Source organism: Tenrec ecaudatus, chromosome 16 (assembly GCF_050624435.1).
Source record: "Tenrec ecaudatus isolate mTenEca1 chromosome 16, mTenEca1.hap1, whole genome shotgun sequence".
NCBI lineage: Eukaryota > Metazoa > Chordata > Mammalia > Afrosoricida > Tenrecidae > Tenrec > Tenrec ecaudatus.
The window spans coordinates 827,826-969,692 of NC_134545.1; the positions used below are offsets into that span (position 1 = coordinate 827,826).

General features: G+C 56.0%; 2 protein-coding genes across 4 annotated transcripts in view; both read right to left on the reverse strand.

The window, feature by feature from the left end:
• Window positions 1-3,326, reverse strand: part of MMP17 (matrix metallopeptidase 17) — a 20,282-nt gene extending 16,956 nt beyond the window's left edge. The window contains exon 1 of the mRNA XM_075533643.1: window positions 3,157-3,326. Coding sequence (XP_075389758.1) covers window positions 3,157-3,294 — 138 coding nt within the window. The 5' untranslated portion in view covers window positions 3,295-3,326. The remainder of the gene's footprint in view (window positions 1-3,156) is intronic.
• Window positions 3,327-10,753: 7,427 nt separating this feature from the next.
• On the reverse strand, window positions 10,754-64,601 carry SFSWAP (splicing factor SWAP). 3 transcript variants are annotated; one of them, XM_075535046.1, is made up of 18 exons: window positions 63,280-64,351; window positions 61,902-62,024; window positions 61,138-61,269; window positions 58,416-58,501; window positions 53,113-53,338; window positions 51,899-52,017; window positions 50,632-50,767; window positions 37,587-37,821; window positions 36,832-36,963; window positions 35,859-35,952; window positions 34,963-35,131; window positions 31,087-31,317; window positions 29,326-29,516; window positions 22,048-22,313; window positions 17,842-17,967; window positions 14,696-14,860; window positions 13,646-13,718; window positions 10,754-13,474 (listed from the first exon to the last, which is right to left on the reverse strand). In XM_075535046.1, the coding sequence occupies exons 2-18, from the start codon at window positions 61,909-61,911 to the stop codon at window positions 13,409-13,411; spliced, it is 2,457 nt and encodes an 818-aa protein (XP_075391161.1). In that variant the 5' UTR covers window positions 61,912-62,024; window positions 63,280-64,351; the 3' UTR covers window positions 10,754-13,408. The 3 variants fall into 3 exon arrangements, with proteins under 3 accessions (XP_075391161.1, XP_075391160.1, XP_075391159.1); XM_075535044.1 differs by having other exon boundaries at window positions 10,756-13,474; window positions 61,855-62,024; window positions 64,233-64,601; XM_075535045.1 differs by having other exon boundaries at window positions 61,902-64,351.
• Window positions 64,602-141,867: the final 77,266 nt, after the last annotated feature.

Below are 141,867 nucleotides of genomic sequence, written 5' to 3' on the forward strand. Positions count from 1 at the left end.
GCTGTGGACAGTATCACCCCATTTCCCAAAAGGAAGAAAACAGGCCCAGAGAGGATGGGCCACACAGCCAGTAAGTGGCAGAGTGTGACTGAAGAAGCCTCCTGACTTCAAGGAAGGCTGGGCAGAGGGGTGGGACGGTTGGGAGGAGAGGGGACAGGAGGGCTGGGGAGGAAGGAGCCAGGAGCTGGGAATGGAAAGATGAGAAGGAGGGAGGGGCCAGGAAGTGTTCCAGGTGGTGGACTGCAGTGAAAGTGGCCAAGCAAGAGCTGGCCCGGGCAGTCCCAGGAAGTTGGCAGGGTTGGAGAGGATGGCAGTGCCTGGGGAAGATGTCGGGGTGCAGTAAGTGATGGCAGGGGCTGGGGAAGACATTGGGGTGCAGTAAGTGATGGCAAGGGTTGGGGAAGATGTTGGGGTACCGTGCATGATGGAAGGGGGGCTGGGGAAGTTCTTGGGGTACAGTGCCTGATGGCAGGGGGGCTGGGAAGAAGATGGGGTACAGTAAAGGATGACACGTTGAGGAAGATGTCAGGATGCAGTAAAGGATGGCTTGGGAAATTGTTGGGGTGCAGCAAGGAGCTGGCGCGCAGCAAGGAGCTGGGGCTAGATCCCAGATTCTAGATCTGCCAGAGCATGGTCCTTTCTCTCAGTGCCCCCACCCCGGGAGCCTGGTACATAGTTGACAGCAGCTAAGGTGACAGGTGTATCAGTCGTCCCCCCTCCCCTGTGGTACAGACCTGCATCCAGAACCTGGCCAGTGTTGCTCCTGACCTTGGGCCGCAGCTTCTGGTCCTGGAAAGGCCCCTAGGAGCTCCTCCATATACCATGACTCTCCCCTAGAGCCCCACCTGGCTGGGCACAGAGAGCATGTACCCAGAGAGTGGGCTAGAGGCACTCCTGATGTGACATGGGCATGGTGCAGGGCTCACAGGTCGGCTCACACATGGGGGCTGTTGCCACCGCGCCCAGTTCCCAGCCCCTTGATTTGGAGCAACTTAGGTGGACTGACACACGCTCTACCCCAGCCAGCTTCCCATCACACAGAGTCCCAGTCACAGCCAGGTCTGGGGCAACAGCACCCCACGGATACTTCTCCCTGAACAACCTTCCAGAAGGACCTCCTGGGCCCAAGACCCCTCCTCTGCACCTGCGTTCCCAGGTCTGCTCAGACCCAGACCTGAAACCAGGGTCCCATTCACATCAGGCCATGGGGACCAGGAGCAGAGCTCACGCTGGAGGAGGCGGTGAGTATGGGCACTGCTGGCTTGGAGGTGGGAGCAGAAACTCCCAGGCACTCTGCAACCCCAAGGACACTTGAGGCTCTCACCACAGCTGCACGGCTCCTGGATGTCCTGGCCTGTGGGCTCCTGGGCCGGCGACGGTGCCCTTCCTGGGAGAGTGGTCCCCAGGGAGATGTGACCGCCCCCCCTCCCCGCGGTAAAGGACACAGGCCTGCATGCTCTCTCTCCGGGAGGGGTCTATAGCTTGAGGAGGGAGAGCCTTGGTTGGCGGGGATGCAACTCCACCCAGGAGTGCAGCCACAGGCAGGCGGACACAGCACCTGCCCCTTTGTCCCCCTGGTGGGCCAGCCATGGTGGGGGTCCTTAGGCGCTTTGTTGGGACGCTAATCTTTGCTGGGTAGGGAGGGGGTGTGGGGTCGTCCACCGGACGCCGGCCCAACGCTGTCTGGAGAGCCGAGTGAGCTTACAAAGGGCCCTTGTCCTCGCTGCAGCCCCAGACCTGGAGTCCATTGGGTCTGGCAGGGGTGGCCAGGAGCCCCGCCCCAATCCAGCCCCTTCCCGCCCCCACAAGCACCGAGCGCCGTTCCCCCAACGGCCACCAGAGGCCACCCTCTGCCCGTAGGAGCCGCGCTCCCTCCCGGGCTCCGCCAGCCGGCCCGCAGCGCCTGCGCCTCCACCCGCCCCGCTGACCCTCAACCGCCTGGGCTACTGGACTGGGCCGGGTCCCAGGCCAACGGCTCCCAGGCGCGGCCGTGGCTGGTCCTCAGGAGGTTGGGGTCCCGGAACCAGAGGGAGCAGGTCTGGCAGGTGCAGCTCAGGCACCCTTTTCTGGGGAGGGGTGCGGAAAACTTCATAGCCGCCCGGGGCCTGACCGCAGGCTCGGCGGGTCGGGGCTTCTCGAGCCCACCCCGACCTCCGCCCGGCGAATGCCTCTGCCCCTTCGGCCCTAGCGGGGCCCGAAGACTGGGGCCTTGCTCTCCTGTGTCCCCACCCCAAGCTGGACAAGTCACCCCCAGGCGAGCACCAGGGATACAGGGGCCAGGGACCCCCACTTCTAACGAGGCGCAGGGAAGAGGCAGGTGCGCGAGGTCCGGGCGCGTGGCCGGGAAGCGGCATTGGGCGCGGACACAGCTTTCCCTCTGACCGGCCGCCTCCTTCGGACCTGTGGCCACATCCCCGAGGGTCTCCCCATGCCTCCCTCCCTCTGGAGTCTTGGAGCCCCAATGCCCGAGAGCGGGGGTGCGGGACGGAGGCGGCGTCCCTAGTTTGGGGGACAGCAGGGAGGCAGCTCCAAGGAACCTCCTTGTCCATGGCCCCTCACCCGTCTAGGTGCCGCGGACACCCACAGTCCGGGCAGAGGGGGAGCCCAGCCTCGGGGTCTGCACGCGAGCGGCCACTGCCCCCACCAAGCGGGAGTCCACGCGGGCGGGATAGCCGGAGGCTGGGGGACGCTGGGGAGGGCATAGCTGCGTGCACGCCTGAAAAGGGGCTCTCGTTTGGTTCAGGACGGAGACAGTGGGTGTTGGGGAGCGGGGGGGGGGGAGACAAGCGAAGGTGGGCGTTCTGGAAGGAACGGCGGTAGCCAGCATCGCGCACTGTGGGGGCGGGGAGGCCGGCGCCCACACCCCGCAGCCCCGGCTCAGTGCGAACCCTACACTCAACCGGGAGCCGCTGTGGGCGCCGCCGAGCGCACCCGGCCCGCTTGCCCTTCCTTCCAGACCCGCGGGCAGGGTCTCCGGCCGGGCGCCCCCACCTCGCTGTCCGGGCGACGGGGCCGGGCGGGAACCTGCTCTCCCCGCCCAGGCCAGAGCCGGCCACGACCGGGTCAGGCTGCCCCTTGGCTGAGTCCGGCCTCGGCGTTCCGGCCGGGGAAGTGGGTGCGGACGCGCGCGGGGGGCCCCCTTCTCCGCGCACTCACCACTCCCAGGCTGAGGTCTTCAGCGCGGGGCGCGGGCGCAGCGCACCCCCCGCGGGCGGCCAGCGCGAGCAGCAGCAACAGCAGCGGTGGCGGGGGCGGCGGGGCGCGGGGCGCCGGGGGCGGCGGGCCGGGCCCCATGGCTCCGCTCCCTACTCCGCGCTCTGCTCAGGAGGCCGCTCCCGCTGGACTGAGCCCCGCGCGCGCTGCGCTCGCCTCCAGGCGACGGGGCGGGACCAGGCGATGCTAATGTATGCTAATATGCAAAAGCAGCGGCGAGTACCGCCCCTGCCTTAAAGAGCCCGCGCAGCTGCCTGGAGGGGGAGCCAGGAGCTCGGCAAGCGGGGAGGCGGGCCGAGCTGCGCGGAGCCGGTCGAAGTGGTCCTGCGAGCGCCCGAGCGAGCCGGCCGCCGGGCTGGGCCCGGGGCCGCGACGGAAGAGCGCGGGCTGGGGGCCTGCAGCGCACCTGGTGGGCTGGTGGTGGAGCCCGCGCACCGCGCAGCATCCGGTGGGGGCGGGGCGGGTGCCTGAGGTGTGGAGTGTGGGGTGTGGGTGGGCTGCAGACCCCTGCAGGCTTGGTGAAGGGTACGTATTAATAGCTTTGTAACTGGGAGCTTCCCGTGTGGGGCGCTGCTCTAACGAATTCTCACAATCTTCTATGGTGAAAACGATTTGTTCCCACGTAGTAAATGGAATAGGTAAATTCTCCAGGCCCAGAGGACCCAGCTTGAGCCAGGCACCTGTCCTCAGCAGCGGTTGAGGTCTGGTGACCACGTGGCCGGCATAAAGTATGAGCTGTGTGCGTCAGGATCTGGGCTCAAATGTAATCCACTCCCTCCCCCGCCCCCCGCCGCCATTTAGGGTTGGGTCTCACTCCTACTGGGCCCCCCAGGAAGCAGAAGCGTCAGTCATTGGTAACCACTGGGATAGGGAAACTGAGGCCCAGGCACTTTCACTGGTCACAGAGAGTGAGGCTGGGGAGGGGCAGGCCTAGGCCAGGGAGAGCTGTGGGTCTGGCCATCTGGTTATTCCTGAGCCTCTGGATACTTCAGAACATGGAGACACTGTACCCAGTCCCCAGGGCATCCTGCAGGTCCTGTGACATCACGTGGCACCAGGCACCTCCTAAATCCTGGCCAAATGCAGCAGGTCAGTGCTTAGAGGGGCAACCTCAACTCTGACAGGCAGCGACCAAGGAAAGGACACTGGTTGGCTCTTGAACTGGGACCGCTGGCTTGCAGTGACATCAGACAGGGTCCCCTCAAGTCCCCTCTTCCCACTGCCAGCCTGCACCTCATCCAGTCTGGGCCAGGCAGCCTAGTTCCATCCTCTGGCCACACGATTGGTCCAAGAATGGGCATGTGACCCCATAATCGAATGAGGGACGTTGGCTTGAACTAGTATTATCTGTCTGAGGAGTCCTGGTGGGGTAGTGGTCACACATTGGACTACCCCCTGCAAGGTCAGCTGTTCAAACCACCAGCTGTTACGTGGGAGAAAGATGGGGCTTTCTCCTCCTCTAAACAGTCTCAGAGACTCACAAGGGCAGTTTGACCCTGTCCCACAGGAGGGTCGCAGTGAATTGGCATGGACAGTGGCAGTGAGTTTAGGTTCTTGTAGGTACTGACTGTTGGAGTAGCTCTCTGGGCTGGGCTTTGCCCAACTTGCATTAAAAGGATGGCCACGTGTTTCTGTGTGCACGTGTGTGTGAACCGGCACACGCGTGCTTCTGTGTGCACATGTGTGAGGCAGTATTCTTCTGCGTGTGTGCATGTGTCTGTGTTTGTGAATGTGCACATGTTTCTGTGCAAGCCTGCACATGCGTGTGCTTCTGTGGGGCTGTGAAAGCCCAGAGAAAGGGCTGCCCCTTGTGGTGATCCTGTAATCTGCACTGGGCTTGGTGGCTGTGCCCAGGTAGCTGGGGTGCTGCTAGTCACCTGCAAGCCTCCCACCCCTCATGGCCTCATTCACCACCCACTCCTGGATCACTGCCTGCCACTACTATGGGGTGCTCTGCTCAAAGTGTACTGGGACACCCAGCCCAGGACCTTGGGAGCCACAAAGGCCCTCTCTCTGCAAGGCTTCTCCGAATTTCTGGCTAGACCAGATACCAATGAGGCACCCACACAACTTTTTTGTATAGTTTTGCCCGGTACCATTTTCAGAAGCAGAGCACTAGGTCTTTCTTGGGAGGCACCTGCAGGCATAGCCCGGCCGTCAACCTTCCGGTCAGCCGCCGAGCGTATTAGCGCTTGCACCGTGCAGGGAATACAAGCAGGGTTCTGTGCTACATCAAACCCAAGCCCACACCAGTTTTCATTGCCTAGAAGGGAACAAACCCCAAATGGTGCTAAGGAGATGGACATGCTGCCTTGCCATCTGCAACGCTCATCTCCAGCAGGTTGAACGAGCTCTTAATAAGACAGAGTGATCACATATGGGTTCTGAGCCTGGTGTGACAGAGTGAGGGACCGTGCCCCAGAAACCTCAGCTAGCTTGAGGCTCCTCTCGGCTCTGTTCACAGCCAAAGAAGGACCTGGGGACCGTGCAGGAAAATGGGGGAATAAATCTGAATCATAAACGAAAAGCAGACTGACTGCTGCGCTAGAGACTGGTGGACCCGTCAAGCCTGGAGCTGACCCTGCCTCTAGCAAACAACGGATGAGCAGTGGCACCAGTGAGCGAGCTGTACCTTTCTGGACGTGATCCCACTCTGGGCCTGGCAGTGATGCTTCGTTCCCTAAAATAGCGGACAAAACAACTGCGCACTAGGCCGGGCTCTCTGCCTGCCTTTGCCCCCCGCCCCCTGGGGGACCGGCCAGGGGACCCTGGTGGTGTAGTGGCCTATGAGCTGCCCACAGCGAGGTCAGTTTGAGGGAGGTGCGCCACCCCGAGGGAGCCTTTGGCCTCTATAAAGCATTAGAGCCTCGGCAATCCAAAGATGGCCGTTCGACTCTGTCCTAGAGGGTCACTGTGAGTCAGAAGGACTTGCTGGCAGTGGAGTGGGGGGCTGCTCTATCAGCTGTGGGGTTGGCTTCCACAGCCCCCCAAGACCCCTGGGATCCAAGGGTGGGACCTTTTGGTATGCACAAACACACAGAGTTCCTTACCAGCTGGTCTCTGAGGGAACCCTGCACCCAAGCTAGCGAGCCACCTGGGCGCGCTTTGCCCGCTTGAGCGCTTGGGCTGCCCCTCACATTCTTTGCAGGGTTTTCTGCTTGCTCCCAGTCCTGTCCCCCAGGTTGCGAAAGGACCTGGATTTAGGAAGTTTCTGTCTCCCATTGCATAGGCCACGGTGTGGACACCACCCAGGGGGAGTGGACAGACAAGCTCACGAGCTTTCCTGCAGCGCCCTACACAGCCTGCAGGTGTTCGAGGGTCGTAGGTCCAGGGACGTGGCCCTTACCAGGGACACACGGTGGAGTTTTGACAGAGGAGGACGAAGCAGGGACGGAGTGATGTGGCCACAGCCAGGGGACGCTTGGGCTCCCACAAGCAGGGGTGGGTGGGTGGGGGGAATGGGCCTTCCCTAGTGCAGGAGCGCATGCTCCTGCACGCACAACCGCGTGAGGGGCGGGGCTTCCGCATCTCTCTGGTCCCTGGGGTCTTCCTGGGGCCACTGGACCTAACAGCTAAGCTGGCCCATTTCCAATGAGGAAAGAGTCGCCCAAGGAGTCCTGGTGGTACAGTGGTGACAGTGCTTTGGCTGAGAGAGGCAGCATCCGTGACCTTTCGGTCTGACCCGGAACTGCAATGATTGGCCCCCACAGAGTCACACTGGGAGGGGGGTATCCCATAGCAGGGCCAATGGTTGCTGTGTCCAAGACACAGTGTCCTTGCAGCTCTTTGTGGGAATAGCACTCTGATTTCCCCCTGGGGTGACCAGTCTTGACTGGGAACACCCAAGGGCTGGTTTGCGCTTAGCCAGGGGCTGAGTGACCTGGGGCTGACTGGGAGTCCCCGTCCCTGGGTCCTGAGCGCAGCAAACGCAAACTCTCCCCATCTGAGCTGGGCTGGGGGCTCCAGTTCTGCGGAGAGCCAGCGAGGGCCCCCCAGAATGTCCGTGTCGGTGCATCGCCTTCTTTGGGGACATACAGGTTCTTCTCCTTTGCCCCATTTAAACCTGGGTTGTCTGTCTCTTTGTGACTGGAGCTTTCCTCTCCATGAAAGAATTACAGTCCGGGAAAATCACAGGGACAGCTCTACTCTGCCCTGTAGCGGTGCTGTGAGGCAGCACTGACCCCGTGGCAATGTGTGTGTGTGTGTGTGTGTGTGTGACTGAGCTGTAAGAGCTCTTCATGTGAGGCTTCAAAACATGACATTGAAAGATCATGACATTCCCTCCCACCCGAGGAGCGTCACCCCTCATACACTCCAGATTCAAACCCTCTTTCTTCCGTGCGCCCTGTGGGCCATCTTCATACTTCCTTTATGACGTCTTTGGGTGCATGAAAGGAACCCCGGAGTGCCATGGGTTAGGTGTTGGGCTACGAAGGAGAAAGATGAGGCTGTCTGTTCCCACAGAGTTAGGGCCTCAGAAACTGTACAGCAGAGGTGGGGAACGTCCAGCCCTCGGGCTGTGTAAGGCCCATGAAATCATGGACACGCTGGCTCACAGCACACGCCTCAGCAGTGAGCAGCAGTTCCAGCCATCCACGTGGGAGGTCTGACCAGCTTGGCCTGCGAATGGTGTCACAGATATCCAAGCGGCCCTTGACAGGAGTCCTCCACTCCTGCTCTATTTGGTCTCTCTGAGTTGTGATTGACTGGGTGGCAGTGGGTTTTGCTTTGGGTTTGTGGAGCAGACTTTCTGGAAACATTTATCTATTTCAACTTTTCATTGTGAGTTGGGCGGACTTGTACAGAGCGGATCATGTTTTACCTTGAAAAAGTCACACACGTTATTTTAAATCTCATTCACTGGCGGCTCGTCAATGCGGCTCTGTGTATCCCACTTCCTCCCCACGCTCCGTTTCCGATTTGCTAACCCTCTCCACTTTATCCCTGGGTCAGTGCCGCCCTGTTCATCTCCAACGGTTGATTGTTTCAGCGCAGGGGCGAGCTCAGCTCCAGACCTGCAGGGGAAGGACCACAGTCCCGGGGTTCTACCAACACGATTCTTGTCCTCAGTGAATTGCCATTGGGCCTTCTTTGAAAATCTCGGTTTCCAATTTTATTCCACAGATCGATGCCTATTCCTATGTTGGTGCCACACTGCCTGGCTTCCTGTCGCTTTGTCGTTAGTTTTAAGGCCAGAAGTGCAAGCCCTCCAAAAGTTCTCTCCCGCAGGTTGTGTAGACTATTCTGGGTACAGATGTCTCTTGGCTAGGAGACGCTGACCCTCACCCGTAGGCAATGGCATGGGAAGACCGTCGGAGAGGCTCTTTCACAAGATTTTACCCAAGTCAGCAAACCCTTCCTCTGAGGCCAGCTCTGACCTGCTGCCTTGGCTTTACGTTTTTAATGAATTGAAAGAGAAAGTCAAATGAAGACTATTTTGTGATGTTTTGTGGCACGGAGGACTGATAGGAAATTCAAAACCCAGTGCCTATAAATCAGTTTCATTGGAGCTCCGCCAGGACCTGTTTTCTCTGGCCATTCAGGCTACAGTGGCAGAGTCAGGTGGTTGCTAGGAAACCAGGGTTTGCAAATCCTAAAATATTTACTATCAGGCTCTGTACTGGGAAAGTTTGCCCAGCCCTGCTTTTTGCTAATGCCGTTTGTGTAGATGTGAGACAGAGTGTCATGCAATTCGTTATATCAAGATCGGAAATAACCCAATGCCCATTGGGAGGACTGGCTAATCAATGATGGGTCATGAAAAAATGAGAAACCAAAGATGCATCCCAAGAGTAGGAAACTGTGCTGGCCCCGCTGGGCAGGACCCTGGAACAGGAGGGGGCGTGGGCTAGAGGCCAAGGGCTCTGAATTACATACAGGTGTGTCACCACCCTCATTTCTTCTTGAGGAGCAAGAGCTGTGTGATTGGCCATGGTATTGTTTATGGGAGTTGCCGCCAAGGCCAAAGCAGATGAATGAAGCAAGGGTGAGGAGCAGGAGCAGAGACCACTATCAGCCTGCCAACCAACGCCCAGGAGCTCGCCCAGAGCCAGGTGCTTCCGCCTCCCCTCTGCCTGTGTCCCACCGGAGGCCCGTGTGTCAGGAATCTGGTCTTCACGGTCATCAGGGGAAATAACCAAAGGGGTATACATGTGGCTGGTATACATGCATCCACTCTCTGCCTCCCCATGCTAGCTCCCCTCTACCTGGGCCCACCTGTGACATCATGTCCAAATGAATGCTAAGCCACTCAGCTGTCCCAACCCAACCCACTGTCAGCTAGTCAGGTCTGCCGCACACGGCCCCATCGGCCCCATCCATCGGGTCTCCCAGGCAGTAAGTCTCCAGGGATGCAGACTGCCTCACTCTTGCCTTGGAGAGGCTGATGAGGCCCTCAGCCGAGCGCTTTACACACTGTTCCACCGGGGCTCCTGTACCCGTGCAGAGTTCAGTTCACACCTAATGTGTCAGCTTCGACTTACTGATTGTAACACGCGGCAGCATGGGGTGTTCACAGGATTCTGGTGCAGCAGGCACAGGTGGTTTGGAACAGACGCCCACCCGGGTTGCTCTGGAGTCAGGGTGGCCTCCTGGAGGTCCTTCCTTGCCTTTCAGTCTCTGGTGGTCCAGGCGTCACTGGGCTGTGGCTGCCTCCCTCCACCCTCTGCCTCCCCATCTAGGCCCGCCTATGACCTCAGCCCTCAGCACCGACCCTGCTTCCACAAAGGCCATGCTGACAGACAGCAGGAGCTAGGGCTTCAACTCCTGACATGGGCTTAAAATAAATCTTCATCATAGACTGCAGACGACCGAGAACCCTCTTCATGTGTCAGTTTGGGGAGAGCTCCCAGGCATATAGTGAACCCACTCCCCCAGCTGCGGGTCCATCTGGACTCCAGACCACCCTGCAGGAGAGAGCTGCTCCACAGGTTTTTTATGGGAGCAGACAGCCTCGTCTTTCTCCCGCTTGGCAGTCACTGGAAAGGCCAGGGCGCAGGCCTGTTGCTGGTGTCAGGGAGACCCGTTTTCTTACTTGCTCATAACTTGAGAGGGCTCCTTAAGAAGCAACGACTGGACCACATGAACGTGCTGGTTATTGGAAACAAATGCACACACCTGGGCAAGCTCACCCTGGGGGAATGGCCCGAGGTTTGTCGGCAGGCCTTTCCCCGCAGCACGGCACCCCAAGCCTGGAACCCCTTCCTCCCCTGCCAGCAGCTCCCTTCTCTGGCTCCTGCCGTAGTTGCCCCGCCCCGCCCCACTCTCGTTCCGGGAATCTGGCAGAGCAGCTGGCCCGCTCAGCTTGCATTAGGTCATGGGAAGTTTAACGATTCCGACACAGGCCTCGTGGAGGGAGGGCCAAGGCCCGTGCACATCCCAGCAACGCACCAGCTAGACGTCACTGCAGGAGCACCGGGAAATGTGACAGGCGGGAAGCATTATGCTTTGGAGAGCAGGTTTATTTTTTCAAAGAACATTTTTTATTAGCACATTTTAAGAGCCTTAGAGAGGCTGCAATAAAACAACTGCGAGTCGTCCTGAGAACACACTCTCTGGAAGGTGAGCAGGCGGGCGGACAAGAGGCTCTCTCTCCATTGGTGGGTGACAAGTGAGAAGTGCTGATGTCTCGGGCACCTACCACTGAGCGCCGGCTCGCAGGCTCCTGGGAAGCAGAAGGTCCCCAGCTGGTGCTTGCAGACCCTGTGGTTCTGAGACCAATGGGTATGTCCACCCGAATGCACCAAGTCCTCCGGTGCCAGGCGCCACGAGCACGCGCTGTCCTGTGTGCTGTGCCCCGATTGGTTCACAGAATGCCACACCTTTCCGTCACACTGTTGCAAACCAGAGTCTAGCATGACCATGACTCCATTCTGCGGGTGTGACGCATTGCCCAGACAGTGGCTTCACCAGGACAGCCTGGCACCATGTCCATGGTGCCTCTGAGGTCCACTGCCTGCACACCATGACTGACAGTTGTGACGAGTACATGTGACACAGACTCCGTGGCCATGTGGCTCCAGGCACTGCTAAGCCTGCAGAGCAACATGGGCCGAGCTCCCGAGGGAGGCCTGTGTGCCGTGTCACCAAGTCTTTGCACCGTATGCCGGCTTCCCCTCCAGGCCCACAGCGCACAATTCCAGACGGCTCGGCCAAGGGACGGAGGAGGGCTTGACTGGTGGTGAGACTGTGGGCTTCCCCCATTTTCCATGGGGATGCTGACAGCAGGCAGCTGAAAAACAGTGGGGGCTCGGTTCCTGAGAGCGGAAACAGCCACTATCACTGTCAGGCCGGCTGCGTGCCTGCCTGGCCTCCCAGTGCTGAGGGAAGTTAAGTCACTCTGGGCGTACGTAGCTTGTGCCAAACGTGCGGGGGCAGAGGGAGATGCCTGAAAGACTGTGAAGATGACCAGGAGGACCGAGAGACACCAAGTGACCACAGCTGGGTGGGAAAACAGGGCCGGGGCAGCTGTCTCCTGGAGCGGCAGAGCAAGTGGTCCTCCCGGAGGTCCCAGCTCTGCCTGTGAGGCATCCTAATCCATCTCCTTCGGGGTGCCACACTCCAAATCCTGCAGGGCAGCCCACACTCATCCAATGCGCCACCACCATTCCCGAGAGCTCCACCGCCTGGCACGTCCCCTGAAACCCAGTCGCAGGCCAGTCACCCCATCAGCCCGTGGGCGTCTGCTCCCTAATTATGGCCCAGCCCCATCAAGGCTCTCATCTCTGGTTAAAAACCCGGGTCCCTTTACAGTGGGAAATGACACAGCCAAGCCAAGGCACTGCGTGCAGAAACCTAAAGTTAATGGTGAACGAGGGAGCAATAGGAGAAAATTAGTCCTGGCTTGCAGAAACCTCTCTGCATCCAGTACCCAACCCGAAAGTTGGTTTTTGCACATCAAACAAAAAACTGTCAAAACAGATGGGACAGGCATTTTACTAGTTCCCCTCATATGTAGACAGCGCTGACAGTCCAACAAGAAAGCCAAGAGCAAGGAAAGCAGGTGGCAGACTGGTTACTAGGCCACGTTTTTGGCAGCTGCTGATCCACTGCACCCATTAGGCAATGAAACTGCAGCGAGAGGACTGTGTTTCAGACTTGGCAAAGAGCGCCTAACTGCAAGTGCACTGTGGCCGAGCGTCTGCGGGTCCTTCTGGAGGGCCACTGCTCACGTGTCACAACCAAGGCTGTGTCCACGGCTCACAGCGTCTGCTCCCAGAATCCCTCTGTAGCTGATGGTTGCCATGTGGGGGTCTGTGAGGGTGAGGTGTGTACACATGTGGGTGTGTCTACACGTGTACATGGTGTGAAATGTGGATGTTTATGAGGGAGGTGGCTGTGGGACAGTGTGTGCCTGTAAGGGGAGTGTGTCTACCTGGGTGGGTGTGTAAGGAAACCTGTGTGTATGTACACACACGTGGGTGTGGAGCAGTGTGGGCCTTTGTGAGGGGGTGTGCTTTGTGCACGTGAGCAGAGACACTGTGTAACCCAACCTGGCACCCCGCCTCCCATAGCTGCGGGGTGCGACCACCTGGGGCAGCTTTCTCTGAGGCCCTCTGTGCCGGGCGTCCATGGTGAGGTCCTGTAGTCCGGGCACACTTGCAAAACTGAACGGTGGCCATGCTGGCCCCAAGGGGTGATCAGTGAGGACAGCAGGCTCTCACCGGGCATTTACCAGAAGGTGCTGGTGCACCCAGAGGCTGTGTTCCAGAGGGGGACCCAGCGGAGGGGCGAGGAGGGCTCCTCCCACAGCCGGAGCAGCAGGCAGGCGAACCTGCTGCCATCACAGCAACCCCTCTTGGGACATGGAGTGACCCACAAAAAGGATGGCAACCAGGTAGCGACAAAGTCACAAGCCAGGCAGGAGGGGCGCCTACGGGTGTCTAGAAAAAGGTGTCTTCCTCTGGTTTTATTTGATACATTTTCACAGAAACATGGCATATTTACAAATATACAGGGACAGGGGGAGACTGCTGGTCAGAATCTTAAACTGCAAATGGCATCAAAAAGTAATTTACAAAACCACCGTGTGTCCAAGGGAGCGAGGGGGCACCGGACAGTTTCTGCCCCAAATCGGACACAGTGAGCTTCTGGCTCTTCCGATTCTGTCGCCTCACATGCCTTGAACGTGGCCTGGTCTGTGCTGACCGTGGCGGTGGCGGTGGCGGCGGGAGGGCGGGCAGCCACGGGCTCAGGTTCAGGAGGCGCTGGTCTGCAGGTTTTTGGATGCTGCAAGCATTGCTCTCACTTTGGCCATGAGGTCCTGTCGCGGGGAGAGGCCAGGGGGCCGCTGTGAGCACCCTCTGACCCAGCAGGGAGGGCTACAGGGTGGACCCAGCCCACATTCTGGCCATGGTGTGTGTGCACCTGGGACCCCCACCCCAACCCCCACCCCCAGGTGCAAGGCAGGGAGGAGAGCAGTGGCCTGTCTCACCTGAGTTATCTTGCTTTGCACAGAGGACACGATCGCTGACGAGATCTGCCCGTCCTTTTCCTGAGAAACTCCCCTGAAGCAGACACAGAGGGTCGGGGTCAGGAAAGCACTGAGCACTGACTGGTGCTATTCCCAGAGGGAGCGGACGTAACCCACCTCCCATGTGACCCAGAGGAAAGGGGTGCCACCAGGCACAAGTCCCCCGCTGCAAGCCTCCCTGGATGGGACAACCTGCTTCGACCCACTGCAGTGTGCACAGACGTCCGTCCACCCTGGAGCTGCCCATTGCGCGGCCCCTGCGGGGTGAGGAGGGCAGACCACAGGTGCCTTACACACTCCCCTGTGGCCAGAGCCCCATGCCTCTTCACGCTGTAACATCAAGGTCACACCTGGTGCTGTGCAGTGGGTTAAGTGCTAGGTGCTAGCTGAAAGGCCAGCCCATCTGTTCAAACCCACCAGCTGCCTCTCAGGAGAGAGATAAGGCAGTCTGATCTCACAGACTCAGAGAGTTAACGCATACACTCGAGTATAAGCTGACCAGAATATCAGCCCAGGCACCAACTTTACCCCAAAAACTGCGTTAAAAATGTGCTGACAATCTCGGCTTATGCGTGAGTCTATACGGTAAGTGGTTCTACTCTGGGTCATTGTGAGTCAGAAAGACAGCAGTGGGCTTGGTGCCTTTGGGTCACGTGGGGTAGGCTACTTCAACTCTGGCCACACGCACTCCCAAAGGGCACACCCAGAGGTGCCCCTCTCCCTAAGAAAGTCCCTGGCTGAGGCGAACAATGCTAACCCAGCCGGGCCCACCAGCTGCATAATTGCTCCCATGTGACAGCGAGTGAGAAAGTGGGGACCCTGCGTCATCTCAGCTGCTCCCACCCAGATGGCTGGCATGTCACCAGGCCGTGACAGCAGCCCAAGTACTGGGCACAGCTCTGAGGGCTAGGTGGACAAGCTGGCATGGCATCAGGCACTGGTGACAGTGGAGGAGTCCTCTGTCAGGCCATTCGTGAGTGCATGCGTGTGTGTGTGTGTTCATGTCCTTACCTGGAGCGCTCCTGGCTGGACCCCCGGCTCTCCACAGGAGAGATGCTGGCTGAGTGGGCGGACGCCCTGTGTGCCGACTGCTTACTCGGGGACACCGACTGAGACCTGGCCTTGGACTTGGTCCGAGACCGTGACCGCCTCTTCTTCTTCTTCTCATGGGGGCTCCTGGGGGAGATACACGTTCATGAGAGGGGCTGACGCAAGGTCAGGGCAAGGGTGTCGTGAAGGAAGGAGTCGGTCTGTGAGAGGCTCACGGCACCTCAGCGACGGTCCCCTTCCTCCTGGGAGACACGTGGGCACGTCAGTCAGCCTTGATAAAAGGGTTTACAAGCAGCTGAGGCGGTTTTGTCCCTCTAGCACCCCCACCCCCATTCATGTTCCTTTTCAATGTCTTTCACTTGAAGGAACCAACAGAGGCCTGAACGGGCAGGCTCAGGGCTGCAGGTGGAAGGGGGAGGTCTCCCAAAGACACTCTCCCAGGACGGGCCCAGGAAGAATAAGCGGGTGTGCTGCTCCGAGGAGCAGGGCAAAATCCTCACTGCCATTTCCCTGGCCGTTTCCTATTAGACGCAGCTTTCCATTTTCTCAGACACCTGAGACGGCCACGTGTCCTTCGAGAATCTACCAAGATGGTCCCGTGGGACACTGCCCTGAATGGGCTGGCAGATGCCCTCAGATGCCACTGTTCTGACTGGGCCTTTTGAAGGCCTCCTAATGAGCCTAACCGAGGAAAACGAAAACAGAGGAAGAACACACTCAGCATTATTTTAAATTGAAAGAAGTGAAGGAAAGATTCAAGCCTTGAGGTGCCACAGTGACAAGACTCGATGAGCAAAATAGTGAGCACTGCAGGAAGCACCTAGACGATGGAGAGGCTGCATCGTCCCCGCACCAAAAGGGACCAGTGAAGAGTCACCCACGTCTAGAAGCAGCTCAACGGTGCTGAAGGCACAAGTTCAAGCTGCACGGAAAGCATCAGCCACATTAAGACAAGGCTCCCAGAATGGGCGCGCTACCGACTGAAATATTTTGGCAAGCTGATGATGGAGCGCTGGAAGCGCTCCCTCATGGAGGGCAGGAAAGGCGGGGACGACTGACACCGGCGGAAGGAGAGCCTCGTCGGTACCCACTTCAAAGACAGGTGGTGCAGCACAACGCGCATAGACGGAACGCCGTCAGCCAGGTCACCGCCTAGCAGAATTTTGCCGAAGACCACCCAGCCACAACAGTTGCAACAGGACATTGACAGGGAGCTGCCAGAGGTTCAGGCTGGATTCAGAAGAGGATGGGAACAAGGGACCTCATTACTGACGTCAGATGGAGCTTGCCGGAAAGCAAGAGTGCCAGAAAGATGTTGACTTGTGTTTCCTGGACTGTGGGTCACGGCACACTATGGACGGCTGTGAGAGGGTGGAGACTGGAGCCTGCACGTGGGTCTAGAGGCAGTTGTGCAAAGAGAGCACACGGCCTGGTTTAAGCTCAGGAAAGGCGTGCAACAGGGTTGTCGTCAATCACTAATTCAAACCGTGTGCCACGCAAATCATCAGAGAACCTGGATGGTATGCACAGACTAGGAATCAAAAGGTGAGAAGCCCTAACCCCTAGCTGCTCTGCAGGAGAGAGAGGAGGCCGTTGCAAAGACTGGCAAACCTGGGAACCCCGTGGGGCAGTCCCTGTCCTGCAGGCTTGCTGTGAGTCAGAATGGACTCGCCAGCTCACGGGGACCGTGAATGCCCTGGGCAGCCAGTAGGCAGTGTGTGTACTTCCTGCTCGTGGTCAGACAAGGCTATGCCCTTTTGAGCCTGGCCTCACCATGGACAGTGCAAGGTGGCCCGTGAGGGCAGCAGTGAGCCTGAAGCTGACCCATGGGCACATACGTGTTCAGGAGACGTGTGGCCAGGCCTGCAATGCCCCCCTCTCCCGCAGGGCTCGGTACAGAACAGTAACCGTGCCTGCAGCGCCGCCCCGAGTACAGGTTCTTCCTGTGCACAGGGAGCTCATTGTGCTGCTGGTTTTAAAGCTTCCCCATGTGCTAAACTCCACGGGAAAAGCCAAGGGCAGATCTGGGCACATGGTGACTCCCCCACTGGGGTGGTCTCATCATGTGTGACATGGGTGGAGTGCTGAGCAAGACTGTACAGGGGGCGGTGAGGCCTCGGCTGGTGATTCTGGGTCCACTGTGTCTCTGACAGCTCTGGGAGTCATCCCACCTTTCAGGAAAGAGGCTTTTAAAGCCCAGGCCATGGCAGAAAGGCCGCACAGGTTTGGGGGCCCAAGCCTGGCTATCAAGGCGCTCACTGGCCCCATTCCATCAGCCTTCTGCTTTACACAACGATACTCTGTGACTGAAGAGATTATTCACAGTCCAGGATGGCATTCAACTGCGGGCGACGCCTGCCTGTGTGCTCCAGGACAGCGGCCTGAGGACCTGATTTCCACCTTACACCTGCACCTGGCGAGACCAGACCAGGACCCACAACTCCAATCACCCCACGTGGGTGGGAGACGGGATCACTCGGGTAGAACTTCTTGCGCACAGAGTGAGTGAGTGAGGGGACCTCACAGGGCCAGTTGGCATTTGTATCAGGGGACAGAGATCCCATCTGCTGCCCATGGAGGCTCCTGGGTAACTGGGCCCTGTGGGTGTGCCCTGAGGAGGAGCTGCCATCTGATAGATGGGCAGCAGGGGGCAAGGCTAGACATATGCTCTGGAATGGGGGGCCCCATGGACACCTCCATGGGGATCCTGAGCTTCCCGTGGATATGTCAGCACCATGAGACTCAAGGCTACAGGGGTCAGCCTGCTGCGCCCCCAAAAGTGAGCCCTACCGCAGTGCCTGTGCGGAGTGCAAAGACGCCCGTGTTGAGGGAGAAAGACGTGCAAAGCTGCAGGTTGTGTCCTGGGTAGGATGTGTGCAGCAGCGAGGCCACAAGTCTGAGACACCGTGAGACTGACCAACATGGGGACATGGACAGATGGGAGTACCAGCTCCCCCGCCCCCGCAACCCCAACTGGTCTCAATGATGCTACGATTCCGGCACAGCACAGCACCCGGAGACAGGCTTGTGCGTCCCACCGAGCCCCGCCCGCCTTCCAGCACAGACCCCGAAGATGGCGCCTGCTGCCACCGTGCACTCTGGCCCACCTGGAGCGTGTCCGCTTCCGGCTGACCCCAGGGCTGTTGCTCACGCGGTAGGCAGTGGGGACACTCCTCTCCTCCCGGCGCCGCTCTGGGGAGCGGACTCTTCTTCGAGGGGACCTGGAACGTGACCTGCACAGAGGGCAGGGGTCAGGCCAGGTCTGTGGGTGCAGCACGGTGTGCAGGGCTAAGTTCTACAAGGGTGCCCTCAGGGGTTGGGACACCTCCCGATCTGTCTCTACTACACCAGCGTGGCTGGTTCCCACACCAGGAGCCCACTTGTGGCACTGGCGGGCTGGGTGCAGTACCAGGGCCAGCTCAGACCTGATGCTTCCCCCCGGCCCCCACCTCGAACCTCTGTCCACTGTCACCCAGCTTTCTGACATTTCTGTTGGTGTCAGGCTGGCAGGGAGTGACATCTGGTTGAGGAGGGCCAGTGGAGCCAGAAGGCCAGCTGGCCACCTTTGCTGCTTCCTGCCCTCTAGGAGAGTGGCACCAAGCCGCACTCCCTAGTCTCTGCATGCCAGTCATGCGGGGAGTTAGCCAATGAGAGGAGCCAGGTGGTGCAGCGGTTAAGTGCTTGGCTGCTAATCACAAGGTTGGCCGTTCAAATCCACCAGCTTCGTCATGGGAGAAACGTGAGGCAGGCAGCTCCCGCAAAGACGGATTCCCTTGGAATGCTCCCCAGGGCCGCTTTGTCCTACAGGGCCACTGTGAGTGCCAGTGGACTTGAGGGCAGTGGCCGGCAAAGTGACTAGATTTCATGGATGAAATTCCGCCTGTGAGGGTGCTCTGGGCCTGAGGCTGCGCTCCGCAAGCAGGTGCCCACATGGGGCCAGGCTCTCTCTGCAGGCCCTTGGGGTTGGGTGTTGGTCTGTAGTCCATCAGCAGGAAGGGAATGGGGACAAACCCAATCCAGCATCTCTTGCCTTTCTGCTTCCATGACAACCCACGTGAAAACAATACAAACAAGCTGTTCGATTCTACCTCAAAACCCCGGCACCAGCCCATTTTGACTGCAGTGAGACTCCCTCAACACAACACCCAGGACATGCCACCACGCTGCTGGGGCCCTGGAGCAGGCTGGTGAGTGCCCGGCTGAGGCTGATGGTGGGCCAGCAGCCTGCTCTGACTTGCTCGAAGCCGCAGGCCATTCTGCGTTGATCTTGTGGACCTCTCCTAGGGTACAGCCAAGGGTGACAAAGGCGGTTGGTGGGCACTCGGTCCTTCACCAGGCTTCCTTCCCCTGGGTGTGTCCTGGGGGCTGTATGAGCCTCAGCCAGGCAGCAGGAAGCTTTCGGGCACATTTCACATGGAGCCCGGGACCACAGGGTCACCCAGGCCAGGCCGGCCACCAGCAGCAGCAACTTGGAATGAGAGGTCCTGGTGCTTTCTCTCTAGTAACCAGGCTTCTGGCATGGTCACCATGGCACAGGGAAGAACAGGGCCCCGAAGCAGCCACCGACACTCTGTCCCCAAGGGCAGGGACTGTGTCTGTAAAGGTCACTTACATCTCCCCAAGCCCCTCCCTGTGGGGCTGCACACATGACACGGCCTGGGCGAGCCCCGGGCGCTGAGCCCTGCTGCATGCAGCTGACCACGGACATATTGTGACCTTCAGGCAGCAAGTCAACGGCAGGAGTACTTCTAAAAGCAGCTCATTCCACTGAGGTAGAGAATCCCACGGCATGCAAAAACACAGGTGAGGTACAGCACAGGAGGAAAAAGAGCCTGACACTTCGAAGATCTTCCTGTCGGTGTCTGATAGATGGAATTGTAGTTACTAATGGAAACGCTGTGTGTGAGCATAAACTCGTGATACCCAAAGGCTTTCTTAGTGTAAGACGTAGGATTTTAGCAACTTAGCCCTGTGAAAGGAACAATTTCATTTGCAGTCTCCTACCACAATGAGAGTAAAGGGTGGCATTTTCCGGGAGCTGGCAGTGGTCATTTAAAACGGCCAGCACCTCAGGTCCTAGGTCATTACATCTGCACCTGGTTCCTCTATCTGAAGGGACAGACAGGTACAGAAGAGGTCAGAACAAGGTTGCTAGCAATCTAAATATTTTGGCTAAAATGGAACAAGCCCTGTATATTCCACGGAGCCCTGTTGGTGGACCATGGGCCACAAGTTCAGCAGCTCCACCCCGCGTCGCGCCTGGGGGAGTTACAGCCTCGGATGCCCACTGGGCAGTCCCGCTCTATAACACAGCACAAGGTGGCTGTGAGCGGGCACCAGCTGGATGGCAGAGAGAGCCCTGCAGTCATGTCAGGAGGACACCATCCTACCAGCCAATCGGGTCCTCTGTCACTGGTCAGTGCTAGGAGTGTGGACTGGGAAACACGTCAGCCACCAGCTGACACAGGACGCCCCAACCTGACAGCCAGTCCCTTCTCCTGCAAGAGGGCTAAGGCTGGCTCCCTGGGGGTCTACAGTTAACAGCTGCCTTATGAATAGCTTATCCACCTTGGCAGCTGCACGAGGATCAGCCTCTCAGCTGGGTCTCACACTTGAGAGATTTTGACCCCTCTCTTTAGCTCAGTCCCTGGGCCGTGTAGCCGCCAGGGCTTCCTGAGACGGCTATTCCTACTTGTAATCCGGTCACACAAACAAATCACACAGCATCGACTTAACTTGTCCGTCAGCTGGTTTAAGCAAGTCCACATCTTCTGGCACCTGCAGCTCGGACCCCAGCCAGAGATCACAAAGCTATGAAAATGACCAACTTGTTCCCACCGTAGACTATTCTAAGTTTAGGTCCAATTGAGGTAAAACTGGCAGTCTCGCGTCACCAGAGACTACTGAGTTTCTCCCTCACTTCCAGTGGAAACCGCAGACCGAGGAGAGGCGCTCACGCTCACCAGCACCAAGTCTGCTCAAACAGCCCCATTTACCGCAACCCGAAGCAAAACACACACACATCTCTGCCTACGCTGACACGAAACCCCTCACAGGCAGTTTACCCTAGCACAGACCAGCAATCGACACACACGAAAACTCAGAAACATCAACTGTTTTCCCCTGGGGTTGGAGACTGTGCATGGTGGTCCACAGCCCTGTCCCGAGAGCCGGCCACTTAAGGCTGGACACCCAGCAGTGAAGCCCACTCCTCACACCGAGGCGGGGAGGAAGTGGGGAGTCTGCTGGGTGAGCCTGCCACGGGGTGGTGGGGAGTGGTGGTGGACTCTTCCTGGACCTGACAGAACTCCCTGCTGGCTTGTGTGGTCTTGCTATTTATTTCCAGCTATAACGTGGCCTCAAATCATTTTCAAATAAGAAACCTTTAAAGGTTTTGAGACATACATACACGATCTAGGGAGCTTCCAAAAATAGAAAGCATGGCATCAAGATTGCTCAACATACAACAAAAAGGCTTTTGTGTTGAAGTGCCAGCTGGTGGGGGGTGGGAGGGGGAGGGGAAGAGGTGGCTGGTGGAGAGGGCACGATCTTTCAAAGAATTAGCCAAAATGCAGCTCTCTCAGCACCCAAGTACATCCAAGGTCACTGTCATCGCCAAGTTGTGTCAAGACGAGCCAGGCCTTTGGGGTCTGATGTGGGTCAAGTTAAGGCCGGCCTCTTGCGTGGAGGATATATTCACAGAGGCCCGGGCGCACAATTGTGTTTAAGCACAGAAAGGTTTTGGAAGTTTTTAGGAACCACTGCGTTTTTCGACCGGAAAGGAAAGAACTGAATTAATTAGAGGACAAAAGCCACATCCCGACAAAACAAGCGAGGGTTCTGTGGCAGAGACGAGGGGAGTCCCAACAGCACAGAAGTCAGAAGGCAGGACGAGGGCTGAGAAGAGCCACCGGCGTCTCTGAGTCTCCCTCCAGCCAACACCACTCAGCAGCAGGCACAGCAGCACTCCGCGACCGTGCGCAGCCCCTGCACACCGGCTGCCTGCGCTCCAGAGTGGTGACATGCTTGCTCACAGGCTGCTTCTCATGCCAGAGGCCTGGCCACACTGTGGCGGCCTGTGGGGGCTTCTGGAGAGGTCGGGAGGTGGCAGGGAAAACGAATCGGGCTGCTCGCAGGACCTTGTGCAGGCAGGGGGCGGGAGCCTGCTGCTCCAAGCCTTCCATACCCTGAGTGGAGACAAGTGCTTACCCACCGGCATGGGACGCTCAGCCCTGCCCGGTGCACACAGAAGTTGAGAAGGGCCACCCACAGGCACACCTGCGCCTCTTGGACACCCACCCCGCAGCCCCTACCTGGAGCGCCGCACTGTCCGGTAGGCGCTGGGGAGGGCGTGCTTGGCCTTTGAGTGCGGCCGGGACCTGGACTTGGATGAGGAGTGATACTTGGGTGAGCGGGATCGTGTCCGAGACCGTTTTTTGTGCTTTTTCTTCTTCTTCTCCTTCTCTTCTTCCCGGGGAGGATCTCTGCTTCTGCTCGAAGGCCGGTCGGTGGGTTTGCCTTCTAGAGGGGGCAGGGGTCTCCCCGCTGTCGGTGGAGCGCAGGGCACAGCACTGGCTTCCTGCAATCAAAGGAGATGCTTGGGGTGAACAGGGACGAACGGAGTGCAGATGTGGGAGATGCAGCTCGTGCACACCAGGACTACCTCTCACCCAAGACACCGCCCCCTCTGCTGCCAGGAGCACTCCCCAACCCCCGTAAGAGGGATAGCCATCAAACCCTGTGTGCTCAGGAGCCCGAGGCACCCAGAAAACACCCCAAGTGAGCCAGCTTGCGCTGCTCCTCTCAGCACACGAGCCCAGCCTGCAGCCCCAGACACACATGCTCCACGGCTTCCTGGGAACACAGACCGCACAGTGGCCGTGGCAGTCTGTGAAGAGTTGGTGTCCTTCTGCAGCCCTGTCCCTCTCCATTCTGGAGGTCACTTCTCAAGGTTATTCCTGGAAAAAGGAATCTCTCCCAGCCATTCAGCTCCAAACAGCTGGAGACAAGTGGCCTCCCATGTCCCCACCAGGATGGGGGTCTTGTGCACCAAGCACTCCACTCGCCAGCAGCAAGCTGGTTCTCCAAGACCCCTCTCGAGTCTTGAGGCCCACTGGTTTCCCGGGTTACACTCTTGCTGTGACTCGGGCCTGGAGGGTCTGGTCCAGTGAAAACAACGAGGACTGCTGGCACTGGGACCAGCCTGCTGTTGCCCATGGCTGACCGTTGCCCAGCGCTCACAGTGCTCGAGGTGGCCGGCTGTTCGGGTGGTCCTGAGGAGGAGCAAGCTTTGTTTGGGGTCATCATGCCAGGCCTGCTGCTAGAACTCCTGGCACATCTCTGATGTGCGGCCCATAGGAGGCCAAGTGAGACGTCTCCACAAGAGACCCACACGTTGACCCCATGGTCCACACAGCACCCAGGGAGGGGGATAGGACTGAGACAGCTGTTTGTAGGTGGGAAACAAGTTCAAAGGTGAAATGAGGCACCAATACGCCTTTGAGGGGCCCACTCAGCCAGGCCTCGAGCCCCTGCCTTCCACTGAGAGGAGGCAGGTACAGCCTGGCCGCCAAAGATGCACTGTGGAGACACTCACATGCTGCTCACGGCCAAGATTGGGGGTGGTGGGGGTGGTGTGCACACATGCTCATGTTCCTCAGGGGATGCACAGAGGGCTTGCACGCCGTACCAACTCTCCCAGTCTGTGGGTGGCACTTAGGCCTGGCCTCAGCAGACAACACTGGCAATATTTCTGAGCCCATCAATGCAACAGTGGCCACCAAGGGCCCCAGGGCAGGGCTGGCAGGGCATAGCCAGGCAACTGCAGTTGATGGGGGGCCCCCTGAAGCCGCAGTGCTTGGGAAAACTGGGTGTGGGTCCCACTCCAGCCAGAGAGTGGGAGACAGTGGCACAGCCCAGTGCTGGCCCCTCCTTGACAGAGACGTTCAGTGCAGACACTGTGTCTGTAGAGAAGGCGCCCCTGCAGAGCATCCCTCGACTGCCGCACATCGCCCGCGGCCTGCCAGCTCTGAGGCGACTGCAGCCATCCCGGTGAGCGCACGCCTGGCTTCTAGGGGCAGCCCGGCAGACGGCATCAGTGTCCACCATCTGGGGCAGAGCTGCCTTTTAGGGAAGCAATCCTCAGATTCCAGCGTACTCAGGCCGCCACGGGGCAGAGGGGCATCAGGCGGCGTCCCATTGCTTTAGTCGCACAGGGAAGAGAAGGGCAACCAGCCCTTTTATCACAGCCAAGTGTTTGGCAACAAATTAGCACAAAAACTAACAACTACCATTTCCTGCTGTGGCAAAATGAATCGCGGAAGAGCAGATTAACATGTATTTTAAAATAACATCAAATCTTATTTGTGAAGTAACGCTACATTAACTGTGAAATGGGATAATTATACATAAGGCTCAGGGTTTTCTTTGTTTGGAATCTCAGATGCCTGTGCCGGTATCCTCGAGTCCTGCTCCCAGCAGCAGCCAGGGCTGCTCTGCTCGGGACCCGAGGCAAGACCAAAGTCACCCCCACGCTGTCTGTGCGTGTGCCAGCCCCCTGCACATGCGCCAGCCCCCTGCACATGTTGCATCCTCCATGGGCCGGGCCAGGCATCCCGACCTGCTGCCAGCCACCCGGCCAGGTCACCTCCTTCTCAGGTGTCCCTGCTGCCGGGGTCTTTGGCTGGCTGGAGCCTCTCTCTTCCGTGCGCCTCTCCAGGGATTCTGCAGACCTTCTGAGCCTCCTCCTGAGGGGCTGCAGATGGCTGTCACCTGCCCCCTCTGTGGAGGGAGCGAGGTATGGCACAGGGTCTCTCACAGCCCCAGAATGCAGGCCAGGCCCCTCGGGTCTGCCTTGCTGGGAACTCACCAGCGTGAACAGCTTCACAAACACAAGTCTTTTGACCACTGAGGAAAACCAACGGACAGGTTTGTAACTCAGATCCCAGAGTACCCAGCTGGCTGCTGTGATGATTTTCTGCCAAACTCCTGTACCGGAAGATGTGGCAGGGCCATGAGGTTTAAGATGTGGACGGCCACACACCTCAAACCAAACGAGACACCGTGGGGAGGATTCCGACCCACAATGACCCTGCAGGATGGAGCACAACTGCTCCATGGGCTTCTCAGGATGTCATGTCTCTCCTTTCCAATGTCATGTTGCTGCTGAGCGCGTACGGTTTGTATGGCAGAGTCTCGGCCCCTCTCCATGGCCTGGCTTCCTCTGCGGAGTGGCTGCACCCCTGTGACTCCGCAGTTGGGAGCAGAGCGCTGAGCCACCGTGCCCCTGCACGGCTCCTTGTAACTCAAAGGGGTCCACTTCAGGACTTCAGATCAGAGTTCTCCTGTTCCGAATGAAGAGAGCCTGTACATGCACACACACGAGATAGCATATGTACCGCATGTGTACAACGTAGGTGCACGCAGTTCTGTTTCCACCTTTTTGTCACTGGAGACACCATTCTGAAGTTCGACCTACCAGGCCAAGCCCCACTGGAGAAAAAGGGCAGAATGCTGAGACAGGGCTCACGCTGTGGGCTAAGGGGGAGCAGGGAGAAGACGGACACTTGCCCACGTGTGGGGACAGCTCTGGCTGCACTGTGTGAGAGGGACGTGTGTGGGGGGGAGTTGTATCACTCCCCTGGTCCTTACACTGAGAAATCCCTGGTGGTGTGGTGTGTTCATAGCCAACACGGCCGAGACCAAAAAAAAAAGGGGGAAAAAAATCGAGAGACAGACCAAGGTGTGAGCTCATGGCAGACACAAGCACCGGTGGCCTGGGCACGTAGGACAGGTTCCTGCACCCAAGAGTCAAACAGGGACATACACACACCCCCGCCAGGGCCAATGCAGACAAAACCGAGAGGGTGAAGAGAGCCTGTGCTGGCAGGGTGGGCACAACTCCCCACCCCACAGGCGCACTCAGGCCGTGCCACAAGGGCTCTCACAGGCCAGGGCACAGGAATTCCCCATGGCCCGTGGCCCTAGCACAGGGAGGGCAGCCAAGTCCTGGGCAGCATCCGTCAAGGCAGGCTTGAGGGCGGCCTGGTCAGGGTGAAAAATTAAGAGGCAAACAAACCAAACCCATGGCCACCAAGTCAGCTCAGACTCAGCGATGCTACAGGATCAAGAGGAGCTGCTCCACTGGGTTTCCTGATGGTATCGTGACAAAGCAGCCTGTCACATTCCTCCCTCGGGGCAGCTGGTGGGTTTGAACTGCTGACCTTCCTAGAGCAGCCCAGCACACATCCCAGTGCCACCGGGCTCCTGTGAAAGCCACAGGCTGACAAGTAGACGTGGAGTCCTCATGATAACACAAGCAGCAGCAGCAGCTATTAACACCACTTACCGTGGGGGAAAAAGCCGAGAAAGAATCTTAGTCTCTGCAGTATACATTACTCTAACTTCTGAATATTTTTTTTTCCAGGTGAAACAATATTTTATTAAAAAGAGAAGACACATAAAATTTACTGGCATGAGTTATTCTCCTTTGGTTTTGATGTTTATGCCATGAGTTTTAAACCCTGGTTTTAAAATGGTTTCACTGTGGTTAAAATATTTATAGCACAACATCTGCCAAGTCAACCTCCCTGCATCCCTCACGTGCACAGCTCTGTGGCAGGGCCACGCTCCGCATGCTGTGAAACCACCACCCTTAACAGAAGCTCAGCGTCTGCCCCCAGTCACTGACCCCCATGTGCATGCTTCCCACAGTGGGGCCACACAGCATCTTCGGTCCTACAGTGGTTGAGCAGTACTCCATCGTGTGTCTCTGCCAAGTCCTGTGAGCCCAACTGACATGAGTCTGGTATCATACGAGGCGTCCACAGAAAGTGTGTGCACAAGTCCGTCCCCCCCAATATGAGTTTCTATCTGCAGTGTGGCTCCCACTGCTGGCACACATAGGGGCTGGGAGAGCCGGGCCGTGTGGCAGTTCTAGCTTCTCCCTCCCGAGGAAGGGCCACCAGTCTTCCAGTGGTTATACCCCCCCCCCCATCAGCAATAGATGAGGGGTCCCACTTCTCCATACCACTGACAACACCCCTTACTTTCTGTTGTTTTAAAACACTGCTGTTCTAGTGGAGGGTTTCATTTCCCTAATGACGTCAAGCGTTGCCGTGTGCTTGACGACCATGTGTACATCCTCACTGGTGAAGTGTGTCTTCAAGCCTTGCCCTCTTTGTAACTGGGGTGCTTCTCTTTTTGCTGTAGAGCTGTAGGCAGTCTTTGCATATTCAGGACATGGAGCCCTCACCAGATAAATGGCCCACTGTGTCCCCTTTCGGTGGGCTCTGCTCCCATTTTGTTGACAACAGTCCAACATGCCCCTTTGGTCCGTTTCTGACTGTGCTTTCGGCACCACATCTAAGAATCCATCTTTAAACATCACTGAAAAGGAGTTCCTGGCACATCACCCCCTTTGTTTTTCTCTCCCGAGAGATCTGTGGTTTTAGCCCTTGCATTGAGGGCTTCGATCCGTCATCTATGATGTGATCCAACGGTGTGATTCTTCTGCATGTGGTGAGCCAGTTATCCCAGAACCACTGTTGACGAGACCCTGCTTTCTCCATCGAACGAGCTCCGTTCCTTTGTTGAAGCCAGATGAGCACAGATGTGTGCTTACTTCTGAGCTCTCACTCCTCTTCTATTGCTGTTGGTTTACGCATCTTTCTCTCATGCCAGAACCAGGCTGTTCTTTACAGGTTCCAAAATCAGGGATTTGGTGAGGTTTTTAAAAATCAGAAATATACATCACTTTTACCAAAAGCGAATTAAAAAGTAAAAAGCTGTCTTTCTTTACTACATAGAGGAGGCCCTGGTGAGAGAAACCCTGGTGTGTCTGGGGGCCACTTTGGAGGGCATCTTCTGGGAAATGTCAATTAGACTCTCCTACTTGCTCCTCAGCCTTGCAGGGTCTCTCTCTGTAGGCAGACTGGGTGGACTCCGAACGCTCCTGAAGGCTAATGTGCTTTGGTCACACCTGCCTGCATCTGCGAGCGCAGCAGGGCCAGGACGCTCAGTCAGAGTCTAAGGCGACGTGTCCCAGGAGCTGCTTTAGACCACAGCCTTTCCAGTACAAATCTTATGACAATTGTCAATTTTATCACAAGAGCTTTTGCTTCAAAGCAATTAGAGACATCTGCTAACATTACAATTTCTGTTAAAATAGTTAGCACCTACAATCGACACCAGAAAAATCACCCAGCAGATTTAAGAGAGAAGCAGGAAGCACATTTTGTGTGTCAGAGACTCAAAAGCAGTTGGATAGGGTGGGTGGAGGCGAGCTGAAGCTGGGCAGGCTGAAGGGGCACAATGTGTACACCCCCCAGGAAAGGGGGCCAGACTGTGACCAGGCCCCGATGACAGATGGGGCAGGTCAGAGGTTAATGATGAATGCCCTAGCTGTGAGTGAGTTTTCATTAAAACACAACTCCATCAGAAAATGCAGATGCAATATATAATACAGCCGCTGAAAGTGTCTCTACTCGCAGATGTCCTTAATTAAACCTTTTAGTCATTGCACAAATGACATCCCAACAATAAAGGAAATCAAAGCAGCAGCCCAGTTCAGATGTTCTCTCCCTGCCCTCTGGCAGGCACACACACATACGAACATGCACACCTCATACTTGCAGCCAGTGAGCTTCCCTTTCAGCTCCAAAAGCATCTGTCTACATGGCCAAGGTCAGCACTGTGGCAAACATTTCTAGCGGCTTGTTGCAGGAGCCTCGCAGCCGAGGAGTGGTTGCCAGCCTTCCCCCTCTAACCTGGGGGGAGGCTCCAGCTCAAGGCTGAATGGCCGCTCGCTGTCCTGCCTGAGACAACACAGATGGGCACAACGGCGCAGGGAACGGCTGGAGCAGTGGCATGGCCCGAAGGCCCCAGCGGGAGGTGGGTGGATTCAGCCAAGTCAAGTCCCCAGTGTGACAAGACCCCAAGGAGACTCAGACTCACTGCTCTAGGCTTCCTGTCAGACTGAGAATTTCCCACAGATTGGAGACAGGAAACAAATTCTGCCTTGAGTGCAGTGTTACAGTCCTGATACAAGACGCGACTCCACACCGAACACACCACACCACACCACACCACATGCCTAAATTCAGCAAAACAACGGCCTACTTGCAAACTTAAGTCCAAACATGCTGGGAAATATCCTGGCTGACAGGACACAGCTGGCTGTGAAGGGCCCTCTAGGGACTCCTGGGGCAACGTGAGCGCTCTGTCCCACGCTCTGTGGTCACGCGGGGGTGTCCCTGATCTCAGAATCTGTGCAAGCCTCAGAGGCCAGCCAGTGGATGGCACTTTTCGGAAAGTAAAACTCCTGGAGTTAACCATTTTAAAAATTAGGTTGACAATATTTTACAACAGTTTTAACTATTCTTATATTAAAAAACAAACAAAACCAGCAGCAGCTATGACAACTAACTCGCCCCATCCTCATGGCCTCAAAATGCTGAGTCCCATGAATGGGTTCTTACCCAGAGTGGTTGGCACGGTGTGTCCCTGAGAGTCACTGGCCACATGCAGGCCCTGAACTCACCTCCCCCAGAAGCAAGCATCCACTACCCCACCACGGCCAGCGCAAAACTCACCTCCCCCGAGAAGGGGCCTTCCTCAGCCCTGGCGGCCTCGGCCTCCGTCAGTGGGTTCCTGAGGGTCTGCAGGAAAAGGGCGGCCTTGCGCTTGCGCTCTGCCTGGAGCTGCTTCTCCTTGGACTCCTTGGAGGCCTGGGCCAGCTTCTCTCGGGCAGCGGCTGCCAGCCGGTCCTCCAGCTTCTGTTTGGCTGGAGGGAGGGAGGGAAAGGAGGAGGACAAAGCAGGCAGTTGATGGCACGGGGCAGCCCCTAGCAGGCAGTTTCAGGTCCATACATGGCAGGTCATGAGCTACAATGCCATGATGGGCGCCACAGTGGAGCTCGGACAGACCCTCGGATGGAGGGGTTCAGGTGTGTGGTGAGCTTCACACAGCTGCGAGCTGCAGCATCAGCAGCTCAGGCCCATCCGGTTCTCCAGGGGAAAGAAAGGAGGCTTCTGGGACCACAGGGCCATGAGGCTGCTTGCTGATGGAATCAACTGAGGATGGCGCTGAATTTGGTTTTGGTCTCTGGTAGGTTACAATGCTGATTCTTGGACGAGTTACTCTGAGGCCGTGAGAAGGGGGAATTGGGAACGAGGGCCCTGACCACTCCACGGCATGTCCAGGCCTGCACTCAGTAAGAGCAGCTGCAGGCACACTTAGAAACGAGGCAGGAGCCCTGGTGGCACCATGGACTAAGCACTGAGCTACTGTCCTAGTCAGGCCCACCAACTGCTCCACAGTAGAAAGAGGAGGCTGCCTGCTTCATCGGTACAAGAACTACACAGGGTGAGATGTAGCAACGATGAAACAAACAACTTTCCTCTAGCTCCCAAATGCTTCCTCCCCACCCACTATCATGATCCCAGTTTTACCTTACAAATCTGCCTAGACCAGAGGATGCACACTGGTACAGATAGCAACTGGAAACACAGGGAATCCAGGGCAGAGGATCCCTTTCAGGACCAGTGCTGAGAGTGGCGATACTGGGAGGGTGAGTTGGAAAGGTGAACTGACTACAAGGATCTACGTATAAGCTCTTGCCCGGGGACGGACAACAGAAAAGTGGGTGAAGGGGGATGTCGAACAGGGCAAGATATGACAAAACAATAATTTATAAATTATCAAGGGTTCATGAGGGAGGGGGGTATGGGGAGGGAGGGGAAAAATGAGATGATGCCAGGGGCTTAAGTGGAGAGCAAATGTTTTGAGAATGATGAAAGCAATGAATGTACAAATGTGCTTTACACAATTGATTTATGTATGGATTGTGATAAGAGTTGTATGAGCCCCCAATAAAATGATTAAAAAAGAACTAGAGTCTTGGAAACCCTTGGGGTTGGTATAGTCAGAATCAACTTGACAGTGGTGTGTGTTATCAATGTGGCTTGATCTGTTTGCACAAGTCTTAAGAAAAGTAATGTAAAGACATCAGGCCACGAGGGACAACATTAATGAGCTTGTCTACCAGGAAGATCATCTCACTCTGGGGAGTGAGTGACCCGGCAGCCTGGGGCCTGGGGCTCTGGGAGGCAGCCTCGCCTGGTACATTAGCAGGTGCAGGCTGGCTGAGTGCGTCACCCCAGGCTGCAGGCCGAGTGCAGCAAAGTGCCCTCCATCAGAACCCATCAGGCAGCCTGCCCGCGGGCAGCGTAGGCAGCACCATGGGAATGAGCCCCCCCAGGGACTGGCTATAGCCACTTCCCACCCTGAGAGATCCACACCTGGGGCGGTGCATGCTCACGTGCGCTCTCTCTCACACACACAGACACACGCACCTTGCTTTGCTTCCAGCTCCTCCTGTGTAAGCTGGGGCTTCTTCTCCTCGACCACCACGCAGGGGGGTGCTGCCGCTGGGCTGGCATGGGTGGCACTCCCACAGCTCTCCTGGCCCTCTTTGCTTTCCTCGTCCTCGTCACTGTCATCGTCCAGCTTAACACGGTTTTTCTCAAGAGGCAGAAGATCGTTTTCCTTGGCCTTGATGGCAAAGCTTATTGGGGCAAAGGAAGCTGTTGAGAGGGGTGAGAAGGGCGACAGGCTGAGCAAAGGGCAGAGAGAGTGCATGCGCCCACAGGCCAGGAGCAGGCAAGCCACACGGGAGGGGCCGACGGAGGTGGTGCTGCATCCGGCTGTGCTTCCCGACGGCCAGCCTTGGGAGCAGCCCCTGGATGGGTCCTTGTTGGCAGACACATGCCTGGGACTCCCCTGGTGACACTCGGCAAAGAGGTGACAAACGCTCATGAATGACCCGGCCACCCTCTTGCCCCCACAGCCCACCAGCTGCCTTTCAGCATCTGATCCCTATGCACAAGGGAGCTTCAAAGAGTGTGCGGGGGGGGGGGGGGGGGGAAGGTCACGATCCCTTATTCCTGGTGTTCTTCTGACCTTGGTCTGCCAACTCTCTTCATGTGCTGCCCTCAGAACCCCTCACCTGTCCCCACAGCCCAGGCTCGTAGGAGCTTCTTCCCAACTCCAAGATGAGGATTGCAAAGTAATGTTGTATCCTCCCTTCCATGGCTGTAATTTTAACATTCAGATGTTTAATCTCCCTCAAGTTTGTAGGATGTGATGTGGGCTTGTTCTGCCCATCTTTCATAAAGGCACCATCAGTCCCGCTAAGAGAACATGGAAGGTCCTTCATGTGTGCTGCTGCGTGGCGCTCTGGGGCAACGCCGCAGCTTCACAGCTTGCTCTGTGGGAGATGCCGCTTCCCTGCCTCCAGGTGTCTCATTTCCCACCTGGTAGGGTTCTTGGGGAACACTGACAGTCCACAGCCAGCTGCCTGTTTCCTAGTGGTTCTGCTGACCAGTCTTTTCTCCATTGTTCAGGTTGTGGATATGTCAGTTTCTGACCTTTGGAAACCATTTGAGCAATCTGAGTTTTCTTAGAAAATGGTACTTCCCACTGGTTTTCAAGTACATTCACCATGTAGTTATTTACACAATTCCTGGACACTTCAAAAGCGTCTATCCCCTTCTCCATGATTGCACCTGCACGTTTCTCTCTACTAAACATGCATAGCGATGGCCTGTCTCACAGGTTTTCTGACTCCAGCCCTACATCCATGCCTCTATCTCCTCACATTGCATCCCACAGGGTCTCCTGGACTCCAGGGCAGATGGTTCCATCTCAGTGTCTCCGAGGCTACGGAGTTGAAGGATTCAATGCTTTCTATTTTTTTTATAAACAACACAGGTACATAAGGTTTTAGGTTGTCTGTTGTTCCTTGAATACAACATTTACTGTAGCTGATCCTTTTTTGGGTAAGAAAGTCTCACAATCCTTAATTCCTCTGACAATCATCTCTGGGGCTACCACGTTTGGAAGCCCTGTTGCATTTGGTTCTCGAAGGGGGGGGCTCCCCAGCCTGTGTTGTTGGTTTTTCCCCCTTTCTTGTGGAAGATCACCTCTACTTGGCACGATTCTTCCCACCTGCCCTTTACTTGGAGCGCTGAGAACGGTTCTCAGCTTATCTGCTCCCACCACCTGCTCCTGGCTGCTTTTGCGGTTTCACAATCTGGCACGCTTTCTCAGACTGCGGGTCAGACTGCGGGCCTCTTGTCTCACAGCTGGCAGGTCATCAGGTAAAGGTGAGAATACAAATTAGAATTCAGAGATATCCCTGCTATCTGCCCAGGAGCTCAGCTGTGTCCACCTTCTCTGACCTTCTGAGTCTTTCTAAGGACGGCCGGTCTCCATCTCTATATTGCTGAAGGAGCCCTGGTGGTAAGGCTGGTGGTTTGAGGAAGAAAAACGAGTCTGCTGGTTCTGTAAGGATGTGTAGCCTCAGAAACCCTATAAACCAAGACCCTTTCATACAGTTCCTCATGTTGTGGTGACCCCTCCCCCAACCATAAAGTTATTTTTGTTGCTACTTCCTAACTGTAATTTTGCTACTGCTATGAATCAAAGGGGTTGAGACCCCCAGGTTGAGAAGCGCTGCTTTAAAGGGTCTGAGTTGGAAGGTCTTGATGATGGCATGTTTACTGGGCTGTGATGCAGAAAGGGGCAGGGCAGCCTCTTTTCCAGAAATGAGCCTGGAAAGGTCCTGTTCAGATGCCCAACTGGACTTGCGATGGCTGCGGTCCCGAGCCCAGGAGCAGAGGGTTCCGGAGGTGCTCGGCCAGCCTGCATGGGTTGAGCAGTGGCCCCTGCTCCACTCCCAGCAGTTGAGACAGGTGCCGAGTGGCCTCCATGTGCAGATCCACTGCCCTTTCTGGAGACACTGGCAGGGCCAGTGAGCTGCTCCTCTGAGCAGTCCCGTTGGTTCTAGCTGCAGGCTGACAGCAGATCTCCTGTGGGCCATGCCAGATGCTCAGCTCCAGGCCAGCAGGCATGTCTCCAGCATTGTCCAAAGTTTGCATTTGCTACAAGGTTTCACAGCTTCTGCAGTGCGGCCAGAGCCTGGCCCTGGTTTCCAGGGCGGCCAAGTGTTTTCTTGCCCTCCTCAGTGAGGGCCTGCAGGTGGCCAGGAAGGGTGAGAGATTAGAGGCCCCGCCCTGGCCTCTTTTACAGAGGGCTAAAGGAATGTCTAATCCAGTCACAGGAAGCCAAGTCTTGCTTGCCATGCCGGTGGACCCCAGGGCCTCTGTGCAGAGAGTAGTGGCCCAGGTAGTCAGCTCATCACAGGATGCCTCTTGGCTCTGCACTGCTGGATCCACTACCATTCCCACGAACCTGGTCCCCACACAGGGCCTAGCCAACACTTTTAGAAACTAGTCACAGGACAGTCCAGTGACCTTAGCACAGAGCGTACACACCCCATGAGCAGCCAGAGCCCAAGCTTCAAGCTTTCCTCTGCTCCTCCACAGCCGCTGGCCCCCAGACCTTGTGGAGTCCCTTCCCGTCTTCCCAGCACATATCGCTCAAGTGGCCTGCCAAGTGGACTGCTGCTCCCGAGTTTCACTATCCAGCTCTCTGCTAACGCACCTGTGTGGGTGCCTGCCTTCAGCCCTATGCTTTTTACTATGTGCCTTTTCACAGGCTGGCCGGGCTGCCGGGAAGCAGTTTCCTGCAGCAATGGGGTCCCACAAGATCCTGAAAGTGGCATTGCTACTTGGTGACAGCCCTGCAGCGCCTCCCAAAGTGCGCAATTCAGGCCCCTGTGGGGCAGTGCTGAACGCCCCAGGGCCTGGCGGTGCAGTGGTTATGGTGTGGGCTGTGACCCGCATGGTCCTCAGGAGAAAGATTGGGGGTAGTTTCGGAAATCCGAAGCAGGGCTGCTGTGAGTCAGCAGTGATTCGATGGGGGTGTGTTTGATCGGACGCTTTGTCCCGGAGAGTGGAATACAGTATTCTGTTTCCAATTGCCAGGGGGTGCAGTCATTTCTGGAAAAATGGCATCAGGCCTGGTGTTTGGGAACCTGTGCCCCAATAGGAAGCAGGGCTCCCGTCCCTGGTAGGTCAGTCAATGTAAAAAGAGCTACAATCCCGGATTTAGGGAGCACAGTCTGAAAGGATCTTAACAAGCCTGCCAACCAGCTTGCTTCTCTCTCTCTGACACTTGGCCTTTCCTGCACTTGTGGGTGACTCTTCAGTAATTGGAGCTCATTCCTGTTAGCCGAAAGCAGTCTCGCAGGAGAGGAGTGTGGGGTCCCTTGGTGCACCTCTCCGGTGAGGAGGGGCACTAAGCATAGCTGTCAGGTATGAAGATACCTTTAATGAGCTTTCCATCAGGGACTGCTTTGCCGGATGCCGCCTCCTTCCTGCCCAGGGCTCCCCTTCCTCCTCCCTCAGCTGTGTCTTCAGAGGCCCCATCGTCCACAGCCTCGGACGGGCTCTCCGAGGCTGACTCAGCCGGTGCCTCCTCTGGGGTGGCCGTGGCCTGCGAAAAGGGACAGGGCTGTGAGCCGCATAGTGTGTCCTGCAGGCCCCCATGGTCTGGCTGCCGAGCAGAGCAGGCCTAGGTGGGCTCTGTCCCTGTGAGGGTGCATGCAACTCAGCGATTGAACACTGCCCAGAGGCTGCTGGCTCAGAACATGTGCACGTCTCCCCATTTTGGAGCCACAGGCCTGAAGGTGTCTCCTGACGAGCAAGCCTGCTCCCTTCCTCGGGCAACCCTGCCCGTCTGTCTGTCTGAGAGAGCAGGAGAGCAACTGAGTCAGAAAGGAGACAGAGGTGCACAACAGGAGCAGGGTCTGTGAGGAGCGAGGGAGGCCCTGTCGTGCAGCGGGCACCACGGCTTGAGTAGATGTGCACGCATGAACAGTGCACGGTCACCCAGAGGAACACCATGGCCACGGAGTCATCGGCTCCAAACCCTCGAGGGTGACCCTGTAGGGCAGTGTGCAACTGCACCCCCCACGGGCTTTCCAAGGCTGCCAGTCTTCACGAGCACTGCCTCCTCTTTCTTCCTCTGACAGGCTGGAGGGTTTGAACCGTGGTCTGTGAAGTCAACAGCCCAACACGTAGCCAACCGAATCCCCAGGGTTAACAACCAATCAGAACATCCCATGCTTGAAAACGGGGTTTTCTGTCTAGAAAGTGATGTGCATGTGGTGCAGTTGCGGTCCCATCACTTCCCCACTACCCCCACCTCCCCAAAGACGTGCCTGAGTGCTGTCGCCCCCTTCCTTCTGGAGGAAGAACTGCTTCTTAAACTCATAGTAGGCATTGTACTGGTGCCAGGGTTGCAGGAACTCAAACCTAGGGGATAAGAAGACAGGAGAGCAGGTCACTCATATGGTCCACAGCACCCAACACAACCGCACTCTGTGACAGCCACCGTCCCGAGTGCCTCACAGTCACAGAAGCTGTGGCCCACCCCACTCTACACACAGGTAGGATCAGTCCCCACTCTACACACAGGGAGGATCAGCCCCCACTCTACACACAGGGAGGGTCAGTCCCCCACTCTACACACAGGGAGGATCAGCCCCCTACTCTACACACAGGGAGGATCAGCCCCCCACTCTACACACAGGGAGGGTCAGTCCCCACTCTACACACAAGGAGGGTCAGTCCCCCACTCTACACACAGGGAGGATCAGCCCCCCACTCTACACACAGGGAGGATCAGTCCCCACTCTACACACAAGGAGGATCAGTCCCCCACTCTACACACAGGGAGGGTCAGTCCCCACTCTACACACAGGGAGGATCAGCCCCCCACTCTACACACAGGGAGGATCAGCCCCCCACTCTACACACAGGGAGGATCAGTCCCCCACTCTACACACAAGGAGGGTCAACCCCCCACTCTACACACAGGGAGGGTCAACCCCCCACTCTACACACAGGGAGGATCAGTCCCTACTCTACACACAGGAGGGTCAACCCCCCCACTCTACACACAGGGAGGGGCCAGGACCGCTCCCACTATGTGCAGTGAGGGTCTGGGGAAGCAGCTTGTTTGGGCTGAGCTTCAGTGTTCTGTTCCACAAAGGCAAGCCAAGCCAAGGGACACACTGACACCCGTAGAAAACCACCCAGTTCTAAGTCATGTCACCAGGTAATGTAAGGGCAGCCCAGACACCGAGGTCAGGGCAGACGCCGCCCACAGTGCCACCCAGCTCTGCACCTCACCTCTGATCGTTCTTGGCTCGCACGCTGGTCTCAAACTTGATGCCATTGCGCGCCACGTACTCGGCCAGCTTGTCGATCACAGGCTGGATGTCCGGGGGAGGGGGGATGATGGCAGCCACAGGGGTGAGGGCACTGTGGGGACACGAGGCGGGGTCAGCCAGCCCGTCAATCCCTGAGCTATGAGGAGTAAGCACGACTTCACCAGCTTGGATAGAGCCGCGCCTCTGTGGGAAGGTGTGGGCGTGCTCCTGAAAGGCGGTGTACAGTGGGAGCACACCAGGCCTGTGCGGGGTGTGTTGTCAGCGTGATGCAACGCCTTTCATTTCACACGTGACACCGAGGAGGCCATCCCTGTAGGCATGTGAGCCTTGGCGAACCAACCCAGAACCCTCACCCAGTGCCAACCACACATGCCTGCCCCTGTCTGCCCCATGCCCTTACGAGGCCGGCAGTGGACCAAGCACTCTAGGTCCCAGGCCGGTGTCTGCCCTGTTCCTGTGGTCACCAGGCCACTCACCAAAGGTTTGTGAGTGTCCAGAAACATAGCAGCAACCTCATGGAAGCTATTCTGTGCAGTGCCTCCCCACTCCACCCCACCCCACCCCCACCCCCAGCCGATATGCTGACACAGTGGAGATCAAGCTGCCTTCTGTTTTCCTGCTTGAGCAGTCCCAGTGTGGGGGCTGGGAAGGGGGCACTAGAAGGAACCCGGACCACAAACTGTGACGTGAGGCAGAGCTGTTGGGGGAGCATACCTGGTGGTGGTGGTAGTGGAGGTCACCCCACTGCTCGTCTCGGCAGTAGACGGGGGTGGTGTGGTCCCAGGAGGTGGCGGGGCAGAGGCCGGCACACTGCTGGAGCCGGACACAGTCACACCAGCGGGCAGGCTGCTGTAGTACGTGGCCACGTCTATCCCGGGCGGGGGCGGAGCCAGGCAGTAGGTGCCATCAGGTAGCATGTAGTAGCTGTAGTACATGGCTGCTACTGTGGCTGTCAGGAGACACACGTGTGCAGGGGTGAGCTGCCAATGCCCCTCCCGGCAACGCCCTGCCCTTACGGACCACATGCTGCCCCCCCGCAATGCCATTGTGCAGGTAGACATGTCTGAAATGGCCAGGCTGCTCTGACCAGGGCCCCTCTTGCTGTGTGGGTGAATCTCTCTCTGTCCCCAGGTACACAGCTGTGCACCTGCTGAGGCTGAGACTGAGGCCTGTGGGGACTCTCACCCTGCAAGTCCCTGCTGAGACAGTTCCTGCCCGGGTGCTCTCACAGACGATGGATGATGAAGTGCCCAACTGGGCCCCCCCAGCACCCTGCATGGTGAGTCACGAGCTGGGGGAGCTGCAGACAGAGCGGGAGGACCCAGGCTGGATGCCCAGCTCCTAGTGTCTGGCAGAGCCCAGTGCACACTAGCTCTGGGCTTCCCCTGCCCTGGTTGGATAGCCTGCCCGCCCTCTCCCAGTGCCTTTCTGCTTCGCTGGCCTGCTGCAGAGCTGAGGCAAGCTGCTGCTATTCCTGCATGCAGGCAATGAGCAGCACCCAGATGTCGGCTTGAGTGAGCTCAGATGGAGATACACGGACTGAGAGCGTGTGGGGTGGTGGCAGATCTGGGTCCTACTGAGCACTGCTAGGCAGCAGCACCAGGGACACATGTTTGCACACTGCCCTGTGTGGAGCCCAGGCCCGAGCTCAAAGTGCTGCAGTCTGGGCGCCTCACACAGTCAAACCGACCCCACTCTCTGAGGCAGAGTCTTAACCCCCCACCCCCACCCTCGCTGTGAGCTCACACCAGCTAACCGGGAGGGCCACAGCAGAGCCTGGGGAGGGGCTCCTCATTCTGCAGGCAGGAAGGTCGGAGGCACTGCAGAAGAGCAGGGTTGGGTTGGCTGCAGACGCTGTGAGGGGCTGCAGCAGGGCTCCCAGGCAGGCCAGGAGCCAGCGGGTAGGGGCGGGGCAGAGCATACTTAAGGTAATGGCCTGAACCCCGAGTCTGTGGTGAGCGGCTGAGAGGAGGAGGTGCGGAAAGCAGGGTGAGGCAGAGAGCAGATTCCTGGGACACTCCTTCCTTGCCGAGGTCCAGCCTCCCTCCAAATTCACACGGTCTTGCTCTCAGGGAGCCTGGCCCATAATGAAGCTGCTTCTCACGCTACACCTGACAGCCTGCCAAGGAGCTCTGGCTCGGGCCCCTCCTCTCACGGCTAATTCTGGGGCAGAGAGAGCCTGGCAGACTTCTCCTCCTACCAAGGGCCAGAGAGCAAATGTGTTAGTCCCCACAGGCCAGGAGACACTATTGTATAAGTACTTAATACAACGAGGGAAAAAAGTTCATAATTTTTGCTGATTAAATTAAAAAACATTAATAATATAATAGAACCAGTGAGCACAACTGGAAACAAAGCAAAACACATTTCTAAGGGTGCTGCCAGAATTGGAATCGACTCGGCAGCAGTGAGCTTAGTTTGGTGGCACCCCAGTCCCCCAACCCCACAGACTTCCAGTTCCCCATTGCCCCATCCAATCTCTCAGGGACAGAGGCTCCATGGGCAGCAGAACTCTCCCTGCTCCCTGAGGGGACATTAGCTCCCTAGATCCGAGACTAGGGGAGCAGATGACCTCAGCCCAAAGCCGCCTCCCAGGGTTTACTAAGCTGAGAGACTGAGGTCAGAATGGGTTACTTTCAGCTCAGCAGAGACAGGGGGAGGGTTTGGCTTCGCACTTACGACATCTGCCACCAAGAACGAATCCTTCCAGACATGTCGGGGTACGAGAACCCACATGGTCTCACCACTCACATCCGCTCTCCCCTTCTCCTGTCTCACCTCCCCTTTCCTCAGAAGCCCTGGCCTCCTCTGGCCATGCCGTCCTGCCAGGTCTGTCCCACAGTGGCCCAGAGGGTGGAGTGGACCTGCCTCTCGTGGCTCCCGGGCGGCCGTGCGTCTCTGTAGAAGCAGAGGGCCTCATCTCCCGGGAGCAGCCGGGAGTGTGAACCCGGCCTTGAACCATGCACATGCCATGATGCCACCAAGCTCCATTTGTCTCAGACCAAGCCAGACTCCAAGAACTCCCTGCGAGGTCCAATCCACTCCTGTCCAGGAAACAAGCCTGCTGCCTCCTCCACTCCATAAACACCTAAGAGTACTTCTGTTTGGGTTTTTACTCACATGTCCAAATATTCCCAAACGAGATGAAACCTTGAGGCACTACGTACTGCACTGAAGGACACTGCGTTGGCTCAGACGCCAGCTGAGCACATGCAGACAGTGACCGCCCTGAGATGGGCTTGGTAGCGACCTCCAGGCAGGGTACCAAGGTCAACTTGGCCCAACACAGCCCACATTCTACAGTCTACTTGAGTGGGTAAAGATGAGGGTCTTAAAAGCTCCTGAGCAGCCAGCCATCTAAGGAGAATGTTGGTCCTTCCCCGTTCACAGGGAAGAAGACCAAGGAAAATCAAAGACACGGTGAAACTATGAATTAGTCCAGTGGACTGCTTAGCCAACTATGCAGATGCCAGTCTCCACGACCACAAAGAACAAGGATAGTGCCCAGCAGTCACTACCAACTACTCTGATGGGGATCACATCAGGTGATGTAGCACAGAGCAAGAGGCAAACGTGGACTAGGACCCAAAACCACAAAGCAGAGCACGCATACTGGTCAGACCAAGACTGGCGGGACTCCGCCGCCACCTTCAGACCTGGAGCTGAACTCACCCAAGTGGCTAGAGTTTCATTCAAACAACAGGTAGTCTATCACCTGAACAATAACTCCTCCCAAAGACAAAGTCCAGGAGGGTTAGGAAAAGAGGAAACAGGTGTTAGTGGTACACGAGGTACACGGGGGTGGGTGGGTACAGGGACACAGACGACACTTGACATCAATAACATGAAAGTGCAATTACTGACTTGAAAACTGACCCGCTCTGTAAACCTTCACCCAATGCACAAGAAAAAGTTACAATTCAAAAACAGAGGCCTGTTTTGGGAACAGGATTATTGGCAGAAAGGGCAGAGCTTACTTTTTAAAGCTGGGAGCCGTCCATTCAGCTGTAGGCGTTTTGCCCTCCCCTCGAGCCAGCTTCCGGCTTGGAACCTTTAGCCCCCTCATGGTGAGGGGGCAACGCTGTGGTTGTTACAGACACACAACTTCTGACTCATAACGCATAGCCCACTCTGACACCAGGGACACACACGCGCACTTCAAGGAAAGCCCATCTTTAAAAACAGTATTTAAGATCGCCAGCAGTCACTCTCATATAAAATGTTCTGAGTATTTAGTTGTGATGAGGTCCCTCGGGAGGCAGTGGGCTCGACACCGTGCTGCCAGCCAGCGGGAGAACGACAAAGCTGCTGTCCGCTCCTGGGCGGTCTGTCACCTCAGAAACCCAACAAAGCAGCTCTGCTCCGTCCGACACTGTGAGCTGGAGTCGACTGGACCGCAGTGGGTAGGATTTGGCTCTTGGGAAAGTAAAGCAAGTGGTCAAAGTGCAGGTTTGAGGCCCCCACGTGGTGAGAGGCACCAGTGGGTGAGGGTGAGTAAGGGAAAGCCTCAAAGAGACAGCGGTGAGCAGAGGGGGAGGGGCTGCATGCAGCGGGAATGCTGTTTGGCAGGAGAGCAGCTGCCCAGGCGCAGAAGGACAGCCAAACTCCCCCAGAGTGCTTTGGCCCACACACAAATTGGGTAAGACAGGAACTCAATAAAGCACTCAGAAAAAGCAATAAAACAAGCCCAAGACCAGAATGGATGCGGGGGAGTGAGGCCGATGGGGTCAGTGTCTTCTTGCCTGTGCTCGTATGGCTAGTGAGTACCACTGGGGGAAAAACCCAAAGAACACACTTCCTGACACACAAAATGCATACAACATTCAAGTATACAGTCCAGCCACATGGACTTGCAAAAAATGAAACCAGGGCATCATGGCCATTCCCCATCACTGGCCCCCAGATTCTGGTGAGTAGGCAGCTTCACGCCTTGGGTGGAGCCGAACTGCTGGTGTCGTGGTTAGTAGCACAGGGTCTCACTCTCAGCACCACCAGACTCTTTGGAGCTGCAATAGCAACACTGAATCACTGCTGGAGCCGGATGGTCTGAAATTGTTATCAAAGGCACCAGCAGTTCCCCTCTGGCCCTTTGCAGAGAGAGCTTTCCAACTCCTGCTGCTGAGGTGACCAAACAAACTGAGCACCACACCACTGCTCGAGAGCCAATGTGACATCTTTCAGCACAGAGCAGGGCAGACAGGCTCAGCACGAAGTCGGTGACCTCGAGGACAATGCTGAGGGCTGAAGAAGAGCAGAGGACCACAGTGAGGGAACAGCAGACCCGGGAGGGAGCTATGACACCAGATCCCCAACCAGAAAACCAGAGTCCGGCACCAAAGGGGCACAGAGCAGATGTGCCTGGAATGAGGGCCGGAAGCGGGGACACAGGCGCTGATGACATCACCAGTTAGGGGGTCAAGAGGAGACTTTAGGTGCCCAGTCACAGGGTGGGCAGCCCTCAGGGGCCTCACAGCGATGCTAAGGCCGAGAAGACAAAGCAGCCAACTATAAGCAAGTGTGGCCGCATAGACAGCACTTGCCAAGTTATTACTTAGGCTAACAAGGGAGCGGGCGGGCACTCACGATCTGAAGGCGCGGAGAGAACACTGTGCACTGCGGGGCAGTGAATTATTGAAGAGGGCTCTTTAGCAGCTTAGCAGCCCTCCTCCACTCTGCGACGCACGGCAAGTCCTAGTCTGTCAGTCTGAGGGTGTGACTCAGTCTCCACCCCTACCCCAGTCACCGCCCTTTACACCTGTGCACCGCCTTGCTCAGGTGAGGGGAGTTCCCTTGAAGGCATGGTCTGCACAAACGCAGACCTGCAGACTCCTCTCCCTGCGCTGGGTCTGCTGTCTGACTCCAGGTAAGTCAGCAGCCTGTCCTCTGATCTGGCTCACCAGCTGCAGTAGCTGATGCCTTGCTGTTTGACCTGCTGAGTGGGATTCTGCACCCGTCTGAGTTGGGAGAGGCCTCCACACGGTTGCTTAACCCACAGGAGTGCCAGCCCCACAACCACAGGAGCCACTTCACTATTTGTGGGTTCCGCGAGACACTGAAGTGAATTATGGAGCCCAGGGAGTAGGGCAGGTACCAAGGGGAGAAGCTGGTGGCAGAGAAGACAGAGTGACAAGGTAGTTTGGAAAAGTGGGACACTTGGGGACACCTTTAACCTTCACCGGACAGGAATGATGATGCTTCTAAAATAAATTATTCATGCAAGTGCACAGGAGCAACAAATAAAAACCCATCAATCAGTGGCCCCAGGCTTAGCTGTGGTAAAAATGCATGTGTAAGATGCTGGCAGAGCAAAAATTCACCAACTCTGAGAAGTGAGTGCCACCCACAAATTTCATACCCAGACCAGCTATCCCTTCCACACAAGGGGACGAGCCAGGCATTCTTTATGCACACAGGAGACCACAGGAGATTACCAGTTTAGGAAATCTAGACAAAGGGCTGAAGTGGACAGGCCGTGGTGAGAGCGCAAGCCCACTGGACTGTACAACCAAGAGCAAGCAGAGCTGTGACAGACGGACTGGACCACCAGTGCCCAGGGCCAGAAGAGGCTGACCCAAAGCAATCAGGAGTTGGGGAAATAGGGTGATGAGAGAGAGTCCATAAGAGCTCATTTCTCCAGCTACACAGTTACAGTCTGTTGTAGGCTGCGCGTCACTGATTGGGACAGGATGATGTGTGACGTGACCTAACAGTATAATCAACTCCATGATAGAATCTGCTGTGGGCAGCAAGGCAGTACTAAGAGTTAGGCTTAAGGAGTACAGCCTAATGACACAGGTCACACGCCTGACACACTGAAAGGAACTTCCCTTGGGGGTGGGGCCTCCTCCGTGGGAAGGCTAGTCTCTTCTCTTTGGCCTGGATCCTCCAACTGTCTCCTAACCTCCGGCTAATAGCCCCCCATCACCTGCACACTGGGAACTATCAGCGGCCTGTCAACCTTGGATGCGTTAGGACTCTGCAACCAAGAGCCTGACTTGCTGGGTCATCGGCCTTGGCCTCCACCGGCCTGCAGTCTGTTTCTGGGAGCATCTCCCTGACTGCTGGTTTGTCTTCAGCCCCAGCAGGGACCCAAATCCAGAAAAGCCTCCAGCCCAACTCCTGACTCACTGGACTTATTTGCTCTATGGCTGTGTGGAGCCACTTTCTTGGTCTACATGTCTTTCTTTTAAAATTATTTTTAAATGCTTTTCTTTATATCACCATATATATACCTATGCATGTATACATACCATTGGTTTTGCCTCTAAAGAATCGTCTAAAAAAAATTTTTTTTTGGAAAATTTTAATCCCAAAATCTTACTGTTTTAATCTCTTTACTTGACCTCAGAGAATTCTCTAAGAAAGAATTTGAGGTTCAGGGAAAACTTTCACCTCAAGTTTAGCAACTGGTTTACTTTTAGATGATAGGCTCTTCTGCTGAATTTAAGTAAAATCCCAAACTTTAACTCCAACTTAGCACTATTTCTACCCATGTGTCCAACTTTTTACAGGCTACTGACATACCAAGATGAGCTTCAGGCAGCATCCTCTCTTGCCTTCATGACAGTGACCTCTGCCCCCCCCCCCACCGCCCCACCCGCTGGTGGTGCTCGCCTGAGGTTAATAACGGCCATTTCTGGGCAACAGATAGTTAAGCAGCGTTAGAAAGAGTCAGGAAAGTAAGTAAAGTACTTCAAGCTCAAGTTTTGCAGAAAAAAAGAAAATACGGTTAAGTAACAACTGTGAAACCATGCTGAAAAAGCCAAGGTATCTCTTCTAGTCAGAGTATGATTTAATTTCACTTAAGCTATTTATAGAATGAAATACAGCCTAAAAACCGAGTTGGCACGTTATTTTTAAAACAATGGTAGGCTACGATAGTGAGCTGTATTTCAGCATTATTGCTTCCTGCATAATTAATTTCATTTATTACACTCTTCCGTAAGGATTTATAGCGAAGTACCAGAAGACAACTAAGTAATAAAAAATAAATAAAAAGCATGAAAAACGGTTTGTTGTCAGGCCAATAAATGAGAGGAATTGACAGCGCTGCACATATATTTTTAAAAGAACTTCTAGAAAAATATTCTTTTAACATCAAAATGAATGCTTTCATTTCCAGGCTGCCAAGATGTAGGGAAATCTCTATCTGTAGACGGTAAATAACAGAGAGACTGGGTGTGTGCCACACTGGTTATTAAATGCCAGCCGAGAGGGAGGAGAGCGGTGACTGATGAGCTCGGGGTGAGGTAACGGATGTGTTGGGACTGGCTTCAGCCTGAACGAGACACGCCAAGAGCTGACACGCATGTGGCCTCTGGCAACGGAGATCATGGATCTGCAAAGAATCACCTCCCCCGACACCAACTTTGTTTCCAATGAAGCACTACATAAACCTGTGCCTTTCTGGAAAGGTACCACACTCAGGACAGGAAGCTCAAGCCCTGGGGGAGACCACCCCTCCTGGTGACGGCCTTTTGGCTGCCCTGCCTGACATGAGTGGCCACCTGTCTGTATGCAGTCCTAGGGCACAGCACATGTGGTCACCCTCTCCCCAAGGGGTGGGCAGTTCACGGTCCAGTGAGCGTGGCTGCTGTGTCCCCTTCAGTGAGCCGCTGTTATGAAGCCTCTTAAGAGTGCTCCTGCTGCCACGGTGCAGGTACCCCTGCCCAAGTGCTGCCACATGGGGGTACCAGATCTCCCGGCGGCACCTGTGTGTGTCCACTGCAGCTTCTCTGGCAACACGACAGCAGACTTCCGCACGTCTCTGTACTGACACACCTGCTATGTGTATTGACTCGTTAGGATTTACTGACACACACGAACAGCCCTAACAGCCTGCTCGCCCACAGGGGCACACCCTCCTGCGTGAAGACGGAGCTTCATTCTAATTCAGCGTTTGCAGCCTGTGGGCAGCCCCTTCCTCAGGGACATTCCGGTGGAGGTTTCTGGGGCTGGTGGGCTAGCCTTTTGAAAAGTCACAGGGCCGTCTGTGTGAGCGTTAGATGCTGGCTTCCTGGAAGCCCCTGGTATTCAGTAGCTGGTGCACTCTTGTCCGACTGGTTCCCAGTACCTCTTCCCCAGGACACCACTTACTCAGACAAAGACACTGCGCTTTGTACAAATGGAGGGTTTGTGTAAACACATGTCTAGCTGGGCAAACAGGGCTGTTTTCCCACCAGCATGTGCTCACCCTGTGTCTGGGTCCCATGATCACTCACCCAGCATCATATCAGTGCACACCCCACAGAACACATGAGTGTCCATGTAACAGGCTTTCACACTGGGGAGTAAAAATCCTGTGTGGCTCCTCTTACCGCCCCACTTACAGTAGAAGCTGAGGGCTGCCTGCAGGCCTCCTTGGAGGTCTCCATCGAGAGGAGAGGCTGCAGTCTGTGCCCACCCTCGGCCTGGCTGCCCTGATGGCAGGGGAAGCCTGTCTCCAAGAGGCCTGTTCCCGCTGTGTCACGGGTACCTGATGACTGTTTCCAGCTCTGCTTGCTCTGACACACATTTGTTTGACACTTGTGCGAGCAGATGGGATTCCAAAGATCAACGGATCCCTGCTTCTGTGACAGCCGCTCCTCTGGGAAGACTGGATAAAAGGCAAATTGTTTAAAAAAAAAATTTTTTTTTAAAAACCCAAAAAAAGCGTGGCTAAGGAGAGAGGCACGACTGTGACACCCTGGGGTGAGGCAGCCAAGATGAAGGACGGGTGAGGAGGAGGCCCTGTCTGGGCGCCTGCTGAGAGCAGACCTGTGCATGGTATGAGACTTTCCTAGCGCCCACAATAAGCAGGATGCCCGCCAGTGCTGTCTGCACCACCCACTGGGGCCAAAAGAGCCCTTTCAACACAAGGACCCCTTTGGCTGCAGAGCGGACACCACCATAGGTTCTAATTCACTCCTTTCCCAGCAAGTGTCGAACCAGATAAAGCCCACACATGGCCTTGGGTTTTCTGTCTGGGTTCCCCATGCTCTTCAGTCATGCTCGCAGTGAGGTCTAGGAGGCAGGAGCCTGTGCGTGCAGACACCTGCCTACCGTCTCCCTTGGCAAGAGCAGGTGCTTCTGGAACTCACTCTTCCCTTTCTAGGTCTTCACCCAGAGATGTGCAGCATGGATGGGTCCTCTTCTCGTGAGAACTGAGAGCTTCCACTGCGCTGCTGCCAGGCGCCATCCTGCCCAGGCCTCACTCAGCCCTTTCCGTCCGTCAGCAGACAGAGGAGGACCAGACAGCTGTCTTCCTAATAACTGGCCAGGTTATTTTTCCCGAAGGCAAATCCCACAACTGAACGTGTGGCTAATCCTCTGAACCCAGAAGAGTGTTCAGGCAGCCGATGTGCATGCGATGCCCTTTGTACAAAGCCAACAAGGTCCAGCATGCCCAAGTGCTGAAAACAACGTGCCCACTGCACGTGCTACGCTCCCCATGGTGGATCTGCCTACTGCACAAGCCCCATCCCCACAGTGGATCTGCCCACTGCACGCGCCACGCTCCCCATCCCCATGGTGGATCTGCCCACTGCACAAGCCCCATCCCCACAGTGGATCTGCCCACTGCACGCGCCACACTCCCCATCCCCATGGTGGATCTGGCCAGGCAGTGCAGTGAGGCCCAGCAGCACATAAGAGCAGAAGCACCAGGGAGGGCAGTGGGCATCCAGGCAGACTAGCCTGTCCTTAGTGACACGGGCTCAAACTTTAGAATGACGAACTTTTTACTTTGCTTCTTGAATATACAAATATACATGTCAAAAGTAAACTCCTTTAGTGGAACGACTCCACAGCAATCTTATAAGGCAGAACAGAATGGCCTCAAAAGGTTTACTAAGCTGTCCATCTTTTTTTACAAGGAGACCGCCTCATCTTTCGCCCCTGGAGTAGACATTGGGCTCGAACTCCTGAGTTGAGGTAGGAAACGGAGCACTTAACCCAGTGTGCTACCAGGGCACCTCTCAGGACCATGTGCTGGCTCCTTGGTTGAGAAGCACCCAGTGAATGGTTTTGGACTGGACCTACAGTTGTGACTGACGTCACACGAAGGTGGGGCTCTGGTAACATGGACGGTACTGCCCCCCCCCCCCCAGAGTCCTGGCCACGTCACAGCAAACCACAGGAGTCATGCTCACCAGGGACTCCGCATAGCACTTGGAATGCTGACGGGGACCTGGAAGGACCTGCTGAGGATGGGGAGATGGTGCAGGGCTGTGGCCAGCCAGGTCTGTCCAGGAGCCCACGGGAGGGGGAAGGGGAGAGGGAGGGGTCTGACTGGATGCTGGCCTGAGGCCATGGGGGCAGCCCTTGTGAAGTGCACACTCGGGTGGTTCTGAGGGCCTAGTTCGACTGAAACCCCCGTTTTGAAGCAGGTGGGGTAGGAAGCAGTCTCCCACAGTCCTGCCTAGGAGTCCCGGTGGTACACCAGGCTAAGCTGTTGGGCTGCTCGCAGCAAGGTCAGAGGTTCAAGCCCACAGCAGCTGGCTCCAGGGGAGACGAGGGCAGCACAGGAGACCGTGGGGGAGCAGTTCGACTTGGGACAGCTGGGCATCCTCCCGGCCGGTGGCTCCTGTACACACAGGACTCCCTCAGCTAACAATAGTGGGAGACGAAGATGCTGGCAGCCAAGGGTGTGCACCCTGGGCGCCCAGGGGGGATGGGGATGGGGGCCTGCGGAGCCAAGTGACATGAGAGTCCAGGGCTCTGTGGAGTGAGGGAGTGGGACAAGGCACTGGGGCAGGCTCTTGGGGTGTGCCAGCAGGGACGTGGCTCTGCACGTGTGGGGCTCCCACCTCCTCTGGTCATTCTGAGAGGGATAGGTGCCATCAGTTTTGCTCCCTGCTACTTCAATCTGTTTACCGAAAACCCTCTGGGGCTCGCTGCAGCCCTCCGCCCTGCATACCCCGGGGCTGTCCTGGCCCTCCCCTGCCCCCTCTACTCAGGCAGAGCAGCTGGCAAGTAGCCACGCAAGTCTGTAAACAGTGTGAATGCAATATTGGTCCTCGTCAGTTATCTGGCAGAATGCATCTCCTGCTTCTCTGGGAAGGTAGGGCCACGTCCCTGCCATCTCCTGCAGCTACGGCGTGCCCCCCATCTGCCACCAGGTCGTTCCCCCCCCCCCCCCCCCCCGGCAGGTCTGCTAGGCAAAGACGCCATGGAGGCTGCACCAATGGCCTGGGGCTGTGGTGAAGGCTGGGTCAGTTGGGGAGGCTATGGTTGGGGGTGGGCAGGGGGGCCTTGGTGGAGGCTGGCCTGTGCTGCAGAATGGAACTTGGATCTAAGCAGCTCCCACTGACCAGTCTCATCGAGGAAGAAGACTTTGAACTGGCATCCCAGCTGGGTAACAGTTGAGGCCCTGGCCATGTTGTGGCTCTTCCAGGGTCGAGCGGAGCTGGCAACAGTAGGCTCACTCAAAGCTTGGGTGAGAGAGGGGTGACCACCCCACCCCCCAAAGTCCTGTGGAACACACTTAAAACAGAAAGGCCACATCTGCTGCCACGTCTCCTGCTCCCTGGAGGGTTTGCCTGTCCATGGTGGCCAGTGATGGACACCATGCCAAGTGCCCAGGGACAGGTAGAACAGTAGTCTGGTCTCCCTTACTCCCCTTCCTGCACGACCAGGGTTAACAGGTGGAGGTACCCAAAAGCCAGCACAGGGTCTGAAAAGGACTCAGGAGAAACCAGGAAAGATGGGGCCTGTCCTGGCCCTGGTTTAGCCTAAGAGGGAGGCACAGAGGGGCTTGTCGGCACACAACACCCCACCCACCCATCCTGCCGCCCCCATCATGCTGTGGAGAGTGTGATTCAAGCTCTCCACAGTATGTCACACCAGACTCTATGCACACAACCACACTCGTGTGTGTGGTGCTCCCATGGACATGGTTGACATATAAAGCCACACTAGTGTTCCCTGTTGGTGTGCACAGGGTTGACCATACAAAACTCCGCCCATGCATCCTGTGCTTCATGTGGCCGTGAAGCCCGACGTGTGGCCACGACCAGCCCTTGGACACGAACTTGATCACCCAAGTTCTCGCTCTGGAGTTGTCGGAACAGACTGCTCTGTAAGGGCTGAGATGCAAACAGGGTACGTCTGACTCGCAGGCTAGCCCACCTAATGGAAAGAGCGAAGATCACAGCCATGCTTCTGACAAAAGGCCGGCCCACAGGGAGAGCAGCTTACACCTTACAACCGAAGCATGTGCCGGCTGCTTTTGCACTAACTAAAGTTAGACAAGCTTCGCTTGTAGACGGGTTCATTAGATCCGCTCACGTGAAATTACAGTGGCTTTTGCGAAGTGAAATTACAGTGGCTTTTGCGAAAGACTGTTCCCTCATGAAATCTTAACCACCAAACGAGGAAGGCAAAGGAGCTGATACTGAGAACAAGTGGTTTCTGAAAAGAACTCACAGAATGACCTCAACCTTGTCCCCGCTAGGCAGGGGGACAGGTGTGTGACAGCGCCTCCCCATGCAGATGATCCCAGGGGTTCTGTTTCATGCCCACACCCTCTCCTCACAGAGCTCTGACCTTGCTCCCAGGTGGCCACATGGGAAGCCACTCGGAGGGGAGGGAACCAGGCGACAGTGTGGGGGCAGTGAGACCGGAGTAGGGGACAGGGTGGCTCCTGGAACCAGCTTTACAGAGGCAGGTGCTCAGGGCTCTGTGCACCAGCTAGCTCTGTGCAGTCCACCCCAAGTTGCAGCGTGAGGAGACAAGGCCCCAGGGGACTGGGACCCTTCCATCTGGCGGGTGGGGTACTCACAGTCAGCGGGGTATTCCACCTGGGGGGGCTGCCCAGTCGTGCCTTCGGCAGGAGGCGGGGTGGGTGTGGAGCTGTCAGCCTGGGCTTTCCGGACCAGCGCTGCCAGGGGGTGATCGGGATCCACCACCTTCAGAGGCTGCACACAGAAAGGACATAGCCGTCACTGCACATTGCGGGGACCCCCCCCAGCAAGCTCCAGTGGCCCAAAGGCCAACTCAGCTCCACAGTGCAGGCGCCATCTTTCTCCTGCTCGCTCTGAGAGCTTTCGAAGGGAATGTGACGATCACACGACGGGCTTAGGTCCCTGGTGGCGCAGAGGTGAAGTGCTGAGTTGCTGGCTGAAAGGCAGGTGGTCTGACCCCAAACAAGAGCACTGCAGAGGAAAGACCTGGCAACTTTGGGGTAAGTGCCGGGCACCTACCTGACAGGTGGGTGGCTACCTCACGGGAGATGATGCCACCTGCCCAGCTGGACGGCAGGGGTCTGGGTTTAGCCTGTGCCTGGGAAGGTGGATGCTCGCTGAAGTCCCTCACTAAACAGCCAGTTGCCTGGCAAGTGGTGACTTCCTGAGGAAGCCAGTCAGTGGAGAGCTGTCGTCACAGGAGCAGCCACCAGCGAGGGCACAGAGAGGAGCAAGATAGTAATGGTCACAGCTCCAAGGTTGTGCAATTTGACCTGTCATTCCCAAGCGGGGCCTAGTCACCAACATCTCTGACTGCTGGTTTCTCGGTGGAGAGTGACCATGTCACCTACAGGAGCCCTTTCCTATCACGAGGGCCGGCTAACCACAGACGGCGGGGAACAGGAGAGCCGGGCTAACTACAGACAGGGAGGGTGGGGGGAGCAGGTGGGCCGCAGGGGAAGAAGGGAAGTGAATATTTTACATTAAAACTATCAGGGTGGGGGTGGGGGGTGGCAGAGCCGCCAAGAAGCAGACCCCAACCCTGCTATGGCGAGCTACGCCAGGCAAACTATTCTAAATCCTAACCAGCAGCTCCTGAAATGTGTAAGTGGACCTGTGCAAACAAAGGGAGGGGAACAAGCGCATTCCCACCAAACCACATGTAATGCCTCTGTGCCGATGGCGGAAGACAGAGCTGGCACGCTCAATCTCTAACCCAATCGTCATTCACAGCGCACTCCGAGGTGAGAATTAAAGTGAGATAGCTAGCTGTAAGAGATGGCACCTTTAATATCTATCAGAATCACATTTGCTGACATTCTGTTAGCACAGGAAAAAAATTGAGTTGAATATTGAGATAAAAACCTTCATAAGCTCTTCAAGGCGACTGCACTTTTTGGAAGCAAAGAGAGACGGGTGCAGGTAATTACCGTCGTCGTCCTCGTCGTCCTCCTCCTCCTCGCTGTCAGAGTTAGCCCCCGATTCTGAAATGAAAGGACACTCAGAACGGCGTGAGGCGGACAAGCACACAAAGCAACGTCTGCAGAGACCCAGAAGAGGACGGAGGGCTGTCTAGGAAAGTACTCCCTAAAGTATCGTCATCCGTGCAGCGAGAGACAAGCCAGAGAGGGGAGGAAGGACCGCAGCAGTCGGGCGCCCCTCTCCACCGCCAACCAGCCAAGGATCTACAGTCATCTCCGTCCCTGTCAACTGTTTATCTCTGAGGAGGAGGCACACATCACACAGGCTCATGGAAATGCGCACGCATCATCAGCTGACCTGTCTTCAGACTCGGTCTTGCATAAATCTCCATGCAAATCTCACCTTCCCAAGGGAACTTGTTATTTTGAAATACCTATTGCTAACAGAAATCACCAATCAGTACAATTCCATGAATCTATAAGCCTTTTTCTTTTCCAAAAAGCTAAGGGAGCCCCGGTAGTGCAGTGTTTCCACACTGGGCTGTTAACCCAAAGACCACCAGGGAAAGACACGGATTTCTACTCACGTAGAGTTACCGTCTCAGTAACTCACAGGGGCAGTTCTACCTTGTCCTATAGTGTTCCTGAGTCAGAATTGGCTCTGTAGCAGCGAGTGTACATACACATACACAAAACCTACGCACTCATGTGTGTGCTCTCTAGGAAGGTGAGACTGCATCTCCCACGTACTTTGGACACGTCAGCAGAAGGAACCAGTCCCTGGAGAAGGACCTCACGCGTGTTAGAGGGTCAGCGAGAAAGAGGACCTTGCAGGGGGTGGACTGCCATAGTGGCTGCATGTACAAGGTCTGCAAAGCAGGCAGGGACCAGGCAGTGCTGTGTTGCTGGACATGGAGTCACGATGGGTCAGAACTGCCACGCACATGGGGCGGCACGAGGGGTTGAACCAAGAGCAGACATTGTAACTGACTATCTGCTCTGGAAAGATTTACAGGGCAGCTCTCCCTTGTCCGACAGGGTCATGATCAGATGGAATTGCCTGGATGGTGATCAGACACACACAAGCACACACACTCCCGCCCCCAATCAGGCACAGGCTGAGGCCTCCCTGGGCCAGGGCAGTGCTGGGGCTCATACTTGTCTTCTCTCCGCCCTTGTTCTCAGCCAGAGCCGTGTAGCGACCCTCCTTCATGACCTTCTGGATGAACTTGTAGTAGGGGTTGAGGTAGTGATCGAAGCGCAGGAAGTCGAACTGCGAGTTGCGCGCCTGCTTGGCTTTGAGCATAATCTCAAACTGGGCGCCCTGCTTGCACACAAAGTTGGCGGTGCGCTCGATGATGGCATGCATCTTCGCTGTCGGGGGCTGCAGAGAAGCACACAGGCTCACGTCACCAGGAAAGCAGGTCTAACCGGGTTCAGTGGCTATTTCCCATGGAAGTCTGCGCTGACCCTCAACTGTCCACACTGCCCCTCCATCCTGCCCTCTCCACTTCCCCAGGGCTTTGGGGGGAGAAAGCACTGCCTCTGCTGGACAGACTGACAGGAGGCTACTGCTGCGTCCACACCAAGCCAGCCCACATGATGACTGGCAGCCGTGCACGCACACATACGCACAGGGCACGCAGGAGAACCACAGCGGGGCGGCACAGCCCTGGGCCCCAGGATGCACTGTCCCTGTCAGTCTGCTGCGTGTGGCATGCCACATGCTGCTGTGACCCTCACTAACGACGGAGAACACCAAGAATGGGAATCCCAGGACGCTTCACTGTGACTTGTACAAGATGTTCACACTGAACAAGGGGATACCCCGTGGGTTAAAATCAGGAAAGGCGGGCACCAGAGAGAGTGGTGTCCTCTCACCGTAACTATTCAATCTGCACACTGAGCAAATCACCAGAGAAGCCGAATGATACAGAGAAGAGCACAGCTCATTAAAAACCTGTGAAATGCAGTTTGCTTGCCGAAAACTAAGAGGACCTGGAGCACTTAATGAAAACCAAAGAGTACACAGCCTCCGGCATGGGTTACAACTCAATACAAGGAAAACAAAAATCTTAAAAACTGGAAAAATAGACAACAGTAATACCATGTTGCTGGGAAAATACTGAGACTAATCAAAATTGTGAAGGATTTCCTTTGGGAAGATCCACAATCAATGCTCATGAAATCGATGGATTGGAAGGGGCAAATCTGCTGCAAGACTTCTTTAAAGCGTTAAAGAGCAAAGATGTGCCCATGAGGATGCAGGTGAATCTGACCCAAGCCATGGCATCTTCAACTGCCTCACATGCATGTGAACGTTGGACACGGACTACAAGGAAGACCGAAGAAAACTCAAAGAATATCAAAGGTACCATGGACTGTACACCAAAGCACAAACAGATCTGTCTGGGAAGAGGTACAGCCAGACTGTTCTTAGAAGCGAGGATGGTGAGACTTCCTTTCACATATTTTGGACATGTGATCAGGAGAAACCAGTCCCTGGAGAAGGACATCCCGCTGGGTAAAGGAGAGGACCGGTGAAAAAGAGAAAGGCACTCAGCAAGATGGACCGACACAGTGGCAGCAACCATAGGCTCAGACACAGAAACGGTGGTGAGGCTGATGCGGGACGACCAGCAGTGTTACACCTGTGATGTAATTAGTATTATTACTTAACTCATTATTCTTCCCATAAAACCCTCAGAGGGCTCACTGTAATTAAGTTCCTAATCCAAGAAGCTTAGTTTCAAATCCAAGGTCACCCTACAGTGCATGTTTCCTCTGGCCTCTGCCCACTGGTCCCCACTCAGCAGATCACATAGCCCACCATGACAAGGAGGGCCCACTTCAGCCTACCTCGCTGGCATTCCGTCCACACACTGCCCATGAGACAATGGCACACGGGTTCACTGTGTGCTCCCACAAACGATGCCTCAACGTATGCATCGCCCACCCCTGGCACGTCCATCCTGAGGGTAAACGGAGTTCACTACAACAGGAGATCCAACTGTGCAGGGCAACACCCACGGCTGTGGCTCACGGTGGGTCTGGATCCGCACAGACCCTGCATACTGACAGTGTCCAGAGGGCCGTGTCATGGGACAAGTCGATGATGTCATCTGGACAATCGCCTTAGACCCAAAGGGCATGACTGACAATGGTGTACTTTTTTTCTATGGGGTTTTGTTTTCCTGTCTTTAGCTTGTCCGTTCCCCCGCCCCCCCCCCCCCCCCCCCCCGGCCCCACTTTGTTGATTGGTTGGTTTGTTGCTGGTTTGCTGCTGGTCCCTACGGGGGTTTGATTCCGCTAAAAGTAAACCTCAGTCATGCGTATTCCATGGACAAGCAGATGGATTCTGGGCTCCAAATTTAACGCTAGCACCAATTCAAAGATGGTTAGTTCTGATCACATGGCCCTGCTCCATACTTGTTTTCATGAAAAGATCGCTGAAGACAAGGTGCTACAGCAAAGTGTGGTGAAGAGAGCAGATGGTGCCTGGCAGTCAGCTGGAATAGTGTCTGGGATCTTCAAGGTTTGTATTCAGACAAACAGCCACCTAAGAGAGGAATCAACTAAGTCCACATGGAAGAAGCACACCAGCTTGTGTGATCCAACTGCGACAGGCACACAATTCAAATATGACAAAGGGAAAAGTGTCAGAGCCAAAACTGTGAAGAACACCAATGTGTGGGAGGCTGTGGAGGGCAGTGGCAGCCCCAAACCCATCTGCAGAGCATCTAGTCAGATGAAGCTGCTGGCAGATCCTCAAGCCACAGGCAGAGGCCTGGAGCAGCCTCACTATCAAACACAGATCACTGTAACCCTGATTATGCTGGTCAAGCCTGATGCTTGGTCAGCTGACTTCCCTCTAGACCAGTGGTTCTCAACCTTCCTCATGTCGCACCCTGTTCCTCTTGTTGTGGTGACCCCCAACCAAAACATTATTGTCATTGCTACTTTGTAACTGTAATTTTGTACTTTTATGAATGGTAATGTAAATATCTGAGATGCAGGATGTATTTTCATTGTTACAAATTGAATAAAATTAAAGCATAGTGATCAATCACAAAAACAGTATGTAATCCTACATTGTGAAATATTTGTTTCTAAGGACAAATCAATGACATGTTGTCTTGAAGTGCGCGCGGCGTAGCAAGGCTAACAACAGTCTTCACGCTGGGTCCTCGTCTGAGGGCGCATCTGCGTGTGTGTGGGCAGACCCATCTGCACACGCCTAGAGGAGCGGTGTCTCAGGTCCTAAGACCCTATGAAAGGGTCATCTGACCCCCACGGGGTTTGACCCACAGGTTGAGAACCGCGCTCCAGACCCAACCTGAGTTTGTTCTAGAAGCAAGGATCGCTTGTTTGTTCCATGACAAAAATTTCTTCCCTGGCCTTTTAAAATACTTCTTTCTTACTCACTGTTAGCATTTTTACCTTTATATTACTATTGTTTTATCCTTACTACTTTGTTTTTGTTCTTTATTGTTTCTGCTGGGTTTGCCAGTTTGTGAAGCAATACATTACACCCACAGAGAATAGTTTTGGAAACTGGCACTACCATAAAGGCAAACGGTGAGCAGCAAACCAAGGCCTTGGTTAAGCATTTGGTGACAGTTTCCACGTCACCAGCAGTGTCCCATTCAAGACACGTTGTAGGTAAAGACTGGAAGGAACTAACAAGAGAGCAAAATTATTACACAACTCAGGTTTACTTTTGCCTTTCATTCTGAGAGTAAACAAGAGTCCCTGTGGAGACCATGAAGTGCCCACAGATGAGGGCAGCGTGGCTTTGAAGGCCATATTGTGGAGGTCTCCCTGTAGAAGGACAGCAATTTATTAAACAAGCAGGAACATACAGATGGCAGTACTCAGAGGAGGACTCATCATAGGGAGCCTGCACCTGCTGCCATCATCACAACCTGCAGATCAGGGCAGGAAGGCGGAGGCTAAGCTACGTAGTAATTTACTTACTGACAAAAACCAAGGAGAAGTTCACCTAGACAGGCACATGCAGCATAACATCTGTTGGTAGGGTGGCTCACTAGGGAGAGCCCATGCTGAGTTTGCAGCATCTGCTACTGGTCCCACCCTATCTAGCTCCCAAGTTCATGCCTATGGGAGGCCCTGGGCTGCTGTCCCTCAGGGCACCAGGCTCCCCAGGGCGACCACCTGCAGGTGTGAGCTTGCAACCCCAAGTCTCCTGAAATGAACTGAGAACCAGGGCAGCTTGTGCAGAAGTTACTGCGATATGTGTGTGCACAACACACGATACAAACACAAGAACTACATGCAATGTGGTGTCCCCACGCCCTCACAGGAAGCACTTGTATTTATATCAGAATCAGGGAAGGGGTGGGGATAACAGAGCTGAATGGATGACTGAACAATGGGGAGAGACGGGGGTGGGGTGTGGGGCGCTCAGAGGGCTGCTCCAGCATCTCTCGTCACGGAACACAGGGACAGCCAAAGAGGCTGTGAGAGTGACCTGTCCAGTAACTAGCTTTTCAACATCACTGAGTAGCCACTGACAGTAGTCAGGGCCGACCACAAAGGACGCCAGGTACTGGGGGCTCTGGCCGAGGCCTGCAGTCCAGTCAAGAAAACGCCACAGGAAAAGCTGAGTATGACCTCTGCCCCCACACGGACACACAGCCCCGACATTGGAAAGTCCTTAAGGAGCTCATAAAAAGGGCCCTGAAGGCGGTGAGGTGTGACTGTGCTGAGTCTCGGTCAGCGGGGTGATAGCTGCCTCCCAGGGAAGGGCTGCACATGACATCATTGCCAAGGGCTGGGCGCAGGGCCAGGGGCGCCCACAGCCTCCTTGTGTTGGTTTGGGCTCAGACATATCCTGTGTTGCACCCTCGGCCTGAGGCCCCCACGCTGGGTGGGGGTGCATGCAGTAAAGCAGGTGCACCCCGCCACCACCAGGACTGAGCGGCATGGGATCCAGCTGTCCTCATGCACATCCCAGGGACTGTGTCAGGACAAAGCAGGACACTGGACTGAAGTCAGAGAGGGAAGGAAGCGCCAGGAAGGGTCCGTATCTCAGTTGCCACCCCAGAAAATGCCAGACCGAAGGGCTGCATAGCAGCGACACCAGCCCTGCATTTCCGGCACGGCAGACCGCGCGAGTCTTTACTGCAGCGCCAGTGGTTCACTACAAGTCCTCCTCCGCCCTCCGCGCCGACTCAGAGGCTGTCCTCACGCACTGCAGCTCAAAGTCCCCAGGGTGCTCTCCCACAGCAGCACTTACAGCAGCAGCAGCAGCAGGACAGACAGTAGGGGAGACTGACAGCCCAGGCAGTGACCCGCGGGGCTGTAACTGCAAGGTCAGCAATGTGAAGCCACAGTTGCTGAGGGAGAAAGCGGGGCTTCCTGGAAACACACAGAGGCGGCTCCACCCTGTCCTACAGGGCGGAGGGGTGCAGGGCTGGGAGAAGCAGAGGCACACGTACCAGTTCCACATCAGGAGGGACGTTCAACCCTAAGGGGGCCACAAAGGGCTCTTCATTCTCCTCCAGACTCTCAGCCTCGTGCTTCTCTGTGTAGGAAGAAAACACGGTCATCAGCAGGGCAGGTGAGGCCCCCCCATCACTTTGCCACCACCATGGAACCACTGCCTGAGCTTGCGCCCCATCTACTGCATGGAGGGCTGTGCCCAGGGCCAGCGAACCCATCCCCCACTTGTGAGTCTGGGCTCCTGCCAGCCACATTGCCTTCAGGCCTGTCCTGAGGGAGGGGCAGGAGGGGGACCATCAACAGGCCGGCCCTGGTCCTGCCAGGAGCTGGGCAGGTGACAACACACTCTCCTCACTGCTTTCCTAGCCCTTAGCGGGTGTGCATATGCCCAAGGAACATCACCAAGTCCCTCTGTAGGACCCAGAACTCACTCCCTCAAAGCAAACAAACCCATCTCACTGCCGTCCAGTCCAAGCTGACTCACGATCAGGGTGGAAGTGCCCTGTGGGTTTCTGAGCAGACACCTCTGCCTTTCTCCTGGAGAGAGGCTGGCGGGTTCAAACTGCTGACCTTACAGATAGCAGTCCAATGTGTAAGTTACTACGCCACCAGGGAGCGATGCTTACTCTCCAAACCTAACTCACTGCCATGGACTTGACGCTGACTCACAGTGACCCTGGAAGGATCATAACTTTGTATTCACTAGATAACTGATTTTCAACATTCGAAGTAAAATACCCGGGCAAAATTGCCACTTCTCCACCCATGCAAATAACCTTCCCTATATAAGCAAGCAAGCAGCACCATTCCCCCGTCTCTATTTCTCCACTAAGGGCTCACTTGACCACCATCTGCCTGCCATGAGCTAGACAAGGCAATGCACACCCTAACTTTCTAACTTCGAAGGTGTCTACGTACATCTCAGTAACTGAGCTGATGACCAACTTAAAAGACTGTCACGAAATGTGTGCTACAGAAAAATTCATAGGTACTAATGTCTTAATAGACTTTAGCATTTACTGAAGGCTTTTATTTTTTAAAGATAACATTAAAAAACACTAAATCTGCACTAAAATAATTAAGTTTGGCAGTTAGCAGCCCTGGGCCCTACACTGAATTCCTATCACACAAATACGCATGTGCATGTGCACCTACTTGGATGGTACTTCTACCACGCACAGGCTAAGCAGCAAGAAATGTTAAGTTTCAAGAGCCCAACTCCCTTTAAAACAATTATCAAAAACAAATAAAAAAAACCCCAATTATCAGCATGTAAAGCAAAATTCTAAAAACATGATTAAAGATTGTAAAACAAAACCGAGAACTTGGCTAAAGAAAACACATAATGCAACTTAGGGGAGAAACTAAATTATACTGGAAGTCTTTAAAATTTAGCCACTGTAACCAATTTGATGTTGCATGGCCCAATAAGAACATGAGACACTGATCTGACATCTAGCCCCTCCCACTGCTGCCGCTCCGGCTCTGAGCAGCCGCCTAAATCAGAGGAGAGCTACTCCACAGGGTCTGAGACTGTACATGTTTATGGGAGCAGAGAGCCTCATTTTTCTCCTGTGGAGCAGCTGCAGGGTTTGAACGACCAGCCTGGAGTTTAAGAGTTAACCTACTGCATCCCCAGGACCCCTGACATCGAGAATCAAAACTCAAAACCAAATCTACTGCCACTGCGTTGATTCCAACTGACAGCAATCCTGTGGGGCAGAGTTGAGCATGTCTTACTTCTCACACGTTAGGAGACTTGTTACACAGGGATAGATAAGTTAGTCCTTCAAGCCCCACCAGACACTACTGCAATGACCTGGGACACATACAAGGCATTTCGCATACAGGGTGTCTTGGATCACGTGATCCTGCCTCATGGTTTCAGGCTTGTGCACTGGTGTTTCTCTGGGGTTTACCCAAGAGGCTATGGCCATCTGCCAGGTGTAAGCTATGTGATCCAGGTTTAGTGAGCTATTATTGTACATATTCAAACTTCCCAGCAAAAGCACGTACTGAAAACCATCATTCCATGCAGATGTTTATTTTAAAGTATCATATATCTATGCCCCAGCTCTTGTGCTGTGGGGTCCTCCTGCTGGGTCTCTGTCTCTGCTTCAGCAGTGGAAGAACATGTACAGGGAAATTAATCAGGGAGTAAGGCAACACGGGGCAGGTCACCAGGAGGGACCAGTCCCTGGAGAAGGACAGATGGACATCTTGCTTGGTAAAGGGCCAGTGAAAAAAAAGGGTGACCCTCAGCTAGATGGGCAGACACATCAGCTGCAACAATGGGCTCAAACACAGCAACCAGAGCGGGACCGGGCAGGGTTTCCTTCTGTTGTACACAGGGTCACTGCTCACTGCTCCGTCCAACCCGAACGACAGCCAGCAGCACAACATGAACGCATGCCACCCACCCACCCAATCAACAGCCCACAGGAGGGTCACCGGGAGAACCAAGCAAGCACCACCACCTGGAAGCACAGTCTCCACAGTGAGGAGTAAGTGAGCAGGCAGTGCAGCTCACAGCAGCTGGGGAGGAAAAAAGTGGGGTTCAATTCCCTGCCCTACCCCCACCCCCACCAGTGCATCCCTAAAGGCCGAGTTGGGGAAAGCACAGCAGGGGGTGGCATTGTGCTCTCTGGGTGCCAGGGCAACACAATGTGGGTGTGTACAGGTGCCCAGAGCCTTGACCCGGCCGCCTACCCAACTCACCTCTCTGCTTAGAAGGCTCCTCTTCCTCCGTGGGCTCTGAGGGGTCGTAATAGTCACTGCCATAGGCGAACCCCACTGCATTGTAGCTCCCGTCCTCGGCCAGAGCTTCACTCAACCGCTTGTATTCTTCCTCTTGAAGAAAAATGAAAACTTTATTAACAAAAACAGAAATTTACTGAGAAAACACTTACACAGTTCTAACGTTGTGGCTATCAGTAACGCATACAACACACTTTCTCTTTTTGAGGTGAAAACGCTTCTCAAAATACACACATTATGTCTATCAATATGTACTTTAGCCAGCACATGTTTACCCACAGACAGGAGAATACACGTCTTTTATGAAACATTTCTTCCTGCTGAGAAAACTTGGGGATTAAGGACTGTATTGAAGAGATTGTTACGGCAAAGACAAGAACATCAATTTTCATTTATACGATACTGTTAAGGAAGAACAGTTAAAGAGTTTGGTTTTTGTTTTTTTCAAATCCCAGTCTGCCCTCAAAAGCTGGGAAAATTCTTTGTGGCTCTATATATAAACTATCCTGAGGTCCTCTCAGATACGCAAAGACTCCTGTTTTTCCAATCCACTGGGTACTGTCAAGATAACATCAGAAAGAGTGAGTATAAAAAAATGAATGGGAGTAAATTTTTAAATACTTAAAAAAAATTTTTTTGTAAAGTTTGTGGCTTAAGTAAGTTTTTCTTGAGCAGTACCTTGCCTTGCCTCCTCCTCAAGCAAGTCCGTATGCAAGGCTAAATACCTCTCTTCATCACACAGGGCGTCTATTCTCGCCTCCTCCTCCGACAGCTGGTAATCTCGGTTCCAGGTGGAATACTCCGCATCGTACTCAGAAAGGTCATGGAGGTGACCACGCCCATCGTATCTGCAAGGCGAACACCTGGGTCAATGTGAAGCACCCAGAGTCTGGCTCTGTGTGGAGGTGCAATTCACATACTTACCAATCAAAGCAAAGGAGGGAAAATATTAAAGCCAACAGCAAAACTTCTCAGACTTAAGAGTTAACTTGCTCACCCACAGTTCTCCTACTTTTAAAAACGCCAGTTAATCTCAACACAATCTACACACCTATCTACGATAGAATCCGAGTAACAGCTACGGGCGGACAACCCTTTATTCGTAGCAGGAGCAGTATCCATTTCACTGGCAGAGCCTACCATTTAGGGTTTGGCTAAACATTCAATGCCACTTGCTACAAAGAAAATTAATTCTTTTTTCTGAAACGTCAAATATCATAGCTTACATTCACACAAACCGAATACATAAATACCTATCCGAAAGAACCAAACGGTGGAAATTTCCTCGCTTCTTTCTGCTAGTCTCGAACGCTCAGGAGAGATCTTCACCAAAGAAACTTGCATCCATTGGAGGTAAAATCTTGGCTAGGCGCGCCCCCTAGCCACTTGGCTGAGGAAATAAGTTCTGGTTATGTGATAGAGAGACACACAGACATAGGCACAGTAACAAAGACATGCAGTTTAAGGAGGTTCACTGGACACGGAGCAAAACGTTAGAAGAGGCAGCAGAAACATTTTCTTTCTGTCTTTTGCCCCTGGGAAATGACACAGAGCGACACCGCCAGGTTTTCCTTGCACAGAACAGAAGGCACTTCAGCCAGTGAAGGTGAGAAACTGTGTGCTCTCAATAGAAAAGATTCGGCCGATAGGCTAATGGTCAGCGTGCAACTGTCGGGCAGCAAATTAGTAAGTTAGTGAACTTTACTGAAAACACTCCGATGTGGGGTTGCAAAGTTCAAACACACGATGACAAATTCAAGTTCGCCCTGGACTTTTGCCACCGGACAAAAAAAGGATCATCGAAAAGGGTCACTCACAAGGGAAAACGGGGCAGGGTGTGTGTGTTCATATCCCAGAGCAGCTAAGTGGTCAAATTTTATTTCATTTCAAAGTGAATTGCCTGTTGCCGTAAACCTCCTTAACTTACAAACGAAGATGATTACTTAAAGATAGTACACAGGGACATGTGTAGCATTTGCTCCCCAGCAGTTTTGGAGGGCCTGACTCAAGTCACAGACAGGGTGATCTGCAAGGCTAGAGATCAGTCAGCGGACTGCCCTCCTCTTTCTCCCAAGGAGCCGCTGGGGGGCTCAGACTACTGACCTTGGGGGTTGACTGTGCTACCAAGGTGCTTCATCACCGACCAGACTCAGCACTAAGTGTCCCAGTGAATACTTTAGTTAACATGACACTTGCCAGGGGACGAGGAGGGCATGCAGGGCGCCACCGGAGGCAGATCTGAGCCCATTTGGTGGCCCTAATGTCACAAGTCTCCTTTCTAGACCTGACCGCCAAGAGGAAAGGTCAGGGTGGCATCAGCCTGTTGGGTCATTAATGGGCTCCACTCTGGCCAGGCGGGACATCGTCCCTACAGTCCAGTTCCAGGGTTTGCAGAATCCAGTCTTAAATGGCCTCAAACGGTGGGTGGGCTTCGTTCCCGTGGAGACTAGTCCGTACTTTTAATGGTGGGCTTAGCTTTCTTTCAAGTTCGGGCCCAGAAGGAGTGCTGCTAAATCGGCTTAAAACAAAACAAAACGCCCCCCTCCCAGTGAGGAGGGCTAGAAGGGCCGGAGAAGGAGGCTTGAGGCCAGGAGAGGGGAGCAAACAGCCTACATCACGCGACTGCCGCCCTTTCCAAGGCAGACCTCCTCAGCCAGGCCCGTTCCCGGGCGGGTGAGAGCGGGAGCCGGTTTGATCTGAAAAGGCGGCTCACTCCGCCTGCGGTTCGAAGAGACCGCGAAACCAGCCCTGAGAACGGCGGCGCCGATGAGGGTCATCAGCCACTGGCCGGCCTCCACTTCCGGGCCCGCCAGGCGGGGCGGGGGGTCACGGGGAGCAAATGCCAAGTGTCACTCGCGCCGGGGGTGGGGGGCAGGCACGAAGGGTTCCACCGCCGCCCGCGGGGCCCCGGCCGGGCTCAGGGCCGGTCCCCCCAGAACCAGGAGGGCGTGCGCACAGGGGAGGCTCCAGAACCCCCCCCCTCTGAAAGTCCCAGCCATCGAGTCACCATCGGGCGGGGGAAGGAGGGGAGGCTCGGCGGGCGGGGAGGAACCGACCTGTCGATGAGGATCTTGGGGTCCCCCATCCAGGGGATGAGATGCTGCCCCTGCTCCTGGGCCAGGGCCCGCTCGTCGTCCCGGAACAGCTTGCAGGCATAGCCGAACACCAGCAGCTCCACTCGGTTCCCCGCACTGCCCGCAGCGCCCGGCCCGGCCTCCTCCTTGGCGCCGCTTTTCCTCTCGGCTTTGGCGCGGCCTCCGCCCGCGCCGTACATGACAGCGTCCGCGGCGTCCAGGCTGACCCTCTCCCGCGCCGCCCCGAAGTCCGCGATGCTGCAGCCGGGCCTACCCCCTCAGTCAAGCGCTCTGCATCCTGGCCCCAGCCTCAACAGCGCCGCCATAGCGGGTAACAAAATGGCGGCAGCGCTACTTCCGGCGGGAGGGCGCCCGCACTTCCGGAAAGCCACCCGCAGATTCGCCACTCCGAGAGCCACCGGCGCCACTAAGAGACCCATGAATGGCGGCGTCTGCATTCTGGAGAGCCTCCACGTTAGCGGATACGCTGTGCCCTTTTTAGGCGTAATTTTTAGCCGTCTACTTCTGAGGCGCCGGGAGCGAGCGGCTACGAAAGTGCGGACGGGAACCGCGCGCCGCTTCCTGGCGCTCGGGCGGCGGCAGTAAGGGCGGCCAGCGGAAGGGGCAGGGGCCGGCGGCGGAGGCCTCGCCCTTGGGGGCCCTCGACGGGCACTGCGGTGACCCCGGCCGCTCCGCGGTCACTCGGGGTGCGCTCGGGCCCCGCCTCTTCCCTGCTCTCTAGCTCGTCGCGCCCGGCCCCCACCCACCTCAGGGGGTTGCCATAGCGGGCGTCAAAGGGCTTTGTCACCGTGGTCCCCGGCCGGCGACAAAGCCCCTGTACAGCCGTAACACCCGATTCCACCTATTGGATGAGCCCTGGTGGCGCAGCGGACTCAGCGCCCGGCTGCTAATCCCGAAGCAGGCGGTTCTCACACACCACCTGCACCCCTGAAGATGGACAACGTCCGAAACCCTGTGGGACAGTTCTACTCTGCCCTCCCGGCCCCATTTGCCACATCAGGGAATAGCGGCAAGGGCTGGTTGGAGTGGTAGGAGCTCAGAAAAGGACTAGCTTATGTTCACTTCGTTTTTCAGGAGACAACCCTCTCTCCCCCACCCCACCCCAAGTCTGGACTCTTGATTTCTTCTCCACAGAAGAATGCCGGTCTTGCTGCTGTTAGGGTTGAAATGGGTTCGTGCATGTGAGGGGCTCCCCTGTAGGGGACAGCAGAACCCTCCGTGGTGTTCCCAGCCTGTCATCTTCACAGACACTGACAGCTAGCTGGGTTTGAACACCATGCAGTTGCAGCAGAGCGCTCTAACTACTATGCCATCAGGGGGCAGGTCTGTTCTGTCCTGTAGGGTTGCTATGAGTCAAATTTGGCTCCTACTGGTATCAAGCCTCTAGGGCATCGCAGAAGCACTTCTTAGGGTTTGCAAGACTGTAAACTTCTACAGGAGCAGACTGTTTCATTTATTCAACATGCCAACAAAGAGTTGCCACCAAAGGGCTTTGACTTAACTCATTTCCCCTGGTTCCAAACCCATGTCTGAATCTCAGGGGCATTTGGGGTCATCCACGGCACTGGGAACTCCCTCTCCCTGATCTCCACCAAGTGCCTGCTGATTTGTCTCGACAGTCCTTCCCACCACATCATAGGACATCGAGTAACCCCAGATGTCTACTGGCCTGGAAGACATTGTTGACTCAGGAGGAGACCCTTAGCTTCCATGCGGGAGACTTGCTTCTCAGGGTGCAGTTTCCAGTCAATGCACCCTCTGCACAGCTACCACCTGCCTTGCCGGGGGTGGGGGTGGGGGGCTTCATGTTGCTGTGAGGGGCAACAGGTTTCAGTAGTGCTTCCAGACTAAGGTGGACAAGGAAGAAAGGCCTGGTGATCTACTTTTGAAAATCACCCAATGACAAGCCTATGGACTACACAACAATCATAAAAGGGAAAGAAACGTCACTGCTCAGACTGCTGATGTTCAACTAAAAATCTTATGGGATTTGGTTCCTTGGGTTGGCCATGGCTTCATAGGCCTGCCTAGGTCATTGGCTTCATCGTGTGTTCAGAGCTTTTGTTCTACCGCCTAGGTCATTACAGACTGCCTAGGTTGGAGGGCAGCTGTCTCTAAGCTTGCGAGCAGAGATCTAAGGCACAACAACGTGTTTATCTGTGTTTCTGTGGTGTCACAAAGGGAGGAAAGTCAATGGGATGAGAAGCGAAACAAGAAGAACTGGATGGTGCTTGGCTCCCATCACTGAACACCTCTGAGATTTTGATGAGAGAGTCTACAGACAAATCCTGATCCCAGGGTGGGTAGGGATGTGGAACAGATTTTAAAATGATCACGGACTCCAGACTTTCTAGAGGCTGGTGAATCCATGAAACGATGATTGCCCTGAGATAACTTAGAAACCTTAAACCAGAAATAGCCCCTGAAGGCTTCTTAAAATGGAACAGTAGTTAAACTTAACATAAAAAGGCCTGGGTTCAGCACTAAGCTCTTTGAAGAACCAGGCAGGATGAAATTGACAGCAGCAGCTGGAGAGTAGGGGGACCTTAGAGGATCGTGAATGCATGTTAATGAGGGAGGGAGGAACAACCCAAAGAGGTGAGAATGCATTACAACTCAGAGAATTTCGTCAGTGTTGCTGAAATGGTTGAATTGGTGTGTTTTCCTGTGTATATAGTCTCGAGAAGAAAATAAAAACATAAACATAAAAAGATGAATCAATCTTTTGTATGAATCAGAAAATCTCTTGCTGCCATCGAGTCGATTCCAACTCACACCTGACCCTATAGGGCAGGGTAGAACTGCCCCTGTGAGTTTCAGAGAATAAAACTTTCCAGGAATAAAAAGTCTTATCTTTCTCCCAAGGAGTAGCCAGTGGTTTCAAACTACTAACCTTGAAATGTAACCTACTATGCCACCGGGGTGCCTACAATCAGAGAACTTAGTCACATATTAAGTAAAAGAAATGGAATATAAATCCTATCCTACATTAAGAACTACCCCCATGTATTAAATGTTAAATTTTAAATAAAAACATAACTAGCTTACAAAGAAACCCAGGGATGACAGAAGTCTGATGGATGGCATCCATGATGGGATGGTACCCAACCATCCAGCGCTGTCCGTCATGTGGGTGGCCCCTTGGGAAACGGTGAACACCGATCACCTTCTCCTCGAATAAAGTCACTGTCTGACAAAGGGGCGGATGGTTCCTGAGCGGGGCATCTGGCACGATTGGCTAGTTTGCACTATTCTTACTCTTAAGTCCTAATCAACCAGGGGAGACAGGTAAACGGTCACTATCCTTACCCACTATCACAAGGAGTCCATTCGGACTCACAGGCATTCTGACTCAGAGGACAGAGTAGAGCTACTGCAAAGGGTTTCCCAGGCTTCATCTTGCCCTGGGGAGCTGCTAGTGGGCTTGGACTTTGTGGTTCCCAAGCCGCCAGCGCTGGACCCGGAGCACCACCAGGGCACCTTATACAGTCTTGGTGGATCTGGACACACTCTCTGGGTCCAGAATGGCCTGAAGCAGCCCTGGTGGCACAGTGGGGAAGTGCTGGGCTCTGCACCTGGAGACTGACCTTTGAACCCACCAAGCCACTCCGTGGGCAAGACCTGTAAAGAAGGTTGCTTGGGAACTCTCAGGGATCGGGTCTAGTCTACTCGCTGGGGTGGCCGGGAGCTGGACTCACCTTCGAGGGTCCCTAGCAACAACAGAATTGGCAGCTCATCTCACTGAGAGTCAGAGTCCAGTCAGGAAACTCAGCGGGGCAGGTGGCTGGAGCGGGCGGAAGCTGGGCCCCTCACTAGCCACGGCTGGTGGCTGGAAGAGCCGGCGGCTGGAAGAGCTGAATGGAGGTCTGTGGCAGCAGGACATGGTGCCACCCCCGGGATGGTGCAGCAATAGGAGGAGGGACTGGTATCCTCAGAGCTGAGGGTGGAACTCTTAGGGGAGCCCACCGCATGGAACTGGACTGTAAGGGAGAGCTGTCGGGGTGGGGCAGGAACCCATATGAAAATACAGATAAGGCAAAGGGAAGGAGGGGGACAGTACTGTGTGCCCCCAACACCCCTCCACCCATGCCCATGCAATGGCATCCATGGGAGGACCTGGGGACAGGGTCTGGGTAAGGAGGGTGGGGGAAGCCATAAGGTTTTCACTGATCCTTTTTAGAAGTCACCAGGCTGACTAGTCTGGAGGCTCCACAGAAAGCTGCCCACCACAGGTGACCCCACTGGGCTTTGAAATACCGGTGGCCTAGCGGCCCGTGTCACAAGTGTATGGCGGCCACCGCAGACCAAGTTGATGACGGACAAGCGGTGCAGAGAACATCACCACTCGGTCCTCAGGAGGGAGCAGCCCCTGGAGAAGGGCGTCATGCTGCCTAATGTAGAGGGTCTGCGAAAGATGAGGCAGCTCCTCTGGGAGACGGGTGGATTCCGTGGCTGCCACGATGGGCTCACACATGCCAACGACGAAGGGCGGCACAGGGCCGGGCAGGCTTTAGGGCAGCGTGTCCTCGTCTTGTGCCTGGGGTCGCTAGGATTGGGGTTGGACTTGAGGGCACCTCACCACAACAGTGGGGTCGGGGGGGGGGGACAGCAGGCCAGGACAGGGGATCAGATTATCAGGAAAGGCCCGGACAGTGGGCGGCGGAACCCTGAGTGCAACTAGGGTAGGAGGGTCAAGCTTATCAGCTCCTGGCTGATTCCTGGGTCAGTGTCATACCTGCCTCCACCACCCTCCAACCACCGCCATCTCCGACGCCTGCAGGCCCTCTCCCGGCACGCTCTCTCTGCCGGGCTTGAACGTTCATTGCCATAGCCACGGGGCTCACCGGCCACATGGTAACATGACCTGACTTGTAAGTTCCGTCAGACACGCTCAGGACAGTTCTTTGGTCAGGGCAGCCTCTGCCCAGCTCTGCCACCGCAGGCCTCTCTCTGGTCCTTGACATCTCAGCCATGAGACCCCCTGGCCTCTGTCCTGCTCAGACAGTGTAACAAATATGCTGCCTGCCCGCCAACCTCAGCTCAGGTCCAGCTGTGTGCACCAGCTAGTTCCCCAGTTAAGGGCCTGGAGCCCTCCCACTCTGTGAGCCAGCCTCCTGGCCAAAGGCATCATCTTGACTCCCTTGGTGGTCCGGGAAGCCCACTGCTCCGTCGCACCCTCTGGCTCTGGGGCTGCCACTCCTCTAGCCCCATGGTCCATCGTCTCCTGGATGGAGGTGTTTCGATGCTCAGGGATCTCAGGGTCCACAGGACTCATTCCACTCCTGGCTCTTCCTTCTCCATGGTAGTGAGACCCCTGCCCCCCTTTCCCCCTGCTTCTGCGATGGCGTATCCGACATCCAGCAGAGTGGCAAAACTGACGCAGCCCCATGTTGACAATCACATCGAACCCCGCCCGTAACAGTCACGTGCCACAGAATCGTGCAATCCCTGCAGCACCTCCACCCGCTTCCCTCACTCAGGTGCATCAGGGGGAAGTTGTGGGACAGTGGCCAGGCGAGAGGCCAGGGCTCCAGAGCGGGAGGGTCTGAGAACAAGAGGAGGCATCTTACCAGGCATCTTTCCATCTGACCCAGGGCACACAGGGTCACAGTCAACTCCGGAGCCCGCGTTCTTCACCACGGGGCCAGCCGTCCTGCCCGCGGGCTGAGTGTGCTGGGCTCTGAACGTGAAACCAGGGACAGTGGCTGAGGCTCTGTGTCCTAGAGCGGCTCACAGCCAGGTCCAGCAGACTGCTCTCGGCCAGAACAAGCCAGCTCTGTCAGAACCTGCTGTGAGCAGGCACTCTTCTCCTCCCGGAGGCTGAATGCAAATGCCCATCCCCTGTGCTACCGTGCCCTTGGCACGAGGCTTCTTGGGCATGGAGTGGCCAAGGCCTCCTTGTTCACGAGCTGTTTGAACCACCTGGGTCCGCAATTGCAGTGAGAGGAAGGCTCTGTTGGAGATGGAGTGACCTGGCAGCGGCTGCAACAAGGGGTTCAAACACGGCCACGATGGTGAGCACGGTGCAGGTTGAGGCGGCGCACTTCCTTTGAAATCCACGGGCTCACCGGCAGAAGGACTCAAGGACGTGTACCAGCAGCAGCATGCCTGTTTCAGGGACAGGTGCACATGCTGGCCACGGAATGGTCAGGATGAATACATACATAAATATAAAATCTTTCTTTGACCACACGCACGGGAAAACCCGTGCCAACGAACGGTTCTCTTCTGTGCATACGATGTAGAAGTGTCGATGGCAACCATGATAGTGGGCACCAGTTCGCGGCACCCCATCTACCTAGCCCCTCCCCATCGCCCATCTCTAGTTGTCCCTCCCCCAGGGGAGGGCCAGGCTGAGACTCCCAGACAGGAGGGAGGCGGTACAGTTCTGAGCTCTGCTCGAGAGAGCACCTGAGAAGAAAACCTGACAGAGTCCCCGCGGCCGGGCCCTGCCTGGATCCGGACTCTGGCCTGCACGGCGCCGAGGTCTGGGGCTGGGGCCATCTTGGGAGGCTGTTTGAGGAGATGCAGGAGCCTGAGATTCTGAGCTGATGGGACGGGATGGGCAGGCTGGGGCTGCAGGGGCCTCTGTCGGGGCCTGGAACTGTCCTGAGTCTCAGATGTCACCGAGGTCCCACGAGGAGTGTGTACAGGGACCTGGGGTGTGGCGTTTGCGCAGGTGCTGGGGGGACAGGCAGCTTCCTCCTCAGCTCATCCCTCCTTGTCACCCATGCGTGGTTCTGCCCAGGGTGCCCTGCGCCCCTCCTGCACATCAGCAAAGGTCTGTTTGGCACCTGGACACTTGGGCAGGGGCTCCAGTCCATCTGCTTGCTCCCTGTGCCTGGGCATGGGGGTAGTGCTGGTTTGGCCAAGGGAGGTAGCTGAGCAGCCTCAGGGAGGGTTACTCCATCCGCACCAGCCACACGTTCCAGCAGTGAGTCCACAGCAGCTTTATCACCTGAGACAATGGGCGTGATGAACGCCGGCGGAGCGGCCCAGCTGTGACTTCACCTGACTGCACCTTATCCTCACGGAACGCCTGGTGGCTCCACACACGCCATGACCCAGCGCCCACCTCCGTGACACTGACAGGAGGCCTACTCACGAAGGATCAGCGGCCAGGCTGACAGGTGAATCTGCTGCACAAGACCTGTCTGAAGCGTTGAAAAGCCAGGAGGTACCTTTGAGGACTAAGGTGGGCTCGACCCAGGCCATGGTAGGTCCTGATGCCTCATTTGCACATGAAAGTTGAACAGTAAAGGAGAAGAGGAATGGATGCATTTGAACTACGATGTTGGCGAGAGCACTGAAAGTGCTGTGGTCTGCCAAAGGCACCCACAGGTCCAGGAAGACTCCATTGCCCAGAAGGGGAGTGAGAGGCGGGGCTCTCCTGCAGCCTGGGGGTCCCCGGGACAGACGCCAGGCCAGTCAGAGTGCCCAGTGCTTCTGCCCCACTTGGAGAGAGACGTAAGCAGCTTTGACACGAAGTGGCTCTCTGCTCATCTCTCCATCGACGCTGACATCGATTTTCTCAGTCCAGGGGCAGCAGCCCTGCTCAGCAGCGGAGATGGATGTCCAGGTGGATGGAGGGTGGGGCCGCTGGAGAGAAAGTCACTGAGCCCAGGACGGGGAGGACAGGCCCCGTGCTGGTCAGGGGTCCACACGGGGTGAAGGCCCCTCTCTGGCCCCTGAGAGTGGGCACTGCCCAGAAGCAGGGTCGCTTACTTCACCCCTCCCACCCCTCCTCCATGTCCCCTCACCCTTTCACTCCTCTTCCATCTCCCCTCACCTTTCCACCCCTCCTTCTCCACTTCACCCCTTCCCCACTCCTCCATCTCCCCTCACCCTCCCATCCTCCCCCGTCTCCACGGTGGGGGTCTGGAATCCCCTGTCCATTCTCACCAGGTCCTGCGTGCGCGCACGCGCACACACACACACACACACACACACATACACACACACAGTGGCCCCAGACTGCGTGGTCCATAACTCAGATCACCTCCACTCAGGAGCTCCTGCTGCTCACTGTGGGAGGGGCTGTGTGGTTGCTATGGCGCCATCACCATGGTTGGGGGGAGAGGGGGTGGGTCTTCAAGTCAACCTCAGGGCATCCGGAGGCCAGGGAGCAGCAGCATCAGAGTGCACAGCTTGGACCTCCCTTCCTGCCTGCACAGGACAGTCAGGGGAGGACTCGGGATGCTGACACAGGCCTGACACAGGCCCAGCAGAGGAGCCGGCCGACTGGCATGTCCTAGGAGAGGGAGGGGAGGGAATGGGGACCCAGCCTCCACACGCATCCTGTACTGAGACACAGGGACATTGGTGGGCAGGGCAGGCAGCTTCACCTGAAGACACGCCCCCTCTGGTCACTGTCCCCTGCCATACCTTGCTGAGGCATGGGTAGCAGAAGGCCTCATGCTGCCTTAGGGATCCTCAGAGTCCTGGGTGGCCGAGAGACCCCACCCTGTGCCGGAGCTTGTGGACTCATGTCTCCTAGGCAGTGCTGGGGGCCCACTCGCTCAGGGGTCTCACCCCTCAACTCACAAGGACCCCAGGTGCACAGCTGACCAAGAGACCAGCCTGCCCTGCATCAGCCTCAATGTCGTTGCTAAGTTTGCCTTCTTTGTTGCAGCCTCGGTGTCCACCCATCCCCTCAAGGGCTCCCTCCCCTTCACTGCCTCTGCTCAACCCTGAGGCCGCTCTTGGCCAGGGACTGTCTCCCAGTGCAGGAGAGCAAGCCATACCACCCTGCCGCTAAGGACATTCTGGCTGTACTTCCTCCAAGACGGAGCTCTGTTTTCCCAGTGGACCTTCATATGCTTTGGGTCTGGGGCATGGGCCCGACTGTCTGTGCTGTGTCTGACCATCAGTGGGGTGCTGTGTCCTGGGGGTCCGTGCTGTGTCCTGGGGGTCTGTATTGTGTTCTGGGGTTCTGTGGAGTGTCCTGAGGGTGTGTGGTGTGTCCTGAGATTCTGTGCTGTGTCCTGAGGGTCTGTATTGTGTTCTGGGGGTCTGGGGTGGGTCCCGGGAGTCTGTGATGTGTCCTGGGGGTCTGTGGTGAGTCCTGGGGGTCTGTAGTGTGTTCTTGGGGTCTGTGGAGTGTCCTGAGGGTGTGTGGTGTGTCCTGAGATTGTGCTGCGTCCTGGGGGTCTGTGCTGTGTCCTGAGGGTCTGTGCTGTGTTCTGGGGGGTCTGTAGTATGTTCTGGGGTTCTGTGGTGTGCCTGAGGGTGTGTGGTGAGTCCTGGGGGTCCATGGTGAGTCCTGAGGGTCTGTGGTGAGTCCCGAGGGTCTATACTGTGTTCTGGGCATCTGTGGAGTGTCCTGAGGGTCTGTGGTGAGTCCTGGGAGTCTGTGCTGTGTCGTGGGTGTGTGTGGTGAGTCCTGGGGGGTCTGTGGTGAGTCCTGGGCGTCCATGGTGAGTCCCGAGGGTCTGTGTTGTGTCCTGGGGGTCCGTCCTGCAACCAGCATCTTACCTTCCCTGGGTTGAGAGCTGATAGGTACTGGCTGAAGTTTCCTTGGTATGAACTCACTCGGCCTCTATCGAGGGCAGGTCTGTGTGCAGCGGGATTGTCTGTCTGTCCCTAGTGGGAGGGCTCATTGAGGCTGGCTCTGGCAAAAAGGAGCCACAGGGCCCTGGAGAGGACTGGGTGCTCCTGCTACTGGCTGGGGGTGCAGAACTAGGGAACCCAGCTCAGAGTGACACAGGGGAGGGTGAAGTGGCCAGGGTGTATGTGTGTGGGGGTCCACAGAACCATATGCCCCAGGGTCCTCCCAGGTCACCTCCCCATGGAGATCTCTGTGCCCTCTGCTCCTGAGGCAGTCCCACCCTGAGGGCCCCATCCCTGGGTCTGGGGGGCAGGTCTGTGCTGTGCTGAGCTGACTCAGTGCCCCTGCTCCCGGTTCCTGGTCCCCTGAAACACTTTCTCCTGAGTCCAGACCACACAGCATGGGATGCTGGGACCCAGGCATGGAGGACAGGTCCTACTCTGGTCAGGAGTTGGGTGTCCGTCTCTTGGTGTAGGTGATACCTCAGTATCTCCAGAAACAGACGAGGCAGCTCCTGGCCGGGTCCAGATTCCACGCACTCCACACACGTACAGAATACAGACAGGGCTCCACTCCCCGACCCAACAGTGGGACAGAGGTGGGGACAGGAGGCTCAGCCACCACCAGGTAGCCTGGGACAGGACAGACATGCAGACACAGAGCCTGCTCAGGTGAGTCCCGCCTGTACCAACCACAGACAGACAGATGTAGCTTGAGTCTGACTGCCCCTACCACAGACAGACACACAGACCTAGCTCAGGTGGGCCTGACTGCCCCCTCAAAGGCAGACAGGCAGACAGACAGCTGACATGCATCTAAACTGCCCTAAGCACAGGCAGCCAGCTCAGTGGGTTGCAGAGGTCCCTGAAAGACAGACAAATGGACAGACCCAGCTCCAGTCCCAAACACTCCCCTCCCCCCAGAGACTCACTCAGGATTTTGTTACTCACGTGGAGACAGGGGTGCTGTTGCTTCTTGGGGTACTGCTCCCGCCACGCCGCTTTCACCTGTGTCCCCACATCCCACTCTCCGGGTGGACACCCTGTCTCTCAGCCCAGGTGACAGGTCCCTACATGAGACTCGGGTCTCATGGTCAGCTGTGTCCCCCCAAGTCTCTGCTCATCACCACCCATCTTCCAGGAGGCCATGTCACCTTGGAGCAGCCAGTGAGTGAGCAGGGTCTCCCAGTCCTGTCCTTTTTCAAACAGCAGGACACACAGACATCCTGGGCACGTGGAGTGAGATGCGCAGGCAGGGTGCTCCCTACGAGGAAGTCGGGGTGAAAACATCTTCCCTTGGCAGCTGTCACTGGCCCTCAGAAACCCCACGCCATGCAGGATGCCACTGTTTCAAAAGCCTGATCTGTAAGTGCCGCCCCCGGGCCCTGGCTCTGAAGGGCCCGGTGCTGGCCTCAGACCCGGCTGGCCCTGCAAACAGAGGAAAGGCTCTCCTGGGCGCTGCTCTGGGCCCCGTCAGGCTGAGACCTGGCCTAGTGGGGACAACACTCACTGGTGACTGCTGATTGCAGGCGCTGTGTCCCCAGGGGCAAGAGGCCGCTGTTTTTTCACGAAGTCCCTTCTCTGTCCCCTGACAAAGGCGGGTCCCTCCTCTGTGCCAGGCACTGGCTCATGCACTAGACACACCTGGGGACATAGCAGACAGCACCCCAGCCCCCTAGGAACTCAGAACAAGCAGGAGCTGGATGTCCGAGGGGGCGGGGGGAACACATCCTGGTGGGTGTGTGCGGAGGAGAAGGAAGGGCTGCCGGAACAGTGGTTCAGGTTGGGCACTGCCCGCTTCAGCACCTGCTGGTCACTGTTGTAGCATGGCCATGCCGGTCAGGTGGCAGCAGAGCTGGGGAAGGGCCCACTGTGACTGCCCAGAGCCCGCCTTCAGACTTGCAGTCCTGACTCGAGTGGCACCTGAGCCTTTCCAGGGAACAGAGAACAGGGACCACCACCTATCTTGGGAGCAGAGTGAGTGGAGGTGGTTTTGGGAGAGGTGTGGGGGCAGCAACAGGGTGTGACACTGAGCACAGGGCACTTGTCCCCACAGGACACGGGGCCTTTGATCTGGGAGACCTAGAGGGCAGGGACTGTCCTGTCCTTGGTCACCTAGCTGCTCGAAGGAGTAGAACTGAGAGGGGGACGGTAGCCAGGACTGTGTGTAAAACTGCCCCAGCCCTGTCCCCACCCCTGAGGGCAGCCCTTGCAGAGCCCGGCAAGAGGACAGCAGGGCCTGGCAGGATGCTGGAGTCCCCTCCCAAGACTCCATCTAAGGAGCTCGCCCCCTTTCCTGCACCCAGGACCTCAGAGACAGGCACTGTGCCAGCCCAGGAGGCGCCGAGATTTCCAATCCAACTGATGCCAAAGTGGGTCACACCCCCGGGCTGCACTGAGCTCACTGCCCATCCCTTGGCCCTGAGACTGCCCTCCTCCCCACCTCCTGGGGCCCTGCAGTGGCAGAGCAGGGGCAGAAGGTGGGATGGGGGCAGGTGGGTGGGCAGGGGTGCTGCAGCCCGGGGCTCAGGGCCCGATACCTCTGCAGTGGTTTCTTGTACACGTGGGCTTCTGGCCCTGGGGCTGTAGTTCTGCTAACCTTGACTGCCTGGGCCACCAGCTGGCATGGGGCTTGTGAAATCTTCTATGCAAATCAGGTGTGTAAAAGCACCCAGCCAGATCAAGTGACCTTGCAGGCATTGGTTGATTACCATGCAAATGAGAGGATCAGCCAGGCAGAGGTCTTGCCTTGAAATAGACTGGGTTTCCTGGTGTAAAAGCCAATCAATCCCACACAGGCTGGGGGCACTTCAGGACAGTGAAGAAGCATTTGGACTTGAGGTGAGGTCCCTGCACTGAGAGCCTCCTAGACTCAGGGAGAGAGACCTGGAGCTCAGGGACCTGAGGCTGTGAGCCCAGGGGCACCCATGGCAGGGCCAAGGTGGCCGTGGGAAACAGGAGGCCACTCTGGGGACACCGCCGCCCTGGTCTGTCCTGTGACCTTGAGAAGAAAGTGGCAGGGGGCCGCGCCCCTGTACTGCATCTTGTCACCAGGACAACGGCAGGAAGCAGGCAGCAGTCCAGTTGGTGGGGCCTCTGGTTGCCGTGGTAACCAGATGGCAGACAGAGCCCCCACTGTGCTCAGACTGGAAGCCCCCACCCACCTCACCCCATGATTGCCTGTCTCGAAAGTGCCTGGATCCGGGTGCCGGGCAGTGTGCCCTCTGGGGTCCAGAACTGTAAACACTCCAGCTGACCCTCAGTGTGGTCAACAAGAAGCCTGAGCGCTCCCTCAGCCCTCAGCTGGACCCCAGCTCGCCCCTGTCTGGGCAGCTCAGCTCGGGGCCTGGGCAGTCCAGCAGGACATCCGCAACATTTATGGATGACAGAGCAGACCGCCTGTCCTCCCGACAGGGGCCCCTAGGGGCCCCACCCAGCCCCCAGTGCCAGGGAAGCCAGATGGTGGGAGACTTCACTGGCCCTGTGGCTGCCTAGGGGCTGCCCATGGGGATGATGCCAGCCGAGGCTTCAGGGGGACAGAGCTCAGGTCTGAGGCCACCACCCTGACCACAGCTCTCCCCAGCTTTGTGAGTGGCCTCTGTGTCTGTAGAGGACCCCCGTCCCAGCCTTTCATTTAGGACAGTGAGAGGGAGGGAGGGAGGGTCTGGCTGGCTGGCTGCAGGGGCAGACCCTGACTTGCACCCTGGAGGGAGAGCGGGCTTTGTTCTGCGGGCCTCTGGCAGCTGAGGTCAGAGGCTTTTTCATTTTCCCTCAGAGGTTTTTCCTTTCATAAGGGCTCTGACCAGACTGGCTGTGGTGGAGAAAGCTGGGCCGGCTCGCTGGGGACAGCAGGGATGAGATGAAAGAAGAAAAGCCACTTTCCAGGCACCTGGAGATTAAATGCAGGCCATGTGCAGACAGGCCCCACCCCCACCGACAGGGAAATGAGGGGCAAGCCGAGGCAGAAGCTCGGACTAGGGCAGGGGCTACCACTGCGCCAGACTCCAGGGCGTAGGGGTCCCAGGGCCTACGGGGCTAGCTGAGGTCCCGACGCCTGCCCTGGGGACCCCTGGTACCCACTTGGAGACACTGTGGTGCTCCCTGACAACCAGACCCCTCCCCTGCGAAACAGCCCCTCCACTCCCAGACCTAAGTGATGGGTCCGCATATGGCTTGACACCAGGGTGGGAGGGCAGGTTTGTTCCAAACAGAAGTGGGTGCACACCCACGAACCAGTGGTGGTGGGGCCTCCTTCAGCAAACAGGAGCTCACAGGGGACGCCACCAGCCTCGGGATGCCCCCAGCACAGCCTGTGGACACCCCCAGCAACACTGCCTGACAGCAGGGAGCCATTTGTATACAAGGGTACCTTTTCTCAATGAGCTATTATTCAATCCTCAAACTGAGGTGCCCTCAAATTGGCAGCATCCTACAGAGACGCTACGTCCAACAGAGCAGACCCTGCCCCAGTGGGGCCGCCCTCAGAAGGGTGGTTACGCAGGAGCCCATTGCCACAGCCACTGTGTCCGTCCATCTAGTCGAGGGTCTTCCTTTACTGTTCCTCTAACGGTGAGCTCAGCAGTTCAAAACCACCCGTCTGTACTCAGGGGAAAGACGAGGCTTTCTACTCCAGCAGAGAATTAGTCTCCGAAACCCACAGGGGCAGACCTACCCTGTGGCACAGGCTGGCCCCTATGAGTCAAACCCGCCCAGGGGCAGCGAGTCTTCTTTGCCAAGTGTGGCAGCTACGTAATGCCCTGTCAACTCGCAAAGTCGAGCCTGTCAACAGGTCGCAGCCTGATGACATCATTTGAAGGCACTATGGAGATAAATAGCTAACTGGAGGCCAGATACACAGACTCCATGGGAGACATTCCTGTTGACAAGCCACATGAGCCATGCTGATGCATCCAGAGCCTTGGAGCCACGTGGAGACCCACGCCAGCGCCAAGACACTTCCACTACCACTGGATCCACAGGACTTTCCACCCACTGGCCTGTGATCTTCCTGCATTCGGCATCGTTGCATGTGTGGTGTGAGTCTGAAGAAGAATTCATAGCTTGGTATCACACATATGGGCTAATATCGGACTTTTGGACTTGATCTGGACTGGGCTAGGATGTTATCTCAATATACAATTACTTTTTTTTTAATCATTGGGGGCTCATACAACTCTTATCACCATACATACATACATAGTGTCAAGCACATTTGTACATTTGTTGCCATCATCATTCTCACACTCTTTGATAGAAAGCTCTGTCCTGTACACATAAGAGCCTCCCTGGACTTGTTTCTCTAGTCCACCAGGACGCACACACCAAGCATGGGGCCCTTCTCCAGGGAGCGGTCTCGTCCCATAAGGTTCCCAGCGTCCTGCCGTCCGTCCTTGCCTCTGAGGCACACTGTGAGGCTGCACCTCTTTGGACACAGCGTTATCTGCTCTCCGGGCTGAACTCGGGACTTTCCATCAGCTGCACCAGCTCCCTCATCCAGACACATTGATTGTCCTCTGTCTTTCTGTCCTCCGGGTCCAGCTTTCAGCTCTGAGCCAGGTGATTGAAAGCACCACAGCTCGGGTCAGGCCCTCGTTAGGCCTCAAAGACACATCTTTGCTCTTTTTCTTAACGATTTAAAGAGGTCTTAATTTATCGTCGCTGGAAAACATGAATCAGCGGGGCTGACGAGGACAAATGGGCAAAGACCAAACCGCTGCCTTCAAATCGATTCCGACGACGCAAAGCCACAGAATGCAACTGCTGCTCGGGGCCCCTCAGGTGGCGGCCTCTCCTTTCTCCCTCCGAGAGGCTGGTGGTATTGAACTGCTGACTGGGCGGTTAACCGGCACTTAACCCACAGTGCCCCACGGCCCCTTGTGAGAAGTGTACAAGCAGTACACACTGCATGACTCTATGCACTTGATGTCACTGGGTGTCAGAGGGGCCAGGCCACTGGAAAGAGGGAGAAGTGCCCTCCCCCTGCCACTGAACCCATGACGCCTGGCAACCCTGTGGGGCAGAGCAGCGCTGTCCCTGAGGGTCCCAGACTGTCACTCTTGGTGGTACAGAGAGCCTCTTCCTTCTCCCCCCAGCACTGGTGGTTTCAAACTGCCGACCTCATGGTTGGCAGTCACCCTGGTCACCACTGCACCTCCAATTGATGGAAGAGGGGTTGCCCCAGGCGCCCTGCTGGGCCCTGTCCAGAAGAGGGCCATGCTTCTATCCTGACCTGGCAGCATTCACGTGGCCTGTGTCTAAGCACCACACCGCAGCCTATGGTTAGGGTTTGCTCACGGTCCTGAAGGTCAAGCGGACCTCACACAAGTGCTGAGAGAAAAGGGACATGTGAGCTGTGCCCGACCCGCGGACCCGCCCGACCAGGCCGGGCCGCCTGCTTCTTCCCACAAAGACCTGCTCCTTGACAGCGGACAGCGTAGGAAATGAAAATAATAATAATCTATAATTTACTCAGGCTTCATGAGGAGGGGAGGGGAAGAGGGGGAAGAGGAGACGATACTAAGGGCTGACGCAGAAAGAAAATGTTTAGAAAATGATAGTGGCAACATATGTGCAAAAGTGCGTGACATAATAGAGGTATGGATTGTGTGAGAGCCCCCGATAAAAGGAATTATTAAAAAGAAACCCTACAAAATCCTTTTCCTTAACCCTCGGGCTCGCCACTGCCCTGGGTGGATCAGGCTTCATTTGTGTCTGCTTCTGCGGCCGTTTCTCAACTTGGTTATTGGGGGATCCATCTGTGTGTTCGAGGCACACACTCAAGGTTGTCCTTGGTCACACAGAGGAGGGGGTGCAGCTCCCAGAGGGGGCTTTCTCAGTAGTCACACTTGCACCCATGCATGCACAGGGACAAAGGCCTCCAGCATTCCACTCCATCCCCAGGAAGCGGCCGGCGGGGGGTGGGTGGGTGGGGGGGCTTCCTGCCGTGTCACTGCATGGGACACCAGGCACTCTTTCCTCCTCTTTCCCCACAGGGCTTCTGCTTCCTGCCCCACGCTACGCCAAGCCCCCAACCATAGACACCCTGGAGTGTCTTCCGGCCCAGGCTTCTCTCTGCACGCTCCCTTGCCATTGACACTGCCCAGGGCAGCCAGACTCTGCCCTGCGCCCGGGACTCTGGGAGGGTACTGACTGCTTCCTTGTGGAGGCCGAGTGTGGGGTAGTGACCCCAGGACGACCCCAGGGCTGGGCAGGGCCTGCACCCACACAACATGCCTGAATGGCTATCACCCACACAACATGCCTGAATGGCTATCAGCCAGTCCAGGAGCAGCCTTGGAAAAGGATGGAGGCTGGCTGGGTCAAAGGCCCCTGAGGTCTCTGAGCTTCTGCACAGACTGGCAGATGTGGCGCAGCCCTGACTCCTGCCCCTGCCTATTACCACACCCTCCCCAGGCTGGTGCCCCTCTCTGCATGTCGGCAGGGGGCATGGGCTATGGTCTCCAGATGCTGGCTCCTGACCCCCTGCCTGGGGCTGCAGGGACAAGCATGCTGGGCAGGGGATCATCCCAGTTGGACACACTGCCCATCTGTGCTGGTCCTTGACAGGTGTCCATCCACCAGCCCAGGCTCTGGCCTCATTGTTCCCGATGATCGATCAATGCGCCAGTCTGATCGGCCATGCCCCCTTGTGAACTCTGTAGGGAGTGCGAGGCTGTGAATCTCGGCTGGAGCCGATAGCCTTCACCTGGCGGATTTGAATCTGCAACCTTATGATCAATAGTCCAATTCTCATGCGACAGAGGGCTCCTTCATTCTGCTTGGCCCATGCTTCATTCTCATGGGTCTGTGCCTCATTCCCCCACCCTCTACCTGTGGGCCTGGGTCAGGTGTCCCTGTGGTAGGATGTGTGATGAGCTCTACCAGGTTTCCTGGCCAGTAGACGTCCCCCCCACCCCAACAGTAGCTGCTCATGGTGGGCTCAGCACCCAAGGACCCTGCTGTGTCTCCCCACAAGAGCGCTCAGTCTGCACAAGCTTCTCCTGAAGCCCCTCACCAGCCACAGGGTTCCAGGAATGTACCCTGCCCTACTGGTCCTGCCCCAATATGGCCTAGAAAGTGGGGGTGTGGCCGAAGGGAACAGAGCCAGTGCCATCTGCCAAGCGGGGAGCATGGCCCAACCACAGCCTCACCTTACATCTCAGTCAACTGCCCCCCAATTCCCTTTCCCAGTCATTTCAGCTAGGGCAGAGTCTGGAAAGATGGGGTGAGGGGTAAGAAGACATGAAGACCCCCATTCTCATGCCTTCAGCCTGACCCCCAAAACATGCTGGCCCATCCCAGCAGTCAGGTCCTCCTCCCTGTGTGTGGCCGCCCCTGCCAGTGCCCCCAGCATCCCTAAGAGTCTTTGGGCGCCTCCCCACTCCCCAGCGCTCCTTGTGGGAGGCGATTCCGAGAGGCTAGACTTAATAGGCTTGTCCTCGTCAGTGGCCGCCTGACAGGCTGACAGTCGGTGTGGAGAGCTGGCTCTTGTTCCCTGAGAGGAGGGCTGTAAGGCACCCCCGCCCATGGTGGCTTCAGAGGGCTGTGGAGGGGAGGGCAGGGATGGGGGGAGGAGGCAGAGAAGGGAGATGCAGAGATGAGTCTCTCTGGCCGGGCAGGCTCCTCCTGTGAGACTGCTCATTAGTGGTGTCAGCCCCTGACTTGGGATTCAGGACGATTAATGACTTTCACAGGGAAGCAAACGGCTCTGTGGGCTCCTCTGCCTCTGCCCTCCCCCGACCCTCCCCTCTCCTCTGCTGCTGGGGTGCTAATTGCCTGCCTTGGTGAGCGGGTGGGTGCAGCAACTCTGTGTGGTACTGTGGCAATTAAACTAGGTGGCCTCTGATTCCCTGAGCTAACGGCACTGTGTTAACATGGCGGGGAGGAGGCGCTCTGTACCAGGTGCCATCCATCTTCTCTTGGCCTGTAGACTCCTCCCTGCAGCTTTTCCAAGGTAACACTCGCCTCCACACAGAGTCACGCAACGCACACCCATCACACAGCCTCCATTCTGCCCCCAGACCCGCCTGTTGGGATACCGGGGCAGAGGGGTGCTGATGCTGCATTGACAGTGGGTGACAGATAGATAGGGGGGTGGTTGGGTGAATGGTTAGACCAGAGAAGAATGAGGGGGAGGCTAGGGTATCCAAATGAATGGATGGGTAAGTTCATGCTCATGGGAGGAACTGGCAGGTGGGTGGATGGAACACAGAAGAGCTAGTGGGGGCTAGGGGTGGATTCAATGAATGGGAGGGGTGAAAGGTGAATCGATTTGTGGGTGGCTGGGGTGGCAGGAAGGATTGCTGGGCCGGTGAGTGGATGCTCATCATGAGTGGGTGAGCAGGAAGATTCAAGGTCAGACTATTGGGTGTGTGAGTGGACAGACTCACAACAGGGTGGACTCAAACGGAGGGTGACTAAGTAGATCTATGGATAGAGAAAAGATTGATGTCAAGGATTTGGTCTTGCTTGGATCCACAATCAATGCTCATGGAAGCAGCAGTCAAGAGATCAATGGATCCATTGCATTAGGTAAATCTGCTGCACAAGACCTCTTTAGGGCAAAGATGTTACTTTGAGGACTAAGGTGCACCTCACTCAAGCCACGGTATTTTCAATAGCCTCTTCTGCGTGTGAAAGTTGTCCACTGAGTAAGGACATCCGTCAAAGAATCGACGCATTTAAATTGCGGCACTGGAGACGAATACTGACAGTACGTGGGCTGCTAAAAGGACAAACAAATCCGCTCTGGACGAAGCGTGGCCAGAGTGCTCCTTAGAGGCAAGGATGGCGAGACTCGATCTCACATACTTTGTTGTCGGGAGACAGCAGTCCCAGGAAGACAGTACGTTTGGTAAAGAGGAGGGGCAGCAAACACAAGGAAAGCCCTTAAGGAGATGGACGGACACTGGCTGCCACACGGGCTCGAGTGTAGGAGCAGCTGTGCAGCAGGGTTTGGCATGGGACTGAGCAGTGTTTGGGTCTGTTGTGCACAGGGTCGCTGACTCAACGGCATTGACAATAACAACAGTAACATGGATGATGGATTCAGCGGTGAATTTATCAGAGGAGGATGTTATATGGACCGTCATTCACCCACCCACCTACCCGTGTTTCTGCCAACCCATCCATCCACCCACCTGTTTCCACCCATCCATCCATCCATCCATCCACCCACCCATGTATCTACCCATCATCCACCCATTCATCCACCCACCATCCATTCATCCACCCATCTATATATCCACCATCCATCCATACATCTGTGGTAGTACAGAATTTCATGCCAACTTGTGTATAACAGTGTATGGGTGGAGTTTAGCCTGTCAATCAGGTCACAGCCTGATGCTGACTCTATGGCATGGCCTTCTCATAGGGAAGATCCTAGGACAGCCCCCACCCCACCCCCACCTTCACTTCCTGCTGTCAGAACCCTGTGATGATGAACTGCGCCATTGGATCCACTCGACTTTGCATCCACCGGCCGGTGACCTTCCTGCATTCTGCATCACTGCATGTAGCTGTGTGAGTCTGAAGAGGAACTTATGGACTAGTATCAGACAGGGACTTGAGTTAGACTGGGCTGGGATGTGTTCTTTTTTTTGGGGGGGGCGGAATGTATCCTTGATATACAATTACTTCTTGATATAAAGCTCTTTCCTACACCTATCCGAGTCTCCTTGGATTTGTTTCTCTGGTCCACCTGGCCTCACAACAGCCATCCACCTGTTTCTCTATTCCTCTTCCACCCATTTATTCTTCTGCCGATCCAGCTACAGGCCCCACCTCCATACTTCCTGGAGGGGAGGGTCCAACTAGTCAATGTTCAGTGCACCCTCAGAGAGCATCTGTTTCCTCTGCTTCCGGGAGTTAACAAAATGAGGACCTTGAGTTACCTGAGGCTTTGCCAGCTTTTGGTAAAGCTGGGCAGGGAATTTGCTCCCGGTCCCTCTTTCAAATCCCAGACCTCGCAAATGTGCCCGGGGACTGAAGCCTGTGGCTACCCCCGTGATGTGTTCTGAGAACTATGCAAACGATGCCTGTGTGCTAACCTAGCTGGCAGCCAAGCAGGAGCGAGAGGCAAGCAAGGTAAGCATGATGGTGGTCGATGACACAGAGGGGATGCTAAGGGCGTCATAAACCAGCCTGCTGCACACGCGGCTCCCAGCAGTCTCCCAGAGAGGAACGTCCATGGTAGGGGCCACGGAAGGGTGGCAAGTCCCCCTCCCCACCCACAAGAAGTAGTTACTAGGGACAGAAGCAAAGCTGGACTGAAGCCAAGGCTGGGAGGGGTGAGGGGGCGAGGCGCCCACCCCAGAGTCAGCAGCCTGTCCACTCAGGATAGTGCTCCCAGGCCCACCCGCTTTCGCCTGGTGTGGTAGTAGGGCCCGGTAGCCCTGTGAGCTCCAGGATCCGGCAGGCTTTGCCAGGATTTGCTCCTAAGCTGCTGTCAACAGCTGTGGATCCAGGAGCTTTTAAAAAGCCCCCTCCAGAGACCAGACAGGGGTGGGCGGCAGAGACTGAGCTGGGCAGTCAGGCCTCTCCAGCTCAGAGGGGGGCCCTGAGTGCCTGCTGCCATTTTCTGCCTCCTCTTCCCGTTTCCCTGCAGTCCCTGACCAGCCAGCAAGAGTGACGGGGAGTGATGGGGAGGCGTTGCCCGAGTTGCCCAGAGGCTGCCCGCCTGAGGGTTGGGCAGTGAGGAACTCAGCCCAGTGGGCGCCCACGGGTGTTGCCCACATACCGTCCACGCTGTTGATCACGCTGCCCCTGCCTTTCTGCCCAGCGGCAGTCTCAGGCCTGTGGCCCCATACAGTCTAAGGGGTGACCGCCCACCCCACACACCAGCACAGTCTAAGGGGTGACAAGTTGACAGCCTGCCCCTCTGAGAGCGCGGGGGTGGGGTGGATGGTGACTTCAGGACCAAGCCTGTCAAGGCGAGGTGTGGGGGCCACCCAGCCCTACATGTTGGACCCATCGACCTTGGTCATTTCACACGGGGAAGGGCGTGAGGCGGCCCCACACTGGCCAGGAGAGAGATGGGTCACATTCTGCAGACCAGAGGGTTCTCTCACCTCTGGGCCACAGGGGATGCTGGTTCCACTTTTCCTTGGGGACTGTGACCTTCAGGGGTGTTCCCTTCACCCCCAGGACCCGAGACTCTGCCCCCTTCTCCCCAGGGGGCATCAGACACACACACACACACACACACACACACACACGAGCTTCAGGCAGATAGAGCACAGACCAAACACTTCCTATTGATTCAAATTTGCATTTTAAATCAACAAAGTCCCTCTGGAGGAGTTCATTAGTGTGGGGGAGGTTGTTTAATTATAGCTCCCCAGGGAGCTTTGAAGGGGGGGTGCAGACCCACCAGTCCCCAGCCTGGGCCAGGAACCATGGGCCAACAGGAAGCTGGGGTGTCTGGTGGGGAGCTTGACAAGGAGGGGCCTCCAGGTCAGCACTGAGGCTGCACTCTCACCTGAACATCACCTGGACCTTCCCCCAGGGCCTAGAGCCAGGGGCCTCTCAGCCTCAGCAGTGTCAGGACAGCACCACCCCACCACACACACCCCTCAGGTGCTCGTCCTAGTCCAGGTCATCCTGGTGCTGACCTGGATGCCACTCCTGTGGTGCAGGGAGGGGTGGGGGGAGAAGGTGACAGCCTCATCGTCCTGATGCCAATGGCCAGTGTGTCCCACCATCTGTGAGGCCCCCAAGGGGGGGTCCCATGGAGGAAGAGCAACGAGGGAGGTGGGGAAAGGTGAGGATTTCTGTCTGTCCCTCTGGTTTGCAGAGCGGCAGGGGTCTCAGTGTTTCGAGGAGGACATGGGCATCTGGAACTTGGTAGAGGGCAAGATACCAGATACATGTGTGGGGAAGGGCAGGCCCCTGGCTGCGTGGAGTCCCTGCAGGGCTGGGTCAGGTTTTGAGGAGGCGACTGTGTATCAGGATGGACAACAGCATGGGACCTTAAAGTGTGGGAGGGGTCGACTCCTGCTCTGTCGTGTGTCCCCTGCCCCCCCTCCGTGCACCCCGTGAAGGGAGGGGCTGGGATGGGGCTGACTCCAGGAGGGACTGCGGAGCCATGGAAGGAAGGTGACTGCCCCCAGGCGCCTGTGGGGTGGCCTGCTGACCAGGGCTGAGGCTGGTCACTCCCTCCCTCACAGCCGGAGCCCCTTCCCATCAGGGGGCCACAGCTGCCGGCAGGGGGTAGTGGTGGTGGTGGTGGGGACTAGGAGGGGACAGAGGCCTGGGGTCTGAGCTGCACACAGTCTTTCTCCAGACCGAGGCTGGGGACCAGTAGATCCTCAGCCCAGGGCATGTTGTCTGACATGTGTCCTGACTCCCCTGTGAGGGGAGCTTGCACCCCAACCCATGTCCCAAGTGCTGCTGCCCCTCTCTAACCGCCCAGTGCAGTCCCTCCTGTCCCCACCCCCACTCCAACAGAACAGGCAGAGGGGCCAGGGGAGGGGAAGGTTGTAGAGGATGGGCCCTAGGAGACCCCAAGACCACACAGTAGCTGAATCCTCCAGGGACACGGGAACAGCTGAGCCTGGGGGCTGCAGAGCAGGGTCACACACATCCCCCCTCTGCCAGCTCACAGACTCGATTTCCCCAGTGTAGGAAGACCCATGCTTCCTGGGCAGTGGGGGGTGGGGTGGCCCTGGAGGCACAGCTGCTTCCTGTCCCTACAACAAGGGCCCTGTGTCCACCCTGTAACAGGCCCCTTTGAGGATTGAGCCTCCAGGGCAGGACTGAGTCATAGTGGTCAGCATGCCTCAAGGGGACTCTGGGGGCATCCCTTTCACCCCTGACCTCGCCTGGTGCTACCCCCTCATCCTGCCCCAGGGTCCCTCCCCTCTGTCACAGCTGGTGCCCAGCCCACTGCACCAAGTCCCCAACTCCACACAGCCTCCGTGTCCAGGGGGCCTGGGGTTTAGTGGGCAGGACCATCTTCCTCCAGACCCTGGGGGGGGGGTGGGGGAGGGACAAGCACCTGGTATGGGATGTCTCTAGTGTTTTTGGGCCCCAAGGAGTGCAGGGTGGGGGGCCTAGGTGTTCAGGGGGCTCCCTCAGAATAAATCCCCCCTCCCTGGGAGACAACTCCCCTCTTTCATCTGACCCCAGTCTGCAGCCTGGCGGCCTGACTCACATGATGATTTCCAGCCCCACCCCAACTCCAGGTCAGAACATGGGTGTCGGGACAGAGGTGCTTCCCCAACCCAACCACAGCAAGGGTGGGGGCCACGATGTTCCTGGGGTTCCTGCTGCTCAAGCACCTGTCTATCCTGTCATTCATTCACTCACTTATTCACTCATTCCTCCTCCGTTCAGTCTGCACAGGCTCATGATTCCCTCCTCAGTGTTGTCCCTGCTGAGCTCCATGGCCCCGATTAAGGGCCATCAGGTGGTTCCTGCAGCAAAGGGCAGGGAGGTCTGGCTTGGGGTCCATGTGTGCATCCGTGGATGGGTGTGCATGTGTGTACACGTTCATTTGTATGTGTGTGCATGTGTGGGCACATGTGAGGGTGTGGGCGCACAGAGGAAGCACTAACTTCTGCCACCGTCACGGCGACTGTCCAGGAGCGTGGTCAGAGCCCACTCTGAAGGCAGTCAGAGCTCAGAGTCCTTGACGTGGCGGAGAGTCCTCACTCATAACTCAGATAGAGGCAGGTGGGCAGGGGGAGGGGAGGAGGTAGCTGTGCAGGGGGAGACACTCGTGACTGTTGCTAAGAACCTTGTTGTCCACATCCCCTGGGCTCCCCAGCTCTGCAGGGTGGGACCCTGACCAGGGACAATGTTTGACAGTGTCCAAGACAGGGCAGGACCTGGCTCCAGGTACGGGGCCTCAGGTCTCAGGCCCTGTCCTGTCCCTGCCCCTGAGTGGCCCTAACAGTGCATCCCCATTTTTCATGTGCGAAGCATGAGAGTCATCTGTCTGGACCACTGTCCTGCCCTGTCCAGCTCCCACCTCACACCACTGCTCACTCGTGGGACCCCACACCCGTTTCCAGCTCCCCATGCCACACCAGGGTCCTGTGTGCTGTGCACCCTCTCTCTGATGCTGAGCAGGCTCCTGGCTGAACTGCCCCTCCCTCCCCAAGGTCAGAAATGGTGCTATCGCAGATGGACCCACAGGGCCACCCAGGCACGAGGCCAACAGCCATCCTTCCTGCCCAGGTCCCCTCCAGGCCCATCCTGGCATGACCTGCCCAAGCCCCACCTGGACTGAAGAAAGATGGCTTAGATATTTTGCACAGACCCCTAAGTACCCTGGGCCCCGCTGCCCCTGGGCAGCCTGGACACAACCCACCTCTGGGTCTTCTGGGCCAGTGGCCTGCCAGGGGATACCAGTGCCCTTTCTCCCAGGCCCGCCTCCTAGACCACCTGCAGGACAAGTCTCAAGACAAAACAGCTGTCCCCAGTGGTGACACTGAGCTGTGGGGGCCACCAAGTCCATGATGCGGGTAAGGCTGTGGACGGTCTCCAGGTCAGAGCGACGCTGAGAGGCAGGGGGTCCTGGAGCTAGGCTGCTGGGGTTGGGCAGCAGAGCCCACCTGTGTCTCCAGGTCCCCATGTGCAGAGGGGGCTTTTCTGAGCATGTGAACTTGGACCATGGGTTCCGGGGTGGACCCTCACCTTCCCCAAGATCACCCAAGGGCCCCCCTGGCTCATGCCTGTCACACAGAATGCCATGCCCCTCCCTGCCTGTCATCTGTCAGCAGAGGCTTCCTGTGCTGGGACGCCGGGCTTCCAAACAGAGAGAGCAGAGGAAAGTCCTGGGGACAGGCTTCTGAAGGCCAGACTGTGACAGCCGTACCAGCGAGGGCTCAGGGCCACGGGGCACCTCCGTCTGCTGTGCACGGGGGTGCTAGGGGAAAGGGATGGGGTGGAACCAGGTGGCATTTCATTCTGCTATGTGTGGGGCCTCTGGGGGCACCCACACTGCGAGGGCATGGCAGGGCACCCAGGCTGTGCCACTCTGAGTGGACACAGGAACCCAGCAAACATGCCAGGCTTTATCTCTGCTTTTGGTGGGTTTCCCCACAGCGGCTCTCCACACCAGGTGGCCGCAGCACCAACAGCCAGTCAGCCTCTGCCCAAGGGTGCCCCAAGGCCTCTCAGCTGCTGTACCGCAGCAAGACAAGACCCCGTCTGAGTGGACAGACCCTGGTTTCCCAGTGGTTAGCGCACGGGGCTGCTGCCCATCAGAAGGCAGGCAGTTTAAGCCCATGGCTGCTCTGCTAGGTGAAGACTGGCGGCCTGGGACTCTGGGAGCAGTCCCACGACTCAGCAGTGTCTGACCCAACGGTCTCCCCGGGTTTTCCTGGTTCGGGCGGAAGGAAGGGTGATTCCAGTCCCTGTTATTGCAACCGGCTGGCGGTGGGTCAGCATCAACTTGAGGGCCAAGGAGCCCTGGTGGTGCAGCGGGTAAAGCGGGTACAGTGGCGAATGTGGCAGTCCGAGAGACCCTGCAGGGCACCTCTGTGCTGTGACATGGGGGGCTTTGAGGGGCACAGCCCAAGGGTCGTCCCGAAGCTCCAGGAGGAACAAGTGTCTGTGGGGCACTGCTGTGTCTCTGCTGGTCATCTTCCCCAGGTTTGGGTCCAGCGAGTAGAGTCCCCAGAGGGTCTGCAGTGTCGTCTGTGGATGTCTCTGCACGCGTCCGACCAAGGGCTCACTGAGGGTGGGGGTCACACGTCTTATTGCTGGGCGGCCTTGGGAGCCCATCCACTACCCACTGCTCTGTGCAGAGCTGGGGGGCAATCCTGTGTCAGCAGGATTTGCCACCTGGCCCTCATGGGAGTTATTACCCTCCTGAGCTGGGCGCTGCTGCCCTCTACTGTAGCTGAGTTCATCACGGCCATGCTCACTCTCCAGCTCCAGAGGCCTGGGGGACCCGAGGAGGGTGGCCTGGGTGGTGGGCAGAGACATAGAAATGGGCTCCCAGGGGCTGAGCAGGTTTGATACACGTGAACATCCCCACCCCTTCCATAATTTCAGCCTGCTGTGTTGGGAGCCATAAGGTGTTCCAAACAGTGAACATGGAAATGGGCAATTTGCTCGTGGCCCCCAAACGTTTGTTGGGGAGAAGCCAGGCTGGGCTTTGTCCCGTGGAGTCAGGGGGCAGAGGAGCTGCAGCCCACACCCCCAAGCTACTTCCAGTGTTCCTCTGCTCCTTGCCCACTTGCACCCCGTTTCCAAGCACATAAAACCCCCTCCATTCTCTGGCTGGAGGGGCAGCCAGAAGCAGCGCTCTCTACCCATGCATCCCCATAGAAATGCCATAGCCCCCCTCCTGGACAGGGCCTGGCTGGAGTTTTGGCTAGGCTTCCGTGGCAGGCAGAGGCCCAGAAAGGTCTGAAATCCACCAGCTATCCCAAGCCAGGTGGGGCGCAGTTCTAGCCTGATACACAGGGGATGCCATAACAACCAGCTGCTTCTTTTTTTTTCACGGCCCACCAAAGGCGTCCCACTACCCCCAACCCTGCAAATAAAATCCCAGACACCCTCAAAGAGGGGAGACCTTCAGAGACGGCTAGTCTTGCTTCAGCTGATTAACCACTACACCTTAAAGTGAGGCAGGAAAAACAGAGCCAGAAGGAGCCTGGGATGCCTGTTGAATTGTATAAAGGATCATGTCCCTTCCTGGGGTACCCCACAGGGAACCCCAGGCTCGGCAAATATCGAATCCCAAGTGGGTCGTGCTGAATCCACTGAAATCTCATGAAGTGCCGCACCCCACTGTTCAAACCCACCAGCCGCTCCTGGGGAGAAAGATGAGGCTGTCTGCTCCTGTGAAGACTGACAGCCTCAGGGTGTGTGTGACAATGGGGCGGGTCTCTGCTGCCCTAGCAGGTGGCCGTGAGTAGGAACAGCAGGGGCTTGGGTGACGCTGGGTTGAGATATCGCTCACACACCACACAGGGGACTAGGAAGGAGCAGCAGGAGGAAGGGCCAACAATGGGGCAGTCTTATGGGTAACACAGTACTCACCCCCTGTGCACACCAGGGGCAGGGCCCTGCAAAAGGAAGGTGTGAGGTGAAACGGCTTGGGTGGAGTACATGTGTGTGGCTGAAGAAGACGCCAAGAAGACAGGACCAGGATGTTCTGGCGGGTGTGTGTGGCTGAAGAAGACGCCAAGAAGACAGGACCAGGATGTTCTGGCGGGGGCGGGGGGGGGTGCAGACACTCCCTCCACATTATGTTCAATGCTTCACAGGTAGATAGGCCTCCAGGGCGAAGCAAACCCACCATAGTTGGTAGAGGGCCAGAGAGACTAGGGACGCCCCATAAGCTGGACCTACAGCCCCTCAGCCATCTGAGCGGTCACCAAGACTACACGGTGCTGGGCAGCGCTGCACTCTGATGACAGGTGCCATAAGGCAGAGTTGGGGCCAGCACAACGAATGGACGCCCAGTGCCAGGGAGATGGTGGGAGGAATGAGAACCTGTGTCACCACTCGGAAGTCTGGGAGGTCAGTCGTGGGAAGTCGGGATAAGCAGACGCAGTTCTGGGTCTCAGCCGATGGCCAGTTACTCCCCTTCATGTCAAAAGGTGAGTCAAGCAAGAGAGGAAACCAAGAATGAGTCCTACCCCACACAGGAGAGGGACCAAGAACAATCCCTACCCCACACAGGAGAGAGAGTAAGAGCAACTCCTACCCCACACAGGAGAGAGACCAAGAACAATCCCTACCCCACACAGGAGCGTCAATCCCTACCCCACACAGGAGAATAAGAACAATCCCTGCCCCACACAGGAGAGTAAGAACAATCCATACTCCACACACCAGAGGGACCAAGAACAACGCCTACCCCACAATGGAGAGGAACCAAGAATAACCCCTAATCCACATGAGAGGGACCATGAACAACCTCTATGCCACACAGGACAGGGGACCCCTACCACACATAGGAAAGGGACCATGAACAACACCTACCCCACACAGGAGAGAGAGTAAGAACAATGCCTACCCCACACAGGATAGGAACAAAGAATGAACCCTACCCCACAAAGCAGAGGAACCAAGAATAACTCCTACCCACACAGGAGCGGAACCAAGGACCACCCCTACCCCACACCCCAGTCCAGTCCTCTCTGCTTCCAGCCTGAGAGCTGGAGCAACATCCTGAGGAGAAAAGTGGGAGGAGGGGGTGAAGTCTTGGCGGTGATGGGGCTTGGTCAGGCTCTCTCTGCAGTCGGTTTAAACATGTCTGGGAGGGAAAGGGTGGGAGAAGCAAAGAGATGTGCAGTGGACAGTGAGAACACTGGGGTCTTGAGAGGAATTCTCTCCCCTCCCAAGAGAATAACTGGGATGGGACCCTCAACTTAAATATGACTCATCAGAGTCCTTCCTCTGTGGCAGTAAATATCTCTCTATACAATATATCTCTCTATAGAATCACAGCATTTTCCAATTCAGTGTTTTCCAGGTATACCGGGGGGCGTCGGAAAGTTTATGGAAAACTTCCTTTAGCTCCCACTCTTTCCCAGGCCTCTGAAAATTGTCTTGGGTCAATGCTGTGCTTTGCTCTTAAATAATTGATGATTCTGACACAGAGGGGAGGTCAGTTCCAGACCTGAAGGGTGACTGAGAGTCAGGGTCTTGGGGACCCTACCAGTCTGTAGCCAACAATATGCCTGGTGCCTTTGGTGACTTTTCATTTTGTTCCACATCTTCCTCCCATTTCAGACCTTCTAGTAGGCTCTACAGTTGGGCACCATCTAGTTCTGGCCTCAGGGTCCTGGAGACTGAAACTGGCGGGGACCATTGAGTGAACTGCTTGTATATGAAGATTGCATTAGCGTTGATTCCATTTTCCAAAGAATTCCTCAAAAGTCCCACGCTGTGCATCATCTGTGTGGGGCAAACAGCATCCATCGTCCAAATGTCCTGTCACCAGAGACACGTCCTTAGGGCTTCCTAAGCAATGGCCTCCTGTTCCTAGTCAACGTGCTATGAGCTGAGTGACAGTAACGTGTGCGTGCGCTGTGTGTGTGTGTGTGTGTGTGTGAGGTGGGGGGCTTAGAGGGGCTTCTGGGTTGTTTGATAGGTAGAGAATACCGTCCTCTCTCTGGTTTTGGATGGGCCGGATTGACTGTGCAATCCAGAGTGCTCACCCAATCAGCGTGGGCTCTGCGGCTGGCTTTCTGCCCCTCTATTGGACCCACTGCCCTCTCCTCTCTGCAGACACACCCTCGGGGCCAGGGTCTGCTTCTGCAGTGCCTGGAGGCCAGCCAGCAGTTGAGAAGCAGCACTGTTCTGCACAGGGGTGACTACAGTCCAGAGTGCAACAGGACGGCTGTGTGATTTGGGCAGAAGAGGGTTTTCTAGGCTGTGCATGTATGGAAGTAGATCTCCGGGGGGGGGGGGGGACTGTCCTAAGTGGGGAGCGGATGGGACGCCTGTATACAGTTGGTGCTCAGTAAACACAGACCGTCCCTCTGAGGGCTGCGTGCCTGGGCCATGGAGGTGACTGTGACCAATGGTGCTCAGTACTTGGTTGGTGCTCAATCAGTGCTAATGCTCTTGGTGAGAGCTACTGATTGGGTGATGAAGAGACTCTGTAAAGTATGCAGCAGGCGCCCAGTAATCGCCCCTGAGTCCTGTCCCCTCACCGCCCACAGCAGGACCCCGTGGGTCTGCAGCAGGCTCTTGGCTGGAGCTGAAGGCAGGCCTCCAGTTGGTGGTGTATAGGGGAGTGGGGGCGAAGCTGGCGATCGAGTCTTGACTCATCAGGAAACAGGTTGATGAAGCAGTCACTGTGGTTGGTGGGCTCACAGGGGTGAGGTCCTGAGGTCACTACCCGCCACTGCTGTTGGACTCACTAGTAGCTAAGCAGTTCCATGCCCATGGCCCGCCTTTCCCTGCCTGCTGACTGCACACAGGGTGCTGGCACCAAAAGTATCCTCAGAACCTTCCAGAAGTCCAGTCCTGCAGGCATTTGGGACAAATGTTGGCCAAGCACTGCTGATACAGGAAGAGCCCGGGTAGCACGTGGCTCAGACAAGGTGGTGTTAACTGTGTACATGTGGCAAGTGAAGGCCACATGTGGCAGGGAGCAGGCCGTGTGGCTGGCAGCGCCCCAGGAAGAGCAGAGGGGCAGGCCGGTGCAGAGACACAATCTCTGTGACTCCTACCAGGTGACTGGGTGGGACAATGGCAGTGAACCCTGTAACTGTGGGTATGGTCTGTGGGTCCTGTGCGGCCATCAGCGGGGATACACGGTGTGCCATGGGGTGGGGGCTGGGGAGTGCTGGAAAGGGTGGCTGGTGGAGGCAGGTCTGGCCTCAGCCACGCAGGAATCAGCCCTGGGCTGTTCTCCACCTCTGCCCCTTGTGAGAGTAAGAGGCCAGATGCTGTCCCCATGCCATCCTGACAGTCAAGCAGGCCAGGGTGGATGCCACAGTCTGACACGTGAAGACACCGATAGAGATTGAGAAAGACAGGTGAGTCTACCCTCTGGCCAGCCAGGGGTGGGGTGCTTGAGGGAGGACCGCAGGGCGGGGAGTGACAGGTTAGTGGTCCCCAGAGACGTCTTGTCTGAGTCTCCTGAGTCTATGACTCAAACACAGCCAAGGGGCCTCTGGGATGTGAGCAGGTGAAGGACCCTGAGATGAAGACCACCAGCCTGGGTTGCCCAGGTGGGTCTGATGGAATCAGGCCAGTTGTTAAACCAGCCAACTCCTCCAGTGGCTGGGGAGAGGCTGAACCAACCACCGGCTTTGTGGGAGGAGAGAGGCCCACGGACAGGGGGACATGGTGGTGTAAGTAGCCCAATAGGTAATGGCATCAGAAATCAAATCTCCCCAGAGCCACTGCAAGGAACCAACTACCTTGGCCTCAGTCCACGTGGCCAAAGACCCGCCAGATGAGGAGCCAAGGTTGTGCGACACCACCGGGCTTACAGGCACTTGTTATGACCCCTGCAGGAAAGGATCGCAGGGACCCAGGGTAGGCTGGCCAGGGGTGCTTGCCTGCTCAGGACCCAGCATGGAAAATGTCTTCATTTAAGCTTTTCCCTAGGGTTACTGCAGTCACAGCTGCAGTCTACTCTCAGAGGCTCCACGTGGCAGATGGCTCCTCATTGCTCAGGGGGCACTGCCCATCCACCGGTCAGGGCACCCACACCAACCACCTGGGCCCCAGCCATCTCCAGGAGTGCTTCTGGAGCCCAGCCGGGAGCATGCCACGTGTGAACACACGCACATGGCAGCTGGGGAGAGACTGGTGTGAGTGAGCCTGCGGTTGTGCTTACTTTGCGTTACCGTGTCATCAGCTAGCTTTCCATGGGGGCCAAATGGACAGGCTTCCTATCCACCAAAGTTCGGTGTCCCAGCATGTATTACAGTGGCCTGGTTCTTAGTTGGGCTGTGCAGGGACCTGTCCTCAGAACTTCAGCCTGTTGGGCTGGGGGCCGGGGCGTGGGGAGATCCCAATGTTTGAGACTGCATCATGGAGGGTGTGTGCCTCAGGGGCTGAGATGGACATGATGCCCACTTCCTGCACCTCGAGGGCCTGGATGGTGCTGAAGCTGGCCCGGGGCTCTGATTCTAGCTCATGAGTGTCATGTGCATGCATATACTCATGTGATGTGTACGCCTGCGCTTGTACGTGTTTGTACGTGAGCACGTGTGTGCATATGTCCATGTATGTGTGGGGTGTATGTAGGTGCCGAGGGCACTCTGCAGCCTGTGGAGGAAGCTGGGGTGGTGGTGGAGGCGTCCTCTATGGGGGTCTGTGATGGGGACGGTCATGGCTCTGGGGATGCATGAACATGAACTCTGAGAGACACAGGGTATGGTGCCTACCTCTTGGGGGATATCTCATCACCAGAGTAGCCCTGCTGGGTTAAGATGAGGGTAGAGGGGCCTGGAGGGAACTCCCACTTCCCTGGAAGAGGCGAGGAGACCCTGGCCCTGGCCAGGAGGAGGAGCAGGCGGGGGCTCTGGAGGGACTCTTCTTGGACCCTGAGGGTGTCTTGGGTGCTGTCTGCCAGGAGCCCCGGAAACTCAGCTGATTTGCAGTTGAGGATTTTATTTCATTCACCTCCCTTGGCCTTCCCTGCAGGTGTGGGAACAGGCTTTGCTGGGGCAGGGGTTGGATGGCAGAATTGAAAATCTCATCCAAAAAAGTCTCACTGCCTCAGTAATTTCCAGTTTAATATTAAATTCTAAACCTAGTTTCCAACCGAGTGCCCTTCTTGGCCGTTTCGCAATAATTTTCCATTTATGTCCAAGGTTTGCTGAGGCAGTGAATTGCAAAAGCTATTTGATGCCTCTCGTTACCGTATTTCCCCAGAGGGGCCGTCGGCACTACTCTGCGCCCAGCATCCACACCCGCTCCCTCCTCACTCATCTCACACGGAGAGGTGAGCTGACAGCAACTCTTATTTCTCCAGTGATGGGTGGTGGTAGTGGTGGGGTGTCAGTCAGGAAGCACTGCTACAAAATCAGAGCAACCTTTATAAACCAAAAATGTCAAAATTGTTTTGACATTGTTTCCCAGCCTAGCTTCCCATCTCCAGATGAACCCTTCAGAAGACTGAATTTCCATCTCTCTCCTCCTCCCCCCAAGAAGCCTGCACTCTCCGCCTGACATAACATCAAAACAGCAGCTCGAGTCTCCCCGAGGGGCTCAGATTGTGCTCCTTTTCAATGTCCTTTTGGGGGGATCAAAAAGAAGCCCCAAGAGGCAAGATCAGGGCTGTATGGTGGGGGGGTGAAGCTTCCCAATGGAATCCTCCTAAGACAGCTATTGCATTCCTTGGCAAAGGACATGGTACCTGGGAAAGTGGAGGGGCTGAGAAGGCCATCTGAGAGCTGGATGGACGTGGTGGCTCAAGCATCGGGACCACTGTCAGGAAGATATGGGACCAGGCAGTGTTGCCTTCTGTTGTGGGTCGGCAGGGACTCGACGGCTGCCAGCCACAAGAACCACCCTCGGAGAACAGGCAAGCGTGTGGTCATCATGGAAAGCAGTTGTCCTGGACTGTTCCTACCGGCGACACACAGGGTTCAATGTTCTTAAAACACTTTCCTGATAAGCCCCCTGATGGTCTTTTGTTCTCCCAGAAAATCGATCAAGACGACCCCTTTGGGGTCCCTCAAAAGAGTCTCCACCACCCTCCAAGCTTCCCACTGTCTTGAGTGGAGCTGGCCCGGCAGGGGACCTGGGCAGCTGCTGTTTTGACTGGACCTGGTTTTGAAGACCCCCTAATGAGACCAAGACAGGTGTCTTCCTGAGAGAACTTGTCTGCAGCCGCCCTCTGATGGCACAGACGTGTTGAAACGCGTTGTGCGTGGAACAAAGCTGGGCAGGGAATGTGCTGGGCCCCTGGCCGCCACCCGTAAGACTGTGGTCGTGCAGGTGGGTGAAGGTCAGAATGGGCTTGCTTCTTTGCCTCCCTCTTGGTCCGCAGCAGAAACCCTCAATGGCAGCGGGGGGGCTGGTCACGTGGAGCTGATCGGACGGAAACTCTCACAGTGTGGGTGAGGCAGCCACGTCTGGTGCTCCGGACGGAAGGATGGGCTTGGGGGCGGCAGGGGACATGGAGTAAACGTGTGTGGGGAGGAAAGGCACACAAGCCCGGAAAGGCCTGTCTCCTCCACTCTCAGAGCTTCGCCTGGCTTCTGTAGGTGCGTGAGGGGCCGCTTCCAGCGACACCATGGCGGCAACAATGGACCCAGCACGCCAAAGGTCAGGTCCGCGCGGCGCTCTGCTCCGTTTCGCGCAAGCTCAGCACCAGTCAGCCAACTGGAGGGTCCCGGACGACGCCGAGGGGGCGGCGGTGCACGGGGTCCACTTCCGGCCTGTCCTCGCCGGAAGTTCTCGTAGGGTCTCGCGAGACTCCAGTGGCGGGCTGTGGCCCTGCCCCCAGCCCCAGGAACAGGTGTGCTCCCGCTCATCTGAGCACTTCTGAGGAGACTTCTCCAGGGTAGCCACCTGGCCCGGGAAACGTCCCTTTCGAGAGTTTTCCATTAAAAACAAACAAACAAACTATTTCTCTAATGGCTGCAGAGCCATTACAATTACCTAGTTCATGTTGAGTGATTTGTGGGACTTGATGCTTTTTGAGTGTTTCCATTATTATTATTATATTTCCCTTCCGGGCTGTAGACTGTCTTTTCCTCTGCACACGTGGGCGGTCGCAAACATTTTCATCGTGAAGGAAGCCCCCTCACGCACAACCCACCGGGAACCGTCAGCCTGGGGGACCTCTAGTCTTCCTGGAATCAGTCTCTCCCCCGCCTCCCGAAGCCCCGCCTCCCGAAGCCCCGCCTCCCGAAGCCCCGCCTCCCGAAGCCCCGCCTCCCGAAGCCCCGCCTCCCGAAGCCCCGCCTCCCGAAGCCCCGCCTCCCGAAGCCCCGCCTCCCGAAGCCCCGCCTCCCGAAGCCCCGCCTCCCGAAGCCCCGCCTCCCGAAGCCCCGCCTCCCGAAGCCCCGCCTCCCGAAGCCCCGCCTCCCGAAGCCCCGCCTCCTACGCAGGGTCCGCTCAGCGCCTCCCGCGTGGCTTCCCATGGCTCTCTCAGGAGCGGTTCACCCGGGAAGATCTCCTCACACGCCACTCCTCCAAATGCCCGCTGGTGATCCGGAAAGCAAGGCAGACTTGACGCCTTCGAATTAGTGTCAGGAGGGAATGTGGAGCATATTCCACGGACTTCCAGGAGAACACACCTCTGTCTTAGGCGCAAGTGAGCATGCTCGTTAGAAGTGAGGATGGCGAGACGTCGTGTCACCTACGTGGAGCACGTGGTCAGGAAGGATCAGTCCCTGGAGAAGGACTTCACGCTGGTAACACAGAGGGGTCAGGGGGAAAGAAGACGACTAACGATGGATTGGCACAGGGGCTGCAACAGTGGTCTCAAACTTAATGACAGTGAGGACGGTGCAGGACTGGGTACTGTTTCCTTCTGTCATCTGTGGGTCATTAAGCATTGGAACCAACTTGGTGGCAACGTGACACAGCAGCCCCCTTTTCTGTCCCCACCATGAAAGGCATCTGATGGGTTCTGGAAGAAAAACCATGTTGGAATCTGCCAATGGCGGACAACCTCACAATGGGCTTTGGAGTCAGATCTGTATCCCATTTGGTGCCCCAGTCAACGTTCCCAGCTCTTTATGCTGACAGCTGTAGTTTGACACCTGGCCCACGAGCTGCTCCTGCCCCCCTTTGTAGCAACGGGCACATTCCTTTGTGTTAATATTATGAGTATATGAAGGCATCCCGGGGAGAGCACCGGTCTGGTTTAAGAACACTACAGTAACACAGTAAGACAGTAAGTAACACAGTAAGAACATCGCCATCAAGTGAGTCTCATGGATTCTGTTGTTTCCCAAAACCCTAAATCAAACTCACTGCCACATAGTTGACATGGACTCCCAGCAACCCAACAGGACGGGGTAAAGCTGCCCTTGTGGGTTTCCAAGACTGTAACTCTTTAAGGAAGTAGAAAGCCTCATCTTTCTCCCTCGGAGCAGCTGGCAGTTTTAAACCACTGCCCAACACATAACCACTGTGCCACCGGGATGCCTCTTATAGGTTCCCAGAACCTATCAAAGTGCTTTTGACACCAGACTGCCATCCATGAAGTAGAGTGAAAAACTTGGATGTGTTCTGAGAGTGACCAACATGGAACACAGGGATATGGAGTGAGCACAAGCTTTTGGACAGATGGCGCCCGTCAATAAAAGACACCATCTTTGAGAAGCACCGCAAAGCAGTGAAGCAAGTTCTGCCTGCATACCAGGGGCTGTCAAACGCTCATGGGAAAACGGGGCTAGAAGACAGTGGAATTTTCCCAGGAGTGCTTTGAAGGTCCCTGGTACTTTTCACCCCAAGTGGCTGAGCCAGCCGTGGTGGATGAAGCGACAGGCTCTAAGTGCCCTGGGCTGGAGCTGTCACCATCGGACAGGAAACCTGCCACCAGGGCAGTCAGCGTCCTGTTGGCTAGCACCAGAGCCCGATTCAGCTCTTTTAGACCACTTCCCACAGGCCCTTGGCAGCACACACCAGAGGAAGTAGCTGGAACACCAGGCCGGATGGATCACCCCACTTTTCCCAGCGGAAGCCGGCACAGGGTGGACACGTCAGCTGCCCATTAGAAGGGCCCTGGTGGCGCAGTGGGCTAAAAATTGGACTACTAACCAAAAAGGTCAGTGGTTCGAAGCTACCAGCTGCCCGAGAGAGAAAGATGAGGCTGTTTGCTTACAGCCTGGGAAACAGAGGGCCGTCCTCTGTCCCCAGGGTCCCTGTGAGTCAGAATCAACTTGAGGCAGTGGGCCTGGGTTTGTGGGTTCTTCAGAGGAGAATCGGGGCATTGGCGTCTGAAATGGAGTCAAACCCCACCAACCCCAGGTGCCGACACAGGCCAGCGGAGCTGACCAACAGAGATGGGAAGCTGGGCCTGGGCTTGCCCACCAGCTCCAGGTTCACACTGGCATCCTCCTGTCCAGACCTCTGACATGGCCACATCGCCGCCCACTGGGCTTGCTCCAGGGGAGGAAGGGAGCCCGTCTGTGGCTGGCCCTTTGCTACAGAGATCTGGATGGAAAGTGAGCCCTCCTGGACCATGCCCACTGCTACTGCCTGCCCAGCGCCCAGGCGAAAGTGTGGCCACAATGCCCAACAAGTCTCAGTGGAGCTGCTAGACTAAGACAGACTACGAAGAAAGGCCTAGTGATCTCTTGGAAAGCAGTCACAGGCAATCCTACAGATGGGGGAGGGGAATGGAGAGGGAAAGAGGAGTAGTAGAAACAGAATTTTAAAAATAAATTTTTAAAATGCATAGACCAGTATCCCTCGGGACCATAGATGCAAACTATCTTAATGAAATTCTAGCCGGTTCCAACAGCATATATAAAAAATAGCACATCATGAGCCAGTGGGATTTAAGCCAAATTCTCCATCAGAAACACAACCACCTGTAATCCATACAAATAAGCTGAAATAAACAGAAACCACCCTGGTGCTATGCTGCTGACAAGTTGGGCTGCTAATTGAAAGGTCAGCAGTTTGAAATCACCATCTGCTCCGAGGGACAGAAAACGGGGCTCTCTGCTTCTGTAAAGCATGACAGTCTAGGAAACCTAGGGGGCAGTTCTGCCCGGTCCCACAGGGCTGCTGTGAGTCGGTCTGGACTCTGGAGTGTGTTGGTTTGGAGTGTGGTGTTACTTCCAGGTCAGATGGAAGAAGATGGAAGGAAGGTTGTGAACAGCCAGTCTGAGGTCATAAAACTGGAAAGTACCCCAAAGCCCTGCAGATGGATCCCCACCATCGGGCCTGGGACAGACCCTTGGGTTGGCACAGGGCCAGGCATCATGCACAGGCTACCTGGGGCCCATACTTGGCTCCAGGGCAGCTGAGCCCCCATATTGGGCCACAGGGATCCTGCCTGCTTCTTGACAGGTGTCCCTTCTCCTGGCAGAGAGCCTGAGGAAGGACAAGTGGGGGATCTCCTGCACTCAGAAAGTGGGGAGGCGCCCAGGGGCTCTGGAGGAGGAAGGAGTCCATTGTGCTTGGAAGGTGTCTTTGAGTTTCCAAGTTGCTGGTGTTTTAATGATTCCTGCAGCCACCAGGACAGGCATGTGGAAAGGCAGAGCCCTGCAAAGATGGCTCCCTGGCCTGGGATGTCCATGTTCCCTAGGCCTGAGCATGTGCTGGGATGTGTCCGGGCTGAGAGGCCCCCCATCTTCCTCAGGCACCTTGCAGGGACAAGCTGAGTGCAGGGACACCCCAGGGCCAGCCTGCAGTCCTCCTTCTGAGCCATCTGCAGCCACTTACACACGGGGTCCCTGCTGCAGTACTTTTGCCAGATAATTGCTTTGGGATGCAGGACCCTTGTCCTTCATCGACTGGCCAGCGTTGGGCTTGCATTCCTGTATGAGGGCTGGCCACACTCTGCAGAGATCACCCACAAGGGTGGGGGGGCCTGTCTTCCCATGCCACAGCCTCTCTGCAGCCATCACCCACCCTGCCACCTCCTGACTCTTCAGTCATGGAGCTCCAGGAATGTGGCTCCTGTAGCCCCTGTGCCACCTCTGTCTCTGCTCCAGCCCTGGGACCTGCTGGCCACCCCTGGGCCTCTGCAGAGCATTCAGTCTCTCTCTCAGGCCCTCCTTGCCACACTGGGCCAGGCAGGGGGCTCACTGAGATGCGTCTGCCCTGGGTGGCCCTGGGATGGGTGTTTGACTCTAGGAGGCTGCAGCTCTCGGCGTGGAGGGCACCCGCACGTGCCTAGTACCTGTCGAGCAAATGGGAGAATAACCGGATCAGCCGCCTCGGGCAGGAGAGCGGAGACCCCCTCACAGACTGGCAGTGACTATGATGGTGCAGGTCTGGATGCGTGTCCCTAAGCAGAACAGATCCCAGCATCACGGCAGCCATGAGCTTGTCCTCTGCAAATGGGACCCCAGGAAGAGAACACAGCTTACCTTCTTTTGCTTTGGGGCCCAGAGCCAGCCAGCCAGCGAGCCTCTGTCGGGACCCGCACCTACTGAACCAGCCCCCACGCAGTTATAGCACGTGAGTCGGGCAGAACTTCCCCCGAAGGGATGGGTCTCAGTGGGAATCACCAGGCCTCTCTCTCCAGGCACCTCTGGGTGGGCTCAGGCCATCAACCCCCAGTCAGCCACAGAGTGCACCCCAGGGAGCTCTCCCTTAATGAACACCCCTCCCCTATGCCGTAGCAGCCCTCCAGGGCAGAGCAGAACTGCCCCACGTGGGGTTCAGAGTGTTACTCTTCATGGGAGTAAAGAGCCTCACCTTCCTCCTTTGGAGCGGCTGGTGGTTTTGAACTGCCGACCTCATTACCCGCAGCCCAACGTGTGCCCCTCTGCGCCACCAGGGCTCCTCTTAGGAATGCGTGCCCACCCCCATTCATCCATCAGGCTTGCTTGGAGATGATGCAAAGCAGAAGGGTTCACAAGGGCACTGTCACAGCTATGGAGAAGCAATTGTGTAACAAGACTAACAAACAAGACTGACACACAACTCACAGGAAAAGCCAGGAGTTAAAAACAGCCATTGTCTTAGAAGACAGCGCTCATTTAGCTGTTAGCAGCACACAGGCTCCTTGGGAAACAGTAATTATCACGCAGATCACATTTTATGCTCCTGGTTAATTAGTCTCAGCATAGTTGTGAAAGGCAAGTTTATTGCCCAGGCTTCAGCAGGGCCTCTGCAGAGGCAGAGCCCGCCCCCACCCTCCCCTCCTTGTCTGTTGGTGTTTTTGAAGAAAAACTGGTTGTGATTGTTGGCAGCCGACCTCGCCTCATCTACTCCAGACACGCCACCAGGAGGGACCGGGCCCTGGAGAAGCTCATCTTGCTTGGGAAAGTGGCTGTGGTCGGCTGCCATCCAGGGACTTCTGACTCAGAGACCGACCCCCACCCCCCTATGTACGACAGAACAAAACACCCACCCACTCCTGCGCCTTCCTCACAGCTGCTCTTGTTGGAACCCATTGTTACAGCCACCATGTCCATCTTGTCAAGGGACTTCCTGTTTCACTGCCCCGAAACTTTACCAAGCATGCTGCCCTTCTCCGTGACAACATGGCAAAGTGGAGGGTCAGCAAAAGAGTAGCCCCTCCAGGAGATGGGCTCTGTGTTCGTCATCCAGGCTGACCAGAGAAACAAATTCATGGACACTCACATGTGGTTAAGAGAGCTTCATATCAAGAAGTAATTATGCATTGATAAAACATCACAGCTCAGTCCAGATCAAGTTCATAAGTTTCCATATTGGCCCAAATGTCTAATGCTCGTCTATAAATTCCTCTTCAGACTTCTGCAACACATGCAATGATGCCTAATGCAGGAAGATCCCAGGCCAGTGGGTGGAAAGTTCTGTGGATCCAGTGGCAGTGGAAGCTTCTCCAGGGCTCTGGCTGCCATCAGCGTGGCTCTGTGGGGCTTGTCAGTAGGGAGGTGAAGCAGAGAGTGTATCCTGCCTCCAAGGAGGAAGTTCCAAAGATCCTCCTGGTGGGTGTCACCTTGTGACCTGATTATCAGTGTGAGGGGTGAACCCGGCCTGGTCCCCACACTGGACATCAGGTGTCACTGTGGTGTGTGTGGCCCCGGCAGCCAGAGCTTCCCCGTGTCGGGGACACTGGGGACTGGTGGGTTGCTGTGGCCCAGACACAGCATTTCAGACACCAGCAGGGCGACCACCACACAACATGCCACTCACTTTGAGACATAGCAGGTGGAGGATTACCAGAGAAGGGTGCCGTGTGTGGTGAAGCAGAGGGGGCCAGCTTTGGTGGGAGACCCGTCGTGAGCCATACTCGACCTTGTCAACGACTGTGGGGGCGTCACACAACTGTGGGCCTCCCTGGGGGCTGGAGTCCACTCAGTGGCAGTTGTCTGTCTCTCTGAAACTTGCTGACCCACCCTTTTCTGGTTTTTAATTTAAATCATCTTACTGGGGATTCTTACACCTTTTTATAGCCATCCATCCATCCATTGTGTCAAGCACATTTGTACATTGTTGCCATCATCATTTTAAAAACATTTTCTACTTAAGCCTTTGGTATCAGCTCATTTTTTTTCCTCCCTCCCTCATGAACCCTTGATAATTTATAACTTAATATTATTTTCATATCTTACACCAACCAGTCTTCCTTCACCCACTTTTCTGTTATTCGCCCCCCTGGGGGTGGGGCAGGTTATACATAAATCAATTTGAACTGTCCCAGCCTGTGTGATCATGAGGTGTCAGTAGGATCAGGTATCAGGCATTGAAAGACCCAGAACAAACAATTATATCGATGTGAATGAGGGGGAAGGAGGAGTGGAGACCTCAAGCCCATCAGTAGTCAATTGGACATCCCCTCACAGAAGGGCCACAAGGAAGGGACAAGACAGCCAGGGTGCAGTACAGCACCAATGAAACACACAACATTCCTCTAGTTTCTTTTAATAGTTTTATTAGGGGCTCATACAACTCTTATCACAATCCAAACATACATCAATTGTGTAAAGCGCATCTGTATATTCATTGCCCTCATCATTCTCAAAACGTTTGCTCGCTATTTAAATCCCTGGCATCAGGTCCTCATTTCCCCCTCCCTCCCTCTCCCTCACAAACCCTTCATAATTTATAAATTATTATTTTTTCTTAACTTGTCTTGCCTTGTCCGACGTCTCCCTTCACCCATTTTTCTGTTGTCTGTCCCCCATGGAGGAGGCCACATGCAGATCCTTGTAATCGGTTCCCTCTTTCCAACCCCCTCTCCCTCTACCCTCCCAGTATCACCACTCACACCGCTGGTCCTGAAGGGATCATCCACCCTGGATTCCCTGTGCCTCCAGCTCCTATCTGCACCAGTGTACATCCTCTGGTCTAGCCAGACTTGCAAGGTAGAATTCGGATCATGATAGTGGGGGGTGGAGGTGAGGAAGCATTTAGGAACTAGAGGAAAGTTGTATTTTTCATCGGTGATACAGCGCACCTTGACTGGCTCCTCTCCTCCCCATTCCTCTAACACTCCCCTCCCCCCCACTATCATGATCCCAATTCTACCTTACCAATCCCGGTAGACCAGCACATGTACACTGGTACAGATAAGAGCTGGAAACACAGGGAATCCAGGACAGATAAACCCCTTAGGACCAGTAATGAGAGTAAGGTGTGTGTGTGTGCGGGGGGGGGGAAGGGGGGAACCGATCACAATGATCAGCATAGAACCCCTTACCCCCCGTGGAATGACCCTTTTCTCTTGTAGCTTGTGTTCTGGCTGTGCAGATGTGCGGGGACAAGTCACCAAGGCTTGTTGATGGGTCATGTCACCCAGCAGCCTGGGAGCACCCTGGCCACCCGTCTCCACAGCGATGGCTCCCCATCTTTCCAAGTTGGGCAGATTAAGAGTCTGCACTGACGGTCAACCCCACGTCTCTGCCTCTCAGCCTGACCTTCCCGCATGCAGCTCCGAGCTACTCTCACGCTCTCCTACCACGCCCAAGCGCAGGCTCACGGCCATTGAGCCCTGTCTGATGCCCGGCGACCCCTAGGACAGGGAGGACTGTCCTCGTGGGCTTCAGAAACTGTGACTGTACGGGAGCAGAAAGTCTCATCTTTCTCCCAGGGAGCAGCTGGTAGGTTCGAACTGCAGACCACTGTGCCATACACTGTTTATTAATCATGTTTATTAATGACTACTAATTAATATTTATTAATCGTTCCCGGTAAAATAAGTAAGCCAGAGCTCCACCGACCCATGTGGTCAAGCCTCAGACTCGGCGCAGACGAACCAGAGGCAGCATTTCCGTGTACACGGAGCGTCCATGGAGCAGTGGGTTCAGCCAGGGCCGGCAGGGCCGCTGCGAGTCAGGACAGACTGGACTGTGGTGGGCATGGCTGTCTAATTACAGCTGAGCATTTCTTTTCTGTCCATGCCAGCCCTGGTCTGCTCTCTGTGCTGGTGTCTCGCATCCCTGGGGCCTGGAGGGTCACTGCTGCCCTGGTGGGCGGCCCTGCCCTGGCCTCGCTCACTGGGGTCCTTCTCTCATTTCTGTGAGGAGCTGGTTCCTGGCAGCGGCAGACGTCCGTGCTCCCCTGCATTCTGACAATGCCGTGACATACGTGGGCACCTTCTCTGTGCTCTCTGTCCTTCCTGCAGGGCCTGGAAGCCGACTGCCTGGTGTCCAGGGCCCCCAGGCCCAGAGCTGCCTGCAGGGAGGCCTCGACCCCTGTCTGTGCATGGTCTGGGGCTCGGTCCCTCGATGGCACTCAGTGTGACAGGAAGCCCCTGGTGGCCCAGTGGTTACCGCCCTCAGCTGCTCGTGGGAAGGCCCACCAGCTGCGTGCTCTGATGGAGAAAAGACCCACTTTCTCTAGAGATGAACCCAAACAGCCCAGAACAAACCAGACAAGCCCCACTGCTCCCGACAGGGAGCTACCCCACAGGGATTCCAAGGCCACCATCCTTCCAAGAGCAGACAACCATGTCCTTCTTTGTCCCACTGAGCAGATTCGAACCGTCGGCCTTTCCCTTAGCAGTCCAGCCCCTGGTCCACAGCGCCACCAGGGCTCCTTTGCAAAGACCACAGTCTCTGAGACCCTGTGGGGCTGTTCCACTCTGCCACACGGGGTCGATTTGGTCAGATTCACCTCCAAAGGCATGCAACCAAAACACGTGGGCGTGGAAGGTGCCCACGATGGCAAGGGGGTGCAGCCCAGGCCACGCACTGCTGTCTGTGGGCCTCCCAGGACTTCAAGGAGAGATGTATAGGCATATGTGGACCTGGGGACAGTGTCTTTCAGAGATGCAGATCCCTGGAGGTCTAAGCTCAGTGACCTGTATTCTCCCTAAGAGCTTCTGCAATCCGTCATAGTCCCAGCTGTGTCTGCCCAACTGTCTGTCACGGAACCCCCGTGACACTTTGGTTAGGCGTTTGGGTTGTCAACCACAAGATCAGCAGTTCAAACCCAGCAGCTGGTCCACGGGAGAGCAGATGGGCCTTTCGGCTCTGGTAAAGATTTACAGTCTCGGAAATCTACTCGGTCCCACAGGGTCGCTGTGAGTCGGAATCCACTTAGCAGCAGTGACAAGTACCCACGCACCTCCCAAGACAGGGATTATCCCACGGACCACATTTTACGCTCCTGGCTAACTAGTCACAGTATCGTTGTCAAAGGCAAGCGTACTGCCCCAGCCGAGCAGTTTGCCCTCACCCTCACCTCCTGGTCCGTCTCTTTGAAGAAAAGTTGGCTGCGATGGTTGGAGGAGAGGATGGCAAGACTTCGCCTCACCTACTCCGGACACGCCGCACGCCGCCAGGAGGGACTGCTGTCACCATGAAACAAAAGCTGGGAGCAGCTGGAGCTCAGAGCCCCTGCACACACAGGGCAATCTTCAAGGAATAAGGGCCCACTGACGTTGGGGGCAAGGCCCTCCCCCCAGAGCCAAGAGAAAGCCTTGCTCTAGAGCAGTGGTTCTCAACCTTCCTCATACTGAGACCCTTTCATACCATTCCTCATGTTGTGGTGACCCCCTCCCCCCCAAAATCATAACATTATTTTCACTGCTACTTCATCACTGTCATTTTGCTACTGTGATGAATTGAGCGACCTGTGAAAAGGTCGTTTGACCCCCAAAGGGGTCGAGACCCAAAGGTTGAGAACCACTGCTCCAGAGCCAGTGTTCTGAATTTGGATTCCTAGCCTCCCAAGCGGTGAGAAAGTGCAATTCCTCTGGTTACAGCGCCCCTGGCCCTGAGGTGGCTCTGCAGCAGCACCAGAGTGCTGAGCTGCTGGCGGGATCATGTGGGGCAGAGGACTGGACAGAGATGGTGTCTCAGGCTTGCCGGGATGCTGGCCTGGTCCGTGCGTCACATCCCTCCCCACAGGACTCAGATGTGGAGCAAGGCTCCGAGAATCTCACATCCCTCCTGAAGCGGGATTGCTCATTTTCTCGGGAAATACCTTGGGAGCCGTGAGAGGGCCACAGCATTGGTCACCGTGATTAGCTGCCTGGGCGCCCCTGCTGCTGCTCGGAGGAATTAAACTATGACAGGTACGAAAGCATTACACTTCCCAGGAGACTGGGCTGCCGCCTCCACAGGCCTCCGCTTCTAGATGAGATTCTGATGATTCGCACACCCTCCAGGCAAGGGCTGTGTGGCGCGGGGATGTGGGGGGGAGCAGGTGTTATTAAAGTAATATTTCTCTCCTGGTGGGAGATCACCCGTAGAAGCCCATCCGCCAGCACACCTCACGTGGTTGCACCTTGCAGACACTGTGTTTCTTGACAAAGGGGAGGTCAACAGCCCCGTTTTCCGACAGCCTGTGCTCGCTCCAGGCCTCTGTACCCGGTGCTGGTCATCTCACACCATCTCCAACTTTTCCACCAGGCTGTTGCACACAGTCCAGTATCCACATTGCTTTCCTACGTGAAGGGAAATCATGCGCATGCTCACACATGCTCACTTGTGTGTCGACTTGGCAGGGTCAGGATGCTCAGCAGTTTGACCTGGAGTGATCCCACGGCCGGACCCGACACAGTGTGGTCAATGTCACAATGGGATCCCCTAAAGGCAGCCAGTCAGTTGTAAGATGATCAGGGTGGGATGCAACATCTTCGGCAGGTCACAGCTCGATGCACTCGATTAAGAGGAAGTGTCCTTGGGGATATGGTCTGCTTCCTACATAAATGGATGCTGTGGGGAAGCTGGCTTGCTTTTTGCTGGGTCTGGATTTGGCACCTGGCACTTTCCCCTCCAGTTCTTTGGGGATGAGCCAGTGGCTCACCATATCGCCTGTTAATCCTGAGTCATCCCGAGTAGTTTGCCATCAGTCATGCCCCCTTGGATTCATCTACCTCTGCAGCCACCAGCCTGTGGTCTTCCTGCAGGTCATGGGTTCATTAACCCCATCAGCTCCATGAGTCAGGAGACATCTACTGCCTCTGGGACTTGGAACCTGGCCAAGCTTGGGCTGGTTTGCTTCCATAACTTTGCGTGCCATTTTCTAGACATAAATTCCTCTTTCAATACACACACACACACACACACACACAAAGTGTCATTGGTTTTGCTTCTCTAGTGAACCCAGCCTAAGACACTCAGGTAGACACATACATGCACACTGACACACTCACATAGACGTGCACATACACACACTCTCACTCACTTAGACATGTACATATACATTCACACACACATACACACACACTTACCTCGACAGCAACATACAGCCCCTCTCCAACACCACCTACAGCCCCTCCTCTGGGCACTGCCCCTCCTATCTTTCTCTCCCGTGCCTCCCACATGTCAAGGACCAGCTGCCGGGATGACAAAGTCACCAGTGGTCTTCCCCCAAAGTCAGGGGCTCGCGCGAGATCTGAGGCTTTGAGTTACCCTTCCAATAGTAATTGTCTAGGTAACAAGCAAACAATCAGCTCATAGAAAGAAGGTACTGGTTTGGAGTCAATGTACCGTGAAGGAACAGGGTACCAGGTAATGCTTTGCCTGCCCAGCTCCGCAAACAGACTGAACATAAGTCGTGCAAGGTCTCCCAGTCTCATCCTGTCCTGGTTTCTTTTGTGCACCCCTGCCCTCACTTTCAGGCTCTCTCGTGGTTGCTGTGCAGGTCACGGCACCCCCTTTCCCGAGGTCTGGGCCTCTGCAGGACATCAGCTGCACTTGGTGGGGCCTGGCAGCAGGAGTTCTGTTTTCCAGGGACATTTCCCGGCGTTGGCCAGTTGTCACCTGGGAGAAGTGAGGTGATCTGGAAACACTTGTGTTCAATTCCCAGCTCGCTGTTCTCATTCTGGCTCCCGTGTTGTTTCTGAGAGATTTATTTTCCTTCTTGTTCTTCGCTCAGGACATCAAAGCAATTTCCCCTCTGGTGGCGGCCCTCACCTGGTCCCGAGGGTGATGCTGTGTGTAAGCCCAGGGAGTGGGAATGGGGTATGCCTGTTCTCAGACTCGGGGTTCAGATAAGGAGAGCCCCGTGAGGGGACAGGAAAGGGGTCGAGTCATAGGTGGCTTCTTCTGGATGATCCTGCCCTCGTTCTGCAGCACTGTTGTTCTGAGACATTCTGACGCTTGTCTCCTGCTCTTGTGTGTTGGTGGCTGCTTGTCCCGCTGCTGACCTCTTGGTGGTGTCCTATGTGACGGTGGTCCTGGGTGGCCTGGCACTGGGCTTCCTCCTCTGATCATCACAGCTGGGCTTAAGGAAGAGACAGCCGGGGAGGAGGCTTTCCACCTGAGTTCCTGGGTCATGTCTCCCCCACTCTTGACGGTTCAGGCATTTCGTCTCAGGTGACACACACACACACACACACACACACACACACACACACACACAGCCAGCAGAGTCGAGGAGCGACACAGCTCCTCCCCTTCCCAGGAGGGTCCCGGCTTTTGGGACAAATGGCCGGTGAGCAGGTCATGGGAAGTACATCTGAGTCTGAGGTCATCACGAGGTGCCCAGGCTATGTGTTCTCAGATGGTGGTCAGGTCATGAGGGGAGATGGAGTAGCCACTAGAATCTGGGGCAGACATTCTGACCCAGCTGCCCCACACGTGGCCTCGTGGACGGCCAGTCACTGAACACACAGTCACTGGGGCAGACACAGCATGGCAGAGGACTCACCCTGCCCTGGGCCGGGCAAAGGCACCTGTGTGAGGGATGTGCTGGGAAAAAGACCCACACTTCAGGGACAAGGTGGGCCACCTTCTGGTCAGTGCCTGGCCACGTCCCGACTATGGTGAGCATGGGGCTCACTCACTCACTCATGGGGGTCCCTCATGGGAAAACGGATACACAGGGCAGGTCTCCAGATACACTCACTCCATGTCCCTTTGGAGAGTCCACAGGGCAGATGTTTGACCAGTCCGGCCACCATCCAGAGCCTGGAGATCAGTCCTTCTGGAAAGGCCTGAGCTGGCTCAAGGCAGAGGGTCCTGGGGAGCGGTCCTGACTGCCCACACAAGGATAAAGGTGCCCCAGTGACACAGCGGTTAGAGTGCCAGGCTGCAAACTAGACCCGCCTGCCGCTCCTCAGGAGAAAGAGGAGACAGTGGGTCCTGGAGAGATGGCGGCCCTCTGCCTTGCAGGGTACTCTCGCCGGAAGCCACTCTAGTGTAACAGGTGTGGTTCGATTCTAGTGCCATGGGTGCTGTGATCAGGAGGCCAGCTGCTACCAAGGGGCTGGAAGCTGGGACCCACCAGCAAGCCGTTCATCTGCTCCTGTCAAGACTGACAGCTGTGGAGCCTCCATGGGCAGCCTCTGTCCCACAGGGTCCCCGTGATCTGCCCCTCTCTCACTCTCAGGAGCCCTGGTGAGGCTGCAGTGAAGCACCTGGCGGGTTGCCAGAAGACCCACACTTGGCGCCCACCAGCCTCGCTGCAGGAGGACGGGGTGGCCGTCTGTCTCTGTACAGATGGACAGCCTTGGAAGCCCCTCGGAGCAGTTCTCTGTCCTGCAAGGTCGCCACAGGTCAGAAGTGATCCGAGGACAATGCGTCCGGTTGGGTCTGAGTCCCTTGCTGTGCACTCGGCAGGGCCAAGTACGAGTCCGGTCTATGTCCACGTGCAGAGTGGAAGAGGGACATGCGGTGGATGGGGGGTGGCATCAGTGCCCACAGAGCCTGGAGGAGGGTCTAGCAGATGTCTCGGAGCCGTCCAAGACCCAAGTCCAGGGGCAGCCGCTGGGAAGCCACCACTGCTTCTCCAGGCTCAGGGTCCAGTGTGCAGATGCTGACCTGGAGTCTGCTCTGTGGAAGTTGTCACCACCTCAGCCAGAGAGTGAATGATTTCAGTGCCCTGAAGCCCAGATGTGCAGCTACTGGCACGCCATGCGTGGCAGCCAGCCCGGGGTGGGATGCTCCGTCCAGCCTCCAGACACTCCAGCCACCTTCCTCCTCAAACGGGCTGCTTCGGCGAGGCCACCTCCGTCCTACCGACGAGGGCGTATGCTTGACTTCTATGGCCTGTTGTCGTGCCTGTGGGGCCGCAGGCCTGCGCCCTGAATGAATCCCAGGTCCTGGCGGCCCCAGCTGCTGGGGAACACCTGCCAGGTCGGAAGCTCTCAAGGTCCCCTCTGTAGCCTAGGCTCAGCGGCAACAAGGGGAACGACACTCCATCGCAATGGCCTGACCCAAACACGAAGTCCTCTGGAAGATGGCCCCGCCCCTCAATCCTCTGGAGGACGGCAGGATGGGCAGTGGTCCCTTTGCGGGCCCAGTGGGAGGCCAGTGGGCGGGCAGCAGCAGTGGGGACACTGAGAAGGCCTGCGGTGGCTACCTGCGTCAACCCCAAGAAAAGCCGCTCAACATGCAGTGGGGACCACGGGCTCCGATCAAACAGACTCTGCTGGAAGGCCAGCCCACGGCTGGCTGTGGCTCCTGGGGAGGGCAGGCCACCAGCAGCTCAGCCTTCCCTTCAGGCAGGTCTGTGGGTCTGTCTTCACAGGCTCACCCCTCACAGGGATCGGGCTGAGGTCGTGTGTTCTCAGCATGTTCTTGGCGCTGGGAGCCTTTCCAAGAGTTCATGTGTCATCTGGGTTGTCCGATCTGCAGACAGCTAGGAGCCCTGGTGGTCTCGTGGTTATGCAATGGGCCTCTGGCCGCAAGGTCAGCAGTTTGAAACCACCAGGCACACAGGGGGAGATGGGGCTTCTTATTCCCAAGAAAGAAAAACAAGCCAACATGTTCAGTCTCGGAAACCCACGGGGGCAGTGCTACCCTGTCCTGTAGGGTCGTCGTGAGTCAGAATCAACTCGATGGCAGCAAGTTTCCTTTCTCTTTTAAGGATTCTGGTGCCAGACGATGTAAACACTGGACTGTGGACCACAAAGCCACTCCTCAGGGGAAGGCTGAGGCTCTCTGCCCCTTAGGGATTTGGTCTTGGAAACCCTGAATAGGTCGCCATAATGTCCTCCAGCAGAGTTTGGTTTGGTCTGGGGAAACTATTCACACCAGTTGCTCTCCAGCCACTGGGAGCTCTGGTGATCCCAAGTGGAATTGTACTCTGTAGGGTTTTCTACTGCTGATTTATAAAGAAGTGGATCACCAGGCCTTTCTCCTGAGGCACCTCTCAGCACCCTAAAATCTCCAGCCCTTTGGGGAGCACCAGAGAAGGCTGACCATCGGTTCTGCCCGGGGCTGGCTGCACAGCACACCCACTAACCTTTCATCTGTAGGGCCCAGAGTGATGTCTACTCTTCCACTTTTGGCCATTTATGCCCGCCCCCCCCCCCCACACACACCGCACATGCACACTGCCCCCGAGACCTTCTGATTAGAAGTTTTCATCAAGTTTATGTTTTCAAGGAACAAGCCTTTGGTCTCGTTGACTATTTTTTCCCAATTAATTGCTGCTTAAATCCCTGTCATTTCCTTCCTGCTGCTAGATTTAGATTTAATTAGATTTTTTTGGGAAGTTTCTTGAAATGTAGGATTGGGATTTGACTTTTGTTCCTACTTCTTTTTAAGTGTACATGGACAGAATTCCATTATCTTTCTTTTTTAAAAAATCATTTTATTGGAGGATCGTACAATTCTTATCACAATCCATATATACATCCATTGTGTCAAGAACATTTATATGCACATTTGTTGCCATCATCATTCTCATTCCATTATCTTTCTATTCCATTTCTGAAGGGGCTTTGTGAAACCCCTAGTGTGTGTTAATGGTTTAAATCGCCCCCTCCCTGCTAGGTACTGCTTTAGCCGCGCCACCACCCATTCTGATCATGCACACACTCCTCCCAGCAACACACTAAACACTCCCCCCACCCACATACACCCACACACACACACACTTACACTAAGCACTCATACCCACACACACGCTCACCACATTCACAGGCCTGATGCCGTGGTGATTCAGCACACAGCTACCAGAAAGGGGGGTGGCTTGAGCCCACCAGCCCCAGTGGCAGGAAGACTAGCAGCCTGCCTTCATGAAGACCCTCCTTATCCCCCAACCCACCCACTGCTGCCAAGCTGATTCCAACTCGTGGTTCCTACCTAGGGTTTCCAAGGCTGTGAAACCACAGGAGCAAGAGCCTCCATCTTTCTCCTGAGGAGTGGTTGGTGGGCCCAATGCCTGAGCTGCTGCACCACCAGGACAGCCTTGGAGCTGCCGTAGCGTGGTTCTACTCTGCCTTACAGGGCTGCTAGGACTCTGAACCCAGCCCACAGCAGTGCGTGTTCATATATATATATATATATATATATATATATATATATATATATATATATATATATATATATATATATATATATCCCACTTGAGATTATTTAGAAACGCCTTGTTTTACAAATACTTGGGCATTTTCCATGATTTCCTGTGTTGTTGAGGTCTACTTTGAATTCCCTGGGCAGTGGCATGAGGAAGACTGACGGAGATGGCTGACACAGTGGCTGCCACAACGGGCTCCGGCAGGGGAACAACCGTGAGGATGGTGCGGGCTGGACAGTGTTCTTCTGCTGTGCACAGGGGCGTCACCTGGGTTGGAACCAACTCAATGGCACCTAACAATTATTTACTTTAAGGATTTGTATTTTCAATTTTTCCACACCTTCTCCCAGGCCCCCAATGCCTAGACCGTGGCGTGTCCTGCGGGGCGCCCTGTGCAGTAGAACTAAGGTATATTCTGGGTCTTTGATTGGGGGCTCAGGCGCCCCGTTGCTGGCGAGCACTCGACAGCACTGTGCAACCCGCTTCTGCCTCCTTGGTTTATCAATTCCCGAGAGGGGAGTGTGCGAGTCGCCTGCTCTAATTGTGGATTTGTCGATTGCTGCTTTCTGTTCCATCAGCTTTTGTCTCATGTAATTTGCAGCTCTGTTGTTAGGTGCCCAGACATCTGAGATGGCTGCGTCTTCTTAGAGAATGGACTCCTTTATCACGGGATAATGGCTGCTTTATCCAAGCAAGTCTCGCTTATTCCAAGTCCACTTTGACGGAAATCAATATATTTACTCGACTCTGTGTGCGTGTTTGCTAGTACACCTCTCCTCATTCGTTTAACCAAGACAGGCTTTTGCGTTTCAAGTGGGTTTCTTGTAGCTTGCATCTAGCTGGTTCTGGCTTCTTTTGATCAGATCTGACACCGTCTGTCCATCCCCTGCCTGGTTCTAAGGGTTCCTGTCTGAGACGGTTATTGATGGGGTGGGAGTGAGAGCCGTCAGCTTGTTTCATGCTTGCCCCACTTCCTCGTTCACCTTCGGCTTCGTTTTCTCTGCTGTTGCTGAGTTTAACTGGGCATTTGCTATTATTCCATTTAGCTCGTTAGTATGCACACCTCTTTAAAAAATACCAACTTATTAGCAGTCTCCCTCTGGTTGATAACACTCCCTTTAAAATATATCTGCGTCTACCTTCAAATGATACCATGCTGTCTCACTTGATGTATAGTATGGATTGAATTATGCCACCACCACCCCACCTGCCCAATACGTGCCAACGTGGCAGGTGCACGGTTCCCGGTAGGATGTAATTACCCTCCATATAGGAGCCCTGGTGGTGGAGTGGTCTGCTAACTACAGGGCCAGCTGGTCAACATCACCAGGTGCTTGAGGTAGAAATACAGGATTTTCTACTCCTGTCAAGAGGTATAATCTCGGAGACTCACAGAGGCAGTTCTACCCTGCCCTAAAGGGTCGTTATGAATCCACATCCACTCAATGGCAGTGAGTTTAGTTTTGGTTTCTGTGATCTGATGTGATCACAGAATTTACAATCCTCTGTATTGTAAATCCTCCCCTCTGTGAAGTGAATGAGGCGGGGTTATAAACAGTCATGTTCACAGGGTAGGATATAAACTATAGGATTAGACTGTATTTTAAGTCAATCTCTTTGGGGATATACAATGGATTAAAAAAAATGAGCAGAGATCAGAGGGATTTACCATCACCCAGAAAGAAGAGCTGGGAGCAGAGTGGGTCCTTTGGATCTGAGGTCCCTACGATGGGAACCTCCTAGACCCGGGGGAAGTTGGATGCCCAGACCCCAAAGGACACCTGGCCCACGGATGTTGGCAGGAGACAAGGACTTTCCTCAGTGCCAGCAGAGGAGACTGCTTCCCTGGAGCTGGGTCCCTGAATTTGGACTTCCAGACTCCTATACTGTGAGAGAACTAGACAAAGGATTAAGGATCTTATAGTAACATGTCCTCTGGCGGTCTGCTCTTGTAGACGTTTCGATTTTAATCGTTATAAACACGCACGCTGGGTGATGGTGATTGCTTTAAATACCCGTGGACCTCCTAAGGCAACTCAAAATAAATAATTTTTTAAACACCAGCTGCTATTTCATCTTCATTTACTCCATTCCTTAGGCTAGTCAGTCTCTCTTGGCCAGTGTATCTGACATACATCGTATGTCTCCTCTCTGAAGAACTGCCTGAAACCTTTCCGGTGGAGTCAGACAGGATCCTGGTGACACAGTGGTCACGGGCTAATCCTCAAGCAGAAAGGTCAAGGATTTGAACCCACCAGTCACTCCATGTAAACGCCACAGCCTTGGAAACCCTGTGAGGCAGTTCCACTCTGTTCTTGACGACTTGATAGCAGGAGATTTTTGATTTGCTTTGTAGTGTAGATCCGCTGACAGTCAATTCCCTCGGCGCCTGTTTACCTGATAAAGCCACTGCTCAGCTTGCCTTTTGAAGGATATTTCCCCTGAATACATATATATATTCTGGACACACACACACACACACACACACGAAACAGAACCAGGAATAGAGTGTATGAAGGCAAACTCGCAACACTGATACATTAAGGAGTCTGGGAGGCCAAGGCTTCTGTGGAGGGAGGTTTCACATTTGTGGGTTGGAGATGCATCCCACTCACAGTCTCCTAAGTAAAAATTATTCCCCACAATACAATTTCAAGGTGCTACTTGTAAGCACAAGGCTGCTTGAAGGTCACCTGCCTAAAGGTTATCTGCCATTAAAAGCAATCCGACCCTATGGTCTGTCCCACCTGAAGTAGGACCTACTCCTTTCTGATAAGGATCCTTTCCCCTGGAAAAGAGCGCAAGGACACTTCAGGTCAAGCCAGCTCAGATTTGACCAAGGTTAGGCTGCCATTTTTACTCTAGAGCCTGCCCATCTTGCTACATTTGTGCCTCCCTATCAGGTGTTCACCTCCAGTGCCACCCCTTCCTAATGCGTGCACACCCCAACTCGTCTCCCTCCTGGTACGTGTATGCCCCTGTGTGCAAACCCTTCCTGTTACATATGTGCTTACTGTGGCCTGTGTTCCCAAGATGATATAAACTCACGAGAACTGGCTCCTGAAGTCAGGACTGAGAGGTGGGCCCTTGTATGCTTTATCTTGTCTGAAGTCTCCTTAATTTACCCAACTACACAACTGCCCTTTACACTTTAAAGGTGTTGACTATCTCTTGCCAGCGTGGTTTCTGATGGGACCTCCTCTGTCATCGTTCCCTTTGCTCTTTCGTCGCTCACCTTCAAGACCCCGCTCCCTGCTTGACGGGCCATCGCTGGCGGGAGACCAGCTGCTGTCCTTGCTTCTCTGGTGTCTCTGAGTTTCCTGGAGTGGAGACTGGTTCTCACTCTCGTGTTTGGAACATTCTCATCCATGATCCCTTCAAATAGTTTCCTCTTCTGCTTTCTCTCTCTTATCCACTGGGGATTCAAGGATAAGCATCGGAGGCCTATTGGTTTTTTAAAACCAACTCTTGCCCCATCCTCCCCCCCTCCCCGGCTTCTTTGTGTGGCTCCGTTTGAGGCAGAACCACTGCTCTGCCCTATGTTGGAAGAAGCCCAGTCAGCACACTCCTGCCAGGCGAGGCTGGCGGGCTTTCCCGCCTCGTCCCTTGGCGGTGCTCTGCCCACCTGAGGAAGAGGCGGCGGCAGTGGGCTCCCTTACAGACTGATGGGCTCTGAAACAGGCTCGTTCTGAGCCAGGGTTGATTGACTCGATGGGTTTGCATTTGGGGTTTATGGTCACCAGGGAGCCCCCAAACCCACTGCTGCCGAGTTGATGCCGACGCACAGCGACCCTGCAGAACTGCCCTGTAGAGTTTCTGAGCCTGGAAACCTTCCCAGAAGCAGGCGGACTTATCTTCTGGCCCAGATGGGCAGTTGGATTTGAACTGTCGACCTTCCCCGGGGACTTTGATCCACCAGAGCTCCTGAAACTGAGCAATCGTTAACAGTCATGGAGAGTTCACGATGGGTCCAAAGCCTCCTAATGATTTTGTCCGCAGTGCTTTGTCTAATCCCACGATCTTCCAGCACTGCGTTGGGGAATACACGGATTACAAGAGACATCTCTCGGTATCTCTTATTTTAAAATGAACCAATCGTTGTCAAGCAGGTTCCGATGCACTGGGGCCCAGCAGGACTGATCTGAACAGCTCCTGGGCTCTGAGGTGGTACATTTCTCCCGAAGCAGCCACCTCATCTTCCTCCGGGGAAACGCTGCGGGTGGCTGGGAGGCGTGCCCTTTGCCCTTTGCAGCGGAGCGCTTTAGCCACGGCGCTGCCAGGGCTCCTCCTGGGCTCCCCAGCCATCTCTCTGCCTGGGCTCACCTCGAGCTGCTCCAGGGGCGCCCGGTGCCCTGTGCACATGGTGAGGCATCACAGCAGTGCTGGGTCCCTCCAGAGGGCCTGCCTTCGTCCCTGTGCCCTACCCACAGCTGTCTGGAGGTTCACTTGAGCCCTCCGACCTGACTCCTTCCCCTGAGACTAGACCAGGCCTGTCTTCCTGGGGAATAGATGGGGGTGCACCTGGGTGTGGCTCCTGCTGATACCAGTCCCCTCCTCAGCCAGCATCATGTAGCACCCCAACCTCCCCGTGGGCACAAACACGTGAAACAGGGTGCATGCTTCCCCAGGCCATGTCTTCATTCCTTCTCCCTGCCCTCCCCCCACCCCACCCCTGCCCTATGCCTAGCAGGTCCTCATGCCTGAGTCTCTGCCCAGCCTGCTCAGGCAGCTCCTCAGGGGCTCCCAGCTCACACATCTGCCTTCTTTATTCTGCCCCTCTCCCTCCCTATTCCCCAAGCCCCTCGAAAGAGCCCTGGTCACCTATCCGGTCTCTGCCAGATGTTTTTTTTTTTTTCCTTCCTGTGGCTTGAGGGTGGGTGTGGGCAGGGCGGGCGGTAACTACTTCAGCTCTCTACCTGGATAAATTTAAACCATCATTCCAAGCAACGTTCAGAAAACAAGTATCGGTCTGGATTAAAGACCCAAATGCCAACCCTAGAACTCTACAGGCCATCGGTGGAAAGCAGAGCCCTAGTGCAGGGCCCACACACTGTCCAACCCAAACACACACACACACACACACACACACACCAGAACTCTACAGGCCATCGGTGGAAAGCAGAGCCCTAGTGCAGGGCCCACACACTGTCCAACCCAATCACACACACACACACACACACACACACACACACACACACACACACACACACACACCCCAGAACTCTACAGGCCATCGGTGGAAAGCAGAGCCCTAGTGCAGGGCCCACGCACTGTCCAACCCAATGACACACACACACACACACACACACACACACACACACACACACCCAGACAGGATGGAGGGCAAAGACCACCAGAAGAGGGAGCATGTTGGCTGTGATCTGTCAGATAAGGGACCAATCTCCCAAATCTACCGAAAGGTGCAACCCCCAGACAAGAGAAAGATGAAGAACCCGATTAGAATCGGGCAGAGGATGTGAGCGGACGGCTCACCAAAGCTGACACCCTCACGGCTAACCCACACGAAGAAGTGCTCCCCATCACCAGTCATTCCAGAGATTTGGATCAAAACCACGGTGAGATGCCACCTCCCGCCGGCACTGGTACCACAGTTTACGAAACAGGACGACCAAACAGAAGAGAACACACACTGGAGAAGATGCGGGGAGATCGGAATCTTCACATGCTGCCATTAGGCTTGTGAAACGGGGCCACCACTGTGGGATCCGGGGTGGCCCTTCCTCAAACAAGTGGGAGTGGAAATGCCACGTGCCCCAGCAATCCCTCTACCCAGCAAACACCCCCACAGACCCACCATGCCACGTGTGAATGCACGTGTGTCCGTGTGCGTTACGCACCTAAACGTTTACAGGTGGCAAGACGGATGAGCACCCTTAGGCGCACCCCCCCACCCCCCGTGGGATGCCGAGCATCACTGGAGAAGAACGAAGTTGCCACATCGCTCAGGACACGGCGGATTTAGAAGGTCTTGACAATCACATCCAGACAATTACTGTGTCAGATCCCTGTGGAAAAGGAAACAAACAAACAAGAAAACGGTTTCCAGAGGCAAAGAAACAAAGTTTTGTGGTCCTGGGGTGTGGCAGCTACATAATCTGGTGACAACTTGAGACTATTAAGAGTGAAGGCGTGGAGGTTAGCCTGTCAGCCAGGTCACAGCTGGATGACCTCATCTGGAGGCACCACAGAGATAAATAGCTTGCTGGAGGCCAGACCCACACGCTTTGCTTCCTATTCCTAAAGTCAAGCCACATGGAGCTACGCTGATGCAGCCAGAGCCCTGGAGCTGGAGGAGCCACGTGGAGACCCACGCCAGTGCTGAGATGCTTCCACCACCACTGGATCCACAAGACTTTCTACCCACTGGGCTGTGGTCTTCCTGCATTCTGCATCATTGCATGAGCTGTGTGAGTCTGAAGAGGAACTGACAGACTGCTATCGGACATATGGGCTAACATTGGACTTATGGACTTTATCTGGACTGGGCTGGGATGTTTTCTCAGTGTACAATGGCTCTTTGATATAAAGTTCTTTTTTACACACATAAAAGCATCTCTCAAGATTTGTTTCTCTAGCCAACCCGGACTAACACATGGGGTCAGGAGGTGGAGGGGTGGAATCAGAAGGGGGGAAAGTGAAATAGAAAAAATATATAAAATGCATGCAAAAAAAATAAGACCCTAAAGAGGAAATGAAAAACAGCCATCAATGAGATGAAAGAGAAAAAGGCGGGAGAAAGACAGGCTCCCGCTCTGTGGACAGCAGGGCCCCGTGCCACTCTGTGCCCGGCAGGGGCCCATGGGAGCCCTTTGTTGGCACCATGCTCCATGAGGGGTACCCGCCCTGTCCAGCCAAGACACGGACATGCAGTGGCTCTGACTGCCTTTGGGGTGTGTTTTGGGGAGTCTTGCTGTCTTTGGTGACCATGTCCTGACCCCACATTTTGAACGCAGGTCTGATGGGTGCACCTGACAGCGCAGGACGTGGGGGAGAGGGGACAGACGATGGTCACTGCATCCGGGTGCTGGACCAGAGCAGACGGCCTGTATGACCCCGGGGTCACCCTGGGGCGCAAAGGTCTCCACGGAACACTGCCGGCCATGGGCATCAATGCCCAGGTAACTGACAGGCCAAGAGGGAGGGGACAAGAACCAGTCTAGGTGGGGATGAGCAGGGTGGACCTGGGCAGGACACAGGCAGAGAACCCACAACCACCGTTCCCCAACAGTCAATCCTGGGGGTCTGGGGAACTGGTTCTGAAATAGCCTCAGGGGAGCCAGGAGAGGCGGCTCGCAGGGGGCCCACCTGACAGACCCTCTACCTGACAGAAACCCCATCTGACAGAGACTCAACCTGACAGAGATCCTCCACCTGACAGAGACCCTCTACCTGACAAACCCCATCTGATAGAGAATCCACCTGACAGAGACCCCACCTGACAGGGACCCCACCTGACAGAAATCCTCCACCTGACAGAGACCCTCTACCTGACAGAAACCCCTTCTGACAGAGACTCCACCTGACAGAGGCCCTCCACCTGACAGGGACCCCACCTGACAGGGATCCCATCTGACAGAGACTCCACCTGACAGAGACCCCACCAGACAGAGACTGAACCTGATAGGGGCCCACTTGACAGAGACCCCACCTGACAGAATCCACCCGACAGAGATCCTCCAACTGACAGAGACCCTCTAGCTGACAGAGACTCTGCCTGACAGAGACTCCACCTGAGAGACCCCAACTGACAGGGACCCCACCTGAAAGAGGCCCCATCTGACAGAGACTCCACCTGACAGGTACCCCACCTGACAGAGACCCCCTACCTGACAGAGACCCCACCTGACAGAGACCCCTCCTGACAGAGACCCCGCCTGACAGAGACCCCACCTGACAGACTCCACCCAACAGAGATCCTCCACCTGACAGAGACTCCACCTGACAGAGACCACACCTGACAGAGACCCTACCTGACAGAGACCCCGCCTGACAGAGATCCCTCCTGACAGGGTCCCATGTGACAGGCATGATGTCAGGCTCCTCAGAGTGGCGCTCGGAGATTCAGAGACAGTGAGAGGCAAGGACCATGACCAGGAGCCTGCGGTGCTTGTCTGGCTGAAGAGGCCACCTCCTCAGTTTTGAAACCCACATTTCACCTCGGTCAGCACACATCCCTAGAGCAACGGTTCTCAACCTTCCCAATGCCGTGATCCCATCATGGGATGGTGACCCTCCAACCATAACATTTTCATTGCTACTTCATCACTGTCATTTTGCTACTGTGATGAATGGGGCGACCCCCAGAGGGGTTGTGACCCACAGGTTGAGAACTGCTGCCTTAGAGCCATGTAAGCCAGAGGGGAGGTTCTCCTGTGACCTTGACCCTTCTCCTCTTGACTTTGCCCGCCCCCACCCAGGATGGGCTTCATTTGTCAGAGGAGAGGAAGGCCCACTCTACAAACGGCCTAAGGATTGACCAGAGGGCGGGGGCCCTTCTCCATGGTGAGGCTTCGCCAAGGTGAGGCTCTGGCACAGGACCAGGGAGGGGGCTGGGCTTCTCCTGGGGCCTGCCCCCCGACGCACCCCCTCGGGGTCCTGGAGAGCAGTTCACAGTTCACGTTGGCAGGCTGGCAGGGTTCCCTCCGCTAAGCCCAGCCCAGCTCAGGAGCCCCTTGTTCTCCGCGCAGGGAGGGCATGGGGCTGGTCCTGAAATGTTGCAGTGGACGGTCATTTCCTGGGAGCAGAGCTTCACTGAAATATTCAGAGTGCAGCGGTTTCCGAAGGGCAGGCAGGCTGGCAGGATGTAAGTGACTAGTTAGTCTGTCTCTTCTGGTCGGTCAGGACAGACAGTAAATATGTCTGCGGCCGAATCGATGAGGCCATTATTTCCTGATGAATTCCAAACTCGGGGAATTAAGCCGGTCTCAGGCACAGCCCTTGGGGCTTGTCACTGCTGGGGAGGGCCCTCAGGCCAGAGCTGGGACAGGGTCTGTCCTTCTCCCTCCTCTCCCTTGGGAGCAGGGTAGTGGGTGTGGGAGACCCCATGGACCTCAGCCAGGACCCCTGCCCCTCCTGCCTGCCCCTGGAACACCCCAGGTCACACTGCACGGCAAGGGGGTCCAGTGCGCCAGTCATGTCCCCAGCAGCAGCTCTCCCTCCCGGGAACAGCGCATTCTGTGCCCCCACCTCTGTGCCTGCCCTGTAGCTGCCCCTCAGCACCTGCAGGCAGCTCCCACCCAAGTAGGGACTGACTTCTGTGCAGGCCCCCCATGGGGGCAAAACAGGGAGTGCCTGAGCGAGCCCACCTGCTGACCAGGGCCACCTTGCCACACTGCACTTTTCACATCACGCCGGTGCTACTCACTGTTATCACTCACTCGCTTATCACTAACTCACTGTATCACTCACTGGCTGTATCACTCACTGGCTGTATCACTTACTGGCTGTATCTCTCACTGGCTGTATCACTCACTGGCTGTATCACTCATTGGCTGTATCACTCATTGGCTGTATCTCTCACTGGCTGTATCTCTCACTGGCTGTATCACTCACTCACTCACTGTATCACTCACTGGCTGTATCACTCACTCACTCACTCACTCGCTTATCACTCACTCACTGTATCTCTCACTGGCTGTATCATATCTCTCACTGGCTGTAGCACTCACTCACTGTATCACTCACTGGCTGTATCACTCACTCACTGGCTGTATCATTCACTCACTGGCTGTAGCACTCACTGTATCACTCACTCACTTATCACTCACTCACTGTATCACTCACTGGCTGTATCACTCACTCGCTGATCACTCACTGGCTGTATCACTCACTCACTCACTGTATCTCTCACTGGCTATATCATTCACTCACTGGCTGTATCATTCACTCACTGTATCACTCACTCACTCACTGTATCACTCACTCACTGTATCACTCACTGGCTGTATTACCCACTGGCTGTTACCACTCACTCACTGTATCAGGCTGGGTGGCAGGCAAGGCAGGGCAAGATGGATGGAAAAGTCAGGGAGGGACGTCCGGGAGCTCTTTTCGTCTCAGAGGGACAGTCTTCCCATGGAGACAGAGGAACAGACTCAGCAGGAGCCTTTGTTTTAGCATCTTGATGCTCACACAGGGAGGTGCAGGAGGTTGGACCTGCACAGCCCCCTACCCCGTCTCTGAGGACCTGACCCGGCCTCCAAGTCTCTCTATCCAGGATGCTTCCCAATGGACATGAGGGCCAGAGGCTCAGGGAACCCTGAGCCCTTTGGACAGGTCTTCCCGGGAGATGTATGAGCCTTGGTGGCACTATGGGTTAAGTGCCAGGCTGCTGTCTTCAAGGTCAGCGGTTCAGATGCACCAGCTGCTCCAAAGGAGAAAGAGGAGGCTGTGTGCTCCCACGGAGCAGTCCAGCCTCAGAAGCCTCAAGGGGTTAGGGTTGAGACTGGGGAGTCCAGGGGAGTGAGAACTGACAGTGGGGAGCCAGGAAGATGAAGGCTGGCAGTGGGGGGCATAGTGGGTGGCCAGGGGAGTGAGAGCTTACTGTCGGGCCTGTGAGGTGACTGGTAAGGTAGCCCCCAAGCGCCCCTGAGGGCCTGAGTGCTTGGGCATTCAGGTTGGCTGGGCATCCACCCACCAGCCCTGGGGCAGTGGCAGTTCTAAGTGGATTTGCATTTCCATCCCCAACAGCTGGTGCGTGAATGCACAGCTGGGGAAGAGCCTGCCCCCGCAGTGATCAGAGAGCTGCAGGGCCAGGCTGTGCAAGGGAGCAGACCCAGGTGGGTTTCCCATCCCTGTGCAGCCAGATGGGGCCTGAGCATCAATTCTAATGGGGGAGAGGCCGCCCTGGGATGAGGCCCAGGCACAGCACCCGGAGGGGAGCACTGGGTCCACCTGTAGTGGAGAGGGTCTAGGCCCATGGCCAGCGGGGGCTGCCTAGGTATGTGCCTGTCTGTGCATGTGTGAATGAGGATGCAGGTATGTGTTGGTTCTTGTTTGTGCGAGTGTGAATGTGTGTGTGTCTCTCTTCTCTCTCACCATGTGTGTCTGTGTGTGTGTGTGGGGGGGGGGGTGGCTAGGAACTACAGGCCCCACACCGATGCCCAGCTTTCCCTTTTGGGACCACATGCCCTGCTTTCACCCCTCTCCCACTAGAATTCCTTGGGTCCAAGCCCAGATCTGGGCCTTGCAGTTTAATCTGCAATGTGGGTGGGTGGCATGTGCAGAGGCAGCATATTTAGATGTGGCCATCAGGATTCATACAGGGCAGGTGCTGGGCACGAGGTCAAGGGGCATCAGAGGTGAAGAGGGGACTCGGGGCCTCCGTGTCAAGGCAGTGTTGCCACAGAGCATGAGTTACACGAGAGAGAACCTTCCAGAACCGGGATCCCATGGAGTGCCCATGCCCCACTCTCTGGGTGGGCTGTGGACAGCCACTGAGCATTCAGTCACGCGTCTCCAGCCCCCTGGTCAGCCCTGAACTCTGGAGGAGTCCTCTCTCCTCACCTCTCAGCAGGTGATGTCCGGCGAGCCCACCGGCCCCAGCGTGAGCCGTCCCACACTGGCCAGGGGGCAGTTTCATTCGGCACCTCATTTCCCACGGACCAGGCTTTATTAAAACGTTCCTCTCGGGGCCCCAGTTTCCATGCTCCATTTGCACGCCACGGTGAATTCATCGCAGAGTTTAGTTAAATTTATTTCCATCTTTTGTGAGTTCACAGGGGGCACAATTCTTACCGGCAGATGGATTCTGATTTTACTTTCCTGCACACCTGGGAATTCCCAAAAGGCGCTCTGTGGAGAACGCGGCGTTTTCTCTGCAAATGCACAAACCGCCTGCATGCGCCAATGCCCAGGGCAGGAGCCCAGGGGAGGGGAGATGGCAGGAGCACTCATCCTGGGATCCTGCCCAACCAGCCTATTACTGGAGTCCACAGGGAGCTCATTACAGCCTCTCCTGCAGGACCTTTGCGGGCTTTGTTTGCCATGCAGAGAATCTGCAAACATTCTCAACCCGACAACACTCCTCAAGTGAGGAATCCTTCTGCGCCTGGGCTCCTGCTGCAGACACATGGAAAGTCAGGCCACCATCCGCTGATCCCTTCCTCAGAGATTGGAGTCCATCCTCAGCCCTGGTGGCTGCCACCTCTGAGTTTACTAAGCCCCTGGGTTTGGCCTGGAGCAGGCTCCTGGCCAGGGACTACATTTCCCAGCACGCTCTGTGGTGGTTATGCCCCTGTGGCCACACTCCAGCCAGTGGGGTGTGAGCAAATGAGGACTCCACTTCCCATGACTCCCTGAAAAGCAGGTGACTTCATCCATTTCCTGCCCTTCCTTCCTGGGCTCTGCAGCCCTGGAACCCCCTAGCAGAGCCAGGCCTGCAAGGGAGAGAGAGGTTCTCTGGTTGGCAAGGGCGGTCAGGATCGTTCACGTGTGGGCCCAGCAGATGCCTGCCTGAGGACCACCGTGGGTTCACTTTATTGATGATTCGATGGATTGCAACTCCCTCCCCCTTGTCTCCTGTTTCCAGCCCCTTCTGTCCTCTCAGCCCTGCCCCTGAGCTCTGTCCTTGGGCAAGTGCTCCCTGGGGTCTCCAGGCTGACAGTGTGAGGAGCAAGGACTGCTGGGGGTAGGGGTCGCCTGATAGACATGTATGTTGTTGGGCTGGAAACTGAGCCTGGGAAGAGGGTCTGTCCCAGGCCTAGAGGGTGACAGAAAGAGACAAGCAGGGCAGAGTCCCGTGATCTGGCTGCCCAGGGGAGCAGTGGGCAGCACCCGCAGGCTGCCCAGAGGGTCTGGTTGTGTGTTGGGAAAGCAGTTCAGACTCACAGTGCCCCCAAGTCCAATAGGGAGCACGGGCTGGCCCTGCCCCACTGGCACCGTCCCTTCTGTGTTTGAGCCCATTGCTGCAGCCACTGTGTCAGTCTACCTGGAGGGTCTGAGCCTGTCCCACAGAGGATGCACCCCCCAGCCCCCCAGCCCCTGGCCTTTCCTAATGTCCTGTCCCGAGGCACAAACTGGAATGCCACCCCCAGGCTGGAATCTCAGGTTTCACCTCCACTGTCAAGGTCTGGCCCTGCTTTTTCCTGGACACCCTGGGCTAAGTGTGGACACAGTCCCCTCTCAGAAAACGTCTGGGGAAACACCAGGTTTGTGAAACTGACCTGCCTGCTTGTGGTGGGGCGGGGTGTGGGTGTGGTCTAGGAGGCTGTTGCTCGTGTGTGCTTTGTGAGAGCCCCCGTGGAAGTCATCACGCTCAGGATGTACACTGTAGAGACAGACACACCCGTCCTCCACACTGCTCTTCCCACGCCTCCTGCTCCTTGGGGTGCCCGGGCAGGTCTGACCACACACCTCTGCCTGTGTCAGCCGCTTCTCCGTCCACACACACAGCAGGATCTCTAGCCTGGACTCCAGAACATTCTCTGTGTCTGGGGCACAGAGCACACAGGGCCCACAATCCTCCTCACAGAGATGTTGAACTGAGTCCCAGTGATTGATGGTGCCTGGATGACCTGGCCGACGGGTGGGACTTAGATCCCATGTTCTCCAGTATCCAGCCTTCACCTGACGTTACCCCTGGCGTTCAGGCCATGCTCCTCAGAGCAGTGTGGGGCGGAAGGTCAGGCAAGTCCATTGTTGGAGGTTTGGGGACTCAGAGATGGAGAGGGGCAGAGGGGTGAGGTTGGCACAGGTACCTCCCTATTCAGAGAGGTTAACAGGCCACACACCCATCACAGGTTGCCATCCAGGGTGCCCATGGCCAGCTCAGCACCACCCCAAGGACGTCCAAGCAGCCTTCACCCGCTGCGAGCATCATCAGACAGAGGACAATTACATGCACTCCTCACTGGATAATTCGAGCAATTAGAAAGGGGGGTGGGGGGTGGTTCTAATCTCAGTAAGCAGGGGAACCATCTCAGTGGATTTAACTCTCTCGGAACGTGCACTAAGCAGAGGAGCCACCTCTGTGGTACTGACTGTCTTGGCACGTACCGCCTGCAAGACGTGGCCTGGAGTCCCATCACCAAGGAAACACTGCATCGTGAGGGGGCCCCCATCTTTGGGGGGTGCTCTGCTTCTGGACCCCCTCTGGCACTGTACAATTAGAGCAGCATCATGATTGCCCTCCCGCCCTGGTTTGTAACTTGGATGACATTCATTGCCGTGAGCTGAGTGTACCTACGATCGTGTCTCTCGTGTGTGTGTGTGTTTTCTGTAGTGCAGACCATGCCCCCCAGAACACAGCCTCAAGACCCCTTGGGCCTTCTGCTCCGCTGGGCCACCAGGGGTGGGAGGGTGTCCTTATGTTTCCCACCCTCCTGGCCCCAGCGTGCCTGCCGCAGGCCACCACCACCCCTTGGCGACCCCAGGAGGCACTGCTCCAGAACACAGGACGGGGAGACCACTCTGCGGCCCGGGAGGGGACGGGAATACGTTCATACCAGGTTTGGGTGGGCGGCAGCCACCCCTGCTGGAAAATCAGGGTGCGGTGGGGGACGGCTGGAGAAATGCCAGAGTCCTCCCTGTCATGCCCAGGAGGCTGCCATCCCCTCTGCGGTTCCAGTCTGCATCAGGGCCTGTTTCTGGAGTGCTCCTCACGCAGTGATGGTGGGGCAATCATGACGCCCAGGCAGGAGGTCACCTGCTCAAGGTCCCACCATTCATGAGGAGCTGGGTGCCAGGGGCTCAGGGGTCCCCAGAGGCCCTGGACGCGGGGCCTTCTCAGAGCTCCCACTGGGGGTTAGAGAAACCACCACACCCGGCTGTTTGGCTGAAGGAGCCTGGACTCAGGGTCTGACCACCTGCTGGACCCCCCCCCCCTACAGACAGTCGTCACATCACGTGGGTGCTTCCCCTGCATCGAGGCCAGTCTGAAGATCACACACATAGACACAGCCTCTCTCTCTTTCTCCATCAGCCCCTCCTTCCTCTGACACTCCCGGGCTCATTAGCAGGACGAGTGTGGACATCCACCTGCTGGGGAGGGAGTGCCCACCCCTGACAGAACTTCTGTCATTGTCCACTAATTGCTTCCTGCCACCCCCACCCCCCGCAGGGTCCACTGGCCCCCCTGTCCCTCCTCCCTGTGCTCTCCAGCCCCACGCCGAGCAAGCGTCTGGCACATTTGGCAAAGTTCAGTTCTGGATGGACACCTGGTGGGAGCCAAGGGAGGGGCAGAGCAGACACTGACAGGCATGGGCATGCTGGCCAGACACCTACAGGGACAGTGTCACTGCCCCTCATGGGCCACACGGGCAGATGGCACCTCACTCCTCAGGGTGCCCAGGGCCCACGATGAGAGCAGGAATGCTGCACTGGAGGTGCTGCTGACGCCCCTGCTCTGGGGGCCCCTCTGCCCGCCTCCCAGTTTTCTGCAGACAGCCAACCTGGCACCAGTGCAGAGCAGGAGGCTGGCGCCCAGGGCAGCCCTGAGGGAGGACGGAGGTGGGACAGCAAGGGAGGGCAGAGGGGGGCTGCAGGGAGGGGGCACAGACATGTGGGCTAGAAGCAGGCCCCAGAGGGAGGGCATCCCTGCCCTTCAGGGAGCGTGGAGTTTGACCCACCAGGGCCAAACGCAGCCGCCCCAGGGGGATTCTACCATTTCCAGGCTGTGGGCACTCACACACTGTGTGGGAAGACACACCCTGGGCTCAGCTCTTGCCTCAGTGAGCTTTGCTGGGTCACCGCTGGGCCTTGGTTTCCCCTCTGTGGACTGGTTCTCAGTCTCTCCAACGCCCACCATGGACCCCTGCGCAGCCTCTAGCCAACGTTTTGTTCCAGTGCTCCCACCTGCCAAGAGACTCAGTTCAGGAGGGCAGCAAACAGACTGAGCCAGGCTCCGAGGTGCTGCGGACAGCTCTCATACCAGACATGCCTCTCTCACAGGTTAGGAGGCCTGGTGGCCGTTTCCAGGGGAAGGCTGGCTCTTTGAGGGCCCCGGGGAAGGCCCTTGTCTCCCTTCAGCACCTGTGGGCCTGTGCTTCCTGGGGGTAGGAGGTTCTCAAGGCAGGCCCCACTCACCCCCACCATCCCAAGGACGCAACTGACCCCGGATTATTTCTCTTGATGGTCCTGATATCCTTCCCACTCCTCTTATCCCTTGTCAGATAAAAGGTGCTGGGGGCCATACCCCTGGGAGATCTCCCTCACCCCAGTTCATCAGACGAACTCTGTGGTTTGATTAAAGGTGCTGCTTTCCCTTACAGGTGATTGACTGATCACAACGGATTATACCAGGGAGTGGTTTCATCATGGCTCAACCGCCAGCCCCCAGAGTCACAGCCTGCCACACTGACACACATTTACAGGGACACCATGGTTTTCTGATGTCTACTCCCCACCCCCACCCCCACCCCCCATCAAGAGTAGGAGCTGGTGGTATCATGTGAAGACTGAACAGTTTGTAAACAACAGACAGTGAAGAAGGAACCGGCTGTCCCCTTCGGAGGAATTGGTCACGGAAAACCTATGGGCGGCATTGACCACCGTCAGATACTGAACACCCACCAATAGACACAGAGTGTTGTCAGAGATCTTGCCAGAAAATGAGCCCCTCCAGTTGCAGGACAATCAAAATCTGACGGACAAAGTGGACCAACATGGTGGCAGCCAGAGCGGTCTTGAGCATAAGAACAATAGTGAGGACTCAGGGTGGCTATTGGTCAGGACCGACGCCACCACACCACACAACCGCGACGGTGCCATGGCTGCCAAGGGGAGATTGTGTGTGTGTGTGTGTGTGTGTGTGTGCGTGTGTTAAATGGCCCGGGGGGGGGGCAGGTAGGTGAACCAGAGTCTCTGTTTCTTAGCAATGTGCAATGGTGGTGAGAGAAACGGTCATAGCAACAAGAGCTAGATATCTCATGCTCTGCTTCCATCAGCTCACTCACCCTGTCCAGGAGCCACAAAGACAGGGCTGCTATCACGCCTCCCCTGTTTTGTAGATGAGGAACTGACATTGGAAAGAAGAAGCCCTGCCCAGAGAGCCAGGAACACACACGAGCAGAGTGGACGCTGGTCCACCTGTTTCCACTTCAGTAGGGCTGTGAGGTCACGCTCACTTCCCTTCCCCATCTCTGTGCCCTAGGGCAGAGGTCCTCAACCGTCCTACCACCACGACCCTTTCATACAGGTCCTCATGTGGTGGTGACCCCACAAACATTTTTGTTGCTACTTCATCACTGTCATTTTGCTAGTAATGAATCGGCGACGCCTGTGAAAGGGTGGTTTGACCCCCAAAGGGATGACAAACAACATGTGAAACGACATGAGGTAGGGAGCAGTGGGGACCTGGGAACAGGATGTTCTACATCTTCCTGGCAGGGGCACCACTGTGCCCACAAGATCTAAGTCCCTCATCGCAATGGCCACTCCAGGTGGAGTTGTGTGGGGGACCTGCCCATGGGATGGTGGCTTCAGTTCTCAGCAGAGTCAGAATCAGAAAGTTATAATCGGTGAACGTGGAAACCCCGCGCACCTGAGTAAAACACACAGCAGGGCAGGCTGGGAGCTCCAGATAGCCCTCTGGGATCACAGGCAGCCTTAGGCTCAGCGGGGTTCTGAGTGTTCCACCAGGTCTCTGGGTACAGTCATATACCTGGGGGTGGGTGGATGTCTCCACTGAGGCTCTGGAGGATTCTCTGGAACCCTACAAAGTCAGGACCACGGACAGCGCGAGGGAGCCAGACCAGGCGATGTGGCAAACACAGTGGCATTTGTTCCTTGAATTCCCCTTCCCTGCTGGGGTTTGCCCCACGTGAACAGTGAAAACAGCAGACCCCTCCAGGTAGGACGGAAGGGGCGGGGTCCCCAGAACCAGCCACGCCCACCGCTAGGGGAGGGGCTCCCTGAACCGGCCACACCCACCGCTGGCGGAGGGACTCCCTGGACCGGCCACGCCCACAGCCTGGGGCACCCCCAGAGGCTGGGGTCTTCAAGGTGCCTTTGCAGCTGGATTCTCCTTCGCAGTCACTGCTTCTATGATCTATCACAGTGACAGCCATTTAATGCGTGTTCTAAGAGCCATTTGTCAGCTGTCCTCTCTGCTTAGCGCAGACCCACACTCGCCTTCTCCCTGGACACTGACATCGCTCTCCGCACAGCCCGCCCTGGGACACAGGGAGGTGTCTGTGCCCGAGGTCTGTCTCCGGGCGGGTGGACAGCGTCTCCTCGCCGAGCCCCAGCCCCGGCTGTGGGAGCTGCGCTGTGTCCCCCTGAGACCCTCAGGGATGGCTGCCCATGTGTGTACGAGGAAGTCAGAGCCCAGGGAGGGCGGGGGGTGGTGGGGTGGAGAGGCGGCTTCTCATGCTACGGACACGCTTCCAGGCACAATCGCTCATAACCTGCCTTCATTCCGGAACTGCCCATTAGTCACATGGAGATGGACGGTCAGGAGCGCAGTGTCCCTGCTGCTCAGGCGACCTGTCCGGGGTCTGAGTGGGGGGTCAGCTTTGTGCAGGAGACGCCTGTCCTGGCCCCTGAGAAAGCCCCACCCCAACCAGCTCCTATGCCTGAATCTGGGGCAATGGTCTGGGTTTAAGAGCTAGGGGGCTTCTGATGGTCAAGTCGGGAATGCTGCTCCCCTAAAGGGAGCAGAGATGGCTGCTGGCAGCATGGGTCTTCCTCGTGGGTCAGAGGACATGGGGGTAAAGAGGGCCACGGAGTGCAAAGCCTCACATTGCTGCCGAGGAAGCTCCAAGTTGACCATGAGGGCCTGTCGTGGTGTGGGCAATGAAGGGTCCAGGCGTGAGGAGGGAGGAGGCCTCAGATGAACCAGGGTCACAGGGGTCTAGTCAAGCCCGCTGGCATCCTGGGGGAGGCGCTTCATAGTGATCAGCGTGTTTCTGGGGGCCAGGCCCTGTGCTCCAGCTTCCCTTTGGGGACGGAAGGCCCTAAGAGTGTAGATGTGAACCTGAACCAGCTGCGTCCTGCCCTGTGCAGGGTAGTCCTCACACCTCTGTACCATCCGCCAGAGAGAACCTAACACTCACTTTCTCAGGACCGGGTCCCAGAACTCCAGCCATAGCCCGTGGACTCGGAACCGGGCAGCAAGCTGGCCCACAGTGGCATCTCCCGCCTGCCCCACCCAAGCCGTGCCTCTGGCGCCAGTCTCTTGGGGAAAGGCCATGACTTTGGTGGGCCTGCTCCTTGGGTGTCTGGGTCCATGGCCAGCCTTCCTACAGAGCACTGTGACCTGGTCTTGGGCAGCCAAGCATCCACCCTTCAAAAGAACACAAGGACGTTGTCCTGTCCACTTGTGAGGTGTGGGGCAGCCCGTCGCTCGTGCTGTGACAGGGTGGCCCAGCACCCCAAGATGCTGGGTCCAGGACGTCAGGCGTTGGCAGATATGAGCCCACCACCCTCTGGACACGAAGCTGCCCAGCTGAGGAAAAGGTGCCTACCGATGCCAGAGGTGTAGCTTTCGTGGCCCCTGTAGGTGTCTGTTGCTGGGGCCCCTGGGTACCATGATGTTCAGATGCAGGATGTGGACCCCACCTCGCTCCAGCATGTCCAAGGAGCGTGTGGGGAGGGGAATCCCATCCCGAGTCCAGTCTTGGACCAGAGCAGGACTGTCTGAGGGGACATGGCAGGCACAGGGCCCACACAGCACCGTGTCTCACTCACGCACATTCCCTGGGGATTCCTGGGCTGGCCTCGGATAAGATCAGACAGATTCTAGCATCATTCCCTGCCCCACCCCAGCAGGCAGAGAAGCTGAGTCCAGCCAAGGCACAGTTCAGCGAGTTTGCCTCAGATTTTGGGGGCGGGGAGAAGACGATGAGAAGGAAGAGGTGAACCACAGACACGGCGCAGGTCCAGAACTCAGAGCCCCACTTCTGGCCAAGCTCTCGGGGGTGGAGGTCTTGGGTGCTGAGTGAGGAGGGTAGGAGGCAACAGAGACCCCATGGCATGTGGAGAGACTGCCTTGCAGACCATTGTTCACAGAAACCATTCTCCAGACCATGCATGTCCCACCTGTCCACCACAAGACTCAGGCCACAGTCCGGCTGCCCCAAAACCTCAGCTGTGCTCAGAGAAGGGGCAATCTACACCAGGATGGTGGTGAACAGAGCATCTTCCCAACTTCTTTGCTATCCAAGAAATGCAACATTTCTGTGTGTGAAATTGAATGCATCACAACATAAAGACAAGGGCAACAAATGTGCAAATGTGCTTGACACATGGATGCATGTATGGATTGTGTTAAGAGTTGCATGAAGCCCCAATAAAATAAATTTTAAAATAACATAAAGATGAAATGATGTGTCCACGTGCTCATGCATCTTAATAACACACCACGAACAGCCATCCGAGCAAACAGATGTGTCTTTGTAGAAGTACACCCAGAATGCTCCTGGGACAGAGGATGGCAAGATTTTGTCTCCTGTGCTCTGGACATGTTCTCAGAAGGGACTAGTCCCCCGGGGACGAGCACCATGCTTGGTAGAGGGACAGGGGAAAGATGGAGTGGCACCACGGCTGCAGGAATGGGCTCTTGACAGTGGCAGTGATTGTGTGGATTGCCCAGGACCAGCAGTGTTTCCTCCTGTTGTCCACGGGGTCGTTGTGAGTGGATTTGGTGACATCTAACAATGACCACTACACTTGACCATCAATTTTTTTGCAGACCAACAGCCATCTGTGAACGGGTGTATTTTAGTGTTAATTTCTGGGGTTCAGAGAATTTATCATCTCCACCTTACACTTTGTGGGACTCAAGTGGAAACGCCCTTTCTGGTGACAGCCTGGCCTTGGAACTCCCCCTCGGGGTACTGTCCCCACAGCACTTGGACTTGGCTGACTGGGCCCCCTAGCCCACAGAACCTTGCTGGGGTGGTGGTGACACATCGAGCTTCGATCTGAGAGGTCAGCAGTTCCATCTGTCATGGTCTCGGAAACTCGGGGGCAAGTCTTACCCTGTGCCACGGGGTCGCTGAGTTGGCATCCACTCGATAGCAGTGGGAGTGAGAGTTCTTCACCTGGGGACTCTCCTGCAGGGAGGTGCTGTCCTGGGCCAGGGTGGGGAAATGAGCTGTTGGTCTGGTGTTACGGAGCTCACCACGCCCTGGGGATGGGCTCCCGAGTCAGCCCCTGCCCCTGTGCTGAGTGGTGGGGACAGGCATGCCCTAGTCTCCATGGAAATTGGCTCTGAGGGATCCCTAGTCTGATTTAGCACTCCACAATCTCTGTGAGCAGCCTTAAAAGCCAGGCTGCCTCACTCACTCCAGGATGCCTGGCGTAGCAGAGGGAGGTCACAGAGCTGATCCTGGCAGGAAAACCTTGCAAAATCATGGCAGAGCTGCTCTGGATCATTAGTGGGGACATTCGGGGGGAAAGCAGAATCACTTCTCCTTCCCGTCGGAGTTCTCCGGAATGACCCCAAGGAAGCCCTCGAGCGGGCCAGGCACTGACCAGCAAGGGTCTTCTCTCTACCCATGGCATGGAGTTGGTCAGTGTCAGAGGGACAGAAGGGACGTCTTTCCTTCCTGCCTGTTGACTGGCTTTAACCACTCGCTCTTTCATGCAAGTGCATCAGTCCAAGCCCATGTCAGTGCCAAGTGACCGAATCCAACACAAACAAACACACACACATGCATGCACGCACGACTAGTGGTGCATTAGATAAGCACTCGGCTGTGAGATGCTAAAGGATTTCCCCCCAGGTTGTCACCTCCAAATACGTGCCAAACCTAAGACGCTGCTTGCTACACATGGTAAATGACTGTACACTGGGAGGTCAACACAAGCCCCACCCCCTTCCTGTAATGCTATGTCTACTGTACAGCCCCTTCCTGTGACGTGTATAGTTACCTGTAATCACGCCCCTAAGTATACATAGGCCTTTGTCAGAAATAAAGAGATAGGCTCTCTCCTCCCTCTCTGCCCTCCCACTCTCTGCTTGGACCTGGCTGCTGAGATCATGGCCGTCCGGGAGGTGAGCATGGTACCGTACGATGTGTCTGACTCCTTTACCTTCTCTCCTATCTTCTATGACTTCACTATGATCTTTATTTTAACCGCACATTTGTTCCTACAGACCCCCATGGATGTTAGTGGCTGATTTACTCTAACTTGGCTGCTAACAGAAAACTGACCATGTGAACATGGGGACAAACCAGGCCATCTGCTCCCCAGGATCACAGGCAGAAGCCCTGTGGGCTGGGTGCCGGGTGACGGAAGTCCATTCAAGAGCATCTAGACACATCACAACCATGAAAGATTGAGGATCCAAAGACTGGACTTGGGTCTTTGCTGGTCCACTGCACTGGCCACCTCGGCCTTCCTTGTTCTGGGCACTTGCTCCGACGGCAATCAAGGCCAGCACCCATCTTCCAGTGCCTAGCTCTGAACCTCAACACTGGTGGACCAGGTACCCATTTCCACATCCACACTGTCCCAGGGTGACACAGGTGGGGATGGGAAGGGAATCCACCTTGTTTAGACCACACAGGTCTGTGAAAAGGCAGGTAAGGGGCACCAGGGAGGGACAGAGATTGGGGCAGGTTGGGGACATGTGCAGCTATGATTCAAGGCAGCGCATGGACACCTTGAGGCTGAGCCCTAACTGGCTGAGAAGGTATTACCCCTGACTTTCTGAGTGGCCTGCAGAGGGTCTTCAGTTCACATTGACCAAAGAGGGTGCCAGTCTGCTCTCACAAAGAATGTGTCCTCCCTGAGCCTAGTCTGTCGGATTCCAACAACACACTGGGCTCCTATAGCTATTTGTCCCTGGAACTTCCCCTGACACATGACCACATATCTACATCATGGCTTCTAGAGACCAATCCCTATGGAGAACTGAGGGGTGTCTGAGCTTCCCATCTGAGGGCCAAGGGGGGAAAGAGAGTGTGCCCACACCCCTGGCTCCCAATGGGTACTCCCTCGCCACCACCTGCATCTTCCTGCACACACTGGGATTTCAATTAGTACCAGTCACCAAGTGTACACGTATGTGTGTGTGTGTGTGGGGGGGGAGGGTACAGCAGAAAGCAGCTCAAAGGTGGAGCAGAGGGTTCGGCGTCCAGCTGCTAACTACAAGGGCAGCTGCCGGAACCCACCTGCAGGAGAGGGTTGAGGGTCTCCTGGCTCAGAGTCCTCAAGGACAATCCCCCTCCCACCCACCCTTGTCCATTTGGCTGAAGATCCCATGGCCCCTGGGGACTCTGGGAGGGTAAGCCTCTCATCAGCAGTCTGGGAAACCCCGGTGAGCTTCCATAGCCCTTTCCCGAGTGTCCTTGATGTGGGGGCAGCTGCGTCGGGTCCTCTCACTAGGGCATCACGTGTGCCCAGCTGGGTCGGTTATACTGGACGAGGCCCTAGTGGCACCAGGAGACCTGGATGCCCTCCCACTCAAGGCACCCCTTTCTCTGAGGTAGGGAGGGCCAGGGGGGCAGGGCTGGTGATTAACTGCCGGGTAGAGATCATGATCGGCAAGGAGTAAACTCGTGCAGAAGTGGCACTGAGAGGACTTGGGGGCGGAAGCTGTCCTGGATTCATGCCTGAGCAGGTTGGGTCTCATCACTGGCCCCGTGGGGACTGGGGAGACTGGTTTTGTCTGAGCTGCTTTGTGTCTCTTGCTCTCTTTGTTCACAGGGAATCAGTCCTCTGGGGGGGGGAGGGGGGGGAGGAAGCCAATTAAAAATAAAAACAAATTAAAGGCATTTACTGTTACCGAGCAAACGTTTCCGAAAACAGTTTAAGATCCTCTCGCATTAAAATTAAACAGATACTTTACATTTAACTTCCATTCCCTCTGACAGGGCTTTGTGTTGTTTCTATGGAAACAGGCGGGCACTTTGGCTGCGAGCAATGCCCTCTGTGACTGGTTCCGTTGTACGCCTGTCCAAATGGCCCTTGGTGTGTGGCAGGGTTTGCTGCACGCAGCAGCATGCTCAGGCCAGTTGTGGGCAAGCTGAAGTATTGCCTCAGGAACTCGTGCATGGAAGCTTTGGGTGGGGGTGAGGTATGGAGAAGCTGGGCCTGTGGTTCTTGTCTCGTGGCAGTGAATAGAAATACGTGGTGGTTGGTACTGTCTGGCACCCAGGGCATTTAGGGATCTGTCCCAGTCCTCATCCAACGGGCAAGAAGAGATCTCTGTGGTGGTGAAGGCCGTGTGTCCACTTGGCTGGGCCATGAGTCTCAGTGGCAATGTAGTCATCCCCCATGATAAGTCTGATATGATATAATCGTCTCCATGGTGACAGCTTCTATGGGTAGCCAATCAGTTGAAAGGAAGTTTCCTTGGGGGTGGGGCCTGCTCCACTATACACTGACACTCTGGCAAAGCTTGCTGGATTCTTGCTGGATCTGGATCCTGCATCTTGCTCACCTACTTGTCAGTGCACAGGGGGTGAGCTTGAGCAGTGTGTTCCATGTTCCCAGAAAGGGCCAGACAGAATACAAACACAAAGTTCATTCTTGAGCAGGCTTGGTGTGTACCATGGATTAAATAGTGCATACAAAGTATGTGTCAGCTTGGCAGTTAAGTAGTGATGTAACCACTGCCCGTGATGTAATCTGTTGGGATCAGCCTATCAGGTGTAAGGTGACTAGGGTAGTCAAGTAGCTGTTTTCCGAGTTTCCTGCCATTGATGTGTTTCGAGCGCTTCATCAGTTGGCTGAAACATTTTGATTGGTATGCCATCAATTCTTGGAACCTTATTTTTGCCTAATGCTTTCAGTGCTGCTTGAATTTTTTTCAACACTGAGGGTTCTTGGGCATATGTTACCTCCTGAAATAGTTCAATGCCGACTGGTTCTTTTTGCTAGTGACTGTATTATTTCCATCTTCTTTTTATGCTTCCTGCATTTTGCCCAGAGAATCTCTCAATATTGCAACTGGAGTTCTTTCAGTTTAAGATGTGCAGAGCATGTTCTTTCTTTCAGGTTTTCTAACTCAAGACCTTTGCACATTCCATTATAAAATTGTACTGTCGTCTCAGGTTCTCCTGCGAAATGTTCTGTTCCACTCTGACTTCACTTCTTCCATATGCCTTATGTGGTGGAAGTTACATCATCTTCTATCAACTTGAGCAAAGGGGTGGAGTCTAGTCTGTCAATCAGGTCATAGCCAATAAGGCCTCTGTGTGGGCATGGCCCTCTCCTGAGGATTCTGGGAACTCCTGTCTTCCACCCTGGAGGTGCGACACACATTCTCTGCTTTGTCTTCCTGCTGACAAGCCACATGGGAGCTATGCTGATGGAGCCAGAGTCCTGGAGAGGCTTCCACCACCACTGGATCCACAAGACTTTCCACCCACTGGCATGTGCAGTGTGAGTCTGAAGAGGAATTTATGGACTAGATTGGACATAAGGGAAAATATCAGACTTATGGATTTGATCTGGACTGGATTTTTTTAAAATATACAATTACTCTTTGATATAAAGCTCTCTCTTATACACATATGAAGGAAGGACGGCTGTTGGCCTCGTGACTGGGTGGCCCCGTGGGCTTATCTGCCATAGCACCATCTCTGACTTTAGGGAGGGAGGGGCAGCTCAGGCAGGAGTCTGTTCAGCACCAGACCAGGCCACTGAGAGGGTGCCCAGCACACAGGACACTAGTGAGGCATTAAGAGCTGCAAACTGGGGGACAGGATCTCACGAATGAGCGCTGGTATGAGCTGGACGCTGGACAGAGTAGGACAGTGGTACAGACAGATGACTCTCATGCTTTAAACATGACAGATGTTAGCACCACTCAGGTCCAAGGGACAGGACAGGGCCTGAAACCTGAGGCCCCGTACCTGGAGCCAGGTCCAGACCTGTCTTGGACACCCCACTCTGACCATCTGCTGTGGTGCCCGGACTGGACAAGCCTCTGCTCCCCTCCATCTGGCTACCCCCTCCTCAGGCTCTTGGCAGCCCCTCCAGAAGCGTCTGCCTGGCCACTCGTCCCCAGAGCCCTTGGTGGACTTGCTATCAAATTGACTCAGGGTCTTGACAGAACCTTGTGACCCCTTTATCTTGGGCTCTGTGGAGGTGGGGACCGTTTCCCCTCTGTCCCAGGGCCACAGGGCTCTGCAGACAACAGCACAGCCAGGGCTGGTGGGTGGAATTTGGGCTCCCAACCTCTGCCCCCCTGCTGGGTTTGACCCACCCCCTAGGATGTGGCCCTGTGAGCACAGGGCCTGGTCTAGCTCACACTCCACCCCCTGCCTCCTGGGTATGCTTTCTCTGAGGGCCCCCTCCATGCCCCAGAGGGCAGTGCCATCTTCACCCAGACCCTTCAGAGGGGGAGGGGAGCACCTGGTCTTGGATGTCTTCAGCATTTATGGGTCCTGAGGGGGCAGGAGGAGGCACAGGTGTGCAGGTGGCTCCC

Coding starts and splice junctions, on each gene's coding strand:
- SFSWAP (XM_075535044.1), bottom strand. CDS start 64,450: ATGTACGGCGCGGGCGGAGGCCGCGCCAAAGCCGAGAGGAAAAGCGGC. Junction 61,270..61,854: donor TGAGGAGGAGGCAAGGCAAG/GTACTGCTCAAG, acceptor TTTTTCTTCAAG/AGGAAGAATACAAGCGGTTG. Junction 22,314..29,325: donor AAGGCCCCTTCTCGGGGGAG/GTGAGTTTTGCG, acceptor CTTTGATTGCAG/GAAGCCAGTGCTGTGCCCTG.